This window comes from Phoxinus phoxinus (assembly GCF_949152265.1).
Source record: "Phoxinus phoxinus genome assembly, chromosome: 9".
Classification (NCBI taxonomy): Eukaryota; Metazoa; Chordata; class Actinopteri; order Cypriniformes; family Leuciscidae; genus Phoxinus; species Phoxinus phoxinus.
This window is the reverse complement of record NC_136884.1, coordinates 29,694,115-29,838,293: the sequence shown is the minus strand read 5'-3', so window position 1 is coordinate 29,838,293 and position 144,179 is coordinate 29,694,115. Positions and strand designations below refer to the sequence as shown.

The following is a 144,179-nucleotide window of genomic DNA, read 5'->3' as shown; positions in this document are numbered from 1 at the left end:
GGCCTGATGGCCAGAAACACTCATTTTGTTCTTCGGTCATCCAACATGTTGGAATTATATCCACCACAGATTGGCCATCGTAGGTCTCGTCAATAAACTCGACAACACAGAACAGGGGCATGCTGCAAAGTTCATAATGGTTACTGATTGTGTAATTGGACAAATGCAACAGCTCCATCCTGCAATGGCAGAAGTATTAGTCTCTCAGTTAAATCTGTGACTGACACACCGTGCAGCTTGTGAGACAGCCGTGTCACTGTTCTAATCCCCACACACGTTGACTCAATAGGGTAGTTGTAAAAGCTGCCTTCTTTTTCATAAAACTGACAGACTGCGTACATACCCCCTGATACCAACTCAACAATGTTCCGCACCACAGCAACTTTGCCCTTAACATTAAAACAATTGCTGCCTTCACAACGAGAAATTATATTGCCCTCATGTCTGTACTTCATGTACTGCATGCGGACAGGAACATCAGGGAGAGTCGGACCTGAGAAATGTGGTTGTAGAGGCTTATTTGCCCTCTCTTTTCCACTTTTAAGGGAGAGTGAACGCTGCTTTTCACTGAGATGTCTTACGAGTTGTTGAACTGCGCCTTGGGGCCGTCTCACTAGCCGCTTCATAGTCCCCAGATGGTTTTCGAAAGGGAAACATGACACGTTGTCTAAGGCACCAAAGTTTCTGGCATCATCAGCAAGATGGATGAGTGAGTGAGTGTTATAGACTAGCTGCTCTGATCCATATATCTGTCCAAAATTTGTCACATAACATTTCAGTAGCTTGTCTGCATATTCACAGTGCTTAGAGCACAAGGCTGGACTGAGAAGTATCCTCATTGCAACTGAGAGAAGCATAAAGTTTTTGTACAGCCTTGTTGGTAGGCGTCCTTTCAGTACCACAGGACCTGTGTACAACAGAAACTGCCGACATTCAGTGGCCTTCCAATTTCTGTATTCTCGAAGTGACCTTGGCTTACGTGAAAAATTCTGTGGGAGATTTACTCTGATTGATTCCAAGTGATCAGAAATCATGTTGATTGTGGAAGCAGAAAGACGACTACTTAAAGGTCCCTTGGTCCAAAGATGTACAATTCTTCTAACATGTCCTAAGCATACCAAATGCATATAGTCAAGGACAAAGCTTGAGACCATTGTAATGCCAAGCTCTTGTAGCAGTGAGACTATATCATTATGGTGATGTTCACTATCAAGCTGCTGATCAAAGGTCAAGTCTGTCCGAAGCGGTGCAGTCAATTCTGGAAACACAACTGTACCTAAATGAACCCCATACTCAGTACATCGCTCACAGGTGCTGTAGCCAGTGTGACCTTTGATGCATTTCAAGTAGGCACGAGCAGGTGCATCACAAATAAATGCATCTGGAAGAGCAACATTGTAATGTCTTTCATTGTATTCTAGACCATCACACATTAATAGCTTCAACTCCTCAATGAAATCCTTCAGGTATTCATGAACCGATTGAGGCTTTGTTGGGCCTGCAAACAGACCAATGACACCAACATTAGCTCTGGGAAGTTCCTTGATCTTAGCCAGAATAGGCCATAACTCCTGTTTAGAGCTGCCTGAGAGGGGTATACCATCAATGTTAATGCGCAGTGTTATAGTGTCTACTGAGGAATGTGCTTCCTGTGACAGCGCTGAAATGATTAAGCTAGACACTCCAATATGGCAGTAGCATCCAGTTCCGATGTCTTTGATTTCGTAGGTTGTTGAGGTTGACAAAAGAGTTCTTGGATCTTTTGGTAACTCTAAGCCACACTGCACTAATAAGTGCAACAACTCTGACAGGGCACTATGTGAAATATTGTGATTTACTGCCCAGTCTCCCAATTTCCTACAAAGGTCTGATTTGTCACCTGTGCTTTCCGAATCAGTCTGATCATTTGTGGCTTCAAAACTGTGTTTGGAAACAACTTCAGAATGTGATTCACCACTTTGAGACCCCAACTCTTCACTATGATGTCCACAGATCTGTCTGTCATTTGAATTGTTACTTCCATGAGACTCCAACTCTTCCTCTGATGCAATGAAATCCATATTTGTAGGCACAATGTCCTCGTCATTATGGCAGTCTTCCAAAAACTTCAAGTGCTCCTGTACTTTCATTTTAACACGTCTTCTTTTAGTCCAACGACTGTCATCATAATCCATTTTTCTTTTAGATCTGTAACAGACAAAGCTTTTGTACTATATAAAACTGACAGACATATTGAGGTGTTTAAGTTAAAGACCTGCTGACTGTCACACACATGTGTGTGAAATTAATTGTGGCTCAGAGATAATATATTCCAATATCCAAAGATCGTGAAACATCCCTAATCTGTGATGGTCTGTTTAAAGGAGTCATATGTAAGATTGTGGCCAGAACTGATACTACAATCATGTTTAATTGAGCAATATCAGGGTTTTTTCTTGGCCAAAAAAGGAGAGTGGTGGTAACCCCTCGCGGAGCGCGCGGCATGGCGCAATCATAGCTACGACGGTGGGGGGGTGCTAGCATAACTGTAAGATCCAGAAATAGCATGGGTCGCGGAGAATAAGAAAAACCAGCGCACCCGACAGACAGCGCTTGAAGTATTTATTTTTTGATTTCCTCATCGTGAGGCGGTGGCGGCAAGAAATAACGTGGTGGCGGCCGCCACCGAAATCTCTATGGAGGAAAAACCCTTCATGTTAGAAATTGATAAAAATGGGCAAAATGGGTTAAATAAAATATCCACCCAAATTCTGAATACTTTAGAGCCCTCCTCTCCCTGATTGGGAACTTTCATCAAATATCAAATATAAACAATATCAGTTGTGGGCTGCACCTCTGCTTTTGAAATGAGAATATCCTGGTTAAACTACTGTGATATAAGTCATAAGCATTTGAAATTAACATAATTTGTCAACGTCTTGTAACATATCATGAGCATTTAATGGAAACTTTAAGGTCGATGTATGGAAACTTACGCCATATTTATGAACAACAGGGTACACTTCCTCCTGTCTGGTTGGCTCCTGTCTCCTTGCTGGCAAGACCTTAATGAAATTAGACAAAAATTGAGCAAATCAGTGTTCAACAGGAGCTTTCAATAAAAAGATAAGTAGCCTAACCATTTAACATCAAATAACCAGCTTACCTGACACTAAGTGTGTGTGAGTGCGTGTGTCTGTGTGCATGTGTATGCGTGCAGAGCACACAGGGACATTAGTGTGTGCAAGCGTCCACGATAAGCAAGGCTCACGTGTCACTCAGCAATATGCGTAGTTTAGGGCTGCAACGATTCGTCAATGTTTTCGACAAAAAACGATAATAGAAATAGTCGACAATTGTCGCCAGACATGTTTTTCCAACGGAGTGAGGAATCTCACTACAATCTCTGCCGTGAGTTGCACATGCACAATAGCATCTCTGCCGAGCAGTAGCGTACAGTAATGGTGGTGTCCTACAGCAGCTAAAGTTGGGGAGCTTTTTAGCCTGGATACAGCAAATAATTTCAGACTGGTGAGAATTGTAAAGTTCTTTTGCAACAGACTGTGCAGTTGTCCACTGAATTTACTTCACAAAAATCACTTAAGGCGAGACACGGCAGCCAAAAACATTGTTCTTTTTTCACTGGTCAATTTTGAGATTTTGGGCTATTTGTCTTCAATAACATGTCTTCTTTCAGACTTGTGATGAAAAAAAAGTCCAAAATACACATTTAGGTCTTTATTTTACTACACTTTGTCGATTTGCGTCTGTAGATTTCTCTGAAATTCAACAAAAGTTGGCGTTCTAAATCAACGCGCTGCTCCGCGATCTCTCTCTGCTTCCTTTTAATCACGCACAAGTCTGGAAAGCTCTCTCTCTTCTGTACAATGCTGTCGGGTCCAAATATGGTCATTTCCTTTTAATCAGTAACCAATCGTGAAAGTAAAATGGGCATTTAACCCTAAAAGCGAAATCTCATTGGCTGATGTCAATGTCTGACACCGTGATTGGTTCAGATGCATCACGTGACGCGCTCTGACATTTAGATGTGTGTTTTTGACTGTTTTTCTGCTCAGTTGAAGGCCATAAATGCTGTGTTTATAAGTTTTGATGTGATTTAGGTGGTTTGTATTGTTGTTGCTAATGATTTGATAAGATATTGTGTCAGTAAATAGTTGTTTCCACTAAAAAAGTATGATTTTTTACATTACAAATCTTTAAATGCCTTTTTCTCAAAATGACTAAAGTCCGAAATCTCCTCTTCAGTAGCACCTATACACACCAAACTTTACAGTCATATTATGAAGACAATTACAGAGGGATTTGTAAATATATTATTCCTAGCCTGATTTATATAACATTTTATTCCAAAAAACATGGCGAAAATAATTTTTTTAAGGCTATTGACTGTAGTATATTCTGATTTACAGGATAACAAAAGTAGATATCCATAAATCCCTCTGTAATTTTTTTCCCATCTAATATGTGAACACAATGAAAAAATAATTTTGAACCTGGCTTTATCCAATTCTGAGATTTCGTTTTTTTTTTTTATATAGGCAAATTAGCGCATATTTAATTAGATAATGCCTAATTTGCATATTTAAACATTAAATTACAGAAAACTTGTAATACATTTTTTTTCTCATCTTAATGTAGGCAATCAACTGGGAAAGTTTCATGGTGATATCTGCTAGTTAAAAATATTACCCTATTCACCTGTAGTGTCTCGCCTTAAAGGGCACCTATTATGACATTTAAAATGTTCCTAATATTGTTGTGGGAGTCCCCAACAACAGTTTTACGTGCATGCAATGTCAAAAAACACTTTTGTTTTCGTATAATATGCATTTATTTTTACCTGATTTGCTCACCGACTCCCAAATGATTCGTTCAACGACTCATTTTTCCAAACCCCTCCTTTGCGCGACGCTAATCTGCGTTGATTGGTCAGATGACCCAGCAGTGTTTACAGAGATAATACTTATTGTTTAACACGGAGTACAATGATGCTTTTATCAATTAAATCGTGTTATAATAATGATTAGTCCACTGCTTTGTAGTTTGTAGTAAAAAACTAAAAATAAGATAAAGAATTTAATGTTATGTTAGTGTGGCATGATTTCCTGAATCAAGTGGTTGGGCTGGGCATTGTTACTGTCATAAATTGTGCGGGCTATAAAAGCCATTGTCGAATGCACCAAGGAGAGCGTCATTTCCCTGATGTGGTGTCGTTTCCGCTGTTGCGAGTGAATGTGACTCGCGCTTGGTTCGGCTCGGTAAAGGAGAGCGGCGGTGTTTATGGTCGCTTCCGCGTTCGCCGTTTTGTCACAGCTGCTCTAGTCGGCTGATGGCTATGAGTTCGTATCTGTCCTTCTCCAGGTATGCATTTAACTTATTACATCCGCTTATCAGCCGTGGAAAGGGTACGAGTCGTAATTTGTTTTATTTCAGTTGATGTTTGTGTACGGGCGACGGCTGTTGCAAATGGGCTGTGCAAATTAAATCTACAGCTACATCCCGGTTTCCGCAGCTGTCACTTGGTAAGTTTATAGTTTTTTTGTATTTTTTTATATAGATTATTGGCTGTTAATTGTATGGTTCTTGCGCCAATTGCAGGGTGAATAACATCTTTACAGTGGCAGCACCGCTGTCTTGTCCTATGGTCAACTTGCATTGAGTCCATGTGTGTTCTGGGTCGCAGTGGTCGCGGTGGTGTTTGACCCGTGTCAGCGAACTGCGTCTGTGTGCACACGCGTTGTCCCAACAAAGGGCTTTGTGTCTAAATTTTGTGTGGTAGCCTACTCCGTTTTGTTAACGTGTTCTTTGTCTATTTAATTCAAATCGGGTATTTTGCATATTAGTTATCTTGTTTTTGTTTGATTTTGGTTTTGCGAACCTTTAGTAGGTTATTAACTTTTTGTATTATAATTTCGTTTTCATATTAATGTGGAAATGGGGTTATTTTGAATTTAAGCTGATTGGATTTCCCCTTTCTTAATTTAAATTGAATTTATTGTCTTTAATTGATTTATTTTTTGAGAACATTGTGAAAATATTTGTTTATTTGTTGTAGTTATTTTGAGTTAAAGTATTGTTTAAGCTTTTCTTTACAGTTGTGTAAATTGGTACAATATATTGTATTAACGTGTGTGTGTGTGTGTGTGTGTGTGTGTGTGTGTTTGTGTATTTGAGTTATTTTTGTCTAGGAGCTGCAGGCCATGACCAGGGCGACCATTCTCTCTCTCGATGGTGGTGGTGTTTCTTCATTGTGTGCTGTGGTCTGTGGCGTGCACTGGGGTTCTTAACGGTATGAGTGTGCTGTGTAGATTGTGAGATCCCTTATTATTGGAGCCGATCTTCCCTGTAGTTGGCTGCAGCTCCATGACATTTAAAGTGACTTATGTAAGCCCGTATTAAAATTGATGTGTGAGATTGTGTAATTTATGCTTTTATGTCCTTAAAATAAAACTTTTGTATTGGACTGATGCCTGTGTCTCCACGTTGCTTGCCACTGGGTAGGGAACCTGTGTCAGCCTTTCGAGTTAGATTCTTTGGGTGAAATTCCCAAGGTGGCGTAGTCAGGCATTATTCCTTAATTTGATCATCTCAAATCAATTTGCTAAATTTATCTGGGCCACACGGGGCCTCGGTTACAATCTGGCGCAGTCGGCAGGGTCTGCTTTTTGTTTGGCAGCTTCTTGGAGACTCTGGTTTTGAGATTTTCTTTTTTGTGTGTGTTTGTTTAGGGACGAGACAGCGGTGTATGTTTAACTGTAGGCCTATTCCTACTGAAAATTTTCTGTTACAGGTGATTTAACTTGTTCTTTTTGAGTTAAAAATGGAAAGTGAATTGCAGGAGTTGCGGGACTTGGTGATTCAATTAAGAGCTGATAACGAAAGGCTGCGACAGGAACAACCATCGGTAAGTTCTCCAGGTACTAGTACCACTAACGGTAGTGATGTGGCAGCAGCAATGGCTAGACCTGCATTGGCCAATGCTGGTGCTGCCTCAGTGGATAGGTTTGTTTTTGTACCTAGGGACCGGAAATGCCCAAAATTTAGTGGAACGTCTGGTATAGGTATTGAGGAATGGGTTGATGAAGCGCAGGCTTGTATGCGGGCCCGTTGCTTGTCATTGGCTGATCAAGCTTTCTTCCTCTTCGATCATTTAGAGGGGGAAGCTCGTGAAGAAATTAGGCATCGCCCTGATACGGATAGGGGGGATTCGGCTAGAATAATTGTGGCCCTTCGTGAATTGTATGGTTGTTCTTTGTCATATGTAGCTTTGCAAGAAGCCTTTTTCTCCCGGAGGCAGCAGGAAGGGGAGACCCTGTTAGAGTTTTCCCTTTCTTTGATGGGCCTTCAGGAGAAAGTTAAGCAACAGTCGTCTACCGCTATGCCGAACGCTGAATTATTACTGCGTGACCAATTTGTTGAATTTGTTTTGGATCCGGCGTTGCGTCGTGAACTTAAGCAATTGGTGCGCCGTCAACCATCATGCACTTTTTTGGACGTCCGGAGTGAAGCGATTCGGTGGGAGCGGGAAGGTATGCCGGGGGGTGCAAGGCTTCGAAGTCAGTCACTTCCAGTAACGTATGGGCTTCAGTGTGGGGTACAGGGGAAGTCGCAAGCAGATGTCAGTAGCCCAAGATCTGAGTTTGATGACTTAAGGGATATGTTAAAGCAGCAACAAGAGCAGTTAAGCCAACTTGCGCAGGGGCTCTCCCAGTTACAGGGCTCTCGCTTGCGGAATCCTTCTCCTCGCCGTGGTCCAGTAATATGTAGATGTTGTCAACGACCTGGTCATTTTGCCAGGGATTGTGATAGTGAACGTGCTCCTTCTCCGGTAATATGTAGGCGTTGTCAACGACCTGGTCATTTTGCCAGGGATTGTGATAGTGACCGTGTTCTTTCTCGCCCCGGGCCTTTCACGACAGACTCCGCAGGTGGGGGAGGACAGATCCATTTTGCACGGCGTTCGGAAAACTAGCACCCACTGGACTGCAGAGCCACAGTTCAGTTGGGAAGTCTAATGGCTCTGTGTTGCATCCCGATTCTGCTCATACATTGATTGCGTCATGCCCCAATCTTATCGCCTTGTTCGATGGAGTTTCGATACCCTGTTTGATTGACACCGGGTCGATGGTATCAACAATTACAGAAAGTTGCTTCCGCAACTATTTTGAACAAAGTGTTAAAACATGTCAGTGGTTACAGCTTCGGGCCGCTAATGGGCTGGAGATACCATATATTGGATATGTAGAGTTGGATGTCGAGCTCTGTGGTAAGCTGGTGCCAAAGTGTGGGGTGCTGGTGGTCAAGAATCCTCCTGGTGGACTTAGTATCTCAGTTCCGGGTGTTTTGGGAATGAATGTTCTCCGGCGCTGTTACCAGGAGCTCTTTGGCCAACATGGCCGTGCCTTATTTAGTGTACCATCCGTATCAGAAGCTCCGAGCATTATGGTTCAGGCCCTTCAGCATTGTTGTCAGGTTAGTACTCAGCCGGAGAAGGACCGTGATGGTAAAGTTCGAGTACGCGGTCGCCGGGTATGTTGTATACCCGGTGGCACAATGAAATTGGTGGCCACCACATGTTCAAGGCATTTTACGGCTACTACGGTGCTCTTTGAACCGCTTGAGGGTGGACTGCCTGCTGGTTTGTTTGCAGCTCCTGCATTGGTCTGTGTGAGCAATGGTACTGCGTATGTGCCAGTAGTGAATGTAAGCACCTTGGATGTTATGTTGTATCCACATAACACCTTGGGCATCTTGAACACTGTTTTGGTGGTCAGCTTGCCCACAGATGTAGTTGAGGTTATGTCCGCTACAGCCACTGTTAATTCTCAGTCCCCTTCAGTACGCCCTGTGCTGGATCAGATTGATGCCATGGATTTGTCCATGTTGGCAGGTGAAGAAGTAGCTCAGGTTAGAGCATTGCTTCGGAGATACCAGTCAGTGTTCTCTGGTTATGAAGGAGACCTTGGGTGCACCAACCTCATTGCACATGAGATCCCGCTTTCTGATGATGTTCCGGTTAGGCAGCGCTATCGTCGAATACCTCCATCAGAATATGACGTTGTAAAAGCTCATATTAACCAGCTGTTGGAAGCGCAGGTGATAAGGGAAAGTTCTAGCCCTTACGCCTCTCCGATCGTCTTGGTCAAGAAAAAGGACGGTAGTCTGCGCATGTGCGTAGACTACCGTCAGTTAAATTCCAAGACACGGAAAGATGCGTTTCCCTTGCCACGCATCGAAGAATCACTGGATGCGTTGACAGGGGCTCGTTGGTTCTCAACCTTGGACTTAGCCAGCGGATATAATCAGGTCCCAGTGGTGGAGGAAGATAGGCCGAAAACCGCCTTCTGCACCCCATTTGGGCTCTTCGAATATAATCGGATGCCATTTGGGCTCTGCAATGCCCCCAGCACTTTTCAGCGACTGATGCAACGTCTGTTCGGTGACCAGCAGGGTCAATCATTGCTACTTTACCTCGATGATATTGTGGTATTTTCTTCATCCGCCGAGCAGCACTTGATGCGGCTGGAGGTGGTATTGAGTCGGCTGGAGCGTGAGGGGTTGAAGGCGAGGTTAGAGAAGTGTTTCTTCTTCCAGAAAGAGGTTAGGTATCTGGGGCACGTGATCTCATCGGAGGGAGTGTCAACAGACCCGAGTAAGATTGAGGTGGTGTCTCAGTGGCGTCGCCCAGAGACGGTTAGTGAACTCCGCTCTTTTCTGGGTTTCGCAAGCTACTACCGCCGTTTTGTAGAAGGTTTTGCAAGACTGGCGGCACCCCTTCATAGGTTAGTGGCTGAGTTTGTGGGTCCAAAATCCAGAAAGCGAGCGTCTCCGAGTTTTGTGGCTGCATGGAGTGAACAATGTGAACAGAGTTTCGAAGGATTAAAAGGCAAGCTTACGTCATCACCAGTTCTGGCATATGCAGACTTCTCTCTGCCTTTCATCCTAGAAGTGGACGCCAGTCATGCTGGACTGGGAGCAGTCCTTTCCCAGGAGCAGGGAGGTAGGGTGCGGCCTATAGCATACGCCAGTCGCAGTCTTCGGCCCACTGAGAGGAACATGTCTAATTACAGCTCCATGAAATTGGAGTTCCTGGCACTCAAGTGGGCCATGGCTGACAAATTCAGGGAGTACCTGATAGGGCAGAAGTGTGTTGTCTTTACAGACAACAATCCCCTTAGCCATCTGACAACTGCCAAACTGGGTGCACCTGAACAGCGTTGGGCCGCACAACTGGCCTCCTTTGATTTTGAACTTAGATATAGGTCTGGGAGAAGTAATCGCAATGCGGATGCTCTTTCGAGACTTGATCCAGCAAGGCATTGTGAGTTGGGCCGCAAGAGTTTTGGTACCACTGTATCACTGGAGTTACAACAGGTTATGGATGATGAGCGAGTGGGTGCCTCGGGCACCCAAGCAGTTACCCAAGAAACTGTCATGGCTTTTCCAAGTCGTTCAGTTGATGACATAAGATCATTACAAAGAGCAGACACTGTTTTTGGGGAGGTCTTGGGATTCTGGGAGCAGAAGATGTTTCCCAGTCGCGAAGAGCGCTGTTTACTCTCTAAGCCAGCCTCAGTCCTGCTCCGTCAGTGGCAGAGGCTGGTGGAGCGGGACGGGGTGGTTTATCGTCGTGTCTTTCGTCCTGACGGCGGAGAAGAGCTTCTACAGGTACTGCTACCTGATGCCCTGCGTAGTGAGGTGTTGACCTTATTGCACCAGGAGCATGGGCACCAGGGAATTGAGCGGACCACAGAATTGGTAAGGCAGCGCTGTTACTGGCCTGGTATGGCTTTGGAGATAGCCCAGTGGTGTCGGCATTGTGAGCGATGTCAAGTGGCCAAGGATACACAGCCACCTGCCCGAAGTTTCATGGGTCATTTGTTAGCGTCCAGGCCTAATGAGATCCTGGCGATAGATTTTACTATCTTGGAGCCATCACGGACAGGTATAGAGAACGTATTAGTAATGACTGATGTCTTTACTAAATACAGTATGGCTGTCCCTACTCGAGACCAGAGGGCAGAGACCGTGGTGGGGGTATTGGTGACGGAATGGTTTTATAAGCTAGGGGTACCTGGTCGAATTCACTCAGACCAAGGTCGAAACTTTGAGTCACAGCTAATGCGACAGTTGTGCAGCTTGTATAAGGTTGACCGGTCTCGCACTACGCCGTACCATCCGGCCGGTAACGGCCAGTGCGAGCGGTTCAACCGTACTTTGCACAATCTTTTGCGTACCCTCCCAGCTTCAAGGAAAAGGGATTGGGTATCTTGCCTCCCGCAAGTATTGTTTTGCTACAATACTACTCCCCACCAGACCACTGGTGAATCGCCCTACCTTCTGATGTTCGGGCAAGAACCCAGACTCCCAGTGGATTTCCTTGTGGGAAGGGTCCAGGATGTGGTACCTGGTTGGGTGGTAGAACATCAAGCCAGGCTTCAGGTTGCTTTTGAGGGGGCTCGTGAACGTATAAAGGCAGCAGCAGGCCGTCGAAAGGCTAATTACGATCAGCACGTTAGGGATGTCCCGTTGGTTGAAGGTCAGACGGTTTATCTCAGGGACCTTGGTAAGAGGGGTCGTAATAAAATTCAAGACTTATGGAGTTCCGTAGTGTACCGCATAGTGAAGGGACCGAGGGAGGGTGGGGCTGTTTACTCAGTTGTACCAGTGCATGAGCCAGACAAGGTAAAGCATGTTCATCGTTCTTTATTGAAGGCCCGAAATCAGGAGGAGCTGCCTGAGCAAAGGCAGGAGGATAGTCCTCCGTCGCAGCAGGTGGTGGTGCAGGATGAAGAGCTGGATGAGGCAGACTGGTTGCTGGTGGTTCCCAGAGAGCATCAGGCTCCCATGGCACTGGGTCCCAAAGAGCTAGGTGATGTGGGATTACCCTTTGACGGGCTTTTGGCCCTAGAGCATCAAGCTCCTTTAGCTCCGGGCCCTGAAGTATCAGGTGATCTGGATTCATCCTCTGCTGGTTTGGTGGCACCTACGGGAGGAACGCCTGTAGTGCCTATAGGACCTGATTTGGGGACACGGCAGGTCGGTGAGGTATCTGTAGGTCCGGGGGTGCATAACCATGTTATTGCAGAGGAGGACGGGGCTCGACGGTCGAGGCGAGCAACGGCCGGCTATCATCCTAATGTTCACCGCCTCCCTCGGGCAGTGGGACAATCTGTATCTGATACTCCTATAGGTTCTAGCGCGGTTTCTGTGCTTTTTAGGCCGTGGAATTGAAGCTATCGTCAGGGCGACGACGCAAGATCAAGGGGTAGATTGTGGCATGATTTCCTGAATCAAGTGGTTGGGCTGGGCATTGTTACTGTCATAAATTGTGCGGGCTATAAAAGCCATTGTCGAATGCACCAAGGAGAGCGTCATTTCCCTGATGTGGTGTCGTTTCCGCTGTTGCGAGTGAATGTGACTCGCGCTTGGTTCGGCTCGGTAAAGGAGAGCGGCGGTGTTTATGGTCGCTTCCGCGTTCGCCGTTTTGTCACAGCTGCTCTAGTCGGCTGATGGCTATGAGTTCGTATCTGTCCTTCTCCAGGTATGCATTTAACTTATTACATCCGCTTATCAGCCGTGGAAAGGGTACGAGTCGTAATTTGTTTTATTTCAGTTGATGTTTGTGTACGGGCGACGGCTGTTGCAAATGGGCTGTGCAAATTAAATCTACAGCTACATCCCGGTTTCCGCAGCTGTCACTTGGTAAGTTTATAGTTTTCTTGTATTTTTTTATATAGATTATTGGCTGTTAATTGTATGGTTCTTGCGCCAATTGCAGGGTGAATAACATCTTTACAGTGGCAGCACCGCTGTCTCGTCCTATGGTCAACTTGCATTGAGTCCATGTGTGTTCTGGGTCGCAGTGGTCGCGGTGGTGTTTGACCCGTGTCAGCGAACTGCGTCTGTGTGCACACGCGTTGTCCCAACAAAGGGCTTTGTGTCTAAATTTTGTGTGGTAGCCTACTCCGTTTTGTTAACGTGTTCTTTGTCTATTTAATTCAAATCGGGTATTTTGCATATTAGTTATCTTGTTTTTGTTTGATTTTGGTTTTGCGAACCTTTAGTAGGTTATTAACTTTTTGTATTATAATTTCGTTTTCATATTAAGGTGGAAATGGGGTTATTTTGAATTTAAGCTGATTGGATTTCCCCTTTCTTAATTTAATTTAAATTGAATTTATTGTCTTTAATTGATTTATTTTTTGAGAACATTGTGAAAATATTTGTTTATTTGTTGTAGTTATTTTGAGTTAAAGTATTGTTTAAGCTTTTCTTTACAGTTGTGTAAATTGGTACAATATATTGTATCAACGTGTGTGTGTGTGTGTGTGTGTGTGTGTGTGTGTGTGTGTGTGTGTGTGTGTGTGTGTGTGTTTGTGTATTTGAGTTATTTTTGTCTAGGAGCTGCAGGCCATGACCAGGGCGACCATTCTCTCTCTCGATGGTGGTGGTGTTTCTTCATTGTGTGCTGTGGTCTGTGGCGTGCACTGGGGTTCTTAACGGTATGAGTGTGCTGTGTAGATTGTGAGATCCCTTATTATTGGAGCCGATCTTCCCTGTAGTTGGCTGCAGCTCCATGACATTTAAAGTGACTTATGTAAGCCCGTATTAAAATTGATGTGTGAGATTGTGTAATTTATGCTTTTATGTCCTTAAAATAAAACTTTTGTATTGGACTGATGCCTGTGTCTCCACGTTGCTTGCCACTGGGTAGGGAACCTGTGTCAGCCTTTCGAGTTAGATTCTTTGGGTGAAATTCCCAAGGTGGCGTAGTCAGGCATTATTCCTTAATTTGATCATCTCAAATCAATTTGCTAAATTTATCTGGGCCACACGGGGCCTCGGTTACATTAGCGAGCATAGACCAGAGTTCATATTGTAAAAGCACAATCAGTCTTTGTTTGCATTAGCCCGATGCATAAACATAACGTTTTTACAAAAAAAAAATGCAGTTACGTTACTACAAGGTATTATATTCTATTCTTTAAGACAACTCCGAAAACAACGACAAACACTAATACAAAATGAAGGATAAATATTGACTAAGGTTGAATTTTGTTTGCTTGCATAACCCAAAGAGCAAATATAGCTGCAGATATCTTATTATAAAAATATAAGAATTATTAAAACTCGTAAAATAATCTGACAGGAGCTAAATAAATGATAATTGTATAAAAATAATATAATTACCTACATTTTAAGTATATGAAAGTAAAATAAGCACAGCCAATTTGATGGAGCTGAATTAATATCAGCCTTATGACTCCCAGGAACATCTGAGTGGTTTGGCATCATGAGCATCAACCGTGATCAACCGTGATGCATAAGGGTTCGGGAGGGAACCAAACTCTGAATCTGATATTGACTCAGATGAATTTGAAGTGAAATAATGATGAATTTTATCATATCACCGTTATTGAATAAAAGTATATTGTGATTTTATTGATACTGAATTATTGTCCAGCCCTATAGCTAAACCAAACCCGCTGTTTTTCCTTTGGGATTCTAACGTTGCATCAAACAGCACAAACCAAAAATACAGACTACTGTACAATCTGCAGTGTTATTTTTATGGCAACATAATATTTCAACTTACCTTAATTTTATGGAAATTCGGCGTTGGTCGGAAGAAATATGCACTTCACCTCCAAGTCACAGCCAGCTTGCTTTCCGAATGGACTGTTAAGAAATACGGCCTTTGCATACAGGCCCCAGAGATGTCCGAACTGCCTGACCAAATAACAATTTAATACAGTAAAATTAGTAAATTAAAGGATATGTGAGAGAATTAACAAACGACTTAACTGAGTCGCTGGCTTCATTATGAATGAGCCTAATTAGGTGTTGTTGTGCATAAGTAACAGGCAGTGGTGGAGAGTACTGAAAATCTGTAGTCCAATTACAGTAAGTGCATTGCTAAAATATTACTCAATTACGAGTAAAAGTACCGGTGTTAGAGAAATACTCAAGTAAAAGTACAGTTTGTAAAAAAAAAAAAAAAAAATGTAAACAAACTAAACAAAAAATTAAAAAGAAAATATTCAGAGTAGTTACTTTTAACCACCGTTGTCACCGTCACTTCTCCAGACTAGGGCTAGAAATTGTGTGTTTTCCTTTACCAGAAGTTAACATGCCAACAATCTATTAATCATTAATAATTGATAAGATGCTAAACAAGTGTTTTTTTATCATTTAAATTTTTATTTCCTTATTAAGCAAATGTCTCCGGCAGACAAAAAACTAAATTACATGAGGAGCCACGACTATTAATTAAATATCCATGAATACATTTTTAACTGGTTAAATTCTTCATTCAGAATCAATGAAATATCAATCATTAATCCTTTTTTTTTTTTTTTCGTCCTCATGACCCGGTTTTCATCAGCTTGTTTGCTATCAAATCACCTTAACTGGCTACAAAAATGCAGATAAAAGGTTTGGATATGAATTAAAATTGTACTCAGTACTCAACTATGATTTTAAAGGTAACTTAGTAGATTACATGGATTAATGAATACTTAAGTAAAAGTACAGGCTTGAAAATCTACTCATAAAAGTACAAGTACCCCAAAAAACTACTTTATTACAGTAATCTGAGTATTTGTAATGACTTCCACCAACCAGAAACCGGTCCCCAATGTGCAAACTGACCAAAAGCCAATCGGGTAGCAAAATGGGTCCTATGAGACATCAGGGAGGGGTTTACCCAACATCTACAGGCAACTATATGTTATAAGCAACTTATGTTAAGTTAGCAAAATATTCATACAATACAAATATTGTAAATATTCAAATTCCAGCAGTAGCAATGCTATCTCCTTTACACTTATCCCCATAAATCTGTCCCAATCTGGGTCACTGCACCAATGAAAGTGTTTATGTGAATGCTCCATGCACTGTCGGGAGGCTTTCTGCAGCTTTATTCTTTTACTTAAAATGAAAGGGCCTCTGTCCTTACAGGCCTACTTCTTTAACTACATCAGCCCCTCCCTTTACCGTCTTAAACCATAAACCATGTATATGTCAATGCATCCTGAAGATCTTCAGATAGCCTAACCAAACAGATCTACTGTACCTTTTACAGCCAACATATCAGTCATTGTTGGTGTATGAACTACAGCTTGATAGAAACACATGCTATACTTCTTAGTCCAAGGACATCTAACAACACAGAAGTGGGAGACAGATTGATGATGAGGCCTCCTGCAAGTACTTTTTTTTTCTTTTTTCCTCTTGTCCTCCTGTCCAGCATCGAAGCAAGCAGAATGATGCTCTGTCTGCCATGTTGTGACGAGCAGATTTTGCTTTGCCAAGAGGAGCTTGAATGACAGGCTCCCCTTGATATCCTAAGTTAAGCTTATTTTATTTTATTTTTTGATGCTTGTTTGTAGATGAGCTTTACATAATATTGCTGGACCTGAACCAATCACCCAAACCCATGCCCACTTGACCCATGAATATGCCATTCAAGACCCAAATATGTGTTCCCAGTTCAAACCCATGCCCACTTGGCCCATAAATATGTCATGCAAGACCCATATATGTGCATTCCCAGTTCAAACCCATGTTCACTTGGCCCATAAATATGCCATTCAAGACCCATGTATGTGTTCCCAGATCAAACCCATGCCCACTTGGCCCATAAACATGTCATGCAAGACCCATATATGTGTTCCCAGTTCAAACCCATGCCCACTTGCCCCATAAATATGCCATTCAAGACCCATATATGTGTTCCCAGTTCAAACCCATGCCCACTTGGCCCATACAATTTCTATGCAGGACCCATATGTGCATTCCCAGTTCAAACCCATGTTCACTTGGCCCATAAATATGCCATTCAAGACCCATGTATGTGTTCCCAGATCAAACCCATGCCCACTTGGCCCATAAATATGTCATGCAAGACCCATATGTGCATTCCCAGTTCAAACCCATGTTCACTTGGCCCATAAATATGCCATTCAAGACCCATGTATGTGTTCCCAGATCAAACCTATGCCCACTTGGCCCATAAACATGTCATGCAAGACCCATATATGTGTTCCCAGTTCAAACCCATGCCCACTTGGCCCATAAATATGCCATTCAAGACCCATATATGTGTTCCCAGTTCAAACCAATGCCCACTTGGCCCATAAATATGCCATTCAAGACCCATATATGTGTTTCCAGTTCAAACCCATGCCCACTTGGCCCATAAAAATTCTATGCAGGACCCATATGTGCATTCCCAGTTCAAACCCGTGCCCACTTGGCCCATATGCCATTCAAGACCCATATATGTGTTCCCAGATCAAACCCATGCCCACTTGGCTTATAAATATGTCATGCAAGACCCATATATGTGTTCCCAGTTCAAACCCATGCCCACTTGGCCCATACAAATTCTATGGAGGACCCATATGTGCATTCCCAGTTCAAACCCATGCCCACTTGGCCCATAAATATGTCATGCAAGACCCATATATGTGTTCCCAGTTCAAACCCATGCCCACTTGGCCCATAAATATGTCATGCAAGACCCATATATGTGTTCCCAGATCAAACCCATGCCCACTTGGCCCATAAATATGTCATGCAAGACCCATATATGTGTTCCCAGTTCAAACCCATGCCCACTTGGCCCATAAATATGTCATGCAGAACCCATATGTGCATTCCTAGTTCAAATCCATGTCCACTTGGCCCATAAATATGTCATGCAAGACCCATATATGTGTTCCCAGATCAAACCCATGCCCACTTGGCCCATAAATATGTCATGCAAGACCCATATATGTGTTCCCAGTTCAAACCCATGCCCACTTGGCCCATAAATATGTCATGCAGAACCCATATGTGCATTCCCAGTTCAAACCCATGCCCACTTGGCCCATAAATATGTCATGCAAGACCCATATATGTGTTCCCAGTTCAAACCCATGCCCACTTGGCCCATAAATATGCCATGCAAGACCCATATATGTGTTCCCAGTTCAAACCCATGCCCACTTGGCCCATAAATATGCCATGCAAGACCCATATATGTGTTCCCAGATCAAATCCATGCCCACTTGGCCCATAAATATGTCATGCAGAACCCATATGTGCATTCCCAGTTCAAACCCATGCCCACATGGCCCATGCCAGTCCCTTATGGGGCCCATGTAATCAGCTCATATGACAAATACCTCTGTGCACAGAAAACAAAGCATAAATGGTAGCGTGCTTTGTCTTCAGGATTGCTTCACTGAGGTCAGGGTAGCATGGTCCAGGGCAGTAAGGGCATTGTGTCTCTTTAGGCACAAATCTTTCAGGTATCGTAATTTCCTTTAAAATTAAGTCTTGTGGAAGATTTTCCGGAATTCTCTTGCACCTAAAAAAGTAGTCTGTCATTTTAATCACTGCTGATGCGGTCTCATTTGATGGTTGTGATTCATCATCCCTCTCTAGTTCTTTCTCCTCAAGGTCCTCTATTTCTTCAGGATTTGCATTTGAATGATCTCTCAGTAATAATGGATGCTCCTGGAATACCCACCACATGCATACGTATCTGTGGACACAACTTAGTCTGTGTTTACTGCCCCCACATTGACAGTGCCATCTTCCAGACATTGTGTCAAAGGTCACAATGGTTCGCCCAAGCTGACACCAGTTGTCTTTGAGGTTAGTAAATACTGAAAAGTAAATGCAAGTCTGTGACAGGCCATATTCCCCCCAAAAAATAACAACTCAAATAAAATATAATGCTGTTTTTATTATAATAACATTATATTATTTTACTGATATTTAAAAAAATATGTAAAATAGTGCACATATTTAGCTGAATACTCCTCTCTATAGCTAATTCTTCTAGCCAACTAAGGTGCTATTATTATTAAATGGCTTTCCTGAGGTAAATGTAACGTTATGTGATATTGTTCTCCAGCTGTTTCATTGACCTCTTTCCGCTGTTGAAAAACACTGATTGATCGATATTATGTATGAGGCATATACATATACATAAAATTGTACTGGATCTTTCAACATACCTATTGTTAATTCATATTTATTTACGATTAACTAGTAGTAAAGAGTAAAGGTGATGATACACAGGGCAAATTTATTATAGAAATGTATTGTCCATTTTCAATGGCAGCAATCGCTCAGCAAGATTGCCCAGCAACATTGCTCAAAAAGTTGCCCAGTGTATCATCACCTTAAAAGATGATCGGTTCACGTGCCGCTTGAACTGAGGCACAGTATTTATTATCTGAATTTAGAATCTGAGAGCTGAGAATTTCATATCAAATTTCATTTCTGCTCTGTCTTGTCCGCAGTGTCAGTGCCCTCTTTCCTTCGAGATTTTTCTCTGCGTGAGAAAATGGATGTGTGGTGTGAGAGCGTGTGAAAAGTGTCAATTGCGTGAGTCTCACACTGAATTCCTGAGAGTTCATTCCTGTAGATGTGACACCAGATATTTCTTGTATTGGGCAGAGAATTTGTCTTATCATAGTTGAAGCACGAAATTAAACTAAGCAGGAATGTGGCTCTCCAGGAAGGAGGAACCTACTTGACACGCATCACTCAAACTGAAAACATTTCAACTCCTCAGTTATATTATCAAAGATAAAGTATGACACTTTTTTGTTCAAAATTTATATAATGTGCAGACTAGTTTAGTCCTGGCAGGAGGACAAATGCTGCTGACTGCCCCAGTGCCTGTTTGACTTGTCTTTAGAGGTGTCAAAAGTATTCACATTCATTAATCAAGTAGAAGTACAGATACTTGGGTTTAAAAAAACTTCTGTAGAAGTTGAAGTATAAACTCAAGCTTTTTACTCAAGTAAAAGTGTAAAAATACTGGTTTCAAAACTACTTAAAGTATAAAAGTAAAAGTAATGTAAGGAAAAAAATGCCATTAAGGACAAAAGCTTAGACCGCGCCACAGGGGCCTATAGTGCACTATCTCACCTCCTCAAAAAACATATTTTTCTAAAGGCCGTAATGACTATAATGTTATGTTAAAATGTTAATGTTTTAAAAATGTGGGTTGCACTAGGCGACCGGTTTCAGCCGCATATATACCCATAGAAAATTAATTTCAGTTTTATTTCTATTTCAATATGCAAATACATTAAAGAACCATATATGTGTACTACTGAGCATTAACATGTGTTTAATGAAGCAGAAGATAGAGTCACCTATCACAGAAAACTTTCTGCATTTTTACATTTTCAAAAAACATCACTTAGTCTGATTATAAGCTGTTTTCCAAAAAATAAAAAATAAAAATAAAAAGAAATTCCCCACAAGGATTTCGGATATTGCCATCTTTGTGGGGATATTTCAACCCTTTCACACTCTTCTCTCCCCTCTCTCTCACACTCTCTCTCTCTCTCTCTCTCACACACACACACACACACACACACACACACACACACACACACACACACACACACACACACACACACACACACACTATGTTTGAAAAAATTAAAAAGGCAGCTTTTCTAGAGATGTTAATACTTCCCTAATATCTCTACTTTTAAAGAAAGATAAGGATCCTTCAGAATGTGCAAACTATAGGCCATTAAGTCTGCTAAATTCAGATTTAAAGATTTATGCGAATGTGGCAGGATAAGTGATCTTGCCAGACTATTGGTCCTCGTTAAGTGGGGCTGGGACATGCCAATAAGGTGGAAGCAGCCGTAATATTTAAGGACCCTTATTTTGACGGGTGTACGGGTCCTCGTAGGTCTGGGTGCTTCCCATTCCTGTCGTTTTTGGTGTTGGTTCTCGGTCCCATGTAAGGTAGGTTGATACTCTCATGTTAGCTGTGTAAGTGCGCGGATTACGTTAGTAACGTGTATCATTTATAGTTTATTTATAGCGGGCTGGTGGCAATGGCATTGTGACATGTTTCTGGCGAAGTACGAATGTATTCTACTTCTGAAGCACTATCGCTGGTGTTTGGGGTAATCGTTATGTCATGTTTGGCAGTGAGAACGCGTTGGCAGATGCTGGCCAGTAAACAAACAGAGCTGCAGTACCGGTTGTGAGTAACCATACAGCGTGGCACTTTGATTATGATTCCACCTAAATCGTAAGTAACCTCTCCCTTGTTCATGTCTGGGGTTTGGAACAGTTAGGTTGACCTGTGCTTTATTGTTTAGGAGAAGGGATCATCACAGTAAAATTAAGACATAGTGGAGAACGCTGCACATGACGCCGCTGCTGCTTTGCTTCCCGGCAATTATTTTTGTGTTTAATTTTGGTTCAATTTATTTAGTAATAGACTGCATTTGTACCGTGTGACCACGCTTGGTGACCATCTTATTATGGAAAGCTAACATTAGTTTGCTAGCCTTCCGTCTGTTTGGCTGCCTACCAGGGTTATTGTGGTTTATTATTGTTATTTTTTGTTTGATTTGTTTGCCGGAGTGTTTTTCTTTATTATGTTGTTCTTTTTGAGCTTTGCTTTAGTCTACAGAGGATTCACCGTGTGGAAATCCTATGTGATGTAATTCATTGTGTGAATCTTTTGTTTATACTACAAATTTGTAAGTGTTTGTCTTATCTCTCAATCCTGTTGGTGCCATCATAGTCGCTAATTGTCAGCTGGAGCGACATTAGGGCTCGGGGAGTATTATAACTGCCATCGTTGGTGGCGGTAATTTTGTTTATTTTCATTCATTTGTAATTTTATCAACTTGTTAATACAAGTCCCTCTCTCTCTCCAGGAGCCAGTAGGAGTTTGGCGTGGAACAGGGGAGGCTAGCTGCCTTATTCGAGTGGTGTGATACACCGTGTGCGGTGTGTGTGTCCCGGTGTTGTGGCAGGACGTCCTTATGGTGTGGGGGTGCTGATTTAAATTGCTGTGACTTTAGGTGGGTTTGGGCCATCTTAGGAACGTCAGCCGGCCTGCCCTATTCCCGCCAAGCAGGGCTCGGGGGGGGAGTTTGTGGTGCTGGAGAACTAATAATTTTATTAATGAGTATTTTATAATAAAGTATTTTTGTACCGCCCCTTATGTCTCCAGTCCTCTGTCTGTCCAAAGGGTAACACTTACCTGTGTGCTTCTCTTGGGGGTTATTTCCCTGGCACCCCACCAGGGTGGCGTAGTCGGATTAAATTATGATTCATAAATTGTTCTCTCCAATTTGAGTTAGCGCCACATTTGGCGTATAGTCGGCAGGGTTACCAGGACAGGCAGAGATTTAAGGGAGACGAGGAAGTAATTTGGTGTTTAAATTTAATTTTGTTTGTTTTTTCCTTTTCAGAAGCAAAGCAGCAGCGTGCATCCCGACTCTTTGGGCAAGTGGTATTTCTATATCGTGGCCCTTTTCTATCTTTGGGGCGGGTGTAGCTATGACCAGTATGGAGGATGAGATGCAGGAGTTGCGAGAAGTAGTGGCGCTTATGAGAGCAGAGAATGACCGGTTGCGTCGTGAAAGGGAGCAAGTGCCAGGTGAGTTACCTGGTCCTAGCACCGTCCCGGTGGTTGCCCCTGTAGCAGTGCCTGACCCCCCCCCCATCCACTCGAAAATTATGTTGTTGTGCCGGAGCGGCTTGTTTGTGTGCCCAGGGACAGACGATGCCCAAAATTTAGTGGCAAAACCGGCACCGGTGTTGACGAGTGGGTGGAGGAGGCTGAGGCATGCATGCGGGTTTGTTATCTGTCTAAAGCTGATAAAGCGTTTTTTCTCTTCGACCACTTGGAAGGCGAAGCGCGAGAAGAGATTAGACATCGTCCCAGTGCAGAACGGGGAGATCAGGATAAGGTTATTGCGATTTTGAGGGCTGGTCAGACCTTTTCTCGGTCGGCGGAAAACTAGGTCCCGCCGAACTGCAGAGTCACAGTTCGGTAGGGAAAGATCGAGACTCTATGATGTTGGGCCCCTTGCCTCATTTAATGGCGTCGTGTCCCCACCTCGTCGTTTGTATGGGGGGGGGGGGGGGGGGGTGCGGGTGCCCTGTTTAATTGATACTGGCTCCATGGTGTCTACCATCACTGAAAGTTGTTTCCTGGAACAGTTTGCACCGTGGGGCCAGGATCATCTCCGAGCATGTCAGTGGTTGCAGCTCCAAGCCGCCAACGGATCATTGATACTGTATGTGGGCTATATTGAGTTGGACGTGGAGCTGTGCGGTCAGGTAATTCCAGGTTGTGGCGTGCTGGTTGTCAGAGACCTTCCTGTTGGCACCGGGGCTCAAGTCCCTGGTATCTTAGGGATGAATGTGTTGAGCCGGTGCTATCAGGAACTCTTTGGACAGCACGGCTTGGCCCTTTTTGATGCACCATCAGTGTCAGAGGCCTCCAGGCCGGTGTTTCAAGCATTGCAACACTGTCGCCAGGTGATTGCTACTCCACAAGATGGCCAGATAGGTAGGGTCCGTTTGCGGGGTCGTAGGGCATGTCGTATTCCGGGCGGCACCATGAAAGTCGTGGCTGCCACTTGTTCTGGACACTTTGCTGGGGAGGCAGTGCTTTTTGAACCACCAGAAATGGGTCTACCTGCGGGTCTTTTGGCGTCAGCTGCATTAATGAGGGTAACCCAAGGCACTGTTTATGTGCCAGTCGTCAATGTGGGTAAAACTGATATAATGCTGTTTCGTAACTCTGTTTTGGGCACCTTGCACCGTGTATTTATTGTTAGTCTGCCCCAGGGGGTCTCGGAAGTTAAATCAGTTTCGGCGTCCATGAGTCTTCAGATTACCACTGTTCTCCCGTCAGTGCAAGAACAAATCAAGCACTTTGATTTGTCCGTGTTGACCGCGACTGAACAAGAACAGGTGAGGTCTCTGCTGCTGAAATTTCATACAGTTTTCTCGGCACACGACGGTGACTTGGGATGTACCCAACTGCTCTCTCACGATATCCTTCTGACCGATTCGGTCCCAGTCCGACAGCGGTACCGGCGGATTCCTCCGTCTGAGTACGATGTGGTAAAGACCCATATAAACCAGTTGCTGGAGACCAGCATTATTAGAGAGAGTTGTAGTCCTTACGCTTCCCCCATTGTGTTGGCCAAAAAGAAGGATGGGACATTACGTATGTGTGTAGACTATCGCCAGCTGAACACCAAAACCCGGAAAGACGCTTTCCCTCTGCCGCGTATAGAGGAAACCTTGGACTCACTGACGGGGGCCCGGTGGTTCTCCACCATGGACCTCACTAGTGGGTACAATCAGGTTCCTGTCACCGAGGGGGATAGACACAAGACCGCCTTCTGCACCCCTTTCGGCCTGTTCGAATGGAACCGTATGTCATTCGGACTCTGCAATGCCCCAAGCACATTCCAGAGGTTGATGGAAAGGTTGTTTGGGGACCAGCAGTGCCAGTCCCTTCTTTTGGAGCGGCTAGAGGTGGTTTTAAGTCGGTTGGAGCGAGAGGGGTTAAAGGCAAAGTTATCTAAATGTATGTTTTTCCAACAGGAGGTAAGTTATCTGGGGCACGTAATCTCTGCCAAGGGGGTATCGACAGACCCAAGCAAGATAGAGGCCGTGAAGCACTGGCCGTGCCCTAAGGGAGTGTCCGAGCTCCGTTCTTTCCTGGGTTTCGCCAGTTATTACAGGCGGTCTGTAGAGGGTTTCGCCAAGCTGGCGGCTCCTCTGCACCGGCTGGTGGCGGAGTTTGCTGGTCGTAGGCCCAGGGCCCAAGCAGAGTCAACGTTTGGTGCAGCTTGGATAGAGCAGTGTCAGGTGAGCTTCGAGGAATTGAAAAGTAGGCTCACCTCTGCCCCGGTATTGGCTTATGCTGACTTCTCCCTTCCCTTCATCTTGGAAGTAGATGCTAGCCATGGAGGTTTGGGAGCCGTACTGTCCCAGGAACAGGGAGGGAAGGTGCGGCCCATAGCTTATGCTAGCCGCAGTCTTAGGCCCACAGAGCGAAACATGTCCAACTATAGCTCCATAAAATTGGAGTTCTTGGGCTCAAGTGGGCCATGACTGAGAAGTTCAGAGAGTACCTGCTAGGGCAGAGGTGTGTAGTATTCACTGATAACAACCCCCTCAGCCACCTGACTACCGCCAAGCTCGGGGCCACCGAGCAGCGATGGGCGGCGCAACTGGCTGCTTTTGATTTCGAACTAAGGTATCGTTCGGGCAGGAGCAACCGTAATGCGGATGCTCTCTCTCGGCAGGACCCCTCCACTCGGAGGGAATTGGAGGGGTTACAGCTGCCCAAAGCAGTGGTGAACCTGTTGCGCCAGTGGAGTCGATTGTGTGAGCAGGACGGAGTATTGCATTGCCGAATTTTCCGCTCGGATGGTGGGGAAGAGTCCCTGCAGGTGGTGTTACCAGCTCTATTGCATCACGAAGTACTGATGCTGTTACACCAAGAGCATGGGCACCAGGGGATAGAACGCACCACCGAGTTGGTGCGGCAGCGCTGCTATTGGCCGGGCATGGCATCTGATGTGGCCCAATGGTGTCAAGAGTGTGAACGGTGCCAGGCCGCTAAAGACACCCAACTCCATCCTAGTAGCTTCATGGGCCATCTTTTGGCTTTTAGACCTAACGAGATAGTGGCCATAGACTTCACCGTGTTGGAGCCGACTCGGTCAGGGCTGGAGAACGTGTTGGTTATGACAGACGTCTTCACGAAGTACACCTGGGCAGTGCCTACACGAGATCAACAGGCGGAAACCGTGGCTCAGGTCCTGGTGGTTGAATGGTTTTATCGATTCGGTGTTCCCAGTCGAATCCACTCTGACCAGGGCCGAAATTTTGAGTCCTCCCTAGTACAGCAGCTTTGCGCCTTATACGGGGTGGAGAAGTCTCCCACTACACCTTATCACCCGGCGGGGAATGGGCAGTGCGAGCGCTTTAATAGGACCTTGCACAACCTTCTTCGTGCTCTACCATTGTCCCGGAAAACCGACTGGGCTTTATGCCTCCCACAAGTGCTGTTCTGTTACAACACTACCCCCCATCAGGCGACGGGTGAATCCCCATATCTTTTAATGTTTGGGCAGGAGCCAAGGCTCCACGTGGATTTCCTCTTGGGCAGAGTGCAGGAGGTTGGGGTTGGTAGCGTGCACGAGTGGATGAGGGAACATCAGGTTAGACTTCAGGTGGCGTTTGAGGGGGCACGGGGAAGACTGGAAGTGGCAGCTGGTCGCCGCAAGGCGCAACATGATGCTCATGTTCGTGATGCACCACTGGGGGAGGGCCAGTTAGTATATCTACGTGAGTATGGCGCTAGAGGTCGTCATAAGATTCAGGACCTGTGGAGCCCGGTGGTGTATCAGGTGGTGAGGGCACCCACGAGGGGTGGGGCGGTATACACTATTGCACCCGTGGGAGACTTGGGTAAGGTTAAATGCGTTCATCGCTCAGCTTTGAAGGCCCGGATCCGGAGGGGTGACCCGGTTCCAGCTTCCCTAGACCCCCCGGTGGTGGAGGAAGAGGAGCTTCTTCTAGAAGTGTCCTCCGAAGAGGTTGACTTGGTGATGTTGAGGTCAGCGACTCCTCCGGTAACTCAGGGCCTGGTGTCTCAGACTCCCTCTATATCACCGGGTAGACCAGTAGATACTGAGGACGGGGCACCCGTATCAGGGGGTTCTGGGGCTCCTAATCCGGGGCTTGGTGTAATACCTGGGTCTGATGGTCTGCCGGAGAGCCTTCCATGTATAGAGGGCGTCCCTGTGCGGAGAACAGTTCGTACTACTGCAGGCCACCATTCCAATCCGCATCGTTTACCACGTACTATCGAGGAGAGCTTGAGTGCTGCTGTAAAATCGGCCCCTACGTCTAATAGGATCTCTGTTTGGTTCCGGCCGTGGGACATAAACCAAGAATAGGGCCTTAGTATGCCACTGCAGAGGTGATGGTCTTTGGGTTATCGTCGGGCCGCCGAAAAGAAAAGGGGGGGGGGGGGGGGGTGTAGAATGTGGCAGAATAAGTGATCTTGCCAGACTATTGGTCCTCGTTAAGTGGGGCTGGGACATTTTATTAATGAGTATTTTATAATAAAGTATTTTTGTACCGCCCCTTATGTCTCCAGTCCTCTGTCTGTCCAAAGGGTAACACTTACCTGTGTGCTTCTCTTGGGGGTTATTTCCCTGGCGCCCCACCAGGGTGGCGTAGTCGGATCAAATTATGATTCATAAATTGTTCTCTCCAATTTGAGTTAGCGCCACACAAAGGTACTTGCCCGGCGCATTCAGGATCACATGCCCTTGCGAGTCCATTGTGATCAGACAGGTTTTATTAAATCTAGACTAGCAGTGGATAATGTCAGGCGTCTTCTACATATAATCGATGCCGCAGTGGGTGCTAAGGTTCCTTCAGCAGTGTTGTCCCTTGAACCAATGAAGGTCCTTGATAGAATGGAGTGGTCATTCTTGTGGTCTGTTATGGAAAATATGGGTTTTGGTAAGGGTTTTATTCTTATGATTAAGGTCCTTTACTCTAATCCCACAGCATTAGTACTCACAGGACAATTACTTTCCTCACCAATTGCTATCACTAGGTCTTCACGACAAGGGTGTCCTTTAAGTCCAGCTCTTTTTGCTCTCTCCCTTGAACCTCTTGCCCAGATAATTCGACAATCCACTGAGATAAAACCTATTTCCGTTCACAATGCTATGCATCATGTAGCATTATATGCAGATGATGTTCTGGTTTTCATGGAAAATCCAGTACAGTCTATTTCTAGCCTGCTGTCTGTGAAGAGTTTGGCCATTTATCTGGTTTCAAGATTAACTGGTCTAAATCTGCCCTTTTACCTTTAAATAAGTCTACAAAAAATATTGCAGTACCCACCAAGTATTGCTGTTGTTCAGCATTTTAAGTATCTTGGTATACCATACCTGTCAAGTTTTGGATTTGAAAATAAGGGAAATTTTTCGGCGCCCACCACAAGCAGTCCCACCACCCCAACCAAGCTCCAGTATCCCTTACATTTTAAGACAGGTGTTATAGCCCAAATGAAAACACAAAAGGGTATATATGAAGTGCATTTATTTAAAGGCTTATTTGCATATTTTCTGTTCATTTAACATTGCTTGTCTTTACATTTTATTTTCATTCCACATTCTTTTTATTTCATATTGCTTTTCCTTTACAGTTTTTCTTTTCATTTCACATAACTTTTCTTTACTCTTTTAGTGAGTTATTGTACACATTTGTTGCAGACTTTGCATTCTTTAACCCTCTAGGCGCCACGGTCGAGTTTACTCGACAAGATGCGGCACTGAATAAAACGGCCGATTTGGTCAAATAGGGTGTCAAATTTCCTTCGACCTCCCATCCACTAGTTGGCAGACATGTTATACTTCATCCCCAACTCAAAAAAACGTCATGCTTTTATACAAAATCTTCGAGCTAGAGCGCATTGAATCAGCGCGAACAAAAGCGGAGCTAGTGTGCGAGTGAGCCATTTTATCAGAGCAATATTGTCAACGTCAGCGAGTTTTTGCATTAGATTATTATTATTATCTAATTGCAACAATAAAGCTTACCCACAATGAAGTGTTGGGTCTTCTATTCGCCGACCCTGGTTCTGAAGGGAAATATCTGCCTTCAGAAGTTGACGGTGATTATGAAAGTGAAAGTATAGCCCGTACGTTACACCAAGCACAAACGGTGAATCCTTTGCCCAATTTAGATGGTCCTTTGCCCAATGTCAGTGGTGGGAACAATGTTTCCCGGGGTCGGAGTGTTCATCGCGAAGTTAGCAGGTGTGTTATTGTTGTGGGGAACGAGGCGGGAGATTTTTTTTTACCGCGCTAGTCATAGTTTGTCTTCTGACCGTGTGCCTCTCCGCAATCGCGGCGACATTATTGTGGTGAAGACTTTGTCTAAAGCTACTGGGTATGTTAGACGAGGTCAAAGTATTCATAGGACAGTTATGGGGCAACGTGGAGGCAGGGTGGGGAGTCGCAATGACAATGACAGTAGTCCGAGCTGTGCGCACTCGGCGCGCGCGCGAGGCAGATCTGGCCGCGCCCGCGCTGCTTGTAGCAGGAGCAGAGGCGGTGTGACACGGAGCAACTAAACAGGTCTTGTCTACTTGTGTTTCTGTGTCATATGAATAATATATATATATGTAATATATAAAATCAGAGTGCCCTCTATGTAGTAAATGGAAAATCTCTACAGCAAAAGGCCAACCACTACATGCATTCGGTTTGTTCCTACCATTTATTAGTAATGATTTACACAGTTTGTTTACTACTAACTATTTACCTGAGCATTCAGTATTGTGCAATATAGCATACAGAAGGTATGGGGGGAAAGAAGTGCTGCATTTTATTATTTAAACTTGTGACATTTCATGAAAATTCTATAATCCACGATGGCCACCACCATATGACGTCATAATATGCAAATTAGATGGGAAAATGTAATCCCTAAATAAACTTTGGGTCATCCTTAATACTTCTATAATTTACAGAAAGTCTCTATCTTTTATCACTTTTAAGATATAGCCTTTTGAAATTAAGATGTCCAAATCAAACGTTTTAGGAAAAAACCTCTGGCGCCTAAAGGGTTAAGACTGTTTTGGAAGGAGTGTATTTGTGGGCTGGGCCAAAGTGGTTCATTTTACATGAGTAGAGCGCAAACAGTTCTGTTGTCTAATGTCATCCTATTCTCTGTAACAATCTTTCGTACCATGCTAAATACTCTTTCTGAACTTGCATTGCTATGGGGAATGCACAGTAAAGCCTTCATAAGTTTCGGCAGCTCGCTGAACCTCATGTCCTTTCCTATCATGCCCCAGAATCTGTCGATTCTGTCTTCTTGGGGGAGTTCCTTACTATCTGTCACCTGATAGTCTGTGAATTCCTCTCTCATCTTATCCTCTTTCAGCCTCAACTGAGGGAACAGGGCCCTTAGCCTTTCCACTGTAAAGTAAAACAAGTGTTTGACTAAACATTGCAGATCTAAACAAGTATCAAGTATACTGAGCCAATTATTTGTTTGGTTATCAATGGGGAACTGTCCCCAGAGGATGTTGTTATGATGCAATGTAAAGCCCTTTATAAAATTGCCTTGCCTTGCCTATCATCAATAAGCTTTATGCACTGCTGCACTACTTCCTGAACTTAAAGGTGGGGTATGTAATTCTCTTTTTTGACAATTTTTTTAAATCACTTGAAATCCTATTCCTAACCCCCTTACAGCCACTGAGTTAGAAGCACTGAAATGAAAATGTATTAATTTAATCATCTGTGGAACGGGCAGGACATGAAATACTCCAGCCAATCATTTCCAAGACCACCTAGAATCATTGGACAGTAAGTGTGTCAATCAAACAGTCGTATCATACCCCCCTCCCCATCCATGTTCTTCGAATGAGTGGAGTCAGGGCCAGTGTCGGAGGAAAGAAGGTTGGACCATTTGAGTTGTGTATTTTCAAAATCTGCTTGCAGTTTTGCGACTTACATACCCCACCTTTGAGCCAGCTCTTTTATTTCTTGTCTTACATTATTGGACAAACTGATTAATCCAGGTGTGTCTGACCATCGCTAGGGTGGTTGCTAGGGTAAGTAGTGGAGCTGGGCATAAAGCCTATTGCACTGCAAAAAATACTTTCTTAGTTAGTATTTTTTTTTGTTTCCAGTCCAAATATCTAAAAATTCTTAAACCAAGAAGCGTTTACTAGAGAAGTAAAATGACATAAGAAATTATTTTTTGTTTTAAAATAAAAAGAAAGTAATTTAAGTAATTTTTGCTTAAAACACGCAAAATTATCTGCCAAATGGGGTAAGAAAAAAATTCTTGGTTTCCATTTGAATTAAGATTTTTTTTCTTGTTTTCCATTCGAATTCAGATTTTTTTTCTTACCCCATTGGCAGATAATTTTGCTTGTTTTAAGCAAAAATTACTTAAATTACTTTCTTTTTATCTTAAAACAAAATAGAATTTCTTATGTCATTTTACTTCTCTAGTAAATGCTTCTTGATTTAATAATTTTTAGATATTTGGACTGGAAACAAAACAGTAAGAAAAGCATTTTTTGCAGTGTGGAAACTGTTTCTATTATCTACCTGTCCCTGGAGTTATGTTAAGACGAGCTGCAGGGTCCAGCACTTTCAGGTCCCTCAGGAGTGGATGGTCAAGGGGAAAGGAGGAGAACATCTTCTTAAGAACTGCCTCATAGAAGTTTCTCACAGTTCTACAACAGCATAAGAGTGAAAAAAAATTAGTTAGTGGTAATATTTTTAGGCACACTACAGCCTATACTGTCAAAAGATAATATCATAATATAACTACTGGGTAATATACTCACTGGAAGATTTTCTTCTCGGCTGACACAGGGAGCTCAGCGCTTCTCATGAATGTCTTTGTGTCTGCTCCGATAAAGAGATCTTCATCAGCCAACTGATGTCCATCTCCATACCCCACCTCCCTGAGAGGTACACCCACGATTGCCCTAGCTGGTATGAGGTAGCCCAGGATCCTCTTTATCAGCCTGCTCATCTCCTCTTCAAGTTTGTGAATTTGTACTCCCTCTGACTGCAGATATTATCAATGGTCACAACAAAATAACAGTGAAATAAGATTGCTACATTAAGAACAAACATTTAATTATATACTATTATTCACTCAATCATTCAATATCATTGACACCCACCTGGAAGGCAATGTTAAATTCAGACAAAGGCTTTAGGGCAGCACTCAGGAACAGGAAGTAGGTCTTCACGATTGGATCACGCAGATGGCTTGCCAGATCACGCACTTTCACACTCCTCTCCACCTCTTCATGACTGTTAAAGTAGGCCTACAGTACATAGAGATACAGGGTGGCAATACATGGTTAAAATGGAAATATAGCATAGTAAACTGTGTAGATATCTGCTGAGTGGAGTTACCATCCTACCTGTAGTGCATCCCACTGGTTCAGCACCCTCTGGATGCAGGTTAACAGACTCAGCCATCTGGTGCTGCAGTACCTGAGGAGCTTCAGGTGGTCTGAATCAGTGAAGTCTACAAACTCTTTGTAGACTTCACATCTTTTTGCACTGAGAGATAGAAAATTACTCTGTTAATGGTTGGAATTGTGAGTGTGAGAAAATTACTCTGTTAATGGTTGGAATTGTGAGTGTGTGTAAAGAATATGAACTGCAGGCCTACTAGGCTACCTTGTTCATGAGTTAGCCACATGCAATGTTGTTACATTGTAACACACACAACCGTAGGCGAGAGAAATAGCTGGCCTATATGTATGCATTTACCTTTTATCAAAGTGAGTGTATATCCCTACCAGGATGTCTTCCACTGGTACCTGGGCTGCTCTGATGCCACAGCCAGTGGCCAGCTGTACCAGGTGGCAGATGCAGCCAAGGTCCTGGACGTGAGGCTGGCTGGTCTTCAGTCTACTGATGACCGAGTTATGGCGGCCTTTCATAACACTCGCATTATCAGAGTTAAAGGCAATCAGGTTATCCCATGGGATGCCTCTTTTTCTATTGGAAACAGGAAATAATGCCACAAAACGTCTCAGACTAAATGTAAGGTTGTAATTAAATGCAATCTACTAAACATATCAACAACACAGTGCAGTTCCCCTTACCTTAATGCTTCACTAAGCTTTTCATACAGATTTTCTGCATTTCCTATATTGCATATAGGCATCTCCAGGAATCTTGTAGCGACCTGCAGAGTGGCCTCATCGTAGAGTCTAGTCAGGATGACAAATTCTTTGTCTGTTTTTCGGTTGTTCGATTCGTTGCACATCAGTGAAAAGGGCTGAGATCGGCATGTTTTGGCCAACTCGTCCTCTAGTTCTGCTGCTATGGCACCTGTTGAATGTCCAGTAATTAGCTAGTAAGTTAGCCTACAACATGCATGCCATGGGTTATTAATGCTCATGTAAGAATATTCAAACACATTTCAAACCCATTATTTAATAAAAAATTTATACCGTTTTAGCAAACACATAGTAGCCCAGTAAGAAAGATAGGTTGCTATATGGCTAGCTAACTTACCTTTGATGATTTGAGTAGCCTTAGTTTTTCCCGTTGAGTATTTTCGTGCAATAGCAGAGTCCGGGAACATGTCAGCTACACCCTTGTTGAAGTCGTCGTGGAAGGAGAAAGGAATGTTGTTTTTGGCACACAGCATTGCCATTTTTACCTCTGCACGTGTGACCTGGTCTGCCTCGGTGGCATTTCTCGTCACGAATGCTGACATCGCCTGGGCATGTTTTTGTGCCTCTAGCCTGCGCTTGTGCTTGGCGGATTTCTCATGCTGACAGACATCATTCCTTCCCCCGTGTGAGATGCTAAAAGTCGCAGTTACAAAACTTACAAAACGCGTGACTGTCCCCCACCCTGCTCCTCTTCAGAAAATGAAATTCGCTGTCCCATTGATCGCGGTATTTACACAAGGGTTTTGTTTTTTTGGCAGGAGTGCCTTCCGTCACTGTTGTTACGTCCATTATCCATCTCGGTTTTGTTTTTTTCCCGCGTTGTGTCACTCATCATCTGACCTCACACACAAACCTCGCGACAACTGCCACCTACAGTACTGTAGGCTTATGTGTAGGCTACTGCAGATGGCAGTTATTGCGAGGCTAGAGCTCAGATTGGAAATGTTTTTTTTTTTTTTTTTTACTCCGGTGTTATTATTTTTTTATAACACAGGTTAAAATACGGGAGATTTACGGGAAAATACTAATACGGGAGGACGGCGGGAAAGAAGGGTAAAATACGGGACTTTCCCGGCCAAAACGGGATACTTGACAGGTATGCTGGTATACAAATGTTTCCCTCTTTGAACCACACTGTGACGCACAATTTTTCAGAAGTAGGCAAGGATATCAAGAGAGATTTGGACAGGTGGATCAATCTGCCCAACTCTCTGCAGGCCCGAATCTCTATTGTAAAAATTAATATTTTGCCTCGACTGAATTTTTTTAGTTCTATGATACCCCTCTCCCCTGCTGTCAACTCCTGGAATAAAATCCATGGTAATATCTCCTAATTCATCTGGAATAGAAAAAGACCACTGTAAAGTAGCCAGTTTTAAACGAGGAAGAGGGTAGATGGGGTTTTGTCAGTGCCTGATTGTAAGCTCTAATTTTTAGTCTTTTGTACTCCGGCCTTTGCTTGTATGGTTTAACCCTTATACTCCTGTCTCTTTGCGCAAGATAGAAGAAAATATTGCGCGTCCATGGAATCTGGAAGACATCCTTTTCTCTGATGTATCAAATAAGCAATGTCGGCTGAGCTTTGGTCCCATAGTTTCCTATCTTATTCAAACCTGGAGGTTAGTTGAATCTAGATGCAAGGTCTCCTGCAAGTGGCATACACAATCTCCCATATTTAATAATAAAGGATTGACAATTGGAGGCAGACCCATTCCTCCTTCACATTGGAGTAGGAGTGGTATTCGCCATTTGAAAGACATTTATAATGATTCTGGTTTGTGCTCTTTTCAAGACATTGCAAACTCATTCAATTTGCCAGCATCCTCATTTTTCTTTTATCTACAGCTTAGATCGGCCCTCAAAGCGTATGGTGTTCCTTGGCAGCAACCTTTGTTTGTACACCCATTGCATAAGTTGATTATTGCTCAAGGGAATAGGGGCTTGGTGTCCATATTATATAACTTTATATTGGAGACCTCTAAAGCCAAACTGCCTTTAAATAGGCTCTGGAAACGTGACTGCCAGAGTTTGTATCCAGAATTTAATTGGGAGGATGTATGGGTAAATATAAAGGAGGCTTCTCGTAATCCTGACCACCAACAGATACACTTCAACTTTGTACATAGAATGTATTTAACGCCTTGCAAACTCCATTTAATGAAGAGATTAACTGATCCAACCTGTACCCAAATGCGTTCTGAAGGTTCCAGGCACTTTCTTACATATGGTGTGGGAGTCTCCACCTGTTGCTCAATTTTGGACTCAGGTGGCATCCAGATTATCTGATCTGGTTTCAGCAACGATACCTGTAACGGTGCCTGTCCTTACTGAATAACCTAACAATGTTGAACCTTAATAATCAGCATAAGCGCACAGTACTAACTGGTCTCACAGCTGCTAAAAAGATGATTGCATTGAGATGGAAGCCTCCTCATTCACTTTCTGTTAAATGTTGGATTCTTACATTTTTGGATGTGACTCTTCTAGAATTGTCTACTGCTCGTGTTAATGGTGCGAATGAAAAGGCTCTCTGTAACTGGAACACTGTTTCTGAGTCACTAAAAGTCTTGGTGAGATGAGCTCTTGTCTTTACCTGATTTAATTCAAGTTAGTTTATTCTGTGTACTCATTAATTCAAGTTCCTGAAATTGAGTTACCCCCCTTGATTTTTTCATATTTATGTATATTGCAAATGTATACAGTATGTCTATTTTGTTTTTGTGCATGTGTGTGTGTGTGTGTGTGTGTATATATATATATATATCACATATTTTATTTGACTGCTTGTTGTGATTTTGAAATGCTTAATATTTTGGTGTTCCTTTTCCTTCAATAAACATTTGATCACAAAAAAAAAAGATAAATCCAAGCACTAACTCGCAGTTATAATTGAATGCACTGGGTGGTGCTGTGGAGCATGTTTAACAAGTTGATTGTATTTGATCACATAATGTCGTTATCTACCTTGCGGAGTTTGGATTACTTGGATCAAAATGATCTTACTAAATGATATTACAAAATGGCATTACTTTTGATCAAATGAATTAATGATACTGAGTTATCATGATATCACCACAACAATGAGAAATCCAAACACCAGTCGAATGAGGAAAGACAGCTGTCCATCACTGCATTCACGACTGCAGGTAAGCGCAGCTGGACCCCTCGTGATCCGAGATGATAACTTATCTGCTGGCAAAATGATTTTGAGACATACGTTTTCTTTCATTTTCGTTAAGGGAGACCGGTTTAAGAACAGAAAACGTGCTGTTGGAAACTTCGCTTAGCACACCGTTATCTTTGTGTCTCTGCAACGTCTGTTAGCGGCAGCACATTTTCTCACTTGAACATATGGATATTTTTTTTTTTCTGAACATGAACGTGAAACACGTCCACAGAGGCCGTTCCCGAGATGAACTGCCAGCTAGGCCTTGCCCTCATCAGCCTCTCGCAGCTTCTCCAGAGCGGCTCACAAACTCTGATGACGACACCGCTGTTCCACGATTGGCTGGATTCACTGCATGACAACTATCACGTGTGTTTCGTGTTTATTCTCACACTTTCAGTTCCACTAATGTTCACAAATCTGTTTTTATAACAGTAAAAGCTCTTTTCATGTAGTCGCAATGTTATATAGTGTAATGTTTATCCAAATAAAACTGTAGACCCCACTACATTGGTATTTAAATAGTATATGCTTATGTTGAACTTTATTCTGGTACAAAACAGACCCTGTACTTAGCAGTATATAAGGTATTAAATGGAAAAGTATCTGAAACGTCTGGGTATGTGACAAATATTGCATTTATTTCACTTCAGCTGTGGTAAGGTATGCAAACACAGCTCGAGCGTCACTACTTCATGTCCACCCTAATGTAACACACCTAATGTCAGTTTGTTTTGATTTCTGTTCTGGTCTGTGTTTGGTAAATCTGTTAATTAGTTCAGTTCTGTCTTCCACCGCCCCCTGCCTGTGTGTCTCTATAGTGTTTGATTGATTGTTAGTTCAATTCAAACTCTTCAGTTCTGTCTATTTAAACCCTGTGTTCTGTCTTGTTCTTTCTCAGTTCTTATTGTTGCACTAGATTGATTGTTCTGTTCCCGTTTCTGCGCTTGAGTTCTTTGCAAGGTTTGATTTCATTTAATTAAAGACTGCTGCAATTAGATCCTGCTTCCCCCATTGCTGCAATCAATCGTAACAATATGATTCTTATCAATGTATATGTTTACCATGAAAAATACATTTAAAGGAACACTCCGACTTTTTGGGACTTTAGCCTATTCAACTTATCCCCCAGAGTTAGATAAGTCCATACATACCTTTTTCATCTCCGTGCGTGCTATAAGTCTGTTTGACGCACCCACTGCTAGCCTAGCTTAGCACAAAGACTGGATGTAAATAGTTGCAGCTAGCATACTAATCCAAATAAGTGACAAAATAACGCAAACATTTTCCTATTTACATGTTGTGATTTGTATAGTCACAGAGTGTACAAAAAACAAAGTCACATGAGACACAGACATATTTTAACCGTATAAAAACTGGGAACTATATTCTCTGAAGGCGAAGCACTGCTACTTGGGCGGAGTGATAACCGCAGCACCTGAGACGCGCCGTGGTGAGGAGCAGAGAGTTCGTTCAGAGCGCGTCTCAGGTGCTGCGGTTAACTCCTGGATCCTCCTCCTCTTGTCACATGCCTTGATCAATCAGGATCTGGGGCCGTATTCACAAAGCATTTTATCTTACCACTAGGAGTACTCCTAAATCGCACTAAAAGATTTTAGCAAGGAGTGTTCTCTTAAAAGTTATTCACAACGCCTTTCAGACCTACTCTTAGTAAGGAAAAATGACAACTCCTAAACTAAGAGTGAGTCTTCGTTGCTATGGATGACGTCAATTATCATGCACGAGCTTCCTCGCAATGATCACGGTGATTGGTTGTTAGATGACAGGGCCATCATGCGGAACATAACACAGACACACCAAATCATGGAATTACGACATCTAAATATGTCTGTGTCCTACACAAAATAATAATAATAATGTAATCGAAATGCATATATAATGACATGTTTGTGCAGGCTCCAGTGAAGTGTAATTCTAAAAAGGCAGAGAGAGAGAGAGAGAGAGAGAAGTTGTGAATTAAATTAAATTAAATCAAGGTAGCCTAATACCCTAATGAAAACCGCCACTTGCCTAATAATGAAAAACGACACTTGCATTAACACTTGCTTGGTTAATTGACATCCTATTAGCCTAAATAGAAAGCAAGGAAATATTGCTCCTATTTAAGTAATGTAATAGTTGAATGACGGTGGATTATGAACTCGCCAAAACGGAAAAGAAAGCCCAACTGGACGCAGGATCAGTTACTGCTGCTGGCCCAGTTGGTGCTGAAAATAAAAAATAAATAAAAGGGAAATTCGGCACTGGGATACAACATCGAGAATTGTGAAGTTTGCATCGAACACAATCTGGGAATTGATGGAGTGGGTTTTCTTTCTATTCACAAACACGTCCTCATCCTGACGTGGTGCAATTATTTTAATATGTGTCCCGTCTATAGCACCGACCACACCGGCAATATCCATAAAGCTGGCTTTGTTTCTTTGGAGTTGCCGAATGTCCAAAGGAAAACTTATGAACTGTCGAATAATATGGGGTCTACAGAGTGCATTGATGTTTTGGTGGATGGATCTGCTTACCGATGGCTGGGATATCGCTAGATCGTCGGCATTACACAATTGCATTTTCCCCGTTGCCAGGTAGCGAAGTGTTATCAAACATTTCAATTCGGCACTGATTGGGTTGTTGCGATTAGTTGGCGCTGTTATTGCATCCCTCACAAGATCCACAACAATCAGTATTCCCTCACGGTTAAGGCGGTGTCTTTGTAATAACTCCGTATCATTGAGTGCCTCCAACACACAGTGTCGCGCGGCGATTTTAAGATCCTTTGTGAATAGGTCTTAGTGAGTTAGGAGTCCTCTCGACTTCTTTTAAGCTGTCCCAGACTTAGGTGCTACTTTTAGGGCTAAAATGCTTCGTGAATTACTCTTAGTGAAAAAAATTAGGAGTCCTAAAGTTAGGAGTGACACGCCCATTATTTTTAGGAGTTGCTCCTAAATTCGCCTGTTAGGAGCTACTTTTAGCCTTAAAATTCTTTGTGAATATGGCCCCAGGTTTTTTTTAATGTTTAAGATAAAACTAACATAAAATCTCACAGCATTAGCTGTAACATGGAGGCTGCAAGCCTATGAACACTGTCGGAAAACTAATGTTAATACTGGCTTTTGGGTGATAGGTATAAATAAATTTTATTTTTTTATTAAGTTGGGCTGCCAACTTTTGAGTTTAGCTTGGAGTGAGATTTATGGTAGGGGGGGGGGATGTTAAAAAAAAATGGTTAGCTACTGTTTTTATTATTGCTTGACTCAAATTTCACGATTTCAATTAAATTCCTGTGATTTGATTCTGATCTTGATTCAATATCAATTCATTTGGATAAATAGCAGGTACAGTAGATACATGTTAATTTATCTCAAGAAAATAAATATCTCACCTAATGCTGTAAACATAGAGAGCCGTCAGTTGGTATTATAATTATAGGTTAAAAATGCCAACTCAAATTAAATATAATGTTGCCCTCAACAGGCAACCAGACGAGACACAGGGCCCACGATTGATCTAAAGTATCCAGATAGAAATTTATTGTCCATTTTCAATGGTAAAGTGCCCAAGCAGCAATCGCTCAGCAAGATTGCCCAGCAACATCGCTCAGAAAGTTGCCCAGTGTATCATCACCTTAAAAGATGATCGGTTCACGTGCCGCTTGAACTGAGGCGCGGTATTTATTATCTGAATTTAGAATCTGAGAGCTGAGAATTTCATATCAAATTTCATTTCTGCTCTGTCTTGTCCGCGGTGTCAGTGCCCTCTTTCCTTCGAGATTTTTCTCTGCGTGAGAAAATGGATGTGTGGCGTGAGAGCGTGTTCATTCCTGTAGATGTGACACCAGATATTTCTTGTATTGGGAATTTGTTTTATCATAGTTGAAGCACGAAATTAAACTAAGCAGGAATGTGGCTCTCCAGGAAGGAGGAACCTACTTGACACGCATCACTCAAACACAGAACCAGAAAACATTTCAACTCCTCAGTTGAATTATCAAAGATTCAGTGTGACACTTTTGTGTTCAAAATTTATATAATGTGCAGACTATTTTAGTCCTGGCAGAAAGACAAATGCTGCTGACTGCCCCAGTGCCTGTTTGACTCGTCTTCAGAGGTGTCAAAAGTATTCACATTCATTAATCAAGTAGAAGTACAGATACTAGGGTTTAAAAAGACTTCTGTAGAAGTTGAAGTATCAACTCAAGCTTTTTTCTCAAGTAAAAGTATAAAAGTACTGGTTTCAAAACTACTTAAAGTATAAAAGTAAAAGTAATGTAAGGAAAAAAATGCCATTAAGGACAAAAGCTTAGACCGCACCACAGGGGCCTATAGTGCACTATTTCACCTCCTCAAAAAAACATTTTTCTAAAGGCCGTAATGACTATAATGTTATATTAAAATGTTAATGTTTTAAAAATTTGGGATGCACTAGGCGACCGGTTTCTGCCGCATATATGCCCATAGAAAATCAGTTTTATTTCTATTTCAATATGCAAATACATTAAAGAACCATATATGTGTACTACTGAGCAATAACATGTGTTTCATGAAGCAGAAGATAGAGTCACCTATCACAGAAAACTTTCTGCATTTTTCCTTTTTTTTTAAAAACATCACTTAGTCTGATTATAAGCTGTTTTCCCCAAAATTCCCCACAAGGATTTTTGATATTGCCATCTTTGTGGGGATATTTCAACCCTTTCACACTCTTCTCTCTCCTATCTCTCTCTCACACACACACACACACACACACACACACACACACACACACACACACACACACACACACACACACTCTCTCTCTCTCTCTCTCACACACACACACACACACACACACACACACACACACACACGTTAAGTTTGAAAAATGTAAAATATTTAAAAAAGGCAGCTTTTCTAGAGATGTTAATACTTCCCCTAATATCTTTTAAAGAAAGATAAGGATCCTTCAGAATGTGCAAACTATAGGCCATTAAGTCTGCTAAATTCCGATTTAAAGATTTATGCAAAGGTACTTGCCCGGCGCATTCAGGATCACATGCCCTTGCGAGTCCATTGTGATCAGACAGGTTTTATTAAATCTAGACTAGCAGTGGATGTCGTCAGGCGTCTTCTACATATAATCGATGCCGCAGTGGGTGCTAAGGTTCCTTCAGCAGTGTTGTCCCTTGAACCGATGAAGGTCTTTGATAGAATGGAGTGGTCATTCTTGTGGTCTGTTATGGAAAATATGGGTTTTGGTAAGGGTTTTATTCTTATGATTAAGGTCCTTTAATCCCACAGCATTAGTACTCACAGGACAATTACTTTCCTCACCAATTGCTATCACTAGGTCTTCACGACAAGGGTGTCCTTTAAGTCCAGCTCTTTTTGCTCTCTCCCTTGAACCTCTTGCCCAGATGATTCGACAATCCACTGAGATAAAACCTATTTCCGTTCACAATACTATGCATCATCTAGCATTATAGTATGCAGATGATGTTCTGGTTTTCATGGACAATCCAGTACAGTCTATTTCTAGCCTGCTGTCTGTGAAGAGTTTGGCCATTTATCTGGTTTCAAGGTTAACTGGTCTAAATCTGCCCTTTTACCTTTAAATAAGTCTAGAAAAAATATTGCAGTACCCACCAAGTATTGCTGTTGTTCAGCATTTTAAGTATCTTGGTATTCAAATGTTTCCCTCTTTGAACCACACTGTGACACACAATTTTTCAGAAGTAGGCAAGGATATCAAGAGAGATTTGGACAGGTGGATCAATCTGCCCAACTCTCTGCAGGCCCGAATCTCTATTGTAAAAATTAATATTTTGCCTCGACTGAATTTTTTTAGTTCTATGATACCCCTCTCCCCTGCTGTCAACTCCTGGAATAAAATCCATGGTAATATCTCCCAATTCATCTGGAATAGAAAAAGACCACTGTAAAGTAGCCAGTTTTAAACGAGGAAGAGGGTAGATGGGGTTTTGTCAGTGCCTGATTGTAAGCTCTATTTTTAGTCTTTTGTACTCCGGCCTTTGCTTGTATGGTTTAACCCTTATACTCCGGTCTCTTGGCGCAAGATAGAAGAAAATATTGCGCGTCCATGGAATCTGGAAGACATCCTTTTCTCTGATGTATCAAATAAGCAATGTCGGCTGCGCTTTGGTCCCATAGTTTCCTATCTTATTCAAACCTGGAGGTTAGTTGAATCTAGATGCAAGGTCTCCTGCAAGTGGCATACACAATCTCCCATATTTAATAATAAAGGATTGACAATTGGAGGCAGACCCATTCCTCCTTCACATTGGAGTAGGAGTGGTATTCGCCATTTGAAAGACATTTATAATGATTCTGGTTTGTGCTCTTTTCAAGACATTGCAAACTCATTCAATTTGCCAGCATCCTCATTTTTCTTTTATCTACAGCTTAGATCGGCCCTCAAAGCATATGGTGTTCCTTGTCAGCAACCTTTGTTTGTACACCCATTGTATAAGTTGATTATTGCTCAAGGGAATAATAGGGGCTTGGTGTCCATATTATATAACTTTATATTGGAGACCTCTTATGCCAAACTGCCTTTAGATAGGGTCTGGAAACGTGACTGCCAGAGTTTGTATCCAGAATTTAATTGGGAGGATGTTTGGGTAAATATAAAGGAGGCTTCTCGTAATCCTGACCACCAACAGATACACTTCAACTTTGTACATAGAATGTATTTAACGCCTCGCAAACTCCATTTAATGAAGAGATTAACTGATCCAACCTGTACCCAATGCGTTCTGATGGTTCCAGGCACTTTCTTACATATGGTGTGGGAGTGTCCACCTGTTGCTCAATTTTGGACTCAGGTGGCATCCAGATTATCTGATCTGGTTTCAGCAGTAGCTGCGTTTACATGGCTCAATCCGAATGAAATCAATCCGATTAAAGAATCCGAACAAGGTGTTTACATGGACGACAAATAAAGTAATCGGGTTGATGTGCGCGTTTACATGTCACAAGCTTTACATCTGATTTGATCATTTTAGACATGCGCAGTTACGCACAATCAGTGCACTTGACGATTCCCGCCGCCGTTCCACGATGTGCATAACAGCCACCCTCTTACCATTGCTTATTTTTGTTTGTTTTAAAAATCAGATTTAACATTTACTTACTTCAGCTGCTAATTAGGAGACGACGAGCGCGTGATGTTGTGTGCCGTGCTGCTTGTATTTATCAAGCAATTAAAATGCCTCTGCCAGAGCCCAGAACAAGGTGTTTGTGGATGAAAGTCCGAAGCAAGGACTGGTGGGACAACGTTGTCTTGCACCACTTCACGGACGTGGAGTGGAAGGAAAATTTTAGGATGACACGACAGTCATTTATGACCCTATGTTCAATGGTTGAGGGGTACATGGCACCCGAGGAAATTACGGTGAGAGCATTTTCTCAAAATAATTAAAAATGTAAAAATAATTAAGAATAATAACATATAATGTTTGTTTTAAAAACTGCATTTTTGTTGACAATTGTATAAACTATTTGCATACTTTAAGTGGATTTAATACATATATATACACACACTTCTGTATATACATATATATACACACACTTTAGTTTTTGGAGCATCAGCTGTAAAATGCCAGGCAGTGCTCATGATGGCAATGTTCTACGCCAGTCTGACCTCTTCCAAAGATCCCACCTGCTACCTGCTGTGCACTGCATAACTTTTGCCAGACCGAGGAGGACAATGCCAACAGCAGGTGGTTGGAAGAGGCTTGTGACCTCAATGCTATATATCCTCAACTTAACCACTCAGTGAATATGGAGTGCAATGCTACTGGTAGCAATGCAAGAATAGCTCTGACCAATTACATGTCCACCCATTTTCCCCTTCGCACAGGACATTTCCACTAAATGCAGCCTTTAAAAAACACCTCTGAGATGAAAATATAACTTTTAATGAGAAACAGTCTCATACAACAAATACAAGGTAGCTCTTAAAAGTGCCAGTGCAATACTTATTGCAATAGTTTCAACAAAAATGTTCATGTTAACAAGTGCAATAACAAAGTTAAGTTGCAAAAACAATTTTGTTAAACTTAAACACTTCACTGAAGTGACACTTAAACAAAAAAAAAACTGTTGAATACTCCAACTGGCTTACATTACTTTCTTTACAAATAGCTTAAACAACTGTCTCTACACAACTAAGACCGTTTTTGTTTTATTTAGTGCTGTTAAATCGATTAATTGCACCTAACATATATATATACACACACGTGTGTGTGTCTGTGTGTAATATATATATATATATATATATATATATATATATATATATATTTATATACGTGTGTATGTGTGTGTGTGTGTGTATATATATATACATATACGTGTGTGTGTGTGTGTGTGTGTGCGCGTGTATATAAATAAAACAAACTTATGTTAGATGCAATTAATTGATTTGACAGCATTAGTTTTAATATTCTAATCTATAGGTCATGCAGGCTGTGATCAGAGCTACTGGTTTCATTGCCGTTTGGAACATTAGCAGAATAATGCACTGGCCTATTGTAAAATTGGCCTGGGTAGTGCTGCGGAGGCTGCATATAAGGATTGAGTGGTGGAGCCTGTGCCTGGAAATGAGGAGCTGCTTCATAGGGTTGCGGAATAATACTCCTGAGACCATCAAATACTTGACCCAACAGACGTTCAGTTGAGCGAGTGCTTTCTTCCAGAAACCTTGAGAGTAACATCTCGTCACGTTGTTGATTTCTTTCTTGGTGTTGTTCAATTCTATCCAAGAAGGCTTTTTGTTCAGCTGACCAAACGTGCATTAGTTTGGCATAACCAGATGAGGTCTTTCGTCCTAAATGAACAGAAAGCTATGCATTATTTCAATTCAACCTAATGTGAAAGTTACATTACTTAAAGACCAAAGTTTCCAGATTCCAAAAATGAGAGTAAGCAGAGATAAAGAAACAAGATGTAGATGTTTTTACTGTACAATCACAACAAAATAAATGTTCCACAAACCCCAAATTCAAGACTGTGAGTGAGTGTTCTTCTTTAAACACAAGATATGCAAAACTGTAGTTTACATGCACGTTTAGTGGGGCATGTTATTTATTTATTTTTTGGGGGGAAAATTACTAACAAAACGTGTCATTCTATTAAACACTAAAACAAGAAAGCAAGGATATTCCCATGTTTCAAAATGTGTTATTAAAATGTTCCTGTTGTTCGATCACTAAATGCCATGGGTCTAGCAATGCCAAATGTTATGGGTTTGATTGCTGGGCAACACAGGAATTAATAATGAATAATGCATTAATAAAAGCATTTGTAGAATGCATAAATCCAAATCCATTTAAACTAAGTTTAATGCACTGCAGTCAAGTTATTTTTTCTCATAATGAATGATTTGGCATGAAACTTACTCTTATTTGCAGCGCTTGGTAGAGCATGGCCATCAGCTGTCTCCTCTTCTGGGTGTACAGAGATGCTCATTCCCTCTTCCTCAAAGTTGCTCCCAATATCTACATATCAAAATCATTATGAATAATAGCTAACTATATGACCAATAAGTGTACATGTAAAGTTAGTGTGTACATCTCTGCATGCGTTACGCTGCGGTGAAATTATCACAACTTACCAGACGCGTCTTCCGGGACGGTAGAAGCACTCGCATCAAGGGAATCTTCTTCTGGAAAGCCGACATCCACACCATGTGCTGTGACGTTCACCAGTGGTCTTCCTCCCATTATTTCATCCATAATGGTATAGAATGGAAAATTAGCCGGGGATTCGCCACTTTTGTTGTTTTGGTTTTTCGCCTTGTAGTACGCACTTTTAAGCCCTTTCCAGCGGTTTTTTATTTGCTCAACTGACCTGTTAATTCCAGCAGCTTAAAGTTTTTCAAAAACCTGCTTGAACAAGTCATTATTGCGTGACTTGCGACAGTCTAATCTTTCAACCACCTTTTCTTTTAAAATATCCAGCAACAACGTGGTCTCTGCAACAGACCAATTTTGCTTACCGCACACCATCTTCCCTTCAAAAACAACAGTGCGTCATACGTCATTACGTCATTGCACATGCACATTCCTTTCAGATTTGGTTTTCAGTCCGATTAAGTGTTTACATGTTCTCTTGATCGGATTACAAAAGGAATAAACCACCCCTTTCAATCCGATCGAAATTTCAATCGGATCGAGCTCAATCGGATCAATTAAGGTGTTTACATGAAGGTTTTTCAATCCGATTGAGCCTTCAATCCGATTATAAGAGTCCATGTAAACGCAGCTAGTGATACCTGTAACGGTGCCTGTCCTATTACTGAATAACCTAACAAGGTTGAACCTTAATAATCAGTATAAGCACATAGTACTAGCTGGCCTCACAGCTGCTAAAAAGATGATTGCATTGAGATGGAAGCCTCATTCACTTTCTGTTAAATGTTGGATTCTTACATTTTTGGATGTGACTCTTCAAGAATTGTCTACTGCTCAAGTTAATGGTGCGATTAAAAAGGCTCTGTCACGAACACACACAAGACGAGAAGATCCAATTGCAGTATTTATTATAAGGGTAATCCGTACTCACAATCAGTCCAGGCAAAGGTCAAAATCCATACAAAGGCAATCCGAGGAGGAGGAACAAACAAACAAACAAACAAACAAACAAACAAACAAACAAACAAACAAACAACAGGCTCAGAAGCATAACTGAAGTGTGAGGACAATATACAAGGACTCCGTGACAAACACTGAAACAGACAGGGTATATATACACAAGTGCAAACAAGGTGACGAGAAACCGCTGAAGGAAATGAACACTCAGTGACAGACAGGATTATGGGAAATGTAGTGAAAATGCCTAGACACCGTGAAAACTGAGACCTCTAGTGTTAAACCCAGGGAACCACCAGACACTGTGACAGGCTCTCTGTAACTGGAACACTGTTTCTGAGTCACTAAAAGCCTTGGTGAGATGAGCTCTTTTCTTTACCTGATTTAATTCAAGTTAGTTTGTTCTGTGTACTCATTAATTCAAGTTCCTGAAATTGAGTTATCCCCCTTGTTTTTTTCATATTTATGTATATTGCAAATGTATACAGTATGTCAATTTTGTTTTTGTGCATGTGTGTGTGTATTAGGGGTGTGCAAAGCAGCCGCTATTTGTATCTGTATTTGTATTTGTATTCGAGTAAAATTCAAAATAGGCGTAAAAATCGTAATCATAAAAAAAAAAATTGCGTTACACTTCTAATTTACGTTATGTGTAAGTATTCTTTAATTATATCCATTATAATAATTATGGATATGCAATATTGGTTGATGTTTTTCCATAAATCCAGCAATGAAACAAGGAATGTCATTGAAAAGAAAATAACATAACAGCCATTACCTCATCCATGGTTAAACCAACAACTAATAAAATACCATTGAGAACATTATGAAGCCTACAGCCTACATCTTGCTGTCTGCAAAAGACAGAGTAACTTACGTACCATATAACTCCCACACGTGCGTACAATTCGACAAAACTACACAAGCATTTTTAAACTTTTGAACCGAACGTTAACGTTACTCTGTCAACAGCCTATTGTCTATATTACCGCGCTAAACAGAGCTACGTAAACAGAGCGAGCATGAGAGCACGCGACTGCAGACGTCAATAATGCCGCGTAATGGAATAATCTCCCGATCGCTTCTCGAAAGTTATAAACTGCCTCAGGAACCCAGTTAAGGTACAAACATCTATTCAACAAAAATAGTGATGGAGTTAAGTGTTTTTTCGCTCAGCCGAGCGCTCTCTGTTGCTGTTGTGGAGCAGCCTGTGTCCGTCACTCTCTCAGGGTGTGAACTGCGGTCTCATGAGGAAACGTAGCTTTTTGAAATAAAGTTTTTCTTGTTCCCGAATACAAATATGTTTTAAAGTATTTGTTCGAAATAAGTATTTGTAAAAAACACGTTATTTGTGCCTTTCCGAATACCGTATTCGGGTTCGGCTCCACCCCTAGTGTGTATATATATATATATATATCACATATATTTTATTTGACTGCTTGTTGTGATTTTGAAATGCTTAATATTTTGTTGTTCCTATTCCTTCAATAAACATTTGATCACAAAAAAAAAGATAAATCCAAGCACTAACTCGCAGTTACAATTGAATGCACTGGGTGGTGCTGTGGTGCATGTTTAACAAGTTGATTGTATTTGATCACATAATGTTGTCATCTACCTTGCGGAGTTTGGATTACTTGGATCAAAATGACTTGGATTACTAAATGATATTACAAAATGGCATTACTTTTGATCAAATGAATTAATGATACTGAGTTATCATGATATCACCACAACAATGAGAAATCCAAACACCAGTCGAATGAGGAAAGACAGCTGTCCATCACTGCATTCACGACTGCAGGTTAGCACAGCGGGACCCCGCGTGATCCGAGATGATAACTTATCTGATAGCAAAATGATTTTGAGACATACGTTTTCTTTCATTTTCGTTAAGGGAGACCGGTTTAAGAACAGAAAACGCAAAGTGCTGTTGGAAACTTCGCTTAGCACACCGTTATCTTTGTGTCTCTGCAACGTCTGTTAGCGGCAGCACATTTTCTCACTTGAACATATGGATTTTTTTTTTTCTGAACATGAGCGTGAAACACGTCCACAGAGGCCGTTCCCGAGATTAACTGCCTGCTAGGCCTTGCCCTCATCAGCCTTCGTAAATCGCTGCGAAGACCGTTTGGCGGCTGACTTGAAGCAGTGCATGCCGGTTAGAAATTGTGTCCGACTGGAGACACGTGACCGTCGTGACGTATGCCATCAAAGTACAGCGAGAGTGATTCGAGAGCAGCCGGAGGACTCAGCCAGCGCAGCTTCTCCAGAGCGGCTCACGAACTCTGATGACGACACCGCTGTTCCACGATTGGCTGGATTCACTGCATGAAAACTATCACGTGTGTTTCGGGTTTATTCTCACACGTTAAGTTCCACTAATGTTCACAAATCTGTTTTTATAACAGTAAAAGCTCTTTTCATGTAGTCGCAATGTTATATAGTGTCATGTTTATCCAAATAAAACTGTAGACCCCACTACATTGGTATTTAAATAGTATATGCTTATGTTGAACTTTATTCTGGTACAAAACAGACCCTGTACTTAGCAGTATATAAGGTATTAAATGGAAAAGTATCTGAAACGTCTGGGTATGTGGCAAATATTGCATTTATTTCACTTCAGCTGTGGTAAGGTATGCAAACACAGCTCGAGCGTCACTACAGGAAGGACTTCATGTCCACCCTAATGTAACACACCTAATGTCAGTTTGTTTTGATTTCTGTTCTGGTCTGTGTTTGGTAAATCTGTTAATTAGTTCAGTTCTGTCTTCCACCGCCCCCTGCCTGTGTGTCTCTATAGTGTTTGATTGATTGTTAGTTCAATTCAAACTCTTCAGTTCTGTCTATTTAAACCCTGTGTTCGGTCTTGTTCTTTCTCAGTTATTATTGTTGCACTAGATTGATTTTTCTGTTCCCGTTTCTGCGCTTGAGTTCTTTGCAAGGTTTGATTTCATTTAATTAAAGACTGCTGCAATTAGATCCTGCTTCCCCCATTGCTGCAATCAATCGTAACAATATGATTCTTAGCAATGTATATTTTTACCATGAAAAATACATTTAATATTTTAGATAATAATATATATAATATAATCTCTCCATCCAAGGGCTATCCAGCGTCACCGCCAGGCACCACAGAGGAGTTCACCCAGCTGGTGGAGGACCGGATGCGTTTTGGGAACCGGACTAAGATTATTTTCCTCCCTTTTTCCTTTCTCCCCTCTGTTCCTCCTCATCCTTCCATCTCTTTTTCTCTCGCCTCGTCTGTCTTTAACACACTAGACAAAAAGAGGGCCAAACGCTGTTACTGTCTTCAGTTCCCAGACCTCCCACAAATTAGTAGGTGTAAATAAATCAAACCCACAGTTGGTCAGAAAGCTGGACTGCTCTCTCAAGTTGAAAAAAGCCCCGAATCTGCAGAGAAAATTACACACACAAAAAAAAGGTTATTGACCGAAGCAGTTGTGGAAAAAAAACGCCATTGGCAGAATTAGTTGTGCATTATTCACCACTTCCAACTGCTTCAACTTGGGGAATCTCTGACAGGGACCGGCTGTGACCCTGGACCCCGTCCGTCAAACGAGCATCTCTCGTGAAATTCACTGCAGTCCATTTTCTGTAGAGCACATGAATAGTCTGTAATCTTCTGAAACTGAACTGTCCAGAAGACAGAGGTGCCACAGTCACATCAGTGCGTGTTCATCTTTCTTAAGAGTGTAATTATGACTCAGTGAATGTGGAATTATTTGTTATGTAAAGTTTACTCTTGACACACCCTGTTCTGTAATGTTTTGGATTTTGAACAGAGGAGCAGATCCCAATACATATAATCTTTGCAGACATCTTCAGATGAGTATATACTCTATTCTATACTATAGTACAGTACATCTACACAAAGTGTTCAAACTAACACGTATTGGAATGTCTAAAGTGTAACTAAAAGCATTCTTGCATCTCTTACCACGTCTCCATGTATTGTATCTGAAGACGGCCCTCCCCAGAGAGTTGTGCTGTTGGCTGAAACTGGAAACCATCTCTTGCTCCTGGACCCTCCTCCTCTTCTCTTCCAGAAACTGGGCGTATTTGTGACGCGCGTGATGGGCGTCCTGCTCCTGCTTGGCTCTCTGTCGAGTGAGAGTTCTCTCCATATCCGGCACTTCACGATCCTGACGCAGACGCACGTCAGTCCTCCGAGCCTCAAGGAAGTCGTGTCTGCGGCCAGTGTGGTGCTCGGTTACCTTCTCTGCAAGGCTTCTCTGCGTTCGGGCCTTGTCAAAGGGTTGATGGGCTCTGTCAATGACTTTGAAGGGGGCGAGGCTGATGTGTGGACACTGTTCTGCATAAAACATCACATTTATTTCATGTTAATTTGGTTCTCATTAAGGTTATTATTATGTTTACTTCATACTCAAGTGATATGGCAGGTCTCGACATTAATGCTTGTCCGGGATTAAACAAGTGGATTTTAAGTAGCCTGAATAAAATGTCAATAACAAAAAATAACTAGGGAATCACTAAAACTTGATAATGATTCTGATTTTAATACATACTAGTGCAAAGTGCCCGTGCAAAATCAGTTTTGTGTGTGTGTTTTTTTAGCAATTGTTGGTTTGGTGTGTTTGAGTGCTCATTGTTACAATTACACAACAAAAGTTTAGTGACATTTTTATTTGTGCATGGTAGAAAGCAAATACTGATACTGACATAATGACATACAATAAATATGGAAAATTCAACTACACGATTCAGGGAGCGGCTACGCAATGAACTCAGAGCAAACGCTACGCTTGAGCAAACAGTTTGTGAATAGGCTACTACAAATGATGGCCGTGAATAAAATATAATATTCAGAAGTAAACAGTGTGGACTTAATGTTTAGATGACAGTGTTTATGTCAGAATGTTTATTTTTAAACCACAAACCTTCTAAACATCTTCAATGGGTGCTTCTTTTACCGATATATTTACCAATATCTTTTGCATTTATAATCCAAACAACGTCAAACTTGGCACTGCACTTACTCCTGCCCGTAGCAAGACACCTGTCAAGTTTGAAATCCATCGGACTAACGGTTCGAGAGATAAGCGAATAACAGACAGACAGGCGTTCCTGTCATTTACAGATAGATATTCTAGGTTGCGATCGATAGTGGATAATATGTAGTATTACTGCGCTGTTGAGGCTCGAGGAGAAATGGCCTTTTAAAGGTGCAGATATGACAATATGCAGATTTAAATATATCAAAGCTGATTGAACACTGATGATAATATTGCTTCAGAATAAATTACATTTACAACAAAAAAAAAAAATCTTTTTTTTCGGACAAGTGAATGACAGATTTTCTTGTCTGAAGGACAAGCCCTGCATGGTTTGAGTTCAGATGTAGATTGAGATAGCTGGACTAGCTCACCTCTGGCACGGGAAGGGCCAAAGATTGGAGGAAGCTGGAGAGACTGCGGTCGGCTGGCGACGCTGGACTTTTCTCTAGAAGTGATTCTGTTCTGGTGAGCGAGCTCCTGTTGACGAGAAACAAGGGATAATCCATGGCTAGCTGTGCATTAAACTATTTTAATGTACGACGTGGAGACAAAGAAGCAGAGTGCATTAAAATAGTTTAATTATCCGCTTATACCATGGTTATTTTTCCAGCATTGACAACTTAAAATTGATGTTTGCAGTGCAATATTTTACCGGAAGGGTAAAATTGACGGTTATTTTCGTCAGTGACGGCTTGTTAGATCTAGCATTCTGTCTGCTTTGAATCAGACAGAGATAAAGAGATCATTGAATGAATGAATTATAGCATTTATTTTAATTAATTATCGAGATGGAGATTAATACCTGCGTCTGTTCAGCGTCTCTCTCTCTATGAATATTATTTTAATGTTTCTGTGTGTGCGCAGGTGCATTAAAAACGGTGCATTAATATAGAAAGGTGATCAAACTGACCTGAGCATTAAACAGTTTTATTGCACACCTTCAAACCAATCAGAAACGAGTATTCAAACACCATGGTTTAAGAATAAGAAAACACCTTAATACTATGCTCAACATAAGAGCGCAGGCTAATTTTTAATAATGACAGATGATGGTTGTAAAAACACATTGATATCCTTCTTACCCTCATCGTCACAATGCCTCCGGGGTTTCTTTCATGCGGTGGTTGTGGCTTCAGTCCCTCAGGCACATATGTCAGAGGCCTGAGTGAGCGAAATTTACTGCTGTACATGTTCTGATCTAAAATGGTACACTGATCCAAAATCCTACAACCGAGTAAAATTGTATGATCTAAAACCGTACACGGCTCAGAAAGCTGTGATGATCAACTCAGCGATCTGGAAATGAACACAGATCAAGGCAGACACAAGACTGCACACTGAACAAAAATGCAGATTCACAATCAGACACTGATAGGAAATCGTACACTTAGATGACTGATGCAAAACTCGATCACTGTAACCAAAAAGTCGTGCCAAAAGTTTTCAGTGAAACAGCCTTCAGTACTGTGACGTCCCCGACAGAATGCATTCCGATGACGTCACGCAGCAAGCAGCGCGGAAATACGAGCAATATGATTATTGTTTTGATTTAATTAGTTGTTTTCATTTAAACATTACACGGTTTCCATGTGAGGCTACTTGCCTATTTGTATGTTGTGTCTACACTCATAAAAATACAAAACACACAGGTCTTCCTTTGAACATGAACAGAAACAGCGTAGTGTTTCAGTTTTCCCGGGACATGCAATGCTTCACTGAACTGACTGTGAGTGTGTCGTTCACAAGGGTCTATAACAGCCTAGTGTATTATTCTGCCACGTGTTTACACGATAAGAAAAAAATTAATGCAGTTGCATTCTGAGATGTCGTTGCTTTTTCTTCCATTGCATCGATGATCCGGACTCTGATCTGATCGCGTTGCTCGTGTCTCAGTTGTCCAGGCAACAATGATCCCAGAAAATTAACGCGCGCACGCACACACACACACACACACACACACACACACACACACACACATACTGGTTTTTGTGAATTACCAGGACACTGCAGCCCAAACAGGTGTGTTGGTGTATTAGGGGGACACCCCTTTCCACTTGCTGTACAGAGATGTGGTGAAGATCAAAAAATCTATTTTGACCCATACAACACAGATTTCACTTTAGAGTTTGTTTACACAAAACACAATCTATAATGTAACAACCTGAAAATATACACAATTATGAGGACAATTTATAATTTGATACACAAGCCCCACCTATGACACAAAACGTTATTATAAGGACTAAAGTGATTTCTGAGGACACTAGATATACAACACACAAAAGTGTCATTTGAGTGTATTAAAGGGACATACCTGATATATGAGGACTAATGGCTTAACACATACACAATAGTAAAGACTGTGTATTAAAGGGACATACCTGATATATGAGGACTAATGGCTTAACACATACACAATAGTAAAGACTGTGTATTAAAGGGACATACCTGATATATGAGGACTAATGGCTTAACACATACACAATAGTAAAGACTGTGTATTAAAGGGACATATCTGATATATGAGGACTAATGGCTTAACACATACACAATAGTAAAGACTGTGTATTAAAGGGACATACCTGATATATAAGGACTAATGGCTTAACACATACACAATAGTAAAGACTGTGTATTAAAGGGACATATCTGATATATGAGGACTAATGGTTTAACACATACACAATAGTACTGTGTATTAAAGGGACATACCTGATATTTGAGGACCAATGATCAGACTCAGAACATGGTGCACGCATTGTGCAAGTATGTAAAATATTTTTGTATAGTGCTGTAAATATGCTACCTTACCTTTTATAGTGTGTATTCAAGGATGTACTATTTGGGAGTGACATAAGGGATTGTCTGTCTGTCTGTCTGTCTGTCTGTCTGTCTATCTATCTATACACATAATGTAAATCTAGCCGGTTGTTTGCAGAAAAACCCAGAGTGGGTGATCATATTTAAGCGAAGAAACAACATTCAAACAAGCGGTGCAGACATAACAGTATGCACATTCTGTGAACAAAGAGCAAAGTTTATTTTGTTCTTGTTTACAGCAAAATTACTGTAGTTGCCCTTAATATTTTACATCACAAGATCATTTTGTGTATCAAGAAACATCCTGTGTGTACTGTGTGTAATGAAAAAACAAACGCTCTTACTGTAAGTGTAAAGAGAACAACTTAAATATTTTAACTGTTCCTAAGCATAACAGCTAAACTAAACATTGCTGAAAGCATACTGAATCCATGAACAAACTTTAACAGCAGAAGAATATTCTGCTTACATATAAACAAAAAGTAAAAAACAAAAACACCTAATGAGACTGTTTCTTTTTTAGGGTTAAGCCGCGATTCCTGACAAAATCCCTAATGTTTTGGAGCGTGCGAGTAGCCAAAGCTGGATGCTCAGCATTCTTGCACTGCTGGCATTCAATTTTAGTGGCGAGTTTACCCCTTGCTATGTGGTCGCGGAAATGCCTCTGTACTGCTGCAATTTCAGTTGGAGACCAGGCTTGTTTCTGCTTCCTTTTAGCATCATCCAGATTTTTTTCAGCAGAATTTTCATGATTCCCTACAAAAGAGGAAAACAGGTTCCTGAACCCTGGGTTGAACACTATGATGGCCAGAGCTCCTCTCCCTCTTCTCCCAACCAGCCACACTCTTACCAACCCTTGTCTTTAGTCAAGTCTTGTTGTATAGGTCACTAATCCGTAAGAGTAAAATTGGTTTTAACTGTTGGCCCAATGTTACATTCCTCATACATCAAATATCAAATTGTAAATAAAAGAATAAAATTAAAGACCTGACTACATGGTTGCTTATTTCCTAATATAGATTTAGGCCTGTCACTAGGGATGCAACGATAAACTGATTTCACTATTAACCGTGCTTTAATTCGTCACGGTTAATTAATCGTTAAGGCTTCTCAACACAGCGTTTCTTCTGCACGGAATAAAACTGCTGCAACTAAAAGTTTTTCCAACTGTGCGCTAGCTTAAAGTTCAGAGGTCAAGACTGAGCACTGAGAATGTGAACATGCTTACATTTCTGCACTATAATATGAACAGAAAGGACTGAAGATAAGTGTGCAATTTGAGGGCCATGTTGTATGTGGGTCCTGCAGCTTTTGACTCCTTGTTTTGTTCCAAAAGGATATGTATAGCTTGCTAATATTCAATACCAGAGATGTGTTTCTTTTTATTTATTTTCACTGTACTGCATTATTCATTTTCAAAAGGAGGCTATATTGTTAAGTCAAAAGCCAGTTAGAGCTTTTTTATTTTCAATGTTTCTACTCTGGTCCAAAAAAAATGAAAATACCAAAAATATTTGTAATATAGTTGATCACAACTTAAAGTGCATTTAACTACATTTGTCCTCTTTAATAGGGAAATACTTAGCTAATATTTAGCTAAGATTTTATATAGACAAATACTATTATTTTTTATTCTTATTTTTATTTATTTATTTATTCATTATTCTGTTATATATTTTCAGTGTAAAATTATTACAGGAAATGGACTATTATTTGTTTTAACTAATAGTGTTTTGAAATGAATTAATGAATAATAATTACTGTGATAACTGTGAAACCGTAATTATTCCTCAGACTATAATCGTACAGCCAAAATCTATAATCGCTGCATCCCACCCTGTCACGATAATCAATATATCGACTTATCGCACAATAAATGTACATGATCTCAATTTTTGCCAATGCAATACATCACCATTTATATTTACATAAAAAACACAATAACATAAAACATAACATAAAACATAAAAAAAGGAAAAATCTGTAGATGGAAAAATCTCCATAAAAGTTCTTCGTCCATTTGTCTTTTTTCTCTATGTAAGAAAATGATTTTTTTGATGATCTAAATCATTTATGAATTAAATGTTTGTTTATTAATAGAAAGTGTGTGGCCTTCCTGCATTATTATGCTGTTATATTATTATTTTACATTCACTGGCATAAAATGGTCTTAAAATGACAATAATATCACTTATCACAATTATTTTAAGGGGCAATATATCGACCAACAAAAAGTTATCATGACAGGCCAATATAGATAAGTAGTTCTCATTATACTAGTAGTATTCTCATCATACCTTGAGATGAGCCTCCAAAGGAAGTCTCAATATCTGTGAATAGACAAATAAAACACTATAACAAACAGTAGTATTGCTTGGTCTGCATGAATTGAATCAAACCTTAATGGATATGCTGGCTGAGTGAGGTAGATGCTCATACCATCTGAGGTGCCTGTAGGGTTCACAACAGGCCGCCTAGCTTTCTTCATTCCTGTGGTATGAATAGAATGGCTCAGAATAAAGGTTCTGATGGAACATACTCAAACATTTCATAAATTATTCTACACATTTAAGTGGAAACTGTAAATCTCTAGCAAAAAATCCTCCTTTACTATAAAACCAGCTAAAATGATTGATCTAGAGAATTCCCTAGTACAGTGTTCTTTCTTTATATGATTGTGTGCTTTTACCAGGTTGTTCATGCTCCTCCCTCCTGCTGTGATATTTGTCCTTCATGCAATGATCTTAAAAAAACAAAAACAAAACACATATTAAAAACATGGTAACACTTTATGGCAAGTGTGAATCTCATGAATTATCAGGAACTAACACAAGCTCAAAGTCTTTCATTCATGACTTCATGGATGAAAACACCTTAAGGCTATGTTCACACTTAGCGTCTTTTTTCGAACTACCAGCGTCTGTTCTACATTATAACCCTATGGAGTAAACCGTTTTTTCAAAAAAGTCCTGAGCGCTTTTTTAGACGCCACCGCCGGCGTCTTTTTCTGCAGCTCAGAGCGTCTTTTTAAGTTGAAAAAAAGTTCAACTTTTATGAAAAGAACGCCCTACGTCAAGCGCCTTTTTGACAGCTGACCAATGACAAGCGAGTAGTGAGACCTGTCGTTTCCATAACAACAAGAAAAAATGGAGACGGTGCCGGTAGATAAACGTATCGTCCTTGTTTCGGAGCACAAGGAGCTCCATACAGTTTCCTTTCCCGTATAATGTCGTGCACCCACAAACGTCTTTGTGAACCGACATTCTCCTCCCCGGTAACTTCAAAAGCCAACGCAAGAGCCAACTTTCTCTTTCTCAACATTTTTTGCATCACACAGCACTAGGCTACTGTTGCAGCTGTTGTTATAGCAACAAAAGACGCGCTCGGCTGCTATTTGTAACCGAACGCTGCCAGCGTTTTCTTTTTTGCTAAAAAAACGGCATTGTCAACTTTTTCTTGTCAAAAAAGACACTAAGTGTGAACATAGCCTAAGACATTAAGACAAGTACATCATCATGATTTATGTTTATTATGCATGATCATGATGTTTTCATTGTTCACAAAAAACAAGGTATTTACTATACATTGTAGATAAACCTATAGTCATGGCACATGATTCAAAATACAAAAAAAACATTTTGTGCATGTAAGACTACTTGAATTATTAAAAGGAATATAGAAAAATAATAAATATTACCTCATGCATGCATACAGGCTAGAAGAGTATATCAATTAATGTCAGAACTCATGTTTTTCATTAAAGATGAGGTATCAAGCATGTTCATGTCTTCTTCATAGTAGCCTGTAGGAATATGGACAGAGCGCAACACTGGCCAATCACAGCACAGTGTGCAAAATTTGTTGACATCTCAAACCATTCATCACCACAGGCACTCACAAATCAGGCAACCAACTGGATCTGGTTTACACACGCAACTGCATCACAGACAACATCTTGGTGAGACCTCTCCATGTTTCAGATCATTTCCTCATCACTTTCAGTCTACAACTCTCTGCCCCTGCACCACCAACCCCACCACCAGTCACTTTCAGGCGAAACCTGCGCTCACTTTCTCTCGCCCATCTTTCATCTGCCGTGTCATTTTCTCTTCCCTCACCCCCACAATTCTCATCTCTGGATGTTAATACCGCAACGGATACCTTCTGCTCCACTCTAACCTCTTCTCTAGACAATATCTGCCCTCTTTCCTCCAGGCCAGCACGCGCTACTCCCTCTAACCCCTGGTTGTCTGAGGTTCTTCGTGAACACCGGACCGAACTCAGGGCAGCAGAGAGGAAATGGCGCAAATCAAAAGACACATCTGACCTGAGTATGTATCAATCTCTCCTCTCTTCCTTTTCCGTTGATGTTCATGCTGCAAAATCTTCCTACTTCCACAACAAGATCAACAGCTCCTCCAACACACGATCACTCTTCAAGACATTCAACTCTCTCCTCTGTCCTCCTCCACCACCACCACCCACCTCCTCTTTAACTGCTGACGATTTTGCGAACTTCTTCACCAACAAGACAACAACTATCAGCAGTCAGTTCTCAGCTCCTCACACACAGGAGCACAGACCGACCCCTTCCACAGCCAATCACCCTCTCTCCTCCTTCTCTCCGCTAACCGAGGAAAAAGTATCTACACTTCTCCTCTCCAGTCATCCTACCACCTGCCCTCTTGACCCCATCCCCTCACACCTTCTACAAGCCATATCTCACACACTTCTACCAGCTCTCACACACATCATCAACTCATCCCTCCATACTGGCACTTTTCCTACTGCATTCAAGCAGGCTCTGGTAACTCAACTGCTGAAAAAATCAACACTTAACACATCACTTGTAGAGAACTACAGACCTACCTCTCTACTTTTCCTTTCAAATTACTAAATGTAAATGTAAATCCAAATACAGTAGTCTTACATCCAAATACAGACTGTATATGTCACTCATTGTTTACACAGTGCAGAGATTGTGAATACAACGGCTAAACAAAATTCGGTTGCAACAATCAGGATAAGCACAAGTAATTACCATTCTGATTAGCTGTAGTGACCACAATCACTCTGCACTGTATAAACAAATAAGTGACCTATACACAAGATAGAATACGACTATGCCAGAGCATGTATTTGGTTTAGTCTGTGCATGTTTGGGACCCATTGACTGCCATTATATCCCAGATGACACACGCAAGTCTGCAAGATGTCTGTTAAAGATCTCTTGATCTGGAAACATCCGCTGTCTAAAAACTTTCTTTCAGATGTCAGTTTTACATACATTCTAAATTATAAACATCTTAAAGACATCTAACAGACGTCTATGTGACATCTAAAAAGAGACATCCAATAGACGTATTGCAGATGAGCAAATAACCTAAATAATACATCTTGCAGATGTAAATGCAGACGTCAAATAGACATCTTCTAGATGTACGTGCGCTATCAGGGATATGACTGAAAGACTGCAGCGGTTTGAGTTAAAAATCTTTGAGTTCTACTGAAGAAACAAAGTCATCTACATCACTGACTCCTAGGGATTAGCAGTTGAACCTCACATTTTCATTTCTGGGTGAACTATCGCTTTAATAACACACTGTTTATCAGTATTTCCAGAAGACCAAGTTACCACTTTACTTGAGGGTTCACACACGATGAGGTCATAAGAAATTAATGCTTAGTTAATGATGACTACTGTATTTGGATGTCAACAGAATTCACATACTCTGTGCTGTGATTGGCCAGTGTTGGGGGTCTGTCCATTTACATGCAGGCTGCTATGAAGAAGACATACTGTATACGTGCTTGATAACTCATCATAATTAATGAAAAACATTAGTTCTCACATTAATTATTGTAACTGATATACTGTTCTAACCTGTATGCATGCATGAGGCAATGCAGATTTTTGTATATATTATTATAATAATTCAAGTAATCTTATTTGAGAAAAAAAATGTTTTAGTACATGTACCAAAAGCATAGCTTTATCCATAATGGATATTAAAAATCTTGTTTTCTGTGAAAAAGAAAACATCAAGATCATGCATAATAACCTATTAATCATGATGATGTATTCATCTTAGTGAATGTCTTAAGGTGTTTTTCATCTATGAGGTCATGAATAAAAGATTTTGAACTCATGCTAGTTCCTGATAATTGAGATATTAATGGATGAAGTAATTCATAATTCTTCATTAATTTATGCATTAATTCATGGTAATTCATGTACCCCTACTGTAAAGTGCTCCCCAAAAACTTGCATCATTTACACAATGTTATAATTTAAGCAATCAAAAGCAACCTAAACTGCATTTTAAACATTTCTAACAGTCATTTTGGTTTCAAAAGTATATATACACATGTGGGTTTGAAGTTAAAAAAGTTTTAGTATTGTCATACCTTTAGATGGGCCTCCTAAGGCAGGATCAGTATCTGTGAATAGAAAAATAAAATACTATAACAAACAGCAGCGGCGCTTGGTCTATATGAATTATGCTTCTGTGACATCTCTGAACTACTGTATAATGTTTTGGTGCATCATATGGTGCACTTCTTACACTGACTTTACTGATTTGATGTTTGTATGTTTATGTGCTTTTACCTGTTTCTGTTTGTGTCTGTGGATGCGCCTCCTCAGCATCACTGTCTTCACTATTTTCCGAATCAGAAAAGTCTAACTTGTCTAAAAAAAAAATTGAGTATCAAGTAAGCTTAACATTGCTAATGTTAGAGTAAAAATAGAAGACATAGTGATAACTCTAATATCTGGTGAACATTACATTAAGATCTACGTTAGGGATTATCTTTAGGATATGAATATACTTAGTTAACTTCAAAATGTCATTTGTAACAACTTTAGTAGCATTACCTTCAATTTCAATTTCTTCTAGGGTTTTGCCGTGGAGATTTGAAAGAGAATCTTTCTCCATAGCGAGGAGTAACTTTGAAATCTTGGCCAGCTGGGTTGTAGCCTCCGGAAGTCGATAAAATTCTCTGTGGACACGAATATCGTGGCCCAAGAAGTCCGCAACTTGGTCCAACTCGTGGTTTTTCAGGTTAAGCACCTGCGACAAAGTTGCCACATGTTTGCGCAGTTGGGTCGACCGGAGGAGTTCCGGGTTTTGTGCACCACACTCGTGTGCATAGATCCTCAGACAGTCTTGTCCTCTATAACAACTCAAACAGCTTGGTCGAGCAAACAGGAATTGGTTTTCCTCAGGGACTCCACATTCCCTTCTTTTGCTTATGAGGAGGGTTAAGGCATCAACCATCTCTGGTGACAGCAAAACTGCCACTTTTCGCCCTCTTTTACCCCTAAGTTCCACCCGACTGAAATGTGTACAAAGTTTTTGTTCAAACTTTGTTAGCCCAACAGCAACATCTTTGTGTAGGGGAGCTGTATCCCTCTCAAGAAAACCTTTGAGTTGCATTTTTGCAACCTCTCCTCCACGTCGCCGGTTGAACACAATTATTTTTGCAAGAGTTGCTTTGCATAGGTCGCCATAGACTTGTGCTGATGGCATCTGTTTCAAGTTCTCAGAACGTAAATCAACAACCTTTTCAAGATGCTGGTGAAGAAGTTGTACATCCTCTGTGAAAGGGAGGGTAGACGGCTTGTTAAAGCGCCCCTCATTCAAGGTGGTCAAAGCTGTGTGGGAAACGAGTTCAGACCATTTAGCATCATACAGCTTTTTGAATGCTTGGGTTGACTTTATCCCCTCACCATCTTCTGCCATTAGAGCTCGGCAATGTACAATGTCACATATCTTATTCAGTGAGTGGCCCAACTTAAGGGCAAGGCTTGGAGTCTGGAATGAGTGTTTTACATCATCAAACCCAGATACCTTTTTGACAGCCTGGATAACCACATTGAAATTTTCAGGTCTCACAGCATCTTCAAGAGTCTGTACAGAAAATTCCTTTCTCAGAATCAGCAGAAGTCTTCCAACTTCCCGGAGCTTCTGTCGAATATAGTCAAATTTAGTGGGATCTTGCCCATGTTTATTGTAAAATGACTGGGCCAGCTGAAGAATACAAAAGTCACTCCGCACAGCAGCAGAGATGTCATCGTCTTTCATCACAGTTAGCAGTTTCCAAACACCTTGTGATATTTGTTGGCAGAGGGCTGCATTAGACATTGTTGCCAAAGACAAGACCCTAGTTCTTCCTGGCTCTGCCTGATCTTCCACTGGTTTGGAAAGACAATTTCTAACGTGTCTCCAGAGATCCCTTCGGAGAAACATTGCATGGCAATACATACAGTGCACGTAATCTTTTGAATCATATCTTTTCTTTGGCTTACGTCGTAGTTTTAACAATCCAGTCCCATTCGCTAAAACATCTGCATTGTGTTCATAGTTTCCTTTGTTCCGCAGTTTGTTCAGAAGTTTTTGACGCTCTTTGGAATGTTTTGGTAGAGCCAAAGCCCGAGCAACATCGACGTTTGAATTCTCATGTACTTTTAAGTGGCGTGTAAATTTTGACTGAGGTTTTCCACAAATGTAGCAGTAATTCTTCTTGCTTACTGAAGAGGATATATTTAAAGATTGTAAAGATGGATCTTCCCCTGTGCCTGTAATATCCTCAACAGTGCTTTCAGTATTGCCATCGCTGTGAACTTTCGATATTTGTACTTGTATGGCTTTCCTACTAGGCATTTCAAGCTGTGCTGTGCAGACTGGAACTTTTGGGAGTGAACCTATGACACTTTCTTGGCATGGTCTGCCATTTTGAATTTCTGCAGTAGATTTGATGCAGAACACTTCAGTATTTTTAATGTTTAAGAGTTTTTCTGGAGACGCTATGCTTACGTCTGAACCTTCTGAGACAGAATTAGGTACATAGTCCTCATCCGACATGTTCTCACTGGAAAATTCTACTTCGGAATCCTGAAATAGTAAACATATCTTTTGTACATACTCAGAAAGTTTAGTTCCAAGGAAGAAAATTGCTGAAAAATAAAACATATCTGACTATTCAATAAATCATACTTACGGATGTTGAGGGGTCAGGTTTGGGCTTCACATTTTTCTCGTAGCAAGTTTTATGCCAGAAGCGGGAACAAACTAGATTGAGCATATAATAAACAAGGTTGGTTTCATTTGAATAAAAGGTGATTCAAGAAAAGATGCTTTAAAAAGTGATAGATAAAGCAGTGATAGATAATCAGTGTGTTTGAAAGTGTGGCTATAAGATGGAAGAGAACAGAGAAAGGAGAAGACTAATATAAATATGAATCGATTACACAGGCAGACAGACTGAGCAAGACAGAAAGAAAGAATGAAAAGTTAACTTTTTCAAGCTAATTTAAAGATGCATTTAGAACGTCAAGATTACACAGTTTTAGGGTTTCAATGGTAAAGCATTTTTAAAAGTATTAAAATTGTCTGAACAAAATACTTACCCTTACATCTCACACCAGCCCACTTAAAAGCGGAATAAGGACCAGTACAGCAATCACATTTATTCAAGCTTGATACTACTGTAGATATTATGACATGTTTACAGTTCTGTTGAAAAAAAAAAGTTATAATTGATTAGAGGAAATTATACTGTATTACTATAGTTAGGTGTTAAAGGCACAATAAAATGCATTAATACAATATTTAAATTGGTCTCTGATATCTATACAGAAGGTATGTGGCTTAGGTAAGGGCAAAAATGATTTAGAAACAGTTTTATCTTTCCATATTATTCAACAATGCCAAGGTAAATTTCAAGGTTTTTCATTATATGGCACCTTTAAGACATAGGGCTAAGGTTTGAACAAGTTATTTTAATTTCACAAATAACAAAATGTATATCACAAATGTACTGCACTGTAGTATGACAAAAGCAGTAAGTATGGGGACATGGTGCAGTTTGACAAAACACACACTGAACTTCTACCCATCCCCCACAACATGACAAAAGCAGTAAGTATGGGGACATACGACACACAAACCATGGTGCAGTTTGACAAAACACACACTGAACTTCTACCCATCCCCCACAACATGACAAAAGCAGTAAGTATGGGGACATACGACACACAAACCATGGTGCAGTTTGACAAAACACACACTGAACTTCTACCCATCCCCCACAACATGACAAAAGCAGTAAGTATGGGGACATACGATACACAAACCATGGTGCAGTTTGACAAAACACACCCTGAACTTCTACCCATCCCCCACAACATGACAAAAGCAGTAAGTATGGGGACATACGACACACAAACCATGGTGCAGTTTGACAAAACACACCCTGAACTTCTACCCATCCCCCACAACATGACAAAAGCAGTAAGTATGGGGACATACGACACACAAACCATGGTGCAGTTTGACAAAACACACACTGAACTTCTACCCATCCCCCACAACATGACAAAAGCAGTAAGTATGGGGACATACGATACACAAACCATGGTGCAGTTTGACAAAACACACACTGAACTTCTACCCATCCCCCACAACATGACAAAAGCAGTAAGTATGGGGACATACGACGATACACAAACCATGGTGCAGTTTGACAAAACACACCCTGAACTTCTACCCATCCCCCACAACATGACAAAAGCAGTAAGTATGGGGACATACGATACACAAACCATGGTGCAGTTTGACAAAACACACACTGAACTTCTACCCATCCCCCACAACATGACAAAAGCAGTAAGTATGGGGACATGGTGCAGTTTGACAAAACACACACTGAACTTCTACCCATCCCCCACAACATGACAAAAGCAGTAAGTATGGGGACTTACGATACACAAACCATGGTGCAGTTTGACAAAACACACCCTGAACTTCTACCCATCCCCCACAACATGACAAAAGCAGTAAGTATGGGGACATACGACAAAAGCAGTAAGTATGGGGGACATACGATACACAAACCATGGTGCAGTTTGACAAAACACACACTGAACTTCTACCCATCCCCCACAACATGACAAAAGCAGTAAGTATGGGGACATACGACAAAAGCAGTAAGTATGGGGGACATACGATACACAAACCATGGTGCAGTTTGACAAAACACACACTGAAATTCTACCCATCCCCCACAACATGACAAAAGCAGTAAGTATGGGGACATACGACAAAAGCAGTAAGTATGGGGGACATACGATACACAAACCATGGTGCAGTTTGACAAAACACACACTGAACTTCTACCCATCCCCCACAACATGACAAAATGGGGACATACGACAAAAGCAGTAAGTATGGGGGACATACGATACACAAACCATGGTGCAGTTTGACAAAACACACACTGAACTTATACCCATCCCCCACAACATGACAAAAGCAGTAAGTATGGGGACTTACGACAAAAGCAGTAAGTATGGGGGACATACGACACAAACCATTGTGCAGTTTGACAAAACACACCCTGAACTTCTACCCATCCCCCACAAAATGACAAAAGCAGTAAGTATGGGGACATACAACATATGATACACATGCTAGCTCAGAATGAACCATCATCCATATACCATTGTAAATTAAACAATTCCTATGACTGATGATACATGGGGCAACTTTATGAGCAACGTTGCGGGGCAACTTGGGTTAATGTTGGCATCAGTGGGCAACCAGAAGAGACACAGGGCCCATGACTGATTTAAAGTCTGAAATTTTTTTTTTTTACCCATTCTCAGTTGGGAAAGTGCCCAAGCAACATTGTTCAAAAAAAGTTGCCTGGCAAGATTGCTCAAAATGTTGTCCTGTGTATCATCAGCCTATCACTATCTTTTTTAATTCTTTAAGTTTGTAATTAAAAATCACTGTTGTTGCCAACTAAAGAACATTTAAGAAATAAATGCTTATTAAATGCTCATTTTTAATGGAAAGTACATTACCTGTTGAGTGTTGTCATGACATGTCAGCTGAGAATCAGACGTTGTTGAGATCTGAAAAGGTTTGAGTACTGAACATTCAATTTGGATAACACGGCAGTACATGGTGATGCTTTGAGTATCCAAAACAACTAATGTGAAAATGACATAATACAAGTGAATTCTTCGATCAAACAATCAGGGCATGTGAGAATTCATTGCAGCACACAGTCCTAATCGTCTGTAATGCTAAGGTAATGATTCTACATCATCTTACCAAAGTTAATGGAGATTTAACTACCTGTTGAGCATTAGAAACACACACTTACCTCCTTTGACCCGTCTCCTGCTGCACAGCTGACCAAAGCATGCACCTGTTGTTCAATCTCAGAACAAACCTGTGAAATATGAAAGATTTGTGTAATCAGATTGACAAAAGGTCAAATATACTATGCTATAAAACACTTTTTATGAAAATGTTAAAGAAATCAATAGTTTATAAGGATTTTGCATCATCTTAACAAAGTTAATGGAGATTTAACTACCTGTTGAGCATTAGAAACACACACTTACCTCCTTTGACCCATCTCCTGCTGCACAGCTGACCAAAGCATGCACCTGTTGTTCAATCTCAGAACAAACCTGTGAAATATGAAAGATTTGTGTAATCAGATTGACAAAAGGTCAAATATACTATGCTATAAAACACTTTTTATGAAAATGTTAAAGAAATCAATAGTTTATAAGGATTTTGCATCATCTTACCAAAGTTAATGGAGATTTAACTACCTGTTGAGCATTAGAAACACACACTTACCTCCTTTGACCCATCTCCTGCTGCACAGCTGACCAAAGCATGCACCTGTTGTTCAATCTCAGAACAAACCTGTGAAATATGAAAGATTTGTGTAATCAGATTGACAAAAGGTCAAATATACTATGTTATAAAACACTTTTTATGGAAATTTTAAAGAAATCAATAGTTTATAAGGATTTTGCATCATCTTAACAAAGTTAATGGAGATTTAACTACCTGTTGAGCATTAGAAACACACACTTACCTCCTTTGACCCATCTCCTGCTGCACAGCTGACCAAAGCATGCACCTGTTGTTCGGTCTCAGAACAAACCTGTGAAATATGAAAGATTTGTGTAATCAGATTGACAAAAGGTCAAATATACTATGCTATAAAACACTTTTTATGAAAATGTTAAAGAAATCAATAGTTTATAAGGATTTTGCATCATCTTAACAAAGTTAATGGAGATTTAACTACCTGTTGAGCATTAGAAACACACACTTACCTCCTTTGACCCATCTCCTGCTGCACAGCTGACCAAAGCATGCACCTGTTGTTCGGTCTCAGAACAAACCTGTGAAATATGAAAGATTTGTGTAATCAGATTGACAAAAGGTCAAATATACTATAAAACACTTTTTATGAAAATTTTAAAGAAATCAATAGTTTATAAGGATTTTGCATCATCTTACCAAAGTTAATGGAGATTTAACTACCTGTTGAGCATTAGAAACACACACTTACCTCCTTTGACCCATCTCCTGCTGCACAGCTGACCAAAGCATGCACCTGTTGTTCAATCTCAGAACAAACCTGTGAAATATGAAAGATTTGTGTAATCAGATTGACAAAAGGTCAAATATACTATGTTATAAAACACTTTTTATGGAAATTTTAAAGAAATCAATAGTTTATAAGGATTTTGCATCATCTTAACAAAGTTAATGGAGATTTAACTACCTGTTGAGCATTAGAAACACACACTTACCTCCTTTGACCCATCTCCTGCTGCACAGCTGACCAAAGCATGCACCTGTTGTTCAATCTCAGAACAAACCTGTGAAATATGAAAGATTTGTGTAATCAGATTGACAAAAGGTCAACTATACTATGTTATAAAACACTTTTTATGAAAATTTTAAAGAAATCAATAGTTTATAAGGATTTTGCATCATCTTACCAAAGTTAATGGAGATTTAACTACCTGTTGAGCATTATAAACACACACTTACCTCCTTTGACCCATCTCCTGCTGCACAGCTGACCAAAGCATGCACCTGTTTTTCAATCTCAGAACAAACCTGTGAAATATGAAAGATTTGTGTAATCAGATTGACAAAAGGTCAAATATACTATGTTATAAAACACTTTTTATGGAAATTTTAAAGAAATCAATAGTTTATAAGGATTTTGCATCATCTTACCAAAGTTAATGGAGATTTAACTACCTGTTGAGCATTAGAAACACACACTTACCTCCTTTGACCCGTCTCCTGCTGCACAGCTGACCAAAGCATGCACCTGTTGTTTGGTCTCAGAACAAACCTGTGAAATATGAAAGATTTGTGTAATCAGATTGACAAAAGGTCAAATATACTATGTTATAAAACACTTTTTATGGAAATTTTAAAGAAATCAATAGTTTATAAGGATTTTGCATCATCTTAACAAAGTTAATGGAGATTTAACTACCTGTTGAGCATTAGAAACACACACTTACCTCCTTTGACCCATCTCCTGCTGCACAGCTGACCAAAGCATGCACCTGTTGTTCGGTCTCAGAACAAACCTGTGAAATATGAAAGATTTGTGTAATCAGATTGACAAAAGGTCAAATATACTATGCTATAAAACACTTTTTATGAAAATGTTAAAGAAATCAATAGTTTATAAGGATTTTGCATCATCTTAACAAAGTTAATGGAGATTTAACTACCTGTTGAGCATTAGAAACACACACTTACCTCCTTTGACCCATCTCCTGCTGCACAGCTGACCAAAGCATGCACCTGTTGTTCGGTCTCAGAACAAACCTGTGAAATATGAAAGATTTGTGTAATCAGATTGACAAAAGGTCAAATATACTATAAAACACTTTTTATGAAAATTTTAAAGAAATCAATAGTTTATAAGGATTTTGCATCATCTTACCAAAGTTAATGGAGATTTAACTACCTGTTGAGCATTAGAAACACACACTTACCTCCTTTGACCCATCTCCTGCTGCACAGCTGACCAAAGCATGCACCTGTTGTTCAATCTCAGAACAAACCTGTGAAATATGAAAGATTTGTGTAATCAGATTGACAAAAGGTCAAATATACTATGTTATAAAACACTTTTTATGGAAATTTTAAAGAAATCAATAGTTTATAAGGATTTTGCATCATCTTAACAAAGTTAATGGAGATTTAACTACCTGTTGAGCATTAGAAACACACACTTACCTCCTTTGACCCATCTCCTGCTGCACAGCTGACCAAAGCATGCACCTGTTGTTCAATCTCAGAACAAACCTGTGAAATATGAAAGATTTGTGTAATCAGATTGACAAAAGGTCAACTATACTATGTTATAAAACACTTTTTATGAAAATTTTAAAGAAATCAATAGTTTATAAGGATTTTGCATCATCTTACCAAAGTTAATGGAGATTTAACTACCTGTTGAGCATTATAAACACACACTTACCTCCTTTGACCCATCTCCTGCTGCACAGCTGACCAAAGCATGCACCTGTTTTTCAATCTCAGAACAAACCTGTGAAATATGAAAGATTTGTGTAATCAGATTGACAAAAGGTCAAATATACTATGTTATAAAACACTTTTTATGGAAATTTTAAAGAAATCAATAGTTTATAAGGATTTTGCATCATCTTACCAAAGTTAATGGAGATTTAACTACCTGTTGAGCATTAGAAACACACACTTACCTCCTTTGACCCGTCTCCTGCTGCACAGCTGACCAAAGCATGCACCTGTTGTTTGGTCTCAGAACAAACCTGTGAAATATGAAAGATCTGTGTAATCAGATTGACAAAAGGTCAACTATATTATGTTATAAAACACTTTTTATGGAAATTTTAAAGAAATCAATTCGTACAACCTCAGAACAAACCTGTGTGGGTTCAAAATCAAATACTAACACTTCTCCACATGTAACTGTAAACTGTGTCTTTAAATTAAAGTAAAAGGATTATTTCAATCTGTTAATACCTTTCTTCTCCATGGCCAGTCAGAATCTCCATAGTTATACGTTATCTCTTCCCCAGGACTTATGTCCTTTACTGCAAATAAGCACAGATGGGGCTTTCCGTCCACTCTGATTGTTTTCATTTTGCTGTTGGGGGTCACATGATCATCATTGACGATTCTCCCTAAAGAAGCATCTTCTCTGGCAGCATCAACCCTGAAACAGCAAGAACATAGTGCTATCTCCACGGTGTAATATTGACTGAATCATACAATAGGAAAGTTTCACAGAATAATAATAATAATAATAAAAAGTTAATTCTAGTTTACCACTGCTGCATCAGGAAATGCAAAGTTTATACATACCACAACTGTTTTCCATCACAACGAAATTCAAATAAAAAAACTTCAAGTGCAGCATGGTATACTCTGTGCCTTCTTTCATATTCTTTTTTAGATATTATTTCCCCTCGATATTCAATGAGGAAATCTCCCTTTTGAAAGTGGCGACAGCTGAACACTCCTCGACCTAACCAAGAGCAGATCAGTCAGGGTAGAAGTTAAAACAATACTTAAAACATAGACAATTGTGTTACTCACCTTTAAATGAATTTATGTATTTTATTTCAAATCCATCCTTATCTTTGAGCATGGAAGAAAAATATGCAGCTTCATCCTTTGGTTTTAGTTTGGCCCTCCGGGACCTTGTTCCTGCCATTTCCTGCAAAAGCCAGATGATGTATTTGGTCACTTGATGAAATTATAATAATTATATGTTTTTTTTTAGACATCACTGACCTAATCAACAATGAGTTTATACTTTTATTTGCTGTAGAGGGCTTAAATATAAACAATAGGGATCATTATGTACTACTTGCAGGTCAGTAAACAGCACCAGTGAAACAGGAAAGCATCTTAGACCTTACAAATGTGTTTAGTATTTTTAACAATCTGAAACATGCTGCTTTTCTCCTTCTCAACTACACTGTGACTGTCACTAAAGAGAAACATTATGATTATGGCTATCAGACTTTTACAGGTCCTTCTCAAAAAATTAGCATATTGTGATAAAGTTCATTATTTTCCATAATGTAATGATAAAAATTAAACTTTCATATATTTTAGATTCATTGCACACCAACTGAAATATTTCAGGTCTTTTATTGTTTTAATACTGATGATTTTGGCATACAGCTCATGAAAACCAAAATTCCTATCTCAAAAAATTTGCATTTCATGAAAAGGTTCTCTAAACGAGCTATTAACCTAATCATCTGAATCAACTAATTAACTCTAAACACCTGCAAAATATTCCTGAGGCATTTAAAAACTCCCAGCCTGGTTCATTACTCAAAACCGCAATCATGGGTAAGACTGCCGACCTGACTGCTCTCCAGAAGGCCATCATTGACACCCTCAAGCAAGAGGGTAAGACACAGAAAGAAATTTCTGAACGAATAGGCTGTTCCCAGAGTGCTGTATCAAGGCACCTCAGTGGGAAGTCTGTGGGAAGGAAAAAGTGTGGCAAAAAACGCTGCACAACGAGAAGAGGTGACCGGACCCTGAGGAAGATTGTGGAGAAGGACCGATTCCAGACCTTGGGGGACCTGCGGAAGCAGTGAACTGAGTCTGGAGTAGAAACATCCAGAGCCACCGTGCACAGGCGTGTGCAGGAACTGGGCTACAGGTGCCGCATTCCCCAGGTCAAGCCACTTTTGAACCAGAAACAGCGGCAGAAGCGCCTGACCTGGGCTACAGAGAAGCAGCACTGGACTGTTGCTCAAATTTTGCATGTCATTCGGAAATCAAGGTGCCAGAGTCTGGAGGAAGACTGGGGAGAAGCAAATGCCAAAATGCCTGAAGTCCAGTGTCAAGTACCCACAGTCAGTGATCATCAGCTAGCTATCAGGAGATTTTGGAGCACTTCATGCTTCCATCTGCTGAAAAGCTTTATGGAGATGAAGATTTCATTTTTCGGCACGACCTGGCACCTGCTCACAGTGCCAAAACCACTGGTAAATGGTTTACTGACCATGGTATTACTGTGCTCAATTGGCCTGCCAACTCTCCTGACCTGAACCCCATAGAGAATCTGTGGGATATTGTGAAGAGAAAGTTGAGAGACGCAAGACCCAACACTCTGGATGAGCTTAAGGCCGCTATCGAAGCATCCTGGGCCTCCATAACACCTCAGCAGTGCCACAGGCTGATTGCCTCTGTGCCATGCCGCATTGAAGCTGTCATTTCTGCAAAAGGTTTCCCGACCAAGTATTGAGTGCATAACTGAACATAATTATTTGAAGGTTGACTTTTTTTTTATTAAAAACACTTTTCTTTTATTGGTCGGATGAAATATGCTAATTTTTTGAGATAGGAATTTTGGGTTTTCATGAGCTGTATGCCAAAATCATCAGTATTAAAACAATAAAAGACCTGAAATATTTCAGTTGGTGTGCAATAAATCTAAAATATATGAAAGTGTAATTTTTATCATTACATTATGGAAAATAATGAACTTTATCACAATATGCTAATTTTTTTGAGAATGACCTGTATACAGTATATGAAACCTCTACAGACACCTACAGCAAGGTTAAAACTAACAGCAGGTCTGATAAAACAACACCGATTACCCTTACTGTACTATTACAGGAATAACCTTCACAAAGAACTGTAAACAATAGAGCTCCGGACGCCACGTGACCTATTCTGTTTACCCCGCCATTTTGGCAGTAAAGAGGCCGTACGAGACGAGCGTGAACGAATGACGGCAGCATGAGTTTTAAGGCAACAGAGTTCACTGCGCACTTTAATTAAAAAGATATAGACCTGTACATTAGCCTGGGTTTCCCCATACTGCCTTTGCGTAGCGCGATTTTATTCTCGCTGAAAGGCAGTCTGGAAACCATGGACCTGATTTTCGCCTCGTTTAGGGAACCAATCACAGAACGGGGAGGGAGCAGCAAGACGATGACGACACAACTAAGCAGTTTGTTTATGGATTCAACATGGCAGCAGACGCGAAGCTACCTTTTGATGCAGCCTTAGATATTGTTCTAAGTAGTTTAGAACGCAAGTTTATTTCGAAAAAAGAGCAGCTTTTGGCGTCAGCTTTTGGCGTCTCTACATACGTCATCTGGTATAATGGAAACGATTGGCTATGAGCTACGTACAGGTGCATTTGATAGACATTCTAAGCACCCAATAAACGGCGCCGGGCATTCGTAAACCACGCCTCAAATACGAGAAAATGCGCATGTGGTTCCCAGACCCAAGTCTCAACGAGAATTGGGTCTGGCGTTAGCCAGGCTACCTGTACATAGCAAAACTTAATAGATTAAACATAACAGATCCCTATAATGCCCCCGGGGTGCTTTTCATGTGTATTAATAAAGGAACTTATAGCTTTCCTGAACTGCAGTATCCTGATATAACGTTATATAACTAACGTTACTTCATTAACTTTTCCTCGGCCTATTCCGTAGACTCTTTAAAGGCCTACAAAAGCCTGTTTTTTTTTTATGTTTATGGACAGTGTGTGAAAATGTGAGTTTATGTCCAATCATAAACCGGTGGGATAATGTATCTGATATATATATATATATATATATATATATATATATATATATATGTATATATATAAACATAAACTGATATTAGTTTACACATTATCCCACCGGTCACAATTGTGACTGAACATAAAAAAAAAATTTTCACACACTTTCCATAAGCATTTAAAATGCTTTTAAATGCTTTCCTCCACCTGTTCTGGAATCCAGGCGCACAGCAGCTGTCCACCATGTTGAAATAGTAATTGTTTTGAATTAGTATTCGACCCGACCGCTATCGATAACGCAAAAGCCGCTCTGGTGCTCTCCTGGTTGACTGCCAAAATGGCGGAGTTTAGATTGCATGACGTCAGCCCCCGGAGCTCTATTAAAAGGATCTGATCAGACACACAAATAGTTTACAACTAAACAGCTGTGTGCCCTGAAAAACCTCAAGTTCACCATTCCCATATGAAAAATACTGTAGTAGACTTCTGTACTATAGTAAACTAGAGTAATAATCCTAGATACAATAGGTTTTTTTAAACTTACCATAGTAAAAATTAAAGAATACTATGGTTTATCAATTCACTAATATTACAGGATACTGAAGTGCATTAACAAAGTGTAGTAATCACTATTATACTAACATACTGCAGTAAACTCCAATTTACTACATCAAACACTACAATATTTGTCCATTAGGCCTTTCATAGATTAACCCCATTATCACAACACTGAACTGCCCAGATAGCAAAATAAATATGATCTCAATCTGGCATCATGAGTTATTTAACCATTAGCCATTAACTTTTAAACCCAAAACATACATAATACAAGCGGTTTAGTTATTGCTTGTTTATTTGTCAGACTAACGTTAGTAAGTCAATAGTTAATTCCTTATATATCCTTATATTCCTTATATTTTGTGAGGAAACGCTAGATAAAAGCTTACAAACGTGACCAAAGCTAGTCTGTTTTATAACGTTAACTAATATAATATACTGTTTTATTGTTTATTGAGTTTTATCATCAATCTTACCTTAAGTGTCTTCAGGGTGACTTGCTGATTATCTCAGCCGGAAGAGACGCGGTCGGAGGTGGGGGAGGGGAGGAAAATGATTCCAATGATATTGCTTCTCTGTGTTTTTATTTTTATAGTTGTGGTGTGGACTTTGTTATTCCTTTATATTTAGATCTATTTTACAAACATATCTTTATCGTTATTGTCCTTTGTGTGAATGGCTAAAACACAGTGGTTAGACAAAACCCGAATTTACAAGGACTTCTCACCTTTCAGCCAATCAAAACCCGCGATTCCATTCACAAGTGTGAATATTAATGAGGAGGTGCAGTACCAAGACCCACCTGCAGGAGCGCAGTTCCGATACACACTCTTAACACAAAGTCCGATGATTGTGAACTATAGGGATGTTCGCCGTGACGTCACGACGCGCTCTGGTTGGCAGAAGAAAAGTAATGACCGCTTAAAGCGCAGCGCAAACACAGAAGAAAAATGGTTGTATCGTGCTTTGTGATCGGCTGTGTTAACAGGTTCGATAAGAGTAATAACCCCAAGAGCTTCTACCGTGTACCTAAACAGCCTGAATCAAGAAAGAAAGCTTTGAATTTCTGCAATTAGGCGTCTATACCCAGCGGAAAACAATGGGAGCCAGCGGACCACGATCGCGCCTGCTACCTACATTTTGCGTTTAAAATGAAAACTAATTTTGTAAATAAATGTTACTAGTAGGTTCTATCGCATTGATGGGTTAATTAATGAATGAATAACTGTACAAAATACCGCGGAAGACGTGTCAAAGTGTTTGTTTACATAACTTTTTGTGCATGCTGTGACTGAGCAATGGAAGTATAATAACACTGACATACCCTTATAAATTAAGGGCAAATTATTGTATTTTCATTCATACATTTTACTTATATGTTAACCAATGTTATATATCAGAGGTAAGATAATTTTGATTCAAAATATAGCCCATGGATAAATTACACCTGTATTTTTACTCTAGTTGTAACATATTTACCAGTTATCCTTAGTTACAACAAGTAATATTCGTAATTATTACTTAATTTATAGGCATCTAAAGATTTGTACGCCTTCATCGACTCTCTGGTAAACATAGATGGCGTGTCGATGAGATACAGATAGATGTCGCCGAATGTCAAATCTGGCCATGTGTCCGGGCTTTTGCTCCAATTCTCACTCAGGTGATATTGATCAGGCAGAGAACATGAACCCTGGTTATATAAAAGCTTAACCTTATATCTCTTTTTTGGTTCTTCGGACAAATAATTAGCATATGCTGACAAAACACAGGTAGACTGCTGCGAGTCTGCGACATGTTTTGGTTCTTTCTGCCAACCAGTTCGCGACCACGCCCATATCGTGACGTCACATTTGACTCCGGCGAACATCCCTATAAGGACTTTTGGAGAAAATTTGAATTTGAGCTCCTCCCACATGTAGAAGCACTTCTACGTTGTCTGAATTATGAGGACACTGACACTGTCCTCATAATCCAAAATGTCCTCGTAGTGTGGCGTGTATTCATATAAAATGTCCTCGTAAATCACAAAAACCCACACACACACACACACACACACACACACACACACACACACACGCACACGGCAAGCAAAAAAAAAAAAAAAAAAAAAAAAAACTGTGTAGGCTACATCTAAAAATTCTTACATTGTAACTAAATAGAAAAAAGTAGAAAAAACTCAAAATGTAGTGAATTTTTGCTTTAAAACTTTTTCTTACCCCATTGGCATATCATTTTGAGAAACAAGAAAAATATCTTAAGGCATTTCACTCATCTAGTAAATGCTTCTTGATTTAAGAAAAAAAAAATTAAAGATATTTTGACAGGAAACAAGACAAAAATACTAAGCAAAGCATGTTTTCAAATAAAACTCTGTACTAACCATTTAGAGTTGAGTTGAGTAAGTCTGTCTTCTGTCTGTCAGGAAGGATAAAGGACATAAAAAGCAAATAAATATAAAATAATTCAAATTCTAAAAATAAGCCCTGATATTTCCAAAGATCTGCGGTCGGTCCTGGCCAAAGTCCTCACAGCAAAGTTGGTGCTTAATTTCTTGACATTCAGTATACATTTCCAAACACACTTTTCGCTTACAAACACCTTGTTTATATTTATGTGTTTATATTTAAATGCACAAGATGATATGAAAGTTTATAGAGGTTTCATGATAGTATTAATCTAAACTACACGTGTTTTTTCTTCTTTTTTACACGTTTTTCCTTCTTTTTTTCAAATAACGTCACTCACACATACAAAAAATGTAATGAGGCAATGACTGACCTTTTTTTTAATGTTCCAATCAACCACCTGTGCACGCGCACACAAATACACACATGCTGCGCACTTGCATGTAAACATTATAGCTATTTGATTTGATTTATTTATTAATTTTGAACATGTAAAAGAAACAATAATAATAGTAATGCAATGAAAAAGAATTAATTTTTATTTTATTTTGACTATGATTATTTGTTTGCTCTTACCCGTTTATTCTTACCTAAAACTTACTCTTTTTTTTAGTTATTGTTATGTTTATTCTTACCTGTTTGGTACCTGTTAGTTTGAGTAACTGAAATTTTATGTTTTTTGTTTGAAATAAATGATAAATTATGTACTACTTTGCCTATTCCTTATAGCATGGTCATATTTGCATATTTTGGCATCTTTTTACAGTCTCACCTAACACAGATATATATATATATATATATATATATATATATATATATATATATATATATATATATATATATTTTTACAATTTTAACTTGTGATAAAGTAAAAAAAAAATTAAGAGGTTAAATTCATTATAACAGTGGTTAATAGAGTTCAGCCTATATGCAGCCATTGAGTACTACAGCCATCTAGTGGCTATAGGCCCTATGCACCGCTGCACTACTTCCTGAACTTGTGCAGGCATCTTTGTTTCCTGTCTGCCAGGATTGGCCAAACTGATTAATCCAGGTGTGTCTGATTATTGTTGTTGGTCAGACACACCTGGATTAATCAGTTTGGCCAATCCTGGCAGACAGGAAACAAAGATGCCTGCACAAGTTCAGGAAGTAGTGCAGCGGTGCATAGGGCCTATTGATATTATGGCTTTTTTGTTAATTTTATACCAACATAAGACACCAGATATCACCAGTCACCACATTTTTAGGTTTTGGCAATCTGAACTTACTGGAATGATTTTTTTTTTTTTTTTTTTTTACTGAAGTTAAAGAAATATTAAATATATCATAAAAATAAGCATAATTTACATAGAAAATATGGTACTTTTAGAGGTAAATAAATTAAAAATTACCCCAACAATAAATAAAAACACCATAAATTGATAGATTTTATTTTATCGAAGACAGTGACATGACATTTATTTAAAAAATGCTCCACAGGTGCATATAACAATTATGTATAATTTTAACTGTTTCAGTATGTCATAAATCTCAGGATTACAATCAGTGTTGCCAGATTGGGCGGCAAATTCAATTTTGAATTTGATTGTGCGGGTAAAAAAAGGGTTTGGGCGGGTGGACAAAATTTGGGCTGGTTTGGGGTCAGTTCGGCGGTTTTCAAACATCTACATTTTAAAGTCTAATTGGTTAAAAAACTAAACTAAAGTGTGCATGTAGTCCATAAAATCAGTCATCATGACATTACTAAACACACACGCCCATGCAGCAGAGTCAGCTGGCGGTTGTGTTGACGTCACCGACGAGCACGCACTTTTAGCCAATCAGCGAGCGATCAGCAGGAAGACGCGATTTAGCGCGGTAGCTGTATATTCAAGTGATCTCTAATGCTAAATTGACATACAGTAAAGAGTGAGATAGTGAGCAACTCAAACGTACACATGTGGTGGGAGATGACTCCATGGTGAATATAACTGATGAGGAGAGCACAGTTGAATGACTTGAATTAAAATTGAATATGGGACGACTCCTTTCCATGGTCAAGTGCACACTAGCCTAACCAGACATCTGCAACTTTTACACCACCCAGACCGCATGCACTCTACTCGACCCTGACAGCTGCTGAAAAAGGTTTGAATCAACGATGAATTCGTTTGACTGCTAAATAGAGCATTATGTTCCACAATGTGTTTTTCCGAGGGTTAAAGTCATCGGTTAATTTCTTGATTGCCGTTTTGACAGTGTCCACCTGGACATTTAAAGTCATATTTGCTAATTCTGCTTAATTATTGCCCTGTTTTGATTTATTTTATCATTGTTATATTGTTTTAAGGAGATACACATTGTGCTTATCAACCTTGAATGACATGGCAATAAAATGATATCATTATTTTGGTAGTAAAATGTTGGGCGTTTTTTTCTTGAAGTGGGCAGGTTTTGGTGAGCTTTTGAGCTGGAAATCACCGTCTCAATCTGGCAATGTAACTACAATATTAACCCTCATGTAACTACACAAACATAAAGAGTGAATCGCCCTTAACATCATTTATAAAATAAATATGATGTGCACTTGTCAGCATGGGATCTATTTTCTACATATTTAGGCCAAAGACAAAAATGCTAAAAACTCGATGACAAAAAATAACCACACAGTAAAGTAAAATATCATTATACACATGAACTGGAGTGAAGATATAGATATTGAAGCAATAATTACAATGAATATTAATTAAGATTATCAGGAGCCAAATGACACCCTACAGTTTCAATGCAGTGGGAAGAGGCAGAGACAAGGGCCTTTCACACAGGACGCGGAATGCGTGGCGCCGGCCGATGGGTTCAGCGTTGCCATTCAGATACAACACGATTTGCACTGCGCTATGACAGCAAAGTAGGCGGAGTTTTCAAAACTTTTAGCGGAGTTCTATACGTCTGTTGTTCCTCCTTTCAGTCAGCAGCAAACGATGTATCTGTCCTGTGCTAAGAAGCGAGCGATAGCACTGGTTCTGCTAATGAGAAGAAGAAAGAGAGCAGCAAGGAAGAAGAGGTTGTGGGTGCATGAAACCCTCAGGTCCAGAGAACAGTTTGGGGAATTCAGGCTTTTCCAGCTTTAACCAGCTTTGGGAATTTCCGCAACGACCAGTTCCAGGTGTACTTTCCGCTCAGTGTGGAACAGTTCGACGGTGTGCTGGGCAGAGTCGGAATCTCAAGGATCCATACAAGCTACAGAGAGCCAATTTCTTCAACGAAGCGTCTGGCAATTTGTCTGAGCTGGTTGATTTATATTGAAATAAAATTCATTCATTACATTAGTTTCTTAATTGGAGGTGGTTAAACGTTTTGCTGTTTTAATTGTACTGATAGTTATATTTTAATGAACATTATAATGTCATTAATTTCAGATACCTGGCAACTGGTGACTCCTACACCACCATTGCCTCTAGTTACAGAGTGGGCATCTCCACTGTGGCAGGCATTGTGCCAGAGGTGTCCAAGGCCATTTGGGATAGCCTAGTGGATTACGTTCTGCCTGTATCAAAGACTGCTGATTGGCAGGAGATCGCCTTTGGCTTCAAGGAGAGGTGGAACTTCCCCAACTGTGTGAGTGCAATGGATGGGAAGCATGTGGTAATCCAGGCACCACATAATTCAGGCTCCCAGGATTTTAAAGGTGGGGTATGTGATTCTCTTTTTTGTCAATTTTTTCAAAATCACTTGAAATCCTATTTCTAACCCACTTACAGCCACTGAGTTAGAAGCACTGAAATGAAAATTAAGCAATTTAATCATCTGTGGAACGGGCAGGACTCAAAAAACACCAGCCAATCATTTCCAAGACCACCTAGAATCATTGGACAGTAAGTGTGTCAATCAAACGGTCGTACCACACACCCCTTCCCCTCACGCGTGACCCCTTCGTGCGCATACTCAAAGCTCATCCGATTTATATATAATTTATTTATATTTTATTTAGAATTGTTAATTCTTTACATTAACCCAAATCTATAAATGATCATAAGATGTTTTTGTAATATTATTTATTTTTTAGCGAGGATTTCAAGGACATTGAGGAATCTTTCATCCCTTTCTTTGATTTATTTTTCTCTCCTTTCCTCTTTCTCGCTTGCCTCCCGGTGCCATCTCTCTTCTCTTTCTTGTCTTTCCTCTCTCTCTTGTCTCTCCCGTTCTCTTCTGTCCTTCTCCTCCATTTCTCTCCATAGTCTCTCCTCCCTCTCAACCAGAAAGGCCAGTGTGTCCATGTTACTTTCCTCTTCTAAAAAGTGTAAAAACACCTGAGCCTTGTGACTCTTTTGTTGTGCAAGGAAATCTTCAATTTCATTTCTTATCTTCCAAAAGCGAGCCAGCACTTTTCCTTTACTCAACCATCTGATATTGGAGTGCAAGAGCAGGTCGTTGGCAGGAGAATCTACTTCTGCTAAGAACTCCCTGAGCAGACGATGCTGGTGAGCTGATGAAGCCCTGAGAAAGTTAACTAGTTTGGTGATGGTGTTCATAACTTCTGCGTGGTGCTCTGAAAGTGTGGAGCAGAGAACAGACATGTGAATAATGCAGTGATATGACAAGAGCTCTAAGTTGTCCTCTTTCAGTCGACTGACTGCACCCTTTTCTCTTCCCATCATAGACGGTGCCCTGTCAGTGGTGATGGAGACAACATTTTTTACATCGATTCTCCTCTGTGTCAGCATTTCCTTTATGGCCAAATATATGTCCTCTCCCCTGGTATGCGTTTTTAAAGCTGTGACGCCTAAAATGTCCTCTACAAATGTTTTAGTCTCCTCATGATAGAATTGGACATACACCAAGAGCTGAGCGTTGTCACTCACGTCAGTTGATTCATCAGCAGTTAACGCAATGCACGGGGCGCTTTGGATGGCGCTGTCAAGCTGGGAATGCACATCTTCCGACAGTAGCTCAGCTCTTCTTGTTGTTGTTGTGGATGATAAAGGAATCTGACGAACCTTTTGTTTTAGCTGCTGTCCTTCTTTACCCTCAAACAGCGTGTCTGCCAACGCCTCCATACATTCTTTCTGGTTGACATCACAGGGCATTTAAATGACCTCAATCTGAAGCTTCAAGGGAAAGACAATTCTGTGTGTGACTTGGTGGCTGCAGTCCAGTCTTTTCAGAGGAAACTGGACATTCTGAAAATGGATCTTGAGCAGGACTGTACACATTTTCCTTCAATGAAGGAGATACAGGAGAGCAATGTCACTGCTCATTCTGACTTTATCCAAAAGTTGATTGAAAACTTTAAGGCTCGCTTTGATGGCTTTACATTGGGAGATCAGCTGATGCTCTTTGTTAGGAGTCCATTTTTGGTTAAGAATGTTATTTCTTTCTCAAAGGAGGCAGTACATACGTACAAATGGGCTAATGCACAGGCCCTTCAAATGGAGATATTAGATTTACAGGCTGATGTAGTGTTAAGAGAGCAATGTGAATCCTCTGACCCGGTCACATTTTGGCTGCAGACTGTGCCAAAGGCAAAGTTTCCTGTACTTAACAAAGTGGCAGTGTAAACATTAACAATGTGTGGCTCTATCTATAGCTGTGAGTCAGCCTTCTCTACGCTAAACATCATTAAGAATAAGTACCACTCACAACTGACCAATGACCATGTGCATGCATGTCTGAGAATTGCTTTGACTCCATTCCAACCCAGATTTAAGAGATTGGCTGCCAGTGCCAATGCAAATTTCTCACACTGAGCTAAGTTTACAAACTTGCTTGTTTACAAAAATGTTTACTTTATTTTTTGTTGCACTAATAGAAGTATTAAAAAAAATAATTATATAATGCATTATGAGGTGCATTATTTGTTCCCTTTTTGCTCTTTTGAAATACAATGTTTGCAAGTTTATGTGCAATAGCAGCTGTTCACAACACTGAATGTATTTTTCTTTGAGTATTTTTATGAAGGTAAATCATTTGCACCTAATATATTCAGATTGTGACTTTCAGCATTTATTTTGATGCTTCCTGTTGCTGTTATTGATGTTGAAAGGTTTGACATTTTAATATTTGCACTAAAATGAAATAACGTACTTGAATGAATTTCAACAAAATCAGTTGAATACATTTAAAGATAAAGAGTTGTATCCTTTTATTGTCCTTTTATCGTCAAAGGTTTTATTGTCAATTTATTGACATTGTTACAATTTAATAAAAGGAAAGAAAACTGAATTATTGCCGGGTGTTTTTGTATGTCCGGACCCTCGTTTACTGGGCTGATTGGGTTAGAGGACCTCTTGTCAATTTAGTTGGGGACCCCTGCCCTATACCCTCTCCCCTAATCCCACCCTAACCCCAAATACCAACACCAAATTACCTAAAAAACACCAAAAGTGCAAAGATTTTACACAAACAAAAAGACACAACAACAAAAAAGAATAAGTAGTTTTGGTGATTTAAATGTAATGTATTGATTAGCTTTCAAAGTACAGCACCCTTCTCACAATCCCATCAACCAGACTGAGCCAACAAGGACTCGTTAAAGCCCGTGTTGCAGGTTAAACACCACTGTCGATTAATGGGTACATAAAGCAGTCAAGATATGTATATAAAGTTAGAAATGTCTCCAAAATGGTGTTAAAGTCCAGTTTTTGTAGTTTTTGGTTAGTAACGGTTATTTTTCACGCAATTCGGCGATGACGTCACATGAGGTAGACGTGGTGGAAGGTAGCCTCAGCCTTTCTCAGCTACTAGAACTAGCTCTAGCACTGACTATGGCGTCTAACTGGGATGAGGAAGAGGTGGCAAGACCCACAGTTAACATTTATGATGGCCCACAGCCATATAATTTCGAACCGTTGAGACGTGAGAGGGCGAATGAGGAAATACAGAGAGCCGATGGCCGTCAAAGACAAATAAATGCATGGTCAGAGGAGAATGACTGGAGAGTTGGTGGAGTGTCCTGGTGAGATGCTACCATTTAGAAACGCAGCAATGACCGCTGGAGCTAGTAGTCTATGAACAGCAGTGCATACAATAACTTTTTTTTTTTACTGTCAGTGAATAGCATCGAGTGAAAGTCAACGCTTTCTTTATATCTAGTGACAGTGATTATGTCGTTGGCTCAGATACGTACCCTAAACTTAGTCAGACGATCTATAAATAGAAGGCATATAATGCTAGCTATGGGCTAGCTTGACAGTCCCACCTGTGAACCCCTAGTGTTTATTTCTAAGCTTTTACCTCTTTCTCCGGTGAAAATGTTGTTTGCAAACATAGCCGACGCAGAGTAGGCTGGTCATGTCTTCAGTGTGATTATTGTTGATAGGGCCAACTAGTTTTCCTCGTGATTGATTGTCATTGACACCGTCAAGCTTACTGGGAGAGGGAGTGAGTAGTAAGCGTCTGTGTCGCTGTGTTTAACAGGTGTCTGTGTGGGCGGTGTCGTCCCATGGAAACTGTGGTGGAGAGCTTGTGTTGTAGGGAGGTGAGCGCGTTTTGGTCGCTGGTCGAGGACCTCACCCCACGGCCAGCAGATGTAACGTGCCTAACGCAGCATCCTGGATTTGAGGCATGCTGCCTTAATCCGTTTGTGCTACACATAGCATACTCACACTTCAGGCAGGATCATGGTCCCCTTCAAGCCAGCACGCACGAGTATGTTCATGGTTTATGTTTACTTTACCAATCTTTTTACACTGAGTCCTAAACAATAAACATCCATAAGAGACAGGCTTAAAATGACGTTTCCAACCTACTTACAGAGTTTTAAACTTGAGAATCTTTCCTACTTATCCCTAGGCAATACCGGTACACTGCGTACAGGCAGGCTATACGCTGGGCTTATGGAGTTTTAGGCAGGAGTATAAGGAAGCCTCTACCCTCTTGTGTGGTTTCAACCATCAGACAACAATATCAAAGTGGTGACCAGACCTATCAGGGCTTTCAATGGCCTCGTTTGGATGACAATGATTAAAAATAATTGCTTATTCTGTTGTAATTGCCCTTAAAATGTTATAAAGTACACAGAACACATAAATTTTGATAAGAAAAAACAGTTTATTGGCATTGCTTGTAATGGTTACTGAACATTTACTGAACAAGGACAAAGATTAATGAACAAAGACACAGGTTGGAAGTAAACAAATCTATATAAAAAAATGGTTAGGCACAAAACATACAAGGAACCCTGATGAAGGGCTAAACCTGAAACGTTTGCACATTGTTTCTTTTGCCTGCAATAGTGTGGTCTTACCTGAGGGTCAACAGACAGACAGAGGAGCAGACATGCAGCATGCAGGACCCCTTGAATGGGGTACAGCGACAATTATTGCCACTTACAAAGACGGAAAAAAGTAATGATTTTGTGCAAAGTAAAACCAAAGCAACAGCACACAAAGAAAAAACAAAACATGCAGCATGCAGGAAACCACCACCAAATGATATGGCAGGGACAGAAGGAAAGAAGATAACTAACAACTAAAATAAATACTTACAACTAAATCATTGGACTTGTCTGTGGAAAAGAAAAGAAAAGTGAAATTAGGTTCTCTTGTAGCGTGACTGCCAGGCTAGGTAGAGGCTGACGGCCTCCTCCTTAGGAACCTGTTCGAAGGATTTGGTGATGGGGGCGGGTGCATCGGAGGACAAATTGGCGCTAACCTCTCGAAGAGCTGCAGGTGAATTGGTGTAGCTTTCCCGAAGGGCCTTCATTAATGATGTTGAATAACCTGCAGACATAATAATAATAATAATAATACTGTATAAATATCATTGCCACTGATCACAGATGTCTCGTGCACCATCTCAAAATATGATAGAACTGCATGACACTGCTAACCGTATGAGGCTGCCTCTTTGATGGGACGCACCACATGGGCACCTTTTCTGAAGCGCGGATACCGCACGCAGTACTTCTCCGTCCCATCACTTCTCTGTGCTGTCTCGCGGTTGGCATTGTGATTGTAATGCAGCGCCTCTAAGAGAAGCCTACAAAATAACACATTTGAGAAATTTTTTGACACTTGGTGTATGTATGACAAAATACTACAATAGGCATGATAATAGGTACTATTATTACTATAAAAGGCATGATAATTGGCAGTATTATTCCATTGGATAGCACTGACCTGCTATACATCCCAAGGTATGAAAACCCTGTGTGCTTGGGCGCGAAGTGCAAGATGAGGGAGTGGTAAGCCTCAAGGGAGAAGGTCTGGTGCTGTGGAGACAGCTGTCGAACATCTTTCAGTAAGGCAGTCCTCATGATTATGTTCTCCAACTTTACTGCTGCCAATGAGCCTGCAAAGACATAGGCAGGGAGGCAGACAGACACACAGATGGAAAACGTACAAATAGACAAGAAGATAGATAGACAGACAAAATTTATTTTTTTAATGGAAACACATGAAATTGTCCTGCATATGAGTTATAGCAAACATAAACAGTAAACAGAATGTTATGAGATTGCCATGGAATGAAAAAATAATTTAATCACAAAGGTCACATGACAAAGCATCCAGACAATCACTCAGACAGCAAATACAACAAAAACTGTACTGTACTGTACTGTACCTGGGTCCAGCCACTCTTTGTTGCGCTGATCCCCGTCTAGAAGGCCATGGGCACAACTGGAGAAGGCAGGGGTGTCATGGTCATGGATGTCCTGGATGTGGTTGACTAAACTTCTCCATTTGGCCTCCATGACCGCTGGGTTGCCGTCTGGGGTTGAGGCTGCAGTCCAACTGTAGTTGGTCACACTCTTTTGAAGCTGCATCCAATCCCTTCCCCAGACCTTTCTTAGAACAAATGGTATTAATTGATATGCACTAACAAAAACTGCTTCAAGGTTCCAACAATGGATACATACTTTTGGCAATGTGCCACACATCAAAATAAAGCCGTGTCCCTTCAGGGCTCAGCTCCTCTCTCACCCATTTGGCAACCTAAGGAGAAATAAACAAACTTTTGTGGATGATTGACCTGTGTGGCCCTCAGTGCATCAGCAAACCACAAACATCCTATACTGCATTTTTATTGTAAATACCTGGCGATGACGGTCCGTGATCAGCGTTGCCAAATGCAGGTCCAACACTGCGCTTGAGCCGGTTGGGGTATCAATATTTGTGTATATACTATCAATATCGGATGTCTGGTGGAGAGAGGATTCAGGAAATGCTCAATGTATTCTGCCGTGAAGTACATCTCGCTGTTGCTGTCCATAAAGAACCAAGAAAATGGAGCATACCTTTTGAGGTCCCACCTGGCAGGCCCATCGTGTCAGACTGCAACAGCGAGACGTACTTTGAGTATTTCCTGAATCCTCTCTCCACCAGACATCCGAGTTACCTGAAGGATACCTACACTGTTAATTATTTGACTGTAAATTTACAATAAATTGCAGGTTACCAGTTGCATGACTTTCACAGTAAGTTACAGTATTATTTACAGTAAATAATTGTGAAATGACAGCTGTATACTGTGACTTCACAGTAATTATGCTGTCGTATTACTGTGATTTAGCGGTAAGTTGCTGTAGAATTACTGTATTTAACTGTGAAATTACAGTTAGTGTCTATTGTGTTACTGTAATTTAGCAGTAGGCTGCTGTAGAATTACTGTATTTAACTGTGAATGTTTATATATTACTGTGATTTAGCATAAATGATGGACCAAACAAAACTGATAAAAACAGTGATTTAACTTTTATTTTTTTAGAAGAAAAATACAATTTAATAACAGGAATAGGACACTGGGCAACAGGAATATGACACTGGGTAACAGGAATGAACACTGGGTAACAGGAATATGACACCGGGTAACAGGAATGAACACTGGGTAACAGGAATGTGTGTCAAAAGAGAAAGGAGAAGAAAGAAAAAGACAAAAAGATGGGAAAAGATAGGGTTGCAGGAGTCTCACTCTTTCCTTTGCAGCTGGCACCTGCACAGTGCGGGTTCTGTCCACTATCTACAAAAGATAAGAAAGACAAAAAGTTGAAGTTACTCCGTGGTCGACTGGCTCCCTGTTAGTATGGTACTCGCATTGTAAAACTAATCCTAAAATGGAAATCAATCTTTGGAACACAAATTAAAATATTTTAAGAAATCCAAGAGCTTTCTGACTCCTCCATGGACAGCCATTTTATTACTTTCAAGGCCCGGAAAGGTAGTAAAGATTGTTAAAATAGTCCATGTGTCTACAGTGGTTAAACCTTAATGTTATGAAGCAACGAGAATACTTTTAATGTGCAAAAACACACAAAACAGCGCAAAAACAGCACACAAAAAGTATATCATAACATAACATTAACATTAAGGTTGAACCACTGTAGTCACACGGGACTATTTTAACGATGGTTTTACTACCTTTCTCAGACTTGAACGTGGTTATAACATTGCAGTCTATAGGCGGGATCAGAAAGCTCTCGGATTTCTTAATCCGTGTTGAACAAATTTTCTTAATTTGTGTTGAACAAAATGATTGTGTTTGGAATATCATGAGGGGGTGTAATTAATGACAGAAATTTCAATTTTGGGTGAACTAACTTTAATTTTGGGTGAACTAACTTTAGTAAACATCTTACTGCATAACTACATCTAGCTTAACACAGAGTTAGTCTGTTCTGAAGTTGGAACACAGCTTACATTAGATTGACATCCATTCGAAGTCAATGAGCTTCCTGATCAGTGTGCAGACTTGCTGGTTCATGTGACCTCTCTGCCTCTTTGTTTTTGTACCTGTCTCTGGGTTGATGCCCAAGAAGCACCTATAGACAAGGAGACAGAAGAAAAGACAGAAGAAAGCTGTTAGTTGTGATTTACCCAGGCAAAGCATTTGCACACAACAATTTACATCATATACACATACTGTTTGCAGAGGATAGAGTAAGAGCCTGTTGGCCTGTCCATCTCCCTATGGCTGTTTCCGCTTGTACTCTTCCTCCTAGAATTATTACCTGTTCACTGAAAAAATGGCTCCTAATATCTCCAGATGTCTACCTGTTTTTACTGTAGAATAGTAAAGCTAACGAAGCTCCACTAATTCTGTGATAAATACATTACATTTTTTATATATTTTTTTTGAACAATAAAAGCAAGTTGTTTTCCAGTTGTTTCTGACAAAAATTTTGTTTGTCTCTGGTCTGGTCTCCAGCACAGACACACGAGTTAAATCTGCAACACACCACTTGTTTGAGGGGGGTCATCACCATGTTCCTGAGCGGCTTACAAAACACAAAACATCCAAACATTCCGTTTAACCCACCAAATAAAAAGCAAGCCCTCAATTACAAAATGAATGTAGATATTACCTTTGGATAAATTCCAGAGTACAGGCAGCATCTTCAGCATACTTCAAATTAAAATTGTAGTAGCTGGAAAAAATAGCAGCCAGACCAGTTGTAAAGTCAAGGTGAGGTCCCATGACCACTTGACCCTCCAATGACAGCATCCATGCCCTTGGTTTCATTATGTCACCTGAAACAAAACCAGATATACTCATGACCAACTGTTCAGAAAAGGAATCTTTTTTGAGAAATTAGAGTAAAAATAGTAGTGTTGTGGCATATTCCAACCACTGTGCGTTACATTATTTTAAAAAGATAATGTCAATACATTCTAAATGCTGAACATATGGGTACAAAGTAAAAGTTGCAGGTGTACAGTATAAATCACAACACCACACCTTATCACTTAGGAGAACTCCGTTTTTTTGTAAATTGAGTGCTGTTACTACAGAGAACAACGTCAAAAATCGATGTTGCCTACACCATGTTATTGTCTTTTTAAAATTTGCACCCTGTTGACTTCAATGGGGCACGTTTTAAAGTTCACGTTTGTCGAGTTCACGCGCGTGATCATAGATAACTAAACCTATGCGTGTGAACTCGACAATCGACTACTTTGGAATTCGACCGAAAACAGGAAGTAAATACAGGTCTGTGCGCTGGCTGATATAACATCATTTTTATTCATATCTTTCACATCTACTGCAGTCAGATTCACCCGTGTTCACTCTAAAAGAATCATCTAACATGGCTGGGCACTTGTATGACACATCAAGGATGTTAAGAGGCTAAAAGCAGGTTTAAAACTGGCCCCATTGAAGTCAACAGGGTGCAAATTTTAAAAAGAGGATAACACGGTGTAGGCAACGCCGATTTTTTTCAATTGTAATGTCTCTTTCCAGAAATCATGATGACCTGGTTACTTAAAATAATCCAGACCTTATTGTGAGCAGTTTCATGTAGGAACTATCGGTTGAAAGAAAATAGTTACTACATAAAACTGCTCACAACAAATCTGTGGATGACTTGACAAAATACATTAAAAATGAGGAAGACATTAACATTACCTTGAACAATCAAGCGAGGGGTGCTTGGTAGCATCACAGTCCCTTCCACATCAGTGGCTGTGGCACAAGGCTAAAAATAGAGTAGAATAAGATTCAACTGTTAATAATCTGTACCTATAGTAGAGTCAATTTGCGAACAAATCATCCCTTGGCCCCCATTGATTTATCTTAGATTAGGCAGTACACATTTGGTAAAGTTTAGAATGTGATCATGACAATGTGACTACAGTAGTTTCTTTGGACTGATGAGCAGTTGGCACCTGTGTGAATGGTGAAGTGTAGTGTGAAGCGCTTTGTGTGGTCGGAAAACTAGAAAGACGCAATAAGTACAGTCCATTTACCATTTACAAAAAAACAATAGGCCTAATGCTAATGTTAATGTGAGAGTGAAAATATACTTACATCAACATCAAGCACAATAGCATCCTTGGGCTCTTTGAAGTACGCCATCAGAAGGAGAAGAATGCATGCAGCCTTTTCTAAAGCCTCCAGTTCAAAACCAGCCAAAACATCTTTCACACCTTGATGACAGTTGACTTCTTGGCAGAACTTAAGAATGGTGCTGAATTTGTTCTCCAGGGCCTCTCAAAACTTCACGAGGATGGAGACATCGGTCAGAAAAGTAAAGTGGGAACAAATACCTGAAGATAATGGAGTAGAAGTGCTGCTGAATCTTTGTGGTAATTATATACAGGTGCTCTTTGGATGCTTCAGGTACATTGTGCGTGTTGCATGGGTGGAATATAGCCTCAAAAACGAGTGAGTGGATTTTTACCATATTAGGCTCCTTGTTCTCACTCTCCTGCTCAAACAACAGTGGATTTTGCATTATAGGACCCCTTTAACTAATTATTATAACAAAACAAAATAAAGATATTGTGGACAATGACCTGTGTTGGTCGCGACGCATTAGTCTGTTTTAAAAAATACATACTGCCATGTAAAATAAGGGCATTTATATAGCTTTGGATTGTTTTTGAAAGAGATGTGCATTTTACATTTTTGATGATTGAGACTATACTCCACCCATGCAATGAGCCATGTGCTTCACAAGATGGAATAGGGAAAAAATACCTCTTGGTGAAAAAAGAAAAGGCCATTCCTCCTTAACAACTGCAATGGCTGGTGCAGGTACACTATTAAGATAGCGTCGCTGGATGACATAGGTCTTCTCCATCAGAGGTGCAGCTCTCTCAGCACCACTCATGCCTTCCTCTGAGTAGATCTTAAAGTCCCTGTAAAGGTAATTCTAAAAAAAAATTCTAAACACATTATACATGTTAGAAATGTATTGCTAAAATATATTACAAAGACTGTGAACTGCGAAGTACTGAATTGTGGAGTTAGACCGTTAAACAGTTTTACACCATTGCTATTTTCCGGATTTTTTGGGCGGGGCTAAAACGGGGGCTCGATGATGCACTGGAGCCCCTGAGCTACTGGACACGCCCCTACTTGATGACGCACTGGAGCCCCTGATGCTGGCCGCGGCGCTCCCTAACAATATAAATATAGCACATTCGCATCAGTTTGCCGCTCAATCGCGAGTTACTGTCAGTCAGTACTATTATTAGTTACTACAGCCTACAGTTTGCTAGTTAGCTATGCCTTCGTCACAGAAATGCGTACTACCTGGATGCGATCATGTACGAAACAGATCGGTGTCCTTATTTAAATTTCCTATAAACGATCACATCAAGAAGAGGTGGATTAATTTTGTGAAGAGCCACCTTGATGGAGAGCTGAGGATCACCACCAAAACCAGCCTCTGTAGTGATCATTTTACACGGGATAGTTTTATAAACTTTCGTCGGAGACAACTGGGATGCTCTGATAATCCGCTGTTACTGGTGAATGTGGCCGAACCGACTATCTCCCGCCTCGGCCTTCATCCTCCCGTCGCGCCGACACCTGGTGCCATCCTCGGCAGTGCGTGCCCACCAATGAGGGTAAGGTGCCTTGTGTGCTTATGTTATAATTATAAACCTAATAAGCTGCTGCTAGGAGCATCCATTCCGGCTGTAGCGGTGACAGTTGAGTGTGGCGACGGCAGCTTCCCCGCGAGTGGGCGTGGTTTCAGCGCAGCCAGCGGACACGCCCCCAGCGTTTGAGAGCAGAGACCACTGCTCATTTTTTCAAGATTTTGATAGCTTATTTTATGTTCTTGCCGGCTTTTTTTATCATTCAAATTTGGCTGGGTGGCTAATAACAAATTGTTCTGTGATATGACAAACTCAGAACACATACTTAATTTTGACTTTACAGGGACTTTAAGGAGATCACTTTTTATGCCATCTAATGATGCCTCAGTTTCACCAAATGGAACTTCTACAGGACACCACCTTACACAGCCGTACTGATCTACAGGGCCTCTTGTCATGCCTCTGCCTTCATCTGGTACCTGACTGTGCGTCGTCCTCTCTCTGCGTCGTCTCGCTAGAGTATTGTTCCTGGTTTTATATTCTACCCTAGTTTTTATTTGCTGTAGAAGAGAATGACAACCATCTCCAAGGATGTCTCCATTTTTTGCAACGTCAGCAAAACATTTCGAATGACTCCTTACAATGCTTCGAACAATGTTGTGACACATTGCTCTGTTTGGGTTAGGGTCATGATCCAACATCTGATCAACCACTGCTCTAACCATATCTTTTCTATCGCTTGGTGATGGTCTTGTTTTATTTGTTAGTGCCTTTCGAATAGCTGCTGGCATCCTATCCCAGTTGACCTCGAAGGCTACATGCCATGGTCTGCCAAGCAGCAATGATGTAGACGAAATGGTGTCTTGAGTGCATGGGGTGTTGGAAGGAGTGTTTAAGGAGCTGGGGACAAAGGTTGGAGTGACAGGAACCAGTTCCAGTTGAACTATTGCTATAAATAAGATAACAGATTATTACATGAAAGGATAGAGAAAGTGCTCCATTTGTGTTTGATCATCGCTCTGAATCCGATCTGGATGTAGTCTATGACTAATTAAATTTTCTCCGATTTTTGCTCATGTTTTTTTTTTTTTTTTATGTAACCTAGCGGGGAAATCCTCAATTCCCTAAAACTCTAATATTTCCTTTGTCCACTATTAATTTTGGACACACAGGGTCTTTGTTTTGAATCATTTACTTTATTATTCATAAATATTAAATATGACAATTAACTTTAGTATTTATTGTTATTTGTTGTATAATCGTAAATAAATAAATTACTTTGGGCAAGTAGATTTCTAACCCACTTGACCGACAGAGTAGATGCTATATTCATAATATATTTGCACTTATGTAATGCTGCCTTTCTTCAAAACAATTTTTTTTAACTTAATTGTATGCATTTTATGCATTAACTTTATTTTTATTCTATTCAACTTTAGTTTATTCAACTTTTCAATGGGACAGTATCAAATATATAGTTACCTTTAAAGCCATTCAGTAACTTTCGACACTGAATAGGTCGGAGGTATTTTTCGATATCTTCCTTGTTTTCCACACCAAGCTCTTGCAACCCATACAGCAGTGAAGTTAGAGTTTCTTCAGAGAGACCAGGTATTAATGACAGCACCACTTCTTTCATCATTACTTCATCCATTTTCTGAAAAGAGAGTTTGAGCAGACATGCACACAATTCCATGTCAAATTACTATAGTTATATACACAATATTTGAGCTTTTTTTTACTGCAAAAGAGTACCTAAAAGAGTGGAACTATATACAATTCATCATTCCAGACCAAACTAAAAGTTTTCAAGTTTACAGCACTTTTCAGTCACACTGTCCATTTTCCATGTTGATTACAAACAAATTATGTTTACTCACACTTTACTGTTACATGTACAAGTTGTCCAACATTTTCACAACAGTAATCAAAGTAAAATATCCCTTTGCACTATATACTAACTGGGGGGGAATACAATTCAACTATTTACACCTATATAGAAAAACACTTTTAGTAAGAAAAAAATTGTGTCAAGTAATTGACAAAAGGAAGGTATGAATTGACTCTGGATATAATGAACTAGGATATTTAAGAAACAATTAACAGTTTAAATAAAACATTTTTAAATAGTTGGATTTAATACAGAAAGGTATCAGGTTCTTTTTTTCTATAGCATTTGTTTTTTTTACCACACCTAAAAACCACCAGCTCTGGGCACCTAAACTTTGACTTTGTGATGAGTGATAAAATAATTACTTTAAGCTTAAAATATGCAGTTTTACTATCTTTTTTTTCTTCTTTTCTTTATTTTCTTCTTCATCACTGTGATGAGAACATGTACTACAGAACATATGGTAGTAAAGCAGAACCTGTGCCATAGCTTAAAAACACGTTATTAAAAGGAACACCCAATAAGTTTACATCTCGTGGTGTGTGCATTTTTACCTAACTAGCTTGCTCCACTCGTCACATCAATTACAGCTACCTCTGTCACGTGCCAGTTCAAACTGCCTCTGGAAAAGAATGGTGGAGAGCAATTAGTGATATATCATACACTTTGTATGCTGGAAGAGGATAATAGTCAAGCAAATCCTTTTGCGCGATGCAAACATAATCCTCTTGGGCTGCTCCTAATTCACAATAGACACCCATGTCGCTCAGCTTCACAAAAGTATGTTTCTGAGTCACAAACTGCACAGACTCATTAAGAGCAATGATAAGATTAATCTTTCCAACAGAAAGTCCTCCATCAGTACTCTCAAGCAAAACACACATCCCCTTTCGGTATAGTGTGCCTTTCACTGTGGCTTCATTGCAAGCTACTGCAGACTGTGACTCAAAATTTTGACCAGCTACTGATGCCCTGATCCTCTCGTTGTAATCACTCACATAAAACTCTGTACCCTTATCAACATGCACATCTGAAGGAAAGAGACTGCCTGCGCTCAGGTAGGCTTGCAATAGTTGGTGCCTTTCTGCAAGAGTTTTGCAAAGATTCTTAAAGTTGTGCAATTTCCTAGCACACTGCTTGAAGAAGGTATGTTTGCTCTCGAACCGTAACGTCCACAGGCGTATAAGTGGGCCAAAGTGAAGAATCAGCTCTGGGTAATGGCACAAATAGTGATGCTTGGGTTTTAACACACTGGCAGGGAAAAGCCTTTGACGACTGAAGACATATTCTTCAATAAGGACTTTAAGATATGCCACTTGGCCTGCTGTAATGGCTGGTGCACAAACAAGCTCCACAATCTCTCTCAGCTGGAGAATGAGTTGCCATACTTCATTTTCAGAAGGATCTTTAATTCTGTCACCCACAAAAAGAGGTAGCAACCTCAGAAAGCACCAATTTTGAACTGCATGTCCACTTAATCGTTCACTGCCAGGAGACATGTCTGCTGGTTTGCTGCTGGCATCATTTCCTTGATACTTGAATTGATTTTTACATCTGTTTAATTGTAAGCAGGTAAAGTGCTTCTCCTGAACCAAGTGACCAACAAACAAGGCAAGGTCATAAGACACAATACCCTCAAACAAGTCATGCCCCAGACATGGCGGGAGTCCTGGCTGGCAAACATGAAAATAATTAAGCTGGTTAAAAGGAGAGTCCATCTTGATGCCACATACTGTGGCAGTAGCACTGGTGTCTAATTCTTGCAAATGACTTTGATAGGATTGTGCAGTTCTTGAAGTCCCACACGTGTATGGTTCATTCATAAATGCATTTCTGTCGATCTCACAGTAGCGGCAGAAATGGCTTGCCCGACTGAAGTTTTCGACAAATCCCCCAATGCAATGTGATCCCAGGTTGTCTCCTGAAATGGCAACTAAAGCTCCTTTTACAACTCTGCCATCATTTGTCAAAATACCTCCTTCCTCTAGAAGTTTGAGGTCACTGATCAATGGTTCAAAAACTTTGTTCATGCCAAAGTATTTAAAATCTTTCTCCCTACATAGGAGGACAAGTTGCATGTGATCTATTGTGGATCTATTGTGAGGCAAAATATCAGTCAGGGTCATGTAAACAGCTAAAACCTTGTGTTTTTTTCTCCCTGAACCAAGTGGGTTCACAACCTCAAAAGCATCTTGATATAGGATCACACCAACAGAGGAAGGTTCTGTTTTCAACAGCTGATTGCCCTTAATTAAATCCCTCTCCATCTTTCACATCCTGAATTATATTTTCAGTAGCTGGTTGCAAATGTGTGGCGACATATTGTTCTCTTACAGACTCACTTTTGAACAGTGTAGCTAATGTCTCACGGATAGGAATATACTGGGAAAAGCACTCCTTACCATTTTCATCACTGCCCAAAAGAAAAGGCACAGGCTCAACATAGTTGAAACTGGTTTTAAAAACACTCTTCCTTTTTTGGTCTGTACTCAAAATGTCCCTGTTACACATCTTAAGAAGATCTTCCCTGTTGATTTCATCAATGATGTTGCTTATAGTGGCCTCTTGGATTCCAATTTCTTTCAGTTTCTTACTTAAGATCATAAGGGAATGGGATAGACCAATTTCATGGGCATTTTGAAAGTCCTCAATGATTGTCTGTATGGTACTGGCTGGTAGCAATAACTTTCCTTGTAATTTAAGATACAGAAGGGCAATGTTTTGCAAATAGAGTGTTTCATCTACAGCAAATTGCTCCTCTGGCTCATTTTCATCCACAATTGAAGTATCAGAACATGGCTGACTATGCAGACTACTAGGCTCAGCAGGATCGGACACATCTAACAAGGTGTGATCTAGATTGTGATGTTTCCTTGAAAAATGTGAGGCTAAAGTGGATGCAACTGTAAAGCTGCAATCACAACCTCTGACTGGGCATTTGATTTCTAAACCCTCATGTATGTGTGCCTTCAAATGCTTGATGAGGGAGCTTAAGGTCTCACATGTAACTGTACAAAACTGAGCAACACATTTTAAGGGAGTTTCAAATTGCTTGCAAGGTCGCACAGATGATCCAAGCCCTTTATGCTCTCTATACATATGAGTTTTCAAAATATTTGCTTTGCGATACATCCTAGAGCATTCAGGCACACCGCAATTGTACTTAAAGTTAGGAGCATTGCTATGCAGCTTTGAGTGCTGAATAAACTCAATAACAGTCTCAGACACATGCTCACACAAACTGAATTTACAGTTGAACATTGTGTTCTTCAGATGAGAAATACAAAATACAGGGCTTTTTTTTAACTAGCAATTTTGGATGTAGCTAGCAGATTGCCCTAATAACACCAAGTTAACATATTTGGATCACCCACACCTAAATTACTAAACACTACTGAACCACATAAAAAGTAATGAACAATATAAATATAAAAGTGAAATAGGATCTATTAAGGATTACTCAGGTTGTTAACTTTAAAATGAACAGTGTGTAGTGTAGCTAGAAAGCTACTTCACCACCCCGTAGTGATAGTCACTACTGCTGTAAGATAGGCTACTAGAAACTATAGGGTTTGTATTTAAATTGTATATACAAACACCATTACAAGATGACGATTAAAGGCCAATAATTACGAACGTATATCCTACAGATACGAATCACAGCAAATACTTTTGGACTGTCTAGTTATAACCAAAATTAATGTTCTTGCAAGACACAGATGAGTGCATCTTTGTCTAACAGCGGGAAAACTGCCGCGCAAATCATTTATTTTGGCAGCGGAAAATTCCAGAGACAAGATTATAAAAAAAATAATTAAAAAAAACGAATTTTGACATGCGCACTTCATTTGTCTGTTGATGAGACAGACAACGGCTGCTCCGTTTCACACACACACCCAGATAGCAAAATTGTTCCGGGCCTTTTATGGCCCAAACACTGTTCTTAGTTTTGGCAATCATACCGCCAGGAATGCAGGGCCAAAACCGGCCCAAACAGTTTTGCCAAAAGCACGCCAGAAAGCCGCCAGAAAAATGCCAATGCCTTACCAGACGAGAGCCAGAAGACCCTAAATTGGCCCATATTCATGCCATAATATCGCCATTGAAAAGCCAGATGTCTCCCGAGCACAGGCCACAACTCTGCCAGATTATATTAAAACAACTAATTTAGCCCATATTCAATATCTGCACCCAACAGCAATGCAATTCAAAGAGAAATCAAACCAGGAAACCATAACTGCTGAAAATTTGTGTTTATTTTCAATCAACATAAACATATGACCTAAATAGGTCAACATTTACAATTATTCTTTTTTTATACAAATAAAAATGTAAGAAAAGAAAATGTAAAACCATTTGACAATTTTTTTGTGTTTTAGAAATCACACGTAGTTTTGTAAACCATTAAAGACCACAAACATATGAACGCATGTTAAAGTGTGGCCAGAAGCGGGCCAAAGTGGAATGTGTCTGTGTGTGTGTGTGTGACTATGTGTTGGTGTGTGGCTGGTGGTGGAGAACTGTGCTTCTCCTCCTCCTACCCCCCTCTCGATCTCCAGCCAAATACAACCAACGCCTCAACCAATGCTCCACCTCCTGGTTCGTGGATTCTCTGCATCCAGGATTTCTCCGAATGGCTTCTAGAAACAAACAATTGAAGATATCATGGCAGGTTTCAGAGTTTAAATATAAGACTTTTTAAAGACAAAGTAAAGACAGGCAATGACATTTAAACTTAAATTTCATTTAGGCCTTTAAGTTAGGTCCCATTCTTCTGTTGACTTTGTATGACAGACTTAAGGGAAAGGGACAGCTTAATTTGTTCATACAATTTCTTTACCACTATGGAGTTAAACAGGCACAGACCTTACAAAAGAGATGTATACATAGCCTGACAAGCCAGACTATATCATGTTGTGTAGTCTGACCACAAACGATAGACTAACACCCCTTTCACACGTACATGGTTATTTTGAAAAAACAAAAACATTCCTCTGCGTTTATGCCCTTTGTTTACATACAAACAAAGAATTTGCCTCTAAAAACGGTGGCCACTACACTGGAGCCTTCCAAGAGCCTTTATTCACCCTGTATTGAGGGGTGGCAGCTCATGGCAGACTACGAAGCTGGTAAATGAACCTAAAAATGTTGCCTGGTATAATCAACACTTTTACCTGCAACAACATTCTTGAGTTCTAGGCCCTGGAATGATGTTTTGCCATGGAGGCCTGTCCAATTCATTTTGCAGGCCAAGTCGTTCTGAAGCAGCATCTTCATGACCCTCCACACAGTGTCCTTGAGGGTCACGCCCCCAGCAAGGCCCAGTGTCAGCACCTGGAAAAATAAAAAAATTAAAGTTTTGAAAATATGAATGTTTATTGCGGAGAAAAAAAATGCAAAGTAAAAAAAAAAAAACAGTTCAGAAAAAAAATCTGGTCCAAATACTAATGATAAAAGTAATTATTACCAAGTCCTTTCTCTTCTCTGGCTTGGTCTTAATGTCACGGTCCAGCGCCAAAAGAGCCTCAGCATCCCTCAACGGCAGGAAACTTCCGTCCATGTGGTGTCCATGTGGTGTAGGTGTAGAAGAGAGATCCTGAACAATCCGCAGCAAATTTCTTTGCATATCACACATCACCTCCTGCTTGGCAATGATCTCTCGTAGTAATGCTGAAACCAGAACATTTTAAAAACTGTTCAGTCCTTGCTAGCTATAACATAGAAATGTATTGTAAATGGGAATAGAGCATAAGGTCTCACCAGAGTGCAGGTCCATCTCAGAAGTAGCATGAGGGGCAAGATGGAATGGATCAGAAGTTCCAAGGTGGCGAGACAGCTGAGGGGCAAGATGGAATGGCTCAGAAGTTCCAAGGTGGCGAGACAGCTGAGGGGCAGGATGGAATGGCTCAGAAGTTCCAAGGTGGCGAGACAGCTGAGGGGCAGGATGGAATGGCTCAGAAGTTCCAAGGTGGCGAGACGGCTGAGGGGCAGAATGGAATGGCTCAGAAGTTCCAAGGTGGCGAGACGGCTGAGGGGCAGGATGGAATGGCTCAGAAGTTCCAAGGTGGCGAGACGGCTGAGGGGCAGGATGGAATGGCTCAGAAGTTCCAAGGTGGCGAGACGGCTGAGGGGCAGGATGGAATGGCTCAGAAGTTCCAAGGTGGCGAGACGGCTGAGGGGCAGGATGGAATGGCTCAGAAGTTCTAAGGTGGCGAGACGGCTGAGGGGCAGGATGGAATGGCTCAGAAGTTCCAAGGTGGCGAGACGATTGAGGGGAAAGATGGTAGGATGGCTCAGGAGGTTCAAGGGCGTGAAACGGCTGCAGAGAGGCAAGTTGACTAGCTGGCAGAGAAATTTCATCTGATGAGGAAATGGCGTCACGCAACAGTGACGGCAGAGGTGGAATGGAGGGCACCTTAGGGAGGACTGGTTTGCGCTTCACAGGCTCCTCATCAGACTCCTCCTGACTCGAGAGGAAGCGCTGGTTTGGTCTTTAAAGGGAGAAAAATAACCACAATTATTTACAACCCTACATCCATGTAAGGCCCGTTTACACTGCCTACTATGAAGAGACACATTTATGAATGAAACTATAAAACTGAGGTTTTAAAGTAAATTAAATCCCAGTTACAGCTTCTCACCAACTACCCCACATACTATTTTTTCAATGCTACTTCTTACAGAAATTTGGCAACTTAAATGCTTAAATCTTTTTACATGCCTTAGTTTAGAGACAAACATTGGATGTTAAGTTATTTTAGATGTAAAAGGGGAAAGACAACAAAACTGCCCTGTTCCCCAAATGGCATCCTGAAATATTTTAATACGTCATTCAGCCTTGTACATTTTAAATCTGAAGACAAATTTGACACTACAAAAACTCCTACTTCTTGAGAATCAACTGGGTAATGAAAGAATGTCTCCATCTTTGCAAATTCACGGTAGATGATGTACTCCTGGTCTTTATAGACAATAATATTATCCACCAAAGCAACAATCTGATTGATTCTAATACAATTGTCTCCTTCTGTAATTCTGACGTGCACATCATTCAATACCAGTTCTCTGAATTGTAGAACTTCCCCTTCAAACAAGTCTGGTACAGGCCCATTTCTATGCTCTATATTTACTTGCATTTTTGGCCACTTAACTTTGACGCTATGTTTTTGGTTGTGAACTTCAGACACTCTACGGATCACCTGAGTTAGAGGGCTGTGTGGTTTTCTGATCATTTTTTTTAATGTACACAGGTAATTTTCAAATGGAAACCCAGAGATCACATCTAGATGACCATGAATCTTTACATCATCACTAAGATGAATCAATCCATGTATATTGTAGACAACAAACTCAGGACCATACAATTTACTGAAGTGCTCCACAAATGACACAAGTAACATTTTCGCGAAACCATTCAGAGCTGAACAAAGTCGGGGATTGGCTAAAATCGAGATGGCAACTGACAGCAGCATGAAGTTGTTATATATTTATTCAGGTAACACACCCCTAAGAACAAGAGGACCGGTGTACAGAAGGAACTGCCTTAGTTCTGTTGCCTTCCACCTTAGTCTTTCTGCCAGACTCCTTGGCTTCCTAGCAAATTCAACTGGGACGAATGCCTTCAAACTTACCAGCTTTTCAGAGATCTCCTGCATGTCACGACCCGAACGACGACACCGAAGAGGGCCAGAACTGCCAAACCACAAATCTAAGAGCCTCCTCATTACTCCCAAACAAACCAAATGCATATAATCGTGAGGAAACTGACTGACCATACCGATACCTGTTTCAGTTAGAGGGGAAACTGCTACGTGATGTTCCTCATCTGTGCCCCTTGAAAATTACTCATCAGTCCTATCAGCAGCACTAACCTCTGGGAATGTCATGCGGTGACGAGCATAAACACCTGGCTGTAAACACTTATCACATCCTGCATAACCTGAATGGCCTTTCACCTGTTTGATAAAGGCTCTAGCAGGAGCATCACAAATGACTGAACTTACCTTCAAAAACAAGGTTTTTGAGCCTATGACAAATCCCTCTCTCAGCATTGTCAATTCTTGAACAAGGGCACCAAGATACTCTTGCAATGAAGTGGGTTTAGTCTCACCACAGAACAAAGCAATTAACAGTGGCCTGCTGGAGACACTCTTTGTGACGCAACATGCCTAACACTGGCCAGAACTGAGTCGACGAGCTCTTAAACAGCGGCAATCCATCAAAATTAAGCTGCAACATAAACACATTTCTATCTGGAAATTTGGACGACAAATACTCAAATGTTTTGCGAAACATGTTCAAAATACCAAAATAGAAAAACACTCCACCAGACAACCTTTCCAGAGTGTACTTGGTTGCCGTTTTTAAAAGGGTTCTCCCGTCCTTTGGAAGAAATGGGTGATGCACTCTAAGGATGCACAGAAGAGCAGACAATGCCACTAATGATACACCATACTCAACAGCCCAGCCAGACAGAGCAGTGGACAAATCTAAAGGAGAAGAAATCTCATCCTCATCATCCTCCTCCTCCTCCGAGACCTCATCCTCACTCACCATCTCAGTGTCCACAACTTCACCAAAGTCACTACTTACCATCTCATTGTGCTCTACGACACCTGTGCAAAGACTTCTTTGTACCTCTAAAATTCTGTCATTTGTCCTTTTTATGGCTCGCTTGCGCATGTTACTCCACTGGGACCGCTCCATTGTGAACTGGGGAAAACCAAACAGACATTTGTTAATGCTACGGATTTATTTAGAGAGAAAAGAGAGGAGAAAGCTCTTTGTATGTACGTCTTGAACTGTGTATATACCAAGTAGTCTAGGCTGTACTGTAAGGTAAACCTGTGTCACATAAAAAAAACAACTCCACTGCTCAATTGATTTATTTGTATTGAAATTTGAAGTCAAATCTTTCACTAGCCTTCACATTCACAGAGTTACACTTGCCAAATAATACCGCTCCATTCAAAAATACTTAGAAAAGGTAATACAAATATTTCAAGTTGAAGCCTGCAGCTTATTGATAATTTTATTTCATGTAAAAATCTGTCAGGCTCAATTGTGGAATAAGATAGAAACCATGCAATGAACACGGGAAAGGACATTTTTTGTTGGTGAGGCTAAAAACAAAAACATCTAAAAACACTATGGCTGCATCCCAATTCGCCTACTTATACTATGCCCTAAAAGTATGTACTTTTTTTTTTTGAAGAAGAAAAAAAAGTATATACTTTTGAGTGTGTAGCAAAAGAATAGGCAAGCTTTGGGACATACTACTTCATCATCTTTAATGGACTGGTCACGTGCATCCTGTCAGTAAACTGCCCTGTCAATCATCTTGTCACAGTTAAAATCCTTCATTCAATCTAATTTAATTTCCTACTGTTTCGGAGAGAAATGTAGTCGCATGTTCATCTGCCAGTCATGGGTCTTTCATGCGGAGACTCCTCATGCGTTTTCAATTTGAATGTAATGATGCATTTAAAAGTTAATGGCTAAACGTGTCTTTACAAAAGTTAAAAATGCTGCTGCAGATGAAATATAATGTGGAAAACATTGAATAAATATATTTTCGTCAGTTAGATACTGATAATTAATTACTCAAACAACTTTATCTAAACTTCTCTACATAACCTCCGGACTCACGCGTCCTCCATGTCTGTAATTTTTTTTAACTTCACTCCTGTTTGTAGTTCTAACCGAATCCTCGTCCAGCGCGCGATGGGTTGTGAAAAATATTAGCCGTTAGAGTGCGCATCTGCACTTCATATTCTGACCGGAAGTCGTAGACCATCCGGGTATCTTTGGAACACTCATTTCAACATACTACGATTTGGGACTTACTAATTCTACTTTCGAATACTATTTATGACGGATAGTATGCGATTTGGGACGCAGCATACGACCGTGATCGGTTTAGCCATCTTATAGGGATCTCCCAGTCACGTGACCCCTAGCCGCGTGTCAGCCATTTTGACGGAATACATCCGTCAGCTACTCAGTGGCAATGGATCTATTATTAGGGGTGTGTAATATATTATTATTAGTATATTATTATTATACTAATAATATAATTATTTTATAATTAGCCTAAATATTGCAATACTTTGCACTACAGTATTGATATAATTGCGTGCGCAAAATATCTCGATATTGAACAGAATCTATTTTTTCCCCCCACCACTATTATTATTAGCGCAGCGGCCGTCAGCTAACTCTTCACGTCATGTCATCGCACTTATTAGCATTACAAAAAGATACAAGAGGAAGATTAAGGAATTAGGAATCATAGATCCATATGAAGCACCACAAGTTCTTTTTACAGGCATTAAATGTGTAGAAAAACTTCCTGACATTGAGTTCGGTGACATTTACAGCTAACCTTATTCACTTCCCATCACGCTAACGTTAACTTACACCGGAGCTTCATTAAAAGCATACAAAAGCTTAACGTTAGCAGGCTATCGGTATCACGAGTCCGGATGGGTCAGCAACTCTTTGATTTGGACGCCAGCGAGGAAGGATTATTCAATCATCACCGCAAAAGTAGGTCAATGTATTTTTATAACCAAATTATATTGACGTTAGCTGTAATAATATTTAAACTGAGTTTACAGGGGAAAACACAAAACGAAAATCACCTGTTTATTGCCACCAACCACTTGTTTCTCCGTTTTATTTCTTTTGGGATACGGTACAAAGATATTCCTTTTGTATGATCACGTATCTGATCCCATCCAACTGCACAGCATCGCTCGGGCATGATAGGAATAACGTTATTTCGCGACGAGCTGTAGTATCACCGGCGGTTTAGCATTTTCTATTCCGTCAAAATGGCTGCTCCAAATAGCGTGACGTCACGCGGGACGTCCCTATACCGCCTATATCAGATACACCGATGTGATTGGCTCCCCGAAGAATGCAGCGGGAAAATGTCTGCCTCTTGCATTCTTTCGACGAGCACCAGACAGAACGACAGGTGCCATCTTGACCACTCCATGCGGTGTGAATAGACACGAAGTAGTGGCCTTTATACGGATTTCTTCAAACAACCACTCTAAAAATGTGCAAATGCTATTACAATACCAATAAACTGCCTATCCATACGCCATATGCAGTTTTCTCATAAAATTCCTGTCATCTAACGTTAAAACTGCCATGACTATCTGCCTGGTGCTCATGAGGGCACGTTAACTTACCGTTAGGGTGCGAAAAAATCTACTTAGCAGATAAAATACGTTTAAATAGCCGACGCAAAAAAAAAAAAAGCAACATAGAACAAGAGTTAAAAACATACAGAACACAACTTACCTTACTTTTACTTGGCTCTTGATAGTCAACGGTGAAATCTCTGTCAGGAAATGTACAGGAACATTTGGTTTGGTCAGAGAAACGGTTTGGTGAACATGCTAAACCTAGTAGCTAGCTAAAGTAACGTACGTTAAGTGCTGACGCTAAGGTCTGGTAACGTTACAACTATTCAAAAACGGGACAGTTTAATGCTTCACATATCATATAATGCCAGTTTACACAGAACTTACCACCTACAAGAAAATGTAATTAGGTAACTGGCTATTTGCACAATAGTTAATGGAATTACTAAAAATAAAGCATAGTTCAGCTTAAGCAACACACTTACCTCAGCGCGGTTCAGCTACTGAGGATGAGAATTGTCCGACCTCGTTTAAAATGGCGCGGCAGCAAGGTCAAAGGGTAAATCACAAATGTTTTAATAAGTTCGTCTTTTCATACTTAAATATCATATATCAGTTTTATTTTATTATGTCAAGTTAATTATGTATAATAATTTGGTAAGACCCTACCTTTACATACATTTTAAATACGATTTCAGTCAAATTAATTAATTAATTTAATATTAATATTTAATATTAATATTAAATTAAATTGTGTAACTTCGTGTAATTTCATAAAGTTATGACAAAGACAACCTTGTCCATTAGAGGCTATATATTATGATAAAACTGGAGAGTTAAACAAGTATTTCCTCTCCAGTTTTATCATATGGCCTCTAATGATAAGGCCTCTAATGATAAGACAAATGGACAAGGTTGTCTTTGTCATAACTTTATTTTATTATGTCAAGTTAATTATGGTCAGACCATTTACGTACATTTTAAATACGATTTCAGTAAAATTAATGCATTAATTTAATATTATATTAATATTAATATTTAATTTAATATTCAATTAAATTGTGTAACTTCGTGTAATTTCATAAAGTTATGACAAAGACAACCTTGTCCATTAGAGGCTATATATTATGATAAAACTGGAGAGTTATGACTTAAATAAATACTTTTTTAAGTCATTTCACAATCACTCCCACAACAGCAACTGAAAAATACGTTGAATCTGGCATGTTTCATATTTGCCAGAAGAGAGCCATAAAATAATGACCACCCCTCCACCACCTCCAGCTGAGCCACCACCGATTCCGGAACTCTTCAGGGTTGCCATCCATTTGCCAACATCGTACACAAACCAAACAAATGCCAGAAGAATCCAGAAAGGGCCCGGAAGATTTTGCTATCTGGGCAGCAGGGAAGAAAATTAAAAAGTTACTCATTTGAGATGAATTTAATCCACCTTTGCCGAAATCCACAACACCATAATTTATCTAGTTCATAATAACTGTCATAATACCCACGTCTTACCTTATAACTTAATTTCTCATCGGTCAACGTAGAGAAATGCTGTGGGAAAAGAGAGAACGCTGTTAGAGTTAACTAAGAAGTTAACGTTAACTAAGAAAAGCATTAAGCAAAGCTAAAGTTATTTTTTCAACGGTGTAGCTAACGTGATGTCTCACAGTTAGCCTACTAACTTACTACGGTACAATTAACACTACAACCAACGTCTGTTCATTCAAATCTGAGCGCTTAAACCTAGACCAGAGTCTGCTCCAGCTAAGTTACAAAAACATGACAACAGAACCTAGGCTACTACTAACGCTAATTTGGTTCATACTTTTAAATAACATGCACTATCATATAAATGTTAAATGACAAAGTTTGACAATTAAACACTTACCGCTGAATCCACCGAATGAGATCACCACGGAGATCAGAGAGCTCTGATGACGCGCCGAGGCAGTTGCCGCTCAAAAAAAAAAGGAATTCACAGTATTTTCTTGTAATAGCCCAGCCTTGCGTTATTTTCACAGTAAAAGTGTAAATACGGTATTATATTGTGAAATATCACAGTTAAAGCCTGTGAAGTGGTAATAATGTAATTTATTGTGAAATATTACAGTTATATGTTGTGAAATCCTGGAAATATTTTACAGTGTACGATTTTATTTCTAAAATTGGCAAACTTAAAATTCCTTTCTATTTACTATCCATATTGATAGTTTATACACAAATATTGTACCCCAATACGGCCTAAAATACCCCAAACGGCCTAAAAGCAGTAAAAAAATCTAATTCACTCCGCTGCTAACTCGGCGTACTTCTGGTGCTTCCTTTCATTGGCTGCTGCCATATTCTCCTCCCAGGGGATGGTTAGCTCGATGAGGAGGGCCCGCTTCGCCACTCTGGACCACATGACTATGTTTCCTAAGGTCTGCCAGCATCTGCCACTCTTTAACAGGTGCAAAGCTTATGAGAACCACATGTCGGGTTGTCAGAGGTCACTAGTTTAAATGTGAAGTCCAATGTGTAAGGAGTGCTTTGGCCATGCCCAGGCCGTGGAGATTGTCTTTTTTTAACATGAAAGTGTGTGGATGCCAACAGAAATTTTTGAAAAAATAAACATTTCTTGATAAATTAATCCTATCCTATTAATTCCTAAGCTATTTATATAGCTATTATATCCTGCTCTGACTGTGGCAATGTTCTGGAGAAAGCAATCAAAGGTACAATGATTTCTGTCTGGTAGAATTTTTCTTGCAGTTCTGTAGGCCTTCTGAATCTCTGTGATAGCTGTCATTCTGTATCTCGGTTTACATTTATTGATACAGAATGACAGTATAATTTTCACAAGTACCGAAGCCAATGTGGCCTTTTCCAACAGGTTACTCGCGTGCTGGAACTTATCGCTAGGGAAGCTGTCTATTTGGAGTTCGTGTTCACCATACTGGGGGAACTTGGACAGGTTAGAGTCCCCAATAATGACGATTCTCCTTTTCAAAGTAAGGCTCCAATCTAACAGTTTTCTCATTGTATTGCTGTGGCGCAATGGACGGTTAAGAGAATCGGGAGATGGGCTTTCAACATTTTGGGATTCAATTCTGTCCGTGTCTGTTAAACGTCTGGGTCCTCTAACTGACTGCTGGATCGGGCTTGGTAAGGGGTCAAATTCTTTGAGGAACTTGGTGAAGATGGTTTTTCCGGAGTCGGTGTGCAGTCAGAAAAAACTTTAACCTAAAAGTGCTATGCTGAGAGTGATCTGAGAAAACAATCGGTGAAGACATTGGGGGAAAGGGGAACAATGTGGGATCTGATTCCACCAAAGGAGGGCTAAGTGGGACACATTTGACTCTGGTGGGGCCTCTTTACTAGGGCTGGGCAAAATTTGTTTATTTTTCGATTAATCGATTTTTAAAATGTGGTCGCTTCAAAATCGATTTCCAAAGGCCAAAAATCTATTTTTTCCCCATATTTATTTATACCTATCACCCAAAAGGCAGTATTAACATTAGTTTTCCTACAGTGTTCATAGGCTTGCAGCCTCCATGTTACAGCTAATGCTGTGAGATTTTATGTTAGTTTTATCTTAAATATAAAATAACCTGATCCTGATTGATCAAGGCATGCGACTGTTCTGACTTGTCTAATTTTCAGCATCAATTTTTCATCTTGCATCAAAATCCTGTCTATTCATTGTATGCATTTGAAGGTGGGTTTTAATGTACCCAAGAGTACCTAAAATAAAAAGAGTTTAATATACAGGTTTGTGGCTCTATTTCTTTTTATTAATTAACTACTTATGTTCACCGTTTAAAAATAAATAAATATAGGATTTGTATTAAATCTTTATTCATTGAGTCTAATCGGGAATTGAAATGGAATTTAGAATCAGAATTTTATCGAAATCGAATCGAATTCAGAGCTTGCGAATCGAAATGGAACATCTGAATCGATACCCAGCCCTACTCTTTACCCCGGGGGGTCCGCACAGGTTCTAAGTGACAGCTCTTATGTGTCCTTTTTCTCTGCTCATGAGTGTTGCAGAGTGTTGGAGAGGTTTGTATTTCCATAGCTGTCATAACAGTCACGTGACATATGCTGTCATAACAGCGCGAAAATTTAAAGAGCCCATTCCACTGACTGCACCACCTTCGAGCGATGTTTTTAGTTCTGCTTTCCGCTTTTGTCTGCGTTTTTACGTCGTTCGAGCTCACAATCCAGAGGCGGCGTCGGTCAGCTGCTCGCAGATCACGCCTTCGTCGAGAGCTTTTGCGGAATTTCTCAAGTAACGTAAGTATCATCATTTTTTTAGCTAAAACATTTTACATCAGAAAAACACACACACAGACCTGTGAACAATGACCGATGTTGATTTTTGGCAAGGAAAAAGTAATTTATTTGCTTGTGATATTACCATCGATGAATATACATTAATGAATCAATAGAGATGTGTGTGGTAATATCACAAGCTATATATATATATATATATATATATATATATACACACAGACGTTTGCATAGACACTGCTTGTGATATTACCATCGATGAATATACATTAATGAATCAATAGAGATGTGTGTGGTAATATCACAAGCTATATATATATATATATATATATATATATATATATATACACACAGACGTTTGCATAGACACTGCTTGTGATATTACCATCAATTAATGAATCAATAGAGATACGTGTGTGTGTGTGTGTGTGTGTCTATTGATTCATTCGTTGATGGTAATATCATAAGCAGTGTGTTTATGCATGTGTATGTATAAAAATTTACACACACACACACTGAGGGTCACAGTGGTGGACACTAGGCTAACACACTGAGGTCAGATACAATACATACATATACATGTGTATATATTAAGACTTAAGATGTAAAAGCCTCTAAATGCTGTCTGAAATTTTCTTCTAAAATGATTTTATTTTATTTTATCCAGCTCGTATGTCTAGGTTCAGTAATTTGATTTGAATGGTCATTTGCATTGCCATTACAGTGAAATAACTGAACATAGATGCATGATCTATCATATATTAACAAAGTTGTGTGCAGTTATGTCATGTAGAATTGTAATGCAGACAGATAAGGTAGTTGATTTAGAAAAGTTTTTTTGTCATCTTGGGCATTTTCAGCAGTGAAGATTAACTCCAAGTGTAAGCATGTATAAATCAATGAGTCAATGTCTGTATGTGGGTGTGTTTGTGTGTTGTGGAACATACCTCTGAAGAGTTACTTATATGGTGGCAATTGAGTGTTGTCTTTGTTCATCATTGAAAGGGTGTTGAATTTTAGTGGTCTAGGTGAGGTTCAGAGACAATGCTGAGAATTATTTAGCTTTTTTGTTGTTTTAAGAGCCTGAAGCTCATTTTTTTGTGGGTTAACTTTTTTGGCTTGTCATCCTTTTTTGAGGGCAGGCAAGGCACTGGAAGATTTCTGACTTTTGTGATGTCTTCAGTAGTTGTGGTTTGGGCAGTGGATGTATGCTGTGTTTGATTCTTTTTTTTTACTTTTTCTGGTAGTTGATCATCTGTGTTAGAGAGCTTGTCCTGTGTAAGGTGCTTCAATGTCTGTGGAGTATCTTGTTGAACGGTTGTGGTAAAAACAGGTGTTTCTTCAGATGTAGATGCACACAGCTCTTCATCGCTGTTGTGGTGTTCTTCTCCGTCTTGGGTGTGGATAGTGATGGTCTTGGAAAGTGCTGTTAATTGGTTTTCATTAGTGTACTGCACCGTCACAGGGCCTGCCGTTATCAGGAACCATGTTTGTCAAGTCAAGTTTATGAGTCTGTTGAGTATGAGTGTGCCGTTGCATTTAGCTAGGTAGCTTTCCGTCTTGCGCAGGATTTTGCACAGACAAAACACTTAAAAATATTAATTACTCAATGCCACATATTAAGCACTTTATAACTGACAATCTAGCTACTGTAAATCCCTGGGAGTTAATAAAACTAGCTAAAACAGCATGACACTGTGAACATACTAACAAATAAATTAAAAGAGAGTGTGTATCATTTTATTTCTTTAATATTCTTTTTTAGCAATTATTTCTAATATTGTGTAACATTATGTAAGACGGTGTCCTAACCCACTGTATTTGTATGCAAAAATTAAGCATTGAAATTACTTTAAAGTTAGTGCTCATTACAAAGCAGACTGACAATTTGTTAACGCAGTGCGGCCATTAAAGACAAGAACACAATGGACACACACACACAAAGTCAAATTCATCAAAACTTTATTTGTAAAAATTAAAACACACACACACACTGACATAAGTTAAAAAATAAAATAAAATAAAACTTAGGGAAGAGATCGTCTGAAAAACAAAACATAAATTTAGTGGACCACTTATCAAGTAACTGCAGCACTATTAGGATTGTGATGATAAATGGACTCTTACCCATGTCCACTTCAGGGACTTCGGGTCCGCACAGCGCTGTGGCCCCGACTGGCAACATATCCTCATACCGAGGAAACAGCTCGTCTGGAAAACAAACCATCAATTTAGTTGACCACTTATTGATTATCTGCAGAACTATTAGGATTGTGATGATAAAGGGGATTCATACATGTAGGTGGCCTCCAGGTCGTCGGGGCTCCACAGCGCTGTGGCCTCTGTCATTGCTGCCGCCGCCGCCAGTTCCTCGAAGCGAGGAAACAGCTCGTCTGGAAAACAAACCATCAGTTTAGTTATTAATAATCATTAATTAATTTGAGTGATTATTAGGATTGTGATGAACGGTTTCATACCAATAATTTCCTGAATTTCCACCTCCTCGTCCGTCTGCACTGGTGTGACATTCACATGAGGCAGCAGCGAGACCCACACTTGCTGTCCCACAGCAGCTGCAGCTTCCCCACGGTCACCGACTTCTCCAACGGGTCTGAAACATAAAAAAAACACATGATTGCATTTGTTAAATTAACAATAAAAAGCTGTATCATACACTGACAAGATGGTGTTTGACCCGTTGTTTTAAATCAGTTTTAACACAGACTTACTGTCAAATCCCGGTGCCCTTTCTGCAGATGTTTCTCTGGGTATTTGACAACCTTGGTTGATATTTGAATTTTAATTTGGCTAATATTGCCCGTTGCCGAGGGTCCGTATCTGCTGGACTTATCTAAATGGATGATCCCCATGGAGGGAGAACCTGGATTTGTAAAGTTGGAACGGTTGTTTTATTCTCAACGATATGAAAAGTGTTGCCACTCCCATTATTGCACATTTTCCTCAAATGATAAAATTTCCCCGTAAATATGCAGGCACACGCGGTTGCCTACTTTATCAGTCGAGCCAATAGCGCGGCAAGATACTGACATAGGATTATTATTAACCAATCAGATGTAGCTTATTTAGAACAGCTGTTACACGGATAACAGCTATCAGACACGAGTAGCAGCTGCGGCAGCACATTGACCACATTATTTGTTTCATTGTGTGATTGTAAGTATTCATTTAATTAGAATATATCTATTAAACATATTTTTGTACACTGTGTTGTCTCGTTAGTGTCGTTTTAAGTAGGGTAGTTTCAGCTGGCTAAGTAGCAGTAGCGCTAGCATCATGCGATTACATTTTTGATTTTGTGTAAACATTCTATTCTAACGGTAACACTTCATCCAACATACTATAGGGTACAGCTCCACTGTATGTTCGCGGATAATTACCTCAGACTGTTTTGCAAACGTTCGCCAAAAACTCAAGGCAAACATGAACCTGTTCATATTTAACGATCAGATTACATCTGACATAAAGTTAAAGGTCAGTAAGCAGCCAATACTCTAACCGGAGAGCTAAGAGCTCAAGTTAGAACTGCATGTAATAGAAATAAGATTATAAGTATAATTAAAAACAGTTTTATCCACTCCACAGTACACCAAAAGCAAATCAATTATAACGCCAGACTGTCGATGTAAATGTCTATTGAGAGAATAATGTTAGAAATCAAACTACCCTTTCATCGCATTGCAATAGTTATACTTTGTTCCCTGTATTTACTAGCACAGTCTACAGCAGCGGCGGAGTGATATTAAGTTACCTAGGCAACCGAGAGAGCCGGTCCACATGACAATCACGCAAGTGTATTTACCTGCCTGACTATACCTATTGCAATGCGATGAAAGGGTAGTTTGATTTCTAACATTATTCTCTCAATAGACATTTACATCGACAGTCTGGCGTTATAATTTATTTGACTTAGGCTGTGTGTGAATTTGTATACCAATTCTTTAAAATTCTAGCTACACATCACTTATTTGAGCTTAATGTTTTACAAATGATTTACTTAAAGTGGAAATCCAAAAAATACCTAAGGTGTGAAGTCCTCATCTTATACACGTTTTGAAAGAAACATATATTGAGTTATTTTAAAGTGATGACCAACAAATGAGATTGCTAGTAGCAAAGTCTCTTTAGATCTTTTTGAAACCTGTGAGTTACCTTTACTGAAGCTGCTGAAGTTAATTTTCTATCCTCATGATGACACTACAATAATATTGTTTGAATACTTTTCCTTTTGGTGGTGCTTTAAGCTCTATACTACTTTACACCAAAGTTATGCGATTGTGTTTTAAGCTTTGTATTCTGTATCCATTTAAAAGTTAAATACACAAAAATAAAGCAAATATCTGTCTGGAGTGAGTGGGTATTTCTCTACGGCGCGGCACTCATATTCAGACAACATCGTTTTTCAGATATACCAGCAATTTGCTCGTTTCAAAAAACATCTGGTATCTCCTACAAAATAAGGGCACACACAAAACACTTTAAAAATATGAATTAGTCAATGACACATATTAACCTGTTAGCCTGAAGCGCCACTTTTGAAAAATCCCCAGAAATTGCATACCCAAACTAAAACAGATACAGTTCATGAACCCTTTGTACTAAAAGCACAAGTATGGTCTCATTTGAAAGCTGACACCTGGCACTTTATTGGAAATGTAGAATGAATTATTGTCATAATGAAAAAAAAAATTATGAATAGCTTCAAAGTTGTGTAAGTTATTAGAAATTTATTTTTATGAAACATCTTCATAAAAATTAAATTGAAGTTGGCACTGTAGCACTCTAGAAATGCACTCCAGCTAAAGACACATGTCTGACCATGTTATATTTAAAATTTGAAGTTGATAAGTCTAAAACTCTGTATTTTGTTAAAGGGTAAACTAAACCCCTGGTCAGAGCCTGACTCCACCCACTGGCAATATTTGAAAAATGCTGGAAAAGTGGGCAGACCCCAACGGACGAACCGAGGGCGGGGCTGAGCGCGTGATTGACAGACCCGCAGTGACGCAGTGATTGACAGCTGCTGTCAGACTCGCGAAGATAGAGAGTGACTGGAGTGACGAAAGTAGCTTTGCAACAGAGCGGTCATTTGAAGTCGAGGACTTTTCTCCCCCACCTTCCCCTGAAGTGGACGAATTGTCTGTGGACACAGAGCTAAAACCATATCAATTCGAGCCGCGAGCTCAAACTGCGGTGTCGCATCGCATTAACTCCCGCATCGCGATCGGCATCCGACGATGCTAGCGGTGCAGCCGCGCAAGAGAGAATGGGGCCAGTATCTGAGAGTGGATTATTATTACTATTGACCTCCGTTAAGCATATTTTGCCGCTATGTGAAAAAAAATATCCAGCAAAACGCGCCGGCGGTTGTGGAGTCCATGCAGGAAAAGCAGCGCTTGGCACACAAGTGCATGTAAACACTGGCGCTAATTTCCAAGTCTGGGGGAAAGTTATGCAGTCCAGCAGTGCTGTTGCTACCGGCAACACTACACCTACGTACCATCCTAACCACTGTACTAAACACAGATAAAGCGAATGCTAAAAATCTACACTATTCTAACTGATGCAATACTATGCTACTAACTAACTATGCTTCTAACAACTATGCTAAATAACTACCTAGGCTACACGAAATAATCTAAATAACTATAAATGCTATGCTAACTAGATGCTAAAATACGCTATCCTGATCGTTTTCAATACTCGTAATTCCAATTTCCAACTCCTGACTCGCTAGTCGCTACAGTGGTTTTGACGGAACCAGAATGCTTTTATACCAGGGGCTGCCAGGGGCGTGGCAGAGTAGCGTCACAGAGTACCCTACGTCAGAGAGTACCCCTACTTCAGGAGATTCCGTTTAACCTGAAGAGGGCAGCACTCAGACGTTTTTACACTATATATTTGAAAAATAAAACACTTTATACTCAAATGTTAAAAAAAGTACTCGAATCAATGAACAGCATTTATGAAGCTCCATTCTTACAGATCATTAACTAAAAAAAGTTGGTTTAGTGTTTAGTTACCCTTTAAATGTTTTTCAAGATCATCTCAAATGACTTTATTTTGAATTGACTCTAAAATGCAAACTTGTGTTTATTGTCATCTATTAGCATCTATTCAGTCTATTGTCTCTATTGTTTTGTGGTGCAAACGAGACCCATTCAGTGACAGTCTCTCCTGCTCACATTTACACCTCTCCAGCCTGGTTATGGCCCTGGTTATGGCCATAAATATGCTTTTCCTTTGTCTCCATTATAATGGCTATCGACTAGCTATTCACGGTTTTTCACCCCCTAATTTCTTTCATAATCCTCACTTCACATTTGAAACTGTATCAAATGCCTTTCTTAAATGAAGAAATATTTCAGTAAGCATTCCGATTTAGAAAAAATCATAAAAAATAACAGCTAGATGGCAGGTGCAACTAGAGAGCTAGCTAGCATGTTAGCTTAGCACACCATCAATACACGACAATTTATGAGATTAAAACCATGTTTGTGCTCCAAACTTACTTTATAGCGCAAGTCGAGTGTTTTAAATAATCTTCTATGAGCTTATTTGGCTTCAGATAAAAAAATCAGACAGAAAATATATTAGTTTATGGTATTCTGTACGACGATAAAGTCTATATCGATTAGCATTACATTATAAATATAATCTATTATTATAAAAATACCTGACATGGCTCGAAGAACACAGGTAAATCAAATATCATTGCAATCATGTTTATTGTCTTCAAAACATCTTTATCTGCATGTTACAGCGATCTCTGAAAGCTTTGTCTATGTGAGTGACGTCCTGGAAGGTCACATGGTATGGCTCTTCTTCATGTGCAGTGCATCCATATATGGAATATTCTGTGTATCTCTGGCGCCCTCAGTCTGCTGGATGGATTGAAAACACAGTACATCAGAGTATCCAGCGCGCATTATGAGTACATGGACGCATTTTGATATAAATTCAATAAATATTACTCCTGTCTATAGAAATCTGATGTAAACCTATGAGAATCTATCAATATTTCTCCAAATCTGCACATTTTTGAGCCAAAAGCCCTGAGGGACGTTGTTTTGTCACGCGCTGTCATGACAACAGCAGGGGAGTTTTTTTATGAATGGACGCGGCTGAAGCTCATAATTCATATTAAAGGTATCGACTCATTTTTTCAATACATAAATCCTGACACAAATTAAGACATAACTGTCACTATAAGTTTCTCAGAATACAATAGTGGTCAAATACTGAAACGTGAGACTTATATCTTTTTAATGATGTATAGTTTGTCAAGGTAATAACATTAAATCTGATAGTAACTTTGAACTATATATAAAAAAAAAACGCTTCAGTGCGTCCTTGCTCTGGTGAAGGCTAACAGGTTTTAAACACTTTACAACTGACAATCTTATCTAGCTACTGTAAATCCCTGGGAATTAAGTGTTTTGTAATAAAACTTGCTAAAACAGCATGACACCGTGAACTTACTAACAAATAAATGAAAAGAGAGGGTGTATCATTTCATTTCTTTATTACTATTATTTTTTTGCAATTATTTCGAGTAGCTGAAGGAATCTTTCCTCTCTCTCTTTTATCTCCCTTTCTCGCACTTCTCGGTCTCTTCTTTCTTCTCTTTCTCTGGCCTCCTGTTCTAGTCTCTTCTCATGCTCTCGTCGCTCTCTTTCTTTCCTTTCCTCCTTTTCCTCCATCTTTCTCTGTCGCCTCTCCTACCTTTCAATGGCATCCCTTTCTCTTTCAGCTTCCCTCTCCTCCATCTCTCGAATCAGCTCCTCAATGTCTTTTCTTTTCCTCCCTACTCTTTCACGCTCTGACCTCACTGAGGATGGAGAGGCAGGGTAAGGGTGGTGTGATGGAGAGTCTGCCCCCTATTGCCTCATCCATGGCAGAATACCATTTCCAGGATGCTGCTGTTACATCCCCATCCTCAGTGCTCACCCCAGTAAGTATGTGGACATTTCAGATCCTACAATATTTGAAAACAAAATAGCAAGACAGTCAATTGTATTGTAAAACATATGATTCATTAAATTATTGCATTACAGGGCCAAACATGATTAAATCATGACAGAATTCTCATTTTGGAGTGAACTACAATAAAATAAAATCTTACTTTGTATTTTTGTTTTAAGTTTTCCCATTTTTAAAAAATCTGAACAGCAGACATTTTGCCCTCTAGCCTCTGCTCTGTGATAAAAACTCTGCAATAAATGCACAGAAATCAAGCATAAAAGGAATGCAGTAAGAGCTTGACTAGAAATGTTAAATTTGTCTTGTATACTTACTCGAAACCTTTTTTTGCAGCGTTTCTTTTTCCAGTGAAGAGGGCTTCATTAGCCACTCTCCACTCAATTAAAACACGGGTGTGTTCATCAGTCCCTGCTAAATCAACACAGAATTTAACAATAGTAATGAACCATGGTCAATCTATTAATGTTACATTGACAATCTGAGGTACACGTGTTCATTTGAAACAAATTATTAACAGTAATTAACAGTTAGCCTGCTATGTAGCCAACAAATATTTCACAATATCAACACTGGTAGGCTATATAATCGTTTTAATTTACTTTCGTTTTGTAACTCTCATTAAACTGCTAAACAACGAACATCTTTGTTTAAAGAAAACAGTGTTAACTAGCATTAACGTTTAAATCGGTCTATTCCGTAATAATAATGATAAACCTATAATTTTTCTGAACTGGCTGGAAAAGGGCCACCTCAACAAGCCAATCGTTTACTTATATTAAGTTAAACAAATACAATTTAACCACAAATAAACAAAAAGTGTTTTCTAAAGTACTTACACTTGAAAACAGCCGCGTCTCCATTTTTCAAATATAACAACAACTCCTCTCTCCCGTGGCATCATGGGATAGTAAAGTGTCCATCGTATGCGCACTTCAGAATCTCGCCGGAAGTAGTAGGTCATCCGGGTACTTTTCGCGTACTGTTTTTCGAATTCTATGTATTCGGACATACTACTCTGCTCGTGTACTGTTTTTCGCATACTATATAGTATGGAAGTATTCGATTTCGGACGCAGCCAGGGTCTGCAACATATTTAATTTGTCTTTTTAATATTTTTCAATAAAAAAAGTGAGGGAGCAAGAGTTAGCTGTTAGGGTTACCACAGCAACTCAAGCTCTCAACTGTCACCCAGTATTTAAATGCAGCTTAATTTGTTTAAATTCTGGGTGACAGTTGAGAGCTTGAGTTGTGAGATTTTTTTTTAAACAGATAATCTTTATTACAAGATTTCTTAAGTATTTTGTGTACTTACCTACTAGATGACAACACAGAGTCCATACATTATCAGCGAAGAGCAGGAAAAGGCTGCCAAAGACGCCCTGTGTCCTCCATCACTGCCAGTCACAGGAGAGGAAGACATATTTTCTTGGGCAGACTACCTAACCCTTCAAGAGGCTCTATGCAGCGGGGATTGTGACGTGTTTCCGACTACACGCTCTACTGGGCTAACAGTTTCCGGTTCCGTATTTACATCTGACGCTAACCCAAATAACCTTGTGTACGGCGCGAAACTTAATAGCGACAAACATTTCTGGTTGTTCTTATATCTAGTTTACATCTTATATCTTATATCACTTAACCATGGAGAAAAAGGTTTTCAGATACCAAAAGTTAATGCGACCTAGATCGGAACATTGTTGTGTCCCGTTGTGCGTTGTGTCGGCAAGATACAACTCGACTGTGAGTTTCCATTCATTTCCAGTGGAAGAGGATCTCAGAAAAAAGTGGATCGTTCAGATCAGGAGAGATGACTTCCAAGTCAACAAAAACACAAAGGTGTGTAGCGTTCATTTCAGACCTGATGACTTTATGGAAGGGGCTCGTCTAAAAAAAGGTGTTTTCCCTACACTGTTTGAGTGGAACCATTACCAGGAGCAGCCGCCGAGGTTGAGTGTTTGGGAACGTCGAGAGAGACCGCTGACCCCTGATCCTGACTCGGACGTAGACCAAGAAGATATGGACTTTGATGTGGAGAGGACTGGACATGATTATTGTTCAGTTCCCGAAGCTGCAGCTGTGGACATTGTTCTACATGAAAACGAGGAGTTAAAAAGGGAGATAGAAGATGTACGGAAGCAGTTGGAGCAAACAAAGATCACACACCGCTTTGGTCTCAAGAGATTTGCTGGGTCTGATGAGGACATACGCTTTTATACAAGGTAAGATATTGCCTGTGGTAAGCAGTTGTAATAGCGTTGCCATTGTCCTGAAAACACTAGTCCACGTTTCTGATAAATATGATTGGAGTTGTATACGCTAGCTACACGTATCCTATGCAGTCTAAAAGTAGGCTACACTGACCAAAATAATAACAACAACGTAGACACATAATTATAAGTATGAACACCAACTGGTGAAACGATTAATCGTGATTAATCACATCCAAAAAAAAGTTTGTGTGTACATACACATGCATGTATATATTTAAGAAATAATTGCTTAAATATACTGTATATATAAATATATATTTATTTAACATGCATGTGTGTGTTTTTATATATACTAAATAATTATACACAATATACACACATATATTATGTAAACACAAACATTTATTTTGGATGCGATTAATCGTTTCACAGCTCTAAACGGCAATCAGAGTTATTTTAATCATACATACCAAATTCCATAATTGTCATTACTCAATGTTGCAAGATTGTAGTTCAGCATTCCTATTTCCTAAACTTTAAACTTAATACAAAGCTATGTATAAGTATTTTATACCATGTGAGAACCAATGCACGTTTCTTTCTTGACAGATTTGCAACATACAACCACCTGATGGCCTTCTGGGAACTGATTGAACCGGCAACTCACAGGATGATTCGTGTCACCAACTCCAAAGTCTTCAAGGAGCCTGGAAACACTCGGGCACTTCCTGTAATAGATGAGTTCTTCCTGTTCTTGATGCATCTTGCTTTGGGCCTCAAGCAAAGGGACCTTGGTCATCGGTTTCAAGTACATCAGACCACTGTAAGCCGCATCGTAACAACCTGGGCCAACTTCCTGTACTTTGTCCTGGGGTCAGTGTGCATTTGGATGCCAAAAGAGAAAGTACGAGCCCATCTGCCAGAAGAATTCCATCAATTTCGAGACACACAGGTTATCCTGGATTGCACAGAGATCCGCTGCCAAACACCTTCCTCTTTGCTACTACAAAGTGAGGTCTTTTCAAATTACAAGTCTCACTGCACCTTCAAAGCTCTAATAGGAATGGCACCTCATGGTGCAATAACATTTGTTTCTGCACTGTATGCAGGGTCTATTAGTGACCGGGAGCTGTTCAAACAGTCAGGGATCATTAAACTTCTTACCGCTGACATGGCCATCATGGTGGATAAGGGCTTCTTAATCTTATAGTGCCATGTAAAATCCACCGGCCTGTTTTCCTGACCAATGGAAAACAAATGTCAGCTGATGAAGTGACACACACTCAGTCTGTGGCTAGGCTCAGGGTACATGTTGAACGTCTTATCCGTCGTGTTAAAGAGCATAAGTTGTTTGACACAGTCATCCCCTTGTCCATTTCTGGTAACATAAACCAACTGTTCACAGTGGCATGTTTGCTTGTGAACTACCAATGTGGACCACTTGTCAAGGCATGGAGCCATTGAGCCTAAAAACTCTCATTCTAGATGATGTGCTAAGGTTTGTATAAATATTGTACATATACTTTTGTAAATACTATGGATTTCACACTGTTCTGTATGCATACCTCTGATCAACAGACAAAACTAAGACTGTTTCCTTGTACATATTTTATTGTAATTGCATAATACATAACACAAAAAAACAGTAAGAATCGAAAGATATATGTATATACATGTTATACCCACACTCACACACATCATAAACACATCTCTTCACACTGGCACATTTCCCACAGCTTTCAAGCAGGCTCGGGTAACCCCACTGCTTAAGAAACCCACTCTAAATCCAGCACATCTAGAGAATTACAGACCGGTATCCCTTCTTCCATTCGTCGCAAAAACACTTGAACGAGTTGTTTTCAACCAGATCTCCTCCTTTCTTACGCAGAACAACCTCTTGGACAACAATCAGTCTGGCTTCAAAAGGGGACACTCGACTGAGACTGCTCTGCTCTCAGTAATTGAAGCTCTGAGATTGGCAAGGGCAGCTTCCAAGTCCTCAGTTCTCATCCTGCTGGATCTGTCTGCTGCCTTTGACACAGTTAACCACCAGATCCTCCTGTCTATCCTAAAGATGAAGGGCATCTCGGGAACTGCACTCCAGTGGTTCAAGTCTTATCTCTCGGGTAGGTCCTTTAGGGTGTCGTGGAGGGGTGAGGTGTCTAAGACCCAACATCTAGCCACTGGTGTGCCTCAGGGCTCAGTGCTTGGACCACTTCTCTTCTCCATCTACATGACATCACTAGGATCTGTGATTCAAAAACATGGCTTTTCCTACCACTGCTACGCTGATGACACACAACTCTACCTCTCATTCCAGCCTGATGATCCGACGGTAGCCGCTCGCATCTCAGCCTGCCTGACAGACATTTCTGGCTGGATGAAGGACCACCACCTTCAACTAAACCTTGCGAAGACAGAGCTACTTGTAATCCCGGCTAACCCAGCACTTAATCACAACTTCACCATCCAGCTAGGCTCGTCATCCATAACTCCATCAAGATCAGCCAGGAACCTTGGAGTTGTAATTGATGACCAATTGAATTTCACAGACCACATCGCTAGCACTGCCCGGTCATGCAGATTTGCCTTGTACAACATCAGAAGGATCAGGCCTTTCCTATCAGAGCATGCTACACAACTCCTTGTTCAGGCGCTTGTTCTTTCCAGATTGGACTATTGTAATGCTCTCCTGGCTGGTCTCCCAGCTTGCACTGTCAAACCTCTGCAACTGATCCAGAATGCTGCAGCTAGAGTGGTCTTCAACGAGCCGAAGAGAGCACACGTCACTCCTCTCCTCACGAAATTGCACTGGTTGCCGGTTGCCGCTCGCATCAAATTCAAGTCACTGACGTTTGCCTACAGAACAACCACTGGCACTGCTCCCCTGTACCTGAACTCATTAATTCAGACTTATGTGCCGTCCAGAAACTTGCGCTCTGCAAGTGAGCGGCGTCTGGTGGTGCCATCTCAAAGAGGCACGAAATCTCTCTCTCGGACCTTCACCATGACTGTTCCCTGCTGGTGGAATGATCTGCCTAACTCAGCCAGAGCTGCTGAGTCTGTAGCCATCTTTAAGAAACTGCTGAAGACGTATCTTTTTCGGCAGCACTTGAGCACTTGATCCAGTACTACTAACACTAACACTTTCTTTTCTATTCTGAAAAAAAAAAAAAAAAAAAAAAAAAACTTTTGATTTGTATTGTGAAGGGTTATAGCACTTACATACTGTTGTCCTACTGCTAGTTTAATTGCTTCTATTGTTTCTCATTTGTAAGTCGCTTTGGATAAAAGCGTCTGCTAAATGAATAAATGTAAATGTAAATGTAAAATACATGTGTAATATAATAGATAGGTATATATTGTATAAATATAGTGTGTGTATATATATATAAAATAAATATAATGCTGTACAAAGATAATGTATATATACTGTAATATAATAGATAGGTATGTTATATTGTGTATATATTGTATAAATATAGTGTATATATGTAAATATTGTTTAGTGTAAATAACTATGAATAATACAATAAATATAATGCTGTATAAAGATATGTATATATACATGTGTATTGTAATATAATACATATACCTATCTATATCTATTATATTTTATATATTGTAAAAATATGTATGTATATATGTAAATATCTAAATAAGAATACAATAAATATAGAATACCATAAATATAATACTGTATAATATTTTCAGAGTAATTGAATGGACCACCAGTGTTATGTGGCCACACTTAACACAGTCATTAAATGAAGCGACATCTGAAATCTGAAATGAGTTAAACACGTAAACACTTCAGTAGGTAGTGGTAAAAAAAAAAAAGATCTCCTCGGTCTCTAATGGTACGCATTACATCTACATTTTTGTGTATGCGCTCAACAAGCATGTCCTCCTGTGCACATACCACGAAATCGCACCACTCCAAACCTGTTAGGAGCATCTGACCTTGTACTTGCCAATAGTACTTGTGCTGCCTCTTAAGCTGCAAAGAGTCACCAGACATTTTCAGGTAGGGACAGTCAACGTAACTCTTGATGTTGGGGCATTTAATTTCCAGCAGGCCGAATGGTGGGTTTTCAGAAAGATCAAACACGACTCCATCGGGGGAGCACCCCAGCCATGGAGCATCAGGGTGTATAATGAACCCGCAGGGTGAATAGTTGACATTTTTTAAACTGCAGTACTCTGTCACGGCAACTGGCTCCATATCGATTCCTCTCCTCATGTCCTTCGTCATGACAGTCCCCCTCAGAATTCTGTGTGCCAGATTTTCAGCTGATGTATGACAGCGAACATGGCATGCCTCGTGAAAGCGTGTAGATGTAACTCGCATCTTTCTCAGTCTGTACCATTCCTGGCATGAGCTCTGCTCCCGTGTTGCAGCTTCAATCCTGTGGGCCATGTGGAATGACACCTGTAGCGATTTTATATATACATGTTCCTCCTCTGATAACACATGGGCGCATGTGGTTGGCTCAAGCCTATAGCCATGGATGGGAAGGGACGGTTGGGCAGGGGCGTCTGGGATGTTGATGATTTCCTGCATTTCTGGTGGTTTTTGCTGAAATGCCAGCACACTCCCGGCCTGGACAGCGCCAAAAGCTGACTGAACTAATGGGACTTCCGCTGACATGCCCATGGTGGTCACCAGAGGTGCAAGTAAAGGGTGAAAGTCCCTATATACTTCTGCCACTCTCAATGTGGAAAGATCTGGCATTTCCCCATCCAGTGCTTTGTAGAGAGAACTTCTGAAAATGTTGAAGTGAAAAGATATAAAAGATTAAAAAAAATAAAAACTGCAGCATATTAACTGCATACATATTAACCACATCAACACATAGCTTAAACTAAAGGTAATATAGTCTCACCTCACACAAACAGCGGTAGAATTTTGGGGTTTGCGGACCTCCATGTCTCCCACCGGACCTGGCCTAACACCCTGACAGCAATGACACATTTTGACATGGCATCACAATAGTTACATGTGCATAGGTACAATTCACATGACAGATGACTTACCAAGGTCCTTGGCTTATGCCAGGTCTGCTCAGTTTCTGTGCAACTGTGCACTGGGGGTACAGCAGGGATGCCTAATTGTGAAAAGTGTGCTGTTTGATATAGTAGTGCAACCAAATGGTTGCATAAGGCACACCCCGCCACACAGGAGCAGTGGGTGCTCACCAAAATGACAGGTTTCAAGTCTTTTAACACCATCTAGGGAGAAATAGAAGCTTAGATGAGAAATACCTCTTAAGAGATAAACTGTTAACAAGAAAAATATAACTAATAAAAGCATACGGTTGTATTGACTTGGTAAAGTTGGTTTTATATTTGCGCTTAAAATTTTTACCCCGCTTGGCAACTTTTTACTTTTTAGGAAAACTTGACTATGTTCATGTGACATGGCGCTGTCTATGTATGTGGTACTGAAGGTCCTACATGATCCTACCTGTAATGATCCTCCTAATGTACAAAATACGTTGATCTCTATATGCGCAGGCGGCTGAGAGACGGATCCGATGGGACCAATCAGTAACAGACAAAAACACACACTATAGTGTCACTAAATTCAGTTCACATCACTACTGTCCTGATGGTTATACTACAACACTTATTTTGGGTAAAAAAAAAGTTTGCATTATTTTTATGATTTCTTATTATGAACAATATTCAAAAACTTCACTGTAATTATCTGTATTGTTGCCAAATTCAGATCACACATTGTAATGCAATTATACAATTGTATTGCATTTATCCAAAACAAAGTCTTGTTATATAACCAGCAGGACAGCAGTGATGTGTCATGTGTGATCTGAATTTGACAAGAATACAGAATTACAGTGAAGTTTTTGAATATTTTGTAGTAACACTTTTCGGGGTTTGCACTCTGCAGACGATCCCTTCTCAGCAGCCTGCGCAGAGAGATCAATGTATTTTTTCCAATGAGAAGGAAAGCTCGTTTTGAGGAATATTAGGTTGTAGCTGCAGGTGTTATATGTGTAGTTATGTGTTAGGTGTTATTTGTGTAGTAACAACTCTTAGTTCACAAGTTATTGAACGCGAAAGTCCGCGAATATGCGAATATAAAACCAACTTTACCTATGTTGTATTGTAGATGAGAGCTACATAGGCCTACCCATTCACATCCATAAACAGTAGACTGAGCCATGTACATTTAGATAATGTTACTTATCAGCTGGGCAACTTATCAGCCTAACCATTACCCTAACATTGACCCTAGTCACCCTACTTTCAATTCGTGTGGCTTTTCATTTTTCCTCATGGATCTATGACAGACTGCCCTCACGCTGACCTCTCCTGTCACCTTGTTTTTCATTGACACTGTTACGGAAAAAGATGAACATACATTTTTAAAACTACACTCGTTCTTACACTGTGCTAGTTTGTCTGTTTTAATATAGTAGAGTATTGTAAAACAAAATAGCTAACGTTAACAAGTTCAGTCACGTCAGTTTCTTGATTACAATGTAGCATGATAACGTTAACTACTTACCCTCATAGTTGTCGATATAGCTGCCGATATACATTTTAAATCCCTTTTCTCGCTTGCTGTTGGGAGCGGCACATGATCTTGTTATGAGTCGGTCTATGTCATTTACCGTGAGACGAGGTAAATCCTGAAGACAGCGACTATAAAAGAGAGCCATATCTCTCCGTATATAAACAGGAAGTTGAACCGGAAGTTGATAGCCTAGTACAGGTGGAAAAAGTGAGTTATTTTAATGCCATTACTGAATATCTAAAAATGGGTTATTCTGCATTCATCTGGTGCTTACATGAAGATGAAAATAAAGAATCAGGTTTGTTTAAACACCCTCATGAAGGTGCAAGCCTAAAGGCGTATGACATATTAATATATTTGTTAAAGTATCACATCAAAGTAGGAAATTCCATAAATATGACAACAATAATCAAGATAACTGAGAATCTTTACAAAAAGGTTTAATTTTTCCATTGGCTACAAACAATATTAACTTAAAGCTGCAGTCTGTTGTTTTTCCTTTTTGTCGCCATCTCTGTTTGAAATCTGCAATTGCAGTTATTCGCGGACTTATTAACTGTGCGTGGGTAGTAAATCGGCATGAAACAGCGCGGATGAACACAATGTATTGAGGAGAACCTGTCGCTGCCGCGTCGCTGTGGATACTGTACTGTCATCAGCAATGTCAGAGTATACTTTTTGAAAGTGTATAACCAACATTCGAATTTTCATCGGTAAATGTCGTCTGAACAAGTAACATTCACTTTTGTTCTGACCAAATTCGGGGGGTGGGGGGAAGCATTGCAGTAGGCTATATCATGCTGATTAAATCTAACGATTGCTTATATCACGTCAAAACGTGAAAAATATATTTTGTTCTCAAATTATTAATGTTAACTACATCATTATTGCGTGACTACATTTAATGTGTATTAGGGCTACCTGTAGTTCAGTTTTCATTTCTGTGCAGTATAAATTCTAATTGTCATACCAACAAATTAATGTTCCTTATAACTGTTTCTCTTTGAAATAAAAAACACACACATACACGTATGTGTAATCAAATGCTTATTTAAAACTGTAATATAATCAAATTTTATTCACATACATTTTGAACCCCTTCAAAACTACGGAGTTCACTCCACCTTTCAAAAGGTGACCTGAATTACTTACCCCTAACACAAAGTAACCATTGGGCTATTATTCTGCAGATACAAGCGCTGAGGATGGCAGATGACAGATCCAGTCCCCGTCCTGGATCTGTCCATAAGGTGTGGACAGAAGCTCCTGGAAGTTTCAATCTGGAGGGATGGAGCCTTGTGTGAGCTCTACCTCGGAGATGAGGTAGAGCTCACACACCTCAAGGTGTTCGTCTGGGACAGCGGACGCGGGAACTGTGAAGGTAGGCTACACGATGCAAAACACATTAGCTGCTTCTCTAGAACTGGGGCAACCCTGTATCACACGAAATACGTTCTGGGGAAACTATTTTGCAAATCGCAATTACGTTACATGCCAACATATAAGCAGTGCTATTACGTTGGTCCTTAACCTAATATAAGCAGTGCTATTACGTTGGTCCTTAACCTAATATAAGCAGTGCTATTACGTTGGTCCTTAACCTAATATAAGCAGTGCTATTACGTTGGTCCTTAACCTAATATAAGCCAATCTATTGCAGTGCTATTACGTGTGTCCTGAACATAATACATCCAAAGCAGGTTTCTTTTCACACGTAGCAGCTAATACTGTTCCTTTTGTTTTAATTATTTACTCCCTTTTTTCTCATTGGGCTACAAAATATTATCTATGCCAGGGCGAGTCAAATTGCGGCACCCAGATATTTTTTATCTGGCCCTCCAACTGGTTTTCGATGTTTAAAACCGCTCGCAATCTGATATCAAAGTCCCCGCAAAGGTTTAGCGCGTTCAGCGGTGAGTTTAACAACGCACGTGATCATTCAGCGGTGAGTTTAACAACGCAGAGATGAGTTTAACAACACTCAACTGCAGGTAAAACGGTATTCAGAGGTGAGTTTGACCAAAGCAACCCTCAACTGCAGGCAAAACGACATTAAAAGGTGAGTTTAACAACGCTTGCAAGTAAGCAGTTTTAGCGTTTTCGTGTTATTGGCACTGCTTTAAGAAGCTGGATAACGTATTTTTATCGGAGGTTTGATTAAAAACTGTTGAGTCAGGACAATAAGTTGTGTTTAGAAACTTTAGTTTGTTTTACAGTCTAATTGTTTAAAATCCACTCAAAAATATATAATAAACAACCAAATAAATCCATAATTAACAATACAATTTATTTCATAACTAAAAAATTGTGGCTCATCTCAATTGTGGCTTATCTCAATAAAACAATTCATATATATTATTGACTGGTTCAAATTTGGCAGCTTCAAAGCCATAGACAGTATATAAACAAACACGTTAGACACTTAGATTTGACTTAAGTGAAAACATTGTCCAATAGAGCATAATACAGTATACAGGCCTTTGTTATTTTGATACTTAGCCTATATTATGACCTCAACACTTATGCACAAAGATATATTTATTAGTGGCTATTGTCACGACCCGGCTCAGAGGTTGTGACAAAAAGGTAGGACGCAAAAACTTAATCAAAAGATTACCAGTTTATTTAACAAATTAAAAACAATATGCTGGCCAAAACAAAAGACAAAGCATAAAAGAAAAAGACACGCAGGAGAGAGAAACCCCCTCTCTCTCTCCAAGCAGGAAGCAGGAAGCTCTTATCAGGAAGATACACAGGTGTCCTCTGTTTTTGACACTTCTCTGGTGCTAATCTCAAAGGCAGGACAAAGGCTCCCAACTGTCCTTCCATTTGGTCCCACTGTTTCAAAACAAAAGAGAGTAAGAAATCATATGAGAAAATGCAGCAACTGTTTTAATCTGTCTTATTCACTATCCTATTTAACTTAAGTACAGTAGGGGCTACTGTTTATGTAACGAAAGAGAAAATACTGTACTACCATTCAGCATACACAGCTTTATATACACATGACTGAGTGTCCATATTTCAATAATATAATTGACATAGACATTTTTTTACTATAGATAGGACTGCAATAATAAGAAAATGTATATTATGTCATGTAAGCCTTGTTCTAATAGCTGTCCAAGTTAACAAGTATAATGTTTCACCTATAAAAGATATGGTTAGATTCATATCGTTGCATAGTTTTGTCTTTAATAATGATCATTGTTCCCTCTGTTTGTATTCCCACACAATTCTCATGTTCAATTCCTCTCTAAGCTTTGTCTCATCAGGAACCTCACTTGGGTGCAAGATGGTCGAATCGCGTCCTCTGATTCACAATGCTTGTTCAACCCAGATGTCTCTACACCACCATTCAGAAATGTGTAATCACCCAGGAATGTTCAAGTGTTTTGATAAAAATCTATTACTTCCTTCACCAAGGTGTTAAATTGATCAGAAATGTTAGTAAAAACCTAATTATTTACGGATGAGCTAAAACACTTCATCATTAGGACACAAGTGTATTTTTTGTTGTTTTTAAATAATTAATTATAAATCTGTCATTTCCAACAGTGATAGACATTTGCAACATAGGCACTGGTAAACAATACACATTTTCATGAATTTAATGCCACCTTGGTGAATGAAGGTTTAATTTTCTCAAAGAAACACACATTTCCTGGTGATTCCAAAGTTTTAAAGCAGAAGCTCGGTAGATCTGGTCGTTTCTTCGCTGATCTTGACTTTTGTTGTCGCATGTTTTCTCCACGAGCTCCCCCTGCAGCTGTGGGCCGTATATTTCTCAACACTGTAGTAATAACAGCTCACTTACGGCACCCTACTCCCCTTCTCTGTAGTTCTCTACCGCTGCTCATGTGCGTTTGTTATTATCGAGCCCGTAAAGCAGTTCGTGTCTCTCGCTCGTTCTTGCTTGTTCTCGATTGTTCTCGCTTCTCACGAGACTTCCAATTTTTATTTTGCCGGGACGGTAGAGCCCAAGTTGCCAGGTTGCTTTTCTGCCTGGGAACGCTGGGGGGAGCGGGGAAAGTCACCAACTTCTCCAGAACAGGTTGTTGTTACCAAGTTCTGCTTTAAAATCTAGGGGTTATCCAAGGTTCTACATATTCAACAGTATACAACCATTATGGAATTTACAGGTGGCAGACTTGCACATGGGTGGTTGACGTGACGCTACATTTTTGCGTCCATGGTGACAAATATTAATAAAAATGTATAATATTTCATTAAAATGTCTGTTGTTATATACAGTTTAATCTTCTAGAACTAATACATCTGTAATTAATGAGTATTATAATTAAAATATGTAAATATTTAGTTTTAAACATGACATTTGTCCTCTGGTGTGACTGTCCGGGGTAGCTTTGCTTATCTTAAAATTACTGTAATTAAATGAAAAATAAGTCTAAATACATTAAAATACTTGAATAGATGTTATAGAGGTGTTAACTTAATGAAACTAAAGGTTATAAGTCATAAGGTCCCCATTTAGAATAATTGTGACACATTACATTTTGTCCGCAAAAGTGGTGTCCACCTGGTGTGACGCCATTCTGTAGATATAAAACGGGCATTAATTTTGGCACCTTATTACTGAGAAGGGTCCTTCTTCATCCAGGAAGCACAGTAGACCTCACTGGAGTACATGGACTGCCCAGAAGGTGAGTTCTGTTTAAAATATTTTCATAATATTGCTATTTCCATGCACTGTTGGAAATGGGATCCATTACGCTGTCCTTTGGTGTGACATAATCTAAGTATTGATCTGAAAATTTTCAGCAATTTATATTTATTGACTATTGAAAATAATGTAAATCTTAACACTGTTAGTCAGGATTGAAGACTGTGTCTCATACAGTTAGGCCGCAAACTGGCCTTAATCTTGAAAATGTCCACTGGTGTGACAGCACTGTCCTGTAGTGTGACATGAAATCAGTGTCACACTGGTGGACATGACTGTCACACCAGTGGATGTAAACATTCTTTGTTCCTATAAAATAACCAAAATCAGACAGAAATCACGAACAAACCAGATATATTTGAATCCTGCATTTATTAGCTTCTTGAATCAGATGAAGAGATGTGTAGAACAGCCTTATGGTCTGGTTGGTTCACGTGAGATGATTGACAGCTTTAGAAACTAATCATATCATGCTGATGTCATAGCTGACGCGAATCAGGAAGAGGAGAGTCATTGCTAGCTCAGTTAGCTGTTTTAAGCTCTTGAGATCGTACATTTTAATGCGATATGAATAGAAATGTTATGGGAACGGATTGGGCGGTACCGCCCAAAATTGCATACTTTTACATGTGTAATTATCTTAAAAACTGTTAGTGATAGAGAGGTGCGGTCTTTTTTGCCGCATTCCTCATATTCCGCTGAAAACAGTGGTATCCAGTTTGTACAGACTTCCTTGTTGCGTAATACCACTGCGTAAAAAGGCCAATGAAATCGATGTTTTTTTAGGCAGATTCCACGCGCATCGACCAATGGAAAAATTGCGCTGGGAGGAACATTTTTCTTACCCAATCTGAGGACATTATTACCATGACGTATTCTAGCTAATCAGAAGACTCTGTAGCTGTCCCTTACCATAGTAGATATAGCGTTGAGTAGAACAGGAGACAGAGCGGAGCGGAGTATTATAGAGCGCACAGAGAAACAATAACATGTTTTCAAAATGCTTCCGATGCAAAAACAAAACATCAACCAATATAGTTTGCTATAACTTTTTTTCATGTGATTTTTTAAATCTAAACATATGATTGCACGTGTTCTTCTGTGAATTTAGATAATGTACAAGAGATGGAAAAAATATAAAACACCAAAATAAAATCTTTTTTAATCTTCAATTTTTTTAAAATCAGTTATCAGTAATATGTTGTTTATTATTGCAAATGTTTATTGCTAATGTTTATTATTGCAAATGTTTTTCATTTGTTTTATAAATCTCATAATGATGGCACATCACTATATCATAGTCATAGCTTTTATTTCTATCTCAAATGATTGGCGGTCGGTCAGGGGGTACTTGGCAAATAATCAAATACAGTTGGAGATGACATAGACCATTAATAACACAGACTGTTAACAATTGTTTTTAATTTGTAGGCTATTTAAACATTCTCTATGATAACAAATGTTTGTAAAAAATATTTTAATAAGGGTTTTGGTGGTTATAGAGTTATAATGACGGTGTTCAACTATAACCGTCGGTCTCACGGTTATTTACTAACCGTCACACCCCTATCAAGGGGTACAAAACCATCACTCTCTCCCTCCTAACCTCCTCCAACCTCCCTCCATCTCACCCCCCCCTCTCTCCCTCCCTCCCTATCAATCTCCCCCTTCAAACTTCCCTCCTTTCTTACCTCCCTCACTCCTAACTTCCTCCTGCTTCCTATCCCTTTCATAACCCCCCCCCCCCCAACTTTTAGTAGCTAATTGTAGTAGTGATGTTTGCATTTTCTTTTTTCAAGTTTTGCCTTTTTCTCTTACTCTCAGACTTGAAGGACATCACAAGTCAAACCTTCCTTCTCTGTTAAGGCTAGGCCTAGTTTGAGATCCACGTTGAAAGTGAGAGGCTGAGATGACAAGCAAGGAAAGGACCAGGAAGTATAGGGAGAGGCTGAATAAAGATCCTCAGAGGAGAGAGAACATCCTGAAAGAGAGATGCAGAAAGTAAATTTGACAGGCTACCAAAAGTTATTTTAAGCATAAGAATTGAAGCGTTTCATGACATGATTAATGCTTCATCGTATCACAATTAGTCATGGTTGGTTTCATAATTTTCCCCACAGATATCAGGAGAAGAAAGCATGCGGGAAAATTGTTCAGCTCAGTGTGAAGTCTGTGTTGCCAGCAACAAGAAAGAAGCTACAAGACAAATGGAGAGAGTCCAAGAAGAGATGTAGGGCAAGGGAAAAAGCCACTAAGGCTGTCCTTGATCTAACGCCACAATCACCTCAGGATCAGGATCAGGATCAGGATCATGACCAGCCATTCAACCATGAAGAGGTCAATGTGGCCCCAGTGGCAGTGCCTGTTTTGTGTAGCACACCAACACAGTCACCTAAAGAGATGTCCACCAAAGACCAAAGTACACCCAAAAGAGTACGAAAAAGATCTGTGAACAAACAACTAAGGAGGCTAAGAATGCAAAATGAGAAGTTAATAAAGCAACTTGAAGCTGAAAAAAGAAGAGCGGACAGGTTTAGACGAAAGACTCAACGCTTTGAGCAAAGACGAAAGGTGGATAAAAATGCACACACAAACACACAAGCAAAACAGTCAAAACGAAGAAACACTGCTCAAGAAAGGAAGAAACAAGTGGAGTCCTTCCTATTGAGAGACGAGAGCAGCAGGCTTCTTCCGGGGAAAAAGGACACTGTTGGGAGGAAAGAAAAAATGCAAAGGAGAGTACTTGTAAAGTCTTTGGTGGACTTGCACAAGGAATACTCCCAGACAGCTGAACTAAAACATAGAATGTCTTACAGGCAGTTTCTACGCTATAAGCCATTTTATGTAACAGAAGCCAAGGCAAATGATCGTAATACATGCGGCTGCTACCAGCATGAGAACATGCGTCTCCTTATTGATGCCTTGTCACAGCGTGGTATCCTACCTTCAAAAAGCCTATCATATCTTCTTTCCAGCATAACCTGTAATATGGACAACATGAAATGCATGGAACGCACATGCACTGAGTGCTGCTATGATGAAGTCCAAATTGCCATATTTAACCTAGATGATCGGGCTAGATGGGAACACTGGGTAAAGGAAGATGTGGTGGTAGGAGACAAAACATACAAAAACTGGGTGAAGAAAACTGAAAATGGTACAATCGGAAAACTGGTTGAGGAGTTCAACAAAGAGTTGGACGGTATTGCTATCCATCAATTCAACTGGCTTCACCAGGCACAGAAATTCAGGCATCTTAAAGAAAATCTAAAAGACAACGAAATGGTTCTGCATGTAGACTTTTCCGAAAATTATGCCTGCAAACTAAACACGGAAATTCAGTCATTTCATTTTGGAGGAAACCGGCAGCAGGCATCCATCCATACAGCAGTGGCTTACACATTCACAGGCTCACAATCCTATGCCACAATCTCTGACTCTGTCAGCCACAACGAACGTGCTGTGTGGGCCCACCTCAAACCAGTGGTACAGGAAATGATTGCAAACTCTGGGCACAAGATTGACACGCTTCATGTGTTGAGTGATGGTCCAGTCACCCAATACAGAAACAAGGCAAATTGTTACCTTTTGAGCAGTGTACCCTACACATGGAGACTGAAACGAATCACCTGGAATTACTCAGAGAGAGCCCATGGGAAAGGTGCACCCGATGGAGTTGGGGGATCAGTGAAACGCATGGCAGATAACCATGTCCATGGGGGGCAAGACATACAAAGCCCTAAGGACCTCTATGAGTTCCTAGCCCGAAAAGAGGTCCCAAACATAAAATTCAAATGGATCGATGAGGCAGATATCCAGGTGTTCAACGAGATGTTGCCACCTTCTGTCCCGAAAGTACCTGGCATCTTAAACACACACCAAATACTTTCCTTCTCTGCTGGAGAGATCTTCTATAGGGCTCTAAGCTGTTTCTGCCGCTACCCAGAGATGTGTAACTGCTTCTCTCCAAGCAAGATGAGGCTTGCCTGTGAAGTCCAAGAGACCCAGCCTGAGAGTCCCAGTAGTGGAGAGGAAGAGGAGGAAAAGTCTGACGACAAGTACACTGTAGGGAAATTCGTCATTGTCCGCTATGACAAGAAGCCATTTGTTGGTCAGATCACACAACTAAATGCTGAGCACATTGAGGTCAATTGCATGGTGCAAATTGGCAGGAAAAACACATTCAAGTGGCCTGCTAGGCGAGACTGCATTATGTACAGCAAGGACCAACTTGTCAGTGTCATCTCTGAGCCAGAGCCCCACCAGCGTGCAGCCCAACTCACCAAATATGAGTGGCTGCTGTTCAATGAGGTGTGAAAGGAGGATGAGTCCTTAAACTCTAAAACACTACTTTTTTTCTTTTTTGTATTTCACAGTGTACTCTGTATGAATTATTTTTATGAACCACAGGATGTTTTGCTGTTTTATTCTGTATGAATTATTTTTATGAACCACATGATGTTTTGCTGTTTTATTCTGATCAATTCCATTTATGGTTATGAAATGTGACAAGGTGGCCCTATAACTTAAAGCTTACCTTTTTATTTTAGTGAATTTTAAAATAAATTTGAACAAGTAATAAGCCAGGTGAATTTTGTTTACATGTTAATGTTATGTTGCTAAATGTTACGATAGCTCCCAGGTCTTTTTTATGGGAATGTTGGTTTCTTCTTCTTTCTTCTGACTTTATTGTACAAAACACATTTGAACTTGAAGTTGTACCTTTGTTTTAATGAATTGTTTTAATTATCTGAACAAGAAATAATAAATGTGACTTTGTACAAAACAAGGGCATACTGGTACTTTTTGTTGTCCAATGGTGTGACGAAATGTCCTGTGGTGTGACAAACTGAATTATAAGTGGAAAAGGCATTTAAATGCACAAATTTATGTAAAAGGTGTTGAATAGTATAATAATAATATCATCACTGTGCACATATAAGGATGGAATGAAACTTCATTAGGTTTTATACAAATGATAATGAATATAATCCAGACGTTTGGGTAAAGTCCCTATGTGTACATTTTATAGTGGGATAATAACATGATTGTGAATTTTTATTGGTTACTTTTGATGTGGGAATGTAATTAGGACAAATTGATTAGGATTGTGCATATTTGTATTATCTGTCACACAATCTCTGAATTGAATATTAACTTAAAAAATGTTGTCACACCGGTGGACAATTTTTGGGACTACCACACAAAAAAGTTAATAAAATGCTAAATTAATAAGGAATTAGAAAGGGACACATTCAGTTTTGAGTTATTCACATATTAAGCAATATAATTATAAGACATTTGACATGCATTTTAGAAAAAAAAATTTTCCCACTTTGGATTTGAGTTCACGTCAACCACCCACATAAGAAATCCCACAAGACTGACAGCCTGATTGTGTCTGTCTACTTGTCTAGCCAGGGCAGTGTTGTACCAATTAATGCCACCCCAAGCAGACCCACCTGGCATAATTGTAATGAGCTGACCAGGATTCAAGCACTGGCCATATTGATGAGGTTGTGCTGCCAGGCAGTGACTTAAAGTGCTGCACCACATACGGGTGGTCCACAATACTGATCATACATGTTTAAATGTGTGCCAATATTATGGCAAGACAAGACACTAAACTAAAAACTACACATTCTACCTACTCATTCTCTACTGATTTCATTCACTAATAAGTGAATTTGTACACTTTACTGTAGCCTTGGGTTAAAACTATATAGAGCAACCAAAAACTGGTCTTGAAAACATCAAAACCAATGGTTCTCAAAACCTCTCGAAGGAACCCCCAGCAATGCAATATATTAGACCAGGGGTGTCAAACCGGTCCTAAGGCCAAGTGTATGCAGGTTTTCTCTTTTCCCTTGTACCAGACTGATGGAGAAGCTCACTAATTGGTTAGGATCTCCCCTCACCTGGCAGTCTAGGTCCTAATTATGCTCTAATTGAAGGGAAAGTCCAAAAACCAGCATACACTAAGGCCCTCCATGGAACAGGTTGCCCCACCCCTGTATTAGATGTATTCCAGAGCTACAGTAGCAAACCTGAATCTACTTGGAGAGCTTGTTCAGGGGTCCCCTTGGAGAGTTTTGAGAATCACTGTTTCAGGACATAGAGTGTGTTGTAATGTTGCCTAAAATTCATACATACCAGGTCGCACACGGACACCATCGAATAAATCCCTGAAAAAGATGCATATGTTTTTTTTAATCATTCAACATTTACATTAGACTTGTTGCATTTAATCAACTGTGCAATGGATTGTCTTGTTTGTCTTCATCCTCCACACCAGGTTTCTATTCCCCTATTAGTAGTACCCCCTGTTTAATAATTCCCTTGTCCATCATTGTTTCCTGTCATTGTGACATCATGTGTCATGTTACATGCCTTCTTTGCTGCTGCTAGTGGATTCAGTATAAAGTTAAGTCTTCAGTTTAAGCCTTTGTTAATATTCCAGTGTCAGGTTGTTGGTCTCGCCCAAAATATGTTCTATTTTGTGCCTGTGTATTAAATTTAATCAACATTACAATGTATTTTTATGGATTAATGCATCTCCCTCCTGCCTACCATTTACCAACATCATCAAAATTACCCTCATCACCAATTCTGGACCACAAAACCAGTTCCACCACAATATTTCATTGCTACCGTGTGGTCTGGTACATATTTAGACCTGGCTCACCAGGTGAGTGCAATTAAAGACATAGAACAGAAACTCAGCAGGCTTTTTTATCTTTACAGTGTAGAAACAGACCACATTCCCAAAGTTGCTGGTACCAATCCCTAGAGCTGAACATAGAGACTACCATATTTTCCGGACTATACTGTATGTCGCACAAAAGTTTAAGTTGCACTCAGCAAAAAAACACATTGTTGCAAGGAAAAAACATATACTGTATAACTTCCTTTGGTTTATAAGTCTCATTTATATTTCAAGGCCCATTTAATGAACACATTTCTGGTAAACAAAGGCATGGTTATAAACTTATGCTTGTCTACTTACAATTTAGACGTGTATATATGTTTGTAGATATCTTCAAAAAACACCCCAAAATAAGACAAGACAGTACCAACAGCAAAATGAAATGAGCTGAAACGAGACCCCTACAACTGTAAACATAGCAGCTTCTTGCCATTGTAACTAGCTATTTGAGTTATTTCCTGCACAAACATCCTATCACATGGACCATTATGTCCTCAGTAAAATCTTTTAATACATGGATCCATTCTCAACTGTTTTAAATGGACAATATATTTGTCTGAGCGCTATATGAATCCAGTGTCATCTACTGTACACAGACACAATGCTTTTCTTTGTTTTGAAAAGAGATTAAGTCAACATTTTAGCATGGTAAGCAGTAGGTGGGTGCCAATCTGATATTTCTGTAGCGTGTTGCAACTTGAGCGGTAGAGTAGTCTGCAAGCAAGTTCTTAAATCCAAACCACTCTATTTTGAGGCTGGATGCCAAGCATTGTTCAACTGGAGTCTTTGGTATGACTTTGCACTTAAACCACAAGATATTTGAGGGTTTCAGTGTGACACCTTACCTATAAACACTTCAGCAAAGATGTTTACGTTGGAGCAACCATCCAATTACTGGCTGCCAAATTAACATTGAGGTTTTTGTTCCAAACCAAATGTAATGTGAATTGACACTGTTGTATTATGATGAACGATTGGCTTGTAAACTACCTTTGCTACTTTTTTTTTTTTTTTTTACCTTACCTTAAGTGATGGTTCGGAATCAATTAATCTAGGGTTTTTTGACACCTTGACATCGAGCCAAACAACCCCTCATCAGTTTATATCCCTTGTTATAACATTGGTCGAGTTAGCGCTATCAGCTGATTGACTAAACGCATGCGCTAATGGATCCAAACGTGCTTCGTACATTTACCCCACTAATAATGCCCAGAATCATACCAAACTTTGACAGTAGTACAAATAGGTTCTGAACTTATAAAATGAGGCATTGCAAAGTTTGTAAGTACAGCAGAAGTATATTTAAATAACACTTTCCTGATGGGTGGCTGCTAATCTCAGATGCTACCACACCAGATCCCGTGACATCACACACAGAGCACATCTCCTCCATTAGTTATAGCTCCTCGTCCGTGTATTCAGGTTCGAATATGTACGGTCGACCTTTGAAATTGATCCACACATTGTCGCATTCGATGCTCACCTCAAACTCAGCTATGCTGCTATTCGCTCGTTTCTTGCTTGTTTGTGTCTTCCGGCAATTGATGTTGTGCTCTGTGCGTGATCTCGCGGGATGTCGTGCGTTAGGAGCCATCAGGCAAGATTTATTTAAATACTTCTGGTGTTCTTACAAACTTTGCTATGCCTCATTTTTTTAAGTACAAAAACTATTTGTACTACTGTCGAAGTTTGGTACGATTCTGGGCATTATTATTGGGGTAATGTACGAAGCATCCATTAGCGCATGCATTTAGTCAATCAGCTGATAGCGCTTTCTCGACCAATGTTTTAATAAGGGATATAAGCTGATGAGGGGTTGTTTGGAACGATGTCCAAAATTGCAAAAAAAAACCAGGGGTTAACTAACTCCGAACCATCACTTTAAATGTCTTACTGACATTTATTATGCAAAATGTATATTTTATGAACCAAAAGCAATTGGGCTTCCAGATTTGGGGATTTTATTTAAAAAAGAACATATACTAATTGTTATTTTGCAAAGTTATATCAAAAGCATTAATCTGCACAGACCCTTTCTCTCCAGGTGATGTACTGTAACACTTGTGCTAGCTCTACCCTTTTCTCCCTGAGTGAGAGAGTTGACTGATGGATCAGGCCGTTAAATAAGTACTTCTAACGATTTAGGAACATAGACAATGTATAGGATTTTATTGTATTCACTTTTAAGAATTTGTTTAAGCCCTGCTCTGCTCGGCTCCTAGTCTGTGTTTACCACTGTCCTGTAATAAAAAAAATACATCTATATGAAATAGAAGAATCAATAACTTACCAGATCCCCTCTTTTTTTTAGAATCTTTGAATAAAGAAAGTTTCCGGACGATGTCCGCTCTGCACATTCCTCGCATGGCAGACCTATGATCACAAATGACATAAGCATTACGGAAGCATTGATGTTTTGTAAGCAACATTATTGGATCAATTCAGAATGCAGTATATCAATAAGATGATAAAGGAAAAGGAAACAAGATATTATACAGATGCTTCACTTTTACATGTACAGGCAATTAAAACACTATGATCACCTTGATCTCAGATCTCTGTCTCGCTTTTTGGCAAGACAAGCACAGTAAAGGGCCAAGACGTTCCAAATACTTACGTGTCTTTTGACAGCTTTTTCTCCCTTTCTTTTTTGGGACAACTTCTTTGTTTTTGGTGTCCTTGACTGCAACAAGTTATGATGGACAACAGTATTTATAGGTTATTTTCTACATTTGTTTTTCATGGTTCTAAAGTGGGCCTAAACTCAATGTGAATGAATGCCTACCGTGCTCTGCAGGCTGAACCAAATCACCACAGAATGTTGTTTGTGCCATGTCTTCACACTCGGCAACATCCATCGTGGATTCTGTCACTGCAGCATCTGGTCCAGCAGAATCTTCACACACAGTTTCATTTTCCTCCACAGATGGGTTAAGGGTGAGCTCCACAGTGTCAGATTCATTTTCCTCCACACATGGGTTAAGGGTGAGCTCCACAGTGTCAGATTCATTTTCCTCCACACATGGGTTAAGGGTGAGCTCCACAGTGTCAGATTCATTTTCCTCCACACATGGGTTAAGGGTGAGCACCACAGTGTCAGATTCATTTTCCTCCACACATGGGTTAAGGGTGAGCACCACAGTGTCAGATTCTAAAGGACCTTATAACAAAAGAGTGTCATATAATGTTCTACCCATTACATAATAACAACATTTTTCAAAGGTGGACATTACAAAGAGAGTTCACAGATACAGGCAATGTGATCATGTTTCATAAGAGCATAGTTGCAGAAAACGGATCTCCACATTAACTCTCAGAATAATTACCCTAGAGCTCTGAAAAATATTGAGACCTGCATTTTCTTTCAAGAGTAAATGGATGGTCACAAGCCATCAAACAATGCTGAGCTGGTTGAATATTTGCACCAGGAATGGCATGAAATCACCCAAGAACAATGTCAAACACTGGTGGAGAGCATTTCAAGATGCATGATAGCCAATTATTTTGAGACAATTATTACCGTATTATACAATTATGATTATTGTATATAATACAATAAATATTGATTTCTGAACTCTTCCTAAGTTAACATATTAGAATTGTGTGGTTTAATAACAAATATTAACTAATTTTCTTTGCATAGTTTGAGGTCTGACAAACACTTCATGTTTTTGTTATTTTGACCAGATGATATTTTCTGCAAATACGTGATTTGAATGACAATATAATTTTTTATTTTTTTATTTTAGATAAATGCTGTCAATAGTTTATGGAATAAAACCAAAATTGTTAATTTCAACCAATTTCATACATCAATAGTAAAACCAGGGATACTGATGATGTTGCAGTGTTCATGTCATGGTTTCCCCTGCATGTCTGTATCTTGTTTCTATGGAATTCCATTAATGGTTTTCCTAGTGTTTCCCTGTCTTGTTTAGTGTAATCCGGTTATGGTTTTTCCTTTGTCTCTGTGTTTAGTTTAGTATATTGCATTCCTGGTTTTTAGTTTTTCCTGGACATGATTATCACACAGCGTTTATGGACTTCCTATGCTTCTTCAGTTCAGTTCCATTACTCACACCTGGTTTACATTATCTGTATTTATATTTAGTCTGCCCTTGTTCTTTGATTCTTTGTCAGTCATTGTTTCTGTCAAAGGCTTTTACTGTACATGTTGTGTGCTCCTCCAATTCAACTTCAAGATTTAGGATAATGTAAATGGCCAGTTTTCATTTACCAGTATTATATTATTTTATTTCACTTTTAATTTTGTAAATCTCAAGAACTACTGTGATGCTTGTTGAGAAATGGAATTCAGTTCAAATGTTCAAACAGTTTAGAATGTTATAACTAGATGAGAGTGTTATGCATTTAGGATCTTGAGGCCTATTTGATTTTCTGCAGGGTCATTTAAGACACTGAGGGCCAGATGTACGTACATTTGCGAGCGCAACGTTATTAGCGCCTTGAAGAAGACGCAGAAAGCACTTTTATTGAGACCGCACCTTGCTTCATATTTACGTAGGTTGCAGGTGTTTGTGTAGTCTGCGCCTTTCTCCGCCCACTACATCGTACACTGCACCCTTTAAACGTGCAATTGAATGGGCCTCTTTCTCTCTCTATCGGTCAATCAAAACTGTGAAAAAAAGATTTAGCAATATGATCTGCTTGTTTATGAGTAGGCATCGAATTTAAATATTATACATGGCCGGAATTCCACACCAACACAAATGAATGCCATCTGGACCGAAATTACAAAGGATGTTGTAATATCCTCGACCCACAAACAGGTGGAAATGGTGAAAAAAGGTGGCACGACCTTAAACTTTATGAAGAAAAAGTTGGCTTTAACAGACGATGCAGGTCCCCCAGTACACAAATTCAATGTACCACAATTCAAGACGTTGTGCATTAACGCTGGTTGCTGTGGAATGCATGGAATGAATCGATAGCTGCTTAGATCACATTAGAAAATTAAGGTAAGTCTGAATAAGATAATTAGTCGTGATTGTAAATGCACTTTGTATAGGTCCCATTTAGGCCTATTTATATTTTTTAATAATGATGTCTATATCCTACTGTACAAACAATATTCACCCACCCGGCCATTGCTGATATTTAAAAAAGTGACCGGGATTATTGCAACACTTAAAATGTTAATTTATACTCGTCCACACATGGTTTTGTATTTTCCAATTAAAATGTCTAACATGCTAATGAAACGTAACTATAATATATGCCATCTTTAATTTGTACATTAAAGGACAAGTTCGGTATTTTACACTTAAAACCCTGTTTACAGATCGTATCTGATGAAATAGAACGGTTAAGATTAAACTTTGGACACATGCTGCTGTCCCGAGAATTTTAGGTTTATTTCGCTCTCAACGGAAGAATCACGGGTGTGACACGTTAGGCAAAATAGGTCCACAAAAGCTAAATAAACCTAAAATTCTCGGGACAGCAGCATGTGTCCAAAGTTTAATCTTAACCGTTCTATTTCATCAGATACGATCTGTAAACAGGGCTTTAAGTGTAAAATACCGAACTTGTCCTTTAAGGCTACGTTTGGAGTTTTGGTTAGGCTATTGGCCATCTTTAAGTGTAAGCTTACTAAATCGATTTTGTGTTTGGTCATTTCATTTTGGTAATTTGTCTGTGGGATGACAAGGGTCACGCACATGGTTCATCCAACCATTATGTCGCTTGAACCAACAAATTTTTCCTCGCTAACTAATAAGGATAATAGAAAATGTCATAGAGCATAATTGTGATTTGCATTTGGTATATTAGCCTATTAGAAATAGTACTACGCATATCCTGGTTTGCACCTGCTTTTCCGAGGCGTAGGATTTTTACCGCAAAATAGAGACGCGCTGTCAGTGGCGGTTTTAGTAGGCTACATAACGTCGAATACATAATTAGGCGCAGTTAACGCTTCCCCTCCCATCTCTTTATGTGATCCTCCCATGAATGCATATGCATTACACGGAAGGCGCTATTAGCCATTTTCAGTTTCTGTTAGACCTGGGATTGGCTAAAATGTTCAGTTCCAAATAGATAAATACTGAGAGAAGTCAGAGTAAAGAGCAGTTCCTGGGCCAGAGGCCCCGAGAAGTCCTGACGTGGGAATCTTCAGGAATATTTTGAATTTGTACCTGACTGTTCCTGACCAGCTGTGATTGTCCTGTGTTGAGATGAGACAAACACTTTTTCACCGTGGCCTGCATTTTTGAACATCCCTTTCTACGTCAGTGGGGCGTTGACCGGAAAACAGTCTGTACTAGGGCTGAACGATATTCGGTTTTAACATCGACATCACGATGTGCGAGTGAGCGATAGTCACATCGCCGGAACATGCGATGTGAAGGGTAGTAGCACAGTAGCACCAGCGGGAGATATTACATGGATATTACATGCGCTTCATGAGGCACGCGCGCCGCAGTCTCTTGCTCTCTCTCCCTCTCTGCCGTGCACGCGCTGCGCGGTTTGGAGCACAGTCTCTGTCTCGCGGGCGCGCTCGCTCTAGATTCTGTAGATTTTAACTAATTTGCGGGCATCAGTGAGCCGCTATCAATATGCGGGAGACTTGGGATGTCTGTATTTCTATACTGAAATAATATCGGCATTAGAATTATTGATTTTTCATTAGGCTATTTTTTTGGTGCTCCCTCAGCTCTTGATGCGCGTGGAGCGGCGACGCTGACAGGCGGTATGGTGTAAAGCTGCTGTTTAAATGTGTTCTGCTTTTCTGTTTACAGAAACATGTTCTCTAATCTGTTTAGAAGATTTAATACAAAATATATTAAAGTTTTATATCATTTTGTTTATTTCATATGATTATGATGACCAACACCAACACTGCTTTACTTTGGTACTTTGGCTAAGAAAAGTTGACTT

At 40.0% G+C, this 144,179-nt stretch overlaps 7 protein-coding genes, 4 long non-coding RNA genes and 1 pseudogene across 19 annotated transcripts in view; 2 read left to right on the top strand and 10 right to left on the bottom strand.

The window, feature by feature from the left end:
- The window catches only part of LOC307004284, a 14,676-nt gene extending 11,626 nt beyond the window's left edge, over positions 1 to 3,050 (bottom strand). The window contains exon 1 of the long non-coding RNA XR_013798971.1: positions 2,976 to 3,050. This is a non-coding gene — a long non-coding RNA (uncharacterized lncRNA). The remainder of the gene's footprint in view (positions 1 to 2,975) is intronic.
- Positions 3,051 to 29,517: 26,467 nt separating this feature from the next.
- LOC307004532 (uncharacterized protein) lies at positions 29,518 to 33,357 on the bottom strand (the record flags this gene model as incomplete). Its single annotated transcript, XM_079623850.1, has 8 exons — positions 32,907 to 33,357; positions 32,492 to 32,720; positions 32,154 to 32,384; positions 31,799 to 31,940; positions 31,553 to 31,699; positions 31,208 to 31,434; positions 30,966 to 31,093; positions 29,518 to 29,819 (listed from the first exon to the last, which is right to left on the bottom strand). The coding sequence occupies exons 1-8, from the start codon at positions 33,109 to 33,111 to the stop codon at positions 29,518 to 29,520; spliced, it is 1,611 nt and encodes a 536-aa protein (XP_079479976.1). The 5' UTR covers positions 33,112 to 33,357.
- Positions 33,358 to 49,425: 16,068 nt separating this feature from the next.
- LOC307003640 (uncharacterized protein) lies at positions 49,426 to 52,766 on the bottom strand. Of its 3 annotated transcripts, none has more exons than XR_013798765.1 (5): positions 52,460 to 52,766; positions 51,749 to 51,854; positions 50,300 to 50,674; positions 49,848 to 49,954; positions 49,426 to 49,752 (listed from the first exon to the last, which is right to left on the bottom strand). XR_013798765.1 is itself a non-coding variant. In XM_079622333.1 (5 exons), exons 1-5 carry the CDS (start codon positions 52,565 to 52,567, stop codon positions 49,938 to 49,940), a joined length of 534 nt encoding a protein of 177 aa, XP_079478459.1. In that variant the 5' UTR covers positions 52,568 to 52,766; the 3' UTR covers positions 49,426 to 49,937. The 3 variants fall into 3 exon arrangements, 2 of the variants coding, with proteins under 2 accessions (XP_079478459.1, XP_079478458.1); XM_079622333.1 differs by having other exon boundaries at positions 49,426 to 49,954; positions 50,300 to 50,504; positions 50,577 to 50,674; XM_079622332.1 differs by having other exon boundaries at positions 49,426 to 49,954.
- Positions 52,767 to 54,393: 1,627 nt separating this feature from the next.
- LOC307004212 (uncharacterized protein) lies at positions 54,394 to 62,684 on the bottom strand. Of its 4 annotated transcripts, XM_079623316.1 has the most exons (7): positions 61,075 to 62,684; positions 60,808 to 60,888; positions 60,606 to 60,638; positions 56,887 to 56,940; positions 56,637 to 56,687; positions 56,495 to 56,527; positions 54,394 to 54,953 (listed from the first exon to the last, which is right to left on the bottom strand). In XM_079623316.1, exons 1-7 carry the CDS (start codon positions 62,462 to 62,464, stop codon positions 54,697 to 54,699), a joined length of 1,899 nt encoding a protein of 632 aa, XP_079479442.1. In that variant the 5' UTR covers positions 62,465 to 62,684; the 3' UTR covers positions 54,394 to 54,696. The 4 variants fall into 4 exon arrangements, with proteins under 4 accessions (XP_079479442.1, XP_079479443.1, XP_079479444.1 ...); XM_079623317.1 differs by lacking the exon at positions 56,495 to 56,527; XM_079623318.1 differs by lacking the exon at positions 56,887 to 56,940.
- A 6,603-nt stretch (positions 62,685 to 69,287) lies between these two features.
- On the bottom strand, positions 69,288 to 74,978 carry LOC307003913. Of its 2 annotated transcripts, XR_013798878.1 has the most exons (5): positions 74,627 to 74,978; positions 70,637 to 70,757; positions 70,061 to 70,253; positions 69,778 to 69,846; positions 69,288 to 69,358 (listed from the first exon to the last, which is right to left on the bottom strand). It is a non-coding gene; the product is annotated as an uncharacterized lncRNA (long non-coding RNA). The 2 variants fall into 2 exon arrangements; XR_013798879.1 differs by lacking the exons at positions 70,637 to 70,757; positions 74,627 to 74,978 and having other exon boundaries at positions 70,061 to 70,481.
- A 10,688-nt stretch (positions 74,979 to 85,666) lies between these two features.
- Positions 85,667 to 93,139, bottom strand: LOC307004531 (annotated as a pseudogene). Its single transcript, XR_013800696.1, has 10 exons — positions 93,085 to 93,139; positions 92,148 to 92,755; positions 90,959 to 91,133; positions 90,287 to 90,525; positions 89,885 to 89,954; positions 88,842 to 89,007; positions 88,177 to 88,298; positions 86,879 to 87,499; positions 86,105 to 86,681; positions 85,667 to 85,831 (listed from the first exon to the last, which is right to left on the bottom strand). The product of XR_013800696.1 is annotated as an uncharacterized misc_RNA (transcript).
- Positions 93,140 to 93,343: 204 nt separating this feature from the next.
- LOC307004283 lies at positions 93,344 to 106,802 on the bottom strand. The gene is made up of 3 exons (XR_013798970.1): positions 106,375 to 106,802; positions 94,252 to 94,319; positions 93,344 to 93,463 (listed from the first exon to the last, which is right to left on the bottom strand). It is a non-coding gene; the product is annotated as an uncharacterized lncRNA (long non-coding RNA).
- LOC307004009 (uncharacterized protein) lies at positions 98,067 to 100,438 on the bottom strand (the record flags this gene model as incomplete). Its single annotated transcript, XM_079622950.1, has 6 exons — positions 98,067 to 98,337; positions 98,872 to 99,031; positions 99,165 to 99,367; positions 99,458 to 100,016; positions 100,113 to 100,188; positions 100,419 to 100,438. The coding sequence occupies 6 exons, from the start codon at positions 100,436 to 100,438 to the stop codon at positions 98,186 to 98,188; spliced, it is 1,170 nt and encodes a 389-aa protein (XP_079479076.1). The 3' UTR covers positions 98,067 to 98,185.
- Positions 106,803 to 111,264: 4,462 nt separating the features above from the next.
- LOC307004473 lies at positions 111,265 to 112,347 on the bottom strand. 2 transcript variants are annotated; one of them, XR_013799039.1, is made up of 4 exons: positions 111,867 to 112,347; positions 111,615 to 111,748; positions 111,434 to 111,530; positions 111,265 to 111,348 (listed from the first exon to the last, which is right to left on the bottom strand). It is a non-coding gene; the product is annotated as an uncharacterized lncRNA (long non-coding RNA). The 2 variants fall into 2 exon arrangements; XR_013799038.1 differs by having other exon boundaries at positions 111,615 to 112,347.
- A 6,793-nt stretch (positions 112,348 to 119,140) lies between these two features.
- Positions 119,141 to 120,932, top strand: LOC307004389 (uncharacterized protein). The gene is made up of 2 exons (XM_079623535.1): positions 119,141 to 119,357; positions 119,958 to 120,932. Exons 1-2 carry the CDS (start codon positions 119,155 to 119,157, stop codon positions 120,556 to 120,558), a joined length of 804 nt encoding a protein of 267 aa, XP_079479661.1. The 5' UTR covers positions 119,141 to 119,154; the 3' UTR covers positions 120,559 to 120,932.
- A 2,188-nt stretch (positions 120,933 to 123,120) lies between these two features.
- LOC307004874 (uncharacterized protein) lies at positions 123,121 to 125,210 on the bottom strand. The gene is made up of 3 exons (XM_079624436.1): positions 124,386 to 125,210; positions 124,235 to 124,305; positions 123,121 to 124,114 (listed from the first exon to the last, which is right to left on the bottom strand). Exons 1-3 carry the CDS (start codon positions 124,578 to 124,580, stop codon positions 123,145 to 123,147), a joined length of 1,236 nt encoding a protein of 411 aa, XP_079480562.1. The 5' UTR covers positions 124,581 to 125,210; the 3' UTR covers positions 123,121 to 123,144.
- Positions 125,211 to 132,428: 7,218 nt separating this feature from the next.
- LOC307004008 (uncharacterized protein) lies at positions 132,429 to 134,890 on the top strand (the record flags this gene model as incomplete). The annotated part of the gene is made up of 2 exons (XM_079622949.1): positions 132,429 to 132,574; positions 132,694 to 134,890. Exons 1-2 carry the CDS (start codon positions 132,483 to 132,485, stop codon positions 134,888 to 134,890), a joined length of 2,289 nt encoding a protein of 762 aa, XP_079479075.1. The 5' UTR covers positions 132,429 to 132,482.
- Between the last annotated feature and the right edge of the window lie 9,289 nt (positions 134,891 to 144,179).

Coding starts and splice junctions, on each gene's coding strand:
- LOC307004389 (XM_079623535.1), top strand. CDS start 119,155: ATGGACTTTGATGTGGAGAGGACTGGACATGATTATTGTTCAGTTCCC. Junction 119,358..119,957: donor GACATACGCTTTTATACAAG/GTAAGATATTGC, acceptor CTTTCTTGACAG/ATTTGCAACATACAACCACC.
- LOC307003640 (XM_079622332.1), bottom strand. CDS start 52,567: ATGTACAGCAGTAAATTTCGCTCACTCAGGCCTCTGACATATGTGCCT. Junction 51,855..52,459: donor GAGGCATTGTGACGATGAGG/GTAAGAAGGATA, acceptor TCTCGTCAACAG/GAGCTCGCTCACCAGAACAG. Junction 50,675..51,748: donor TGGCCCTTCCCGTGCCAGAG/GTGAGCTAGTCC, acceptor TGTTTTATGCAG/AACAGTGTCCACACATCAGC.
- LOC307004212 (XM_079623316.1), bottom strand. CDS start 62,464: ATGTATTGCCATGCAATGTTTCTCCGAAGGGATCTCTGGAGACACGTT. Junction 56,941..60,605: donor CTTAGGAGGCCCATCTAAAG/GTATGACAATAC, acceptor TGTTTTTTTAAG/ATCATTGCATGAAGGACAAA. Junction 56,528..56,636: donor CCCTACAGGCACCTCAGATG/GTATGAGCATCT, acceptor GTCTATTCACAG/ATATTGAGACTTCCTTTGGA.
- LOC307004874 (XM_079624436.1), bottom strand. CDS start 124,580: ATGGTGTTAAAAGACTTGAAACCTGTCATTTTGGTGAGCACCCACTGC. Junction 124,306..124,385: donor GGCATAAGCCAAGGACCTTG/GTAAGTCATCTG, acceptor CATTGCTGTCAG/GGTGTTAGGCCAGGTCCGGT. Junction 124,115..124,234: donor TCTACCGCTGTTTGTGTGAG/GTGAGACTATAT, acceptor CAACATTTTCAG/AAGTTCTCTCTACAAAGCAC.